Source organism: Ziziphus jujuba, chromosome 12 (assembly GCF_031755915.1).
Source record: "Ziziphus jujuba cultivar Dongzao chromosome 12, ASM3175591v1".
Lineage (NCBI taxonomy): Eukaryota > Viridiplantae > Streptophyta > Magnoliopsida > Rosales > Rhamnaceae > Ziziphus > Ziziphus jujuba.
In genome coordinates, this window is record NC_083390.1 from 22,918,423 (window position 1) to 23,019,853 (window position 101,431).

General features: G+C 32.9%; 13 protein-coding genes across 15 annotated transcripts; 6 read left to right on the forward strand and 7 right to left on the reverse strand.

Annotated features, from left to right (window-relative positions):
• Positions 1 to 990: 990 nt before the first annotated feature.
• On the reverse strand, positions 991 to 2,742 carry LOC107407573 (aspartyl protease family protein 2). Its single transcript, XM_016014868.4, has one exon. It carries the CDS (start codon positions 2,735 to 2,737, stop codon positions 1,235 to 1,237), a length of 1,503 nt encoding a protein of 500 aa, XP_015870354.2. The 5' UTR covers positions 2,738 to 2,742; the 3' UTR covers positions 991 to 1,234.
• Positions 2,743 to 15,181: 12,439 nt separating this feature from the next.
• On the forward strand, positions 15,182 to 17,009 carry LOC107429548 (uncharacterized). Its single transcript, XM_016040260.4, has one exon. It carries the CDS (start codon positions 15,350 to 15,352, stop codon positions 16,883 to 16,885), a length of 1,536 nt encoding a protein of 511 aa, XP_015895746.3. The 5' UTR covers positions 15,182 to 15,349; the 3' UTR covers positions 16,886 to 17,009.
• A 6,075-nt stretch (positions 17,010 to 23,084) lies between these two features.
• On the reverse strand, positions 23,085 to 27,306 carry LOC107429557 (uncharacterized). Its single transcript, XM_016040268.4, has 7 exons — positions 27,143 to 27,306; positions 25,418 to 25,480; positions 25,246 to 25,325; positions 24,562 to 24,670; positions 24,100 to 24,259; positions 23,741 to 23,904; positions 23,085 to 23,618 (listed from the first exon to the last, which is right to left on the reverse strand). The coding sequence occupies exons 1-7, from the start codon at positions 27,143 to 27,145 to the stop codon at positions 23,259 to 23,261; spliced, it is 939 nt and encodes a 312-aa protein (XP_015895754.1). The 5' UTR covers positions 27,146 to 27,306; the 3' UTR covers positions 23,085 to 23,258.
• Positions 27,307 to 37,376: 10,070 nt separating this feature from the next.
• Positions 37,377 to 38,257, forward strand: LOC107429567 (uncharacterized). The gene has a single exon (XM_016040279.4). It carries the CDS (start codon positions 37,651 to 37,653, stop codon positions 38,137 to 38,139), a length of 489 nt encoding a protein of 162 aa, XP_015895765.2. The 5' UTR covers positions 37,377 to 37,650; the 3' UTR covers positions 38,140 to 38,257.
• A 348-nt stretch (positions 38,258 to 38,605) lies between these two features.
• Positions 38,606 to 42,693, forward strand: LOC107429562 (uncharacterized protein At1g26090, chloroplastic). Its single transcript, XM_016040275.4, has 8 exons — positions 38,606 to 38,800; positions 39,021 to 39,588; positions 40,189 to 40,332; positions 40,434 to 40,508; positions 40,638 to 40,831; positions 40,921 to 41,092; positions 41,161 to 41,577; positions 42,110 to 42,693. Exons 2-8 carry the CDS (start codon positions 39,370 to 39,372, stop codon positions 42,239 to 42,241), a joined length of 1,353 nt encoding a protein of 450 aa, XP_015895761.3. The 5' UTR covers positions 38,606 to 38,800; positions 39,021 to 39,369; the 3' UTR covers positions 42,242 to 42,693.
• On the reverse strand, positions 42,665 to 48,266 carry LOC107429575 (protein CHUP1, chloroplastic). Its single transcript, XM_016040285.4, has 9 exons — positions 47,154 to 48,266; positions 46,851 to 46,942; positions 45,935 to 46,687; positions 44,289 to 45,662; positions 44,051 to 44,182; positions 43,605 to 43,786; positions 43,361 to 43,472; positions 43,101 to 43,244; positions 42,665 to 42,884 (listed from the first exon to the last, which is right to left on the reverse strand). The coding sequence occupies exons 1-9, from the start codon at positions 47,230 to 47,232 to the stop codon at positions 42,789 to 42,791; spliced, it is 2,964 nt and encodes a 987-aa protein (XP_015895771.3). The 5' UTR covers positions 47,233 to 48,266; the 3' UTR covers positions 42,665 to 42,788.
• Positions 48,267 to 49,625: 1,359 nt separating this feature from the next.
• On the reverse strand, positions 49,626 to 54,236 carry LOC107429578 (uncharacterized). 2 transcript variants are annotated; one of them, XM_048462702.2, is made up of 11 exons: positions 53,764 to 54,236; positions 53,589 to 53,675; positions 53,231 to 53,377; positions 52,585 to 52,673; positions 52,015 to 52,103; positions 51,813 to 51,937; positions 51,636 to 51,729; positions 51,485 to 51,557; positions 51,249 to 51,363; positions 50,207 to 50,738; positions 49,626 to 50,018 (listed from the first exon to the last, which is right to left on the reverse strand). In XM_048462702.2, the coding sequence occupies exons 1-11, from the start codon at positions 54,038 to 54,040 to the stop codon at positions 49,925 to 49,927; spliced, it is 1,722 nt and encodes a 573-aa protein (XP_048318659.2). In that variant the 5' UTR covers positions 54,041 to 54,236; the 3' UTR covers positions 49,626 to 49,924. The 2 variants fall into 2 exon arrangements, with proteins under 2 accessions (XP_048318659.2, XP_015895773.2); XM_016040287.4 differs by having other exon boundaries at positions 51,813 to 51,916; positions 53,764 to 54,231.
• A 434-nt stretch (positions 54,237 to 54,670) lies between these two features.
• On the reverse strand, positions 54,671 to 56,642 carry LOC107429579 (probable transmembrane ascorbate ferrireductase 4). Its single transcript, XM_016040288.4, has 4 exons — positions 56,342 to 56,642; positions 56,190 to 56,241; positions 55,861 to 56,057; positions 54,671 to 55,016 (listed from the first exon to the last, which is right to left on the reverse strand). The coding sequence occupies exons 1-4, from the start codon at positions 56,489 to 56,491 to the stop codon at positions 54,684 to 54,686; spliced, it is 732 nt and encodes a 243-aa protein (XP_015895774.2). The 5' UTR covers positions 56,492 to 56,642; the 3' UTR covers positions 54,671 to 54,683.
• A 4,264-nt stretch (positions 56,643 to 60,906) lies between these two features.
• On the forward strand, positions 60,907 to 62,955 carry LOC107429550 (clavaminate synthase-like protein At3g21360). Its single transcript, XM_016040261.3, has 3 exons — positions 60,907 to 61,309; positions 62,170 to 62,423; positions 62,494 to 62,955. The coding sequence occupies exons 1-3, from the start codon at positions 60,932 to 60,934 to the stop codon at positions 62,837 to 62,839; spliced, it is 978 nt and encodes a 325-aa protein (XP_015895747.1). The 5' UTR covers positions 60,907 to 60,931; the 3' UTR covers positions 62,840 to 62,955.
• A 3,074-nt stretch (positions 62,956 to 66,029) lies between these two features.
• LOC107429573 (protein decapping 5) lies at positions 66,030 to 70,586 on the reverse strand. Its single transcript, XM_016040283.3, has 8 exons — positions 70,284 to 70,586; positions 69,453 to 69,553; positions 68,854 to 68,928; positions 67,799 to 68,776; positions 67,290 to 67,355; positions 66,811 to 67,008; positions 66,586 to 66,696; positions 66,030 to 66,512 (listed from the first exon to the last, which is right to left on the reverse strand). Exons 1-8 carry the CDS (start codon positions 70,405 to 70,407, stop codon positions 66,366 to 66,368), a joined length of 1,800 nt encoding a protein of 599 aa, XP_015895769.3. The 5' UTR covers positions 70,408 to 70,586; the 3' UTR covers positions 66,030 to 66,365.
• A 269-nt stretch (positions 70,587 to 70,855) lies between these two features.
• Positions 70,856 to 77,137, forward strand: LOC107429572 (nuclear matrix constituent protein 1). 2 transcript variants are annotated; one of them, XM_016040282.4, is made up of 8 exons: positions 70,873 to 71,519; positions 72,173 to 72,382; positions 73,148 to 73,401; positions 73,517 to 73,787; positions 73,874 to 73,957; positions 74,074 to 76,145; positions 76,284 to 76,494; positions 76,599 to 77,137. In XM_016040282.4, exons 1-8 carry the CDS (start codon positions 71,214 to 71,216, stop codon positions 76,797 to 76,799), a joined length of 3,609 nt encoding a protein of 1,202 aa, XP_015895768.3. In that variant the 5' UTR covers positions 70,873 to 71,213; the 3' UTR covers positions 76,800 to 77,137. The 2 variants fall into 2 exon arrangements, with proteins under 2 accessions (XP_024934193.3, XP_015895768.3); XM_025078425.3 differs by lacking the exon at positions 76,599 to 77,137 and having other exon boundaries at positions 70,856 to 71,519; positions 76,289 to 76,450.
• A 1,680-nt stretch (positions 77,138 to 78,817) lies between these two features.
• Positions 78,818 to 81,670, forward strand: LOC107429551 (piriformospora indica-insensitive protein 2). Its single transcript, XM_016040262.4, has 2 exons — positions 78,818 to 79,846; positions 80,411 to 81,670. Exons 1-2 carry the CDS (start codon positions 79,637 to 79,639, stop codon positions 81,632 to 81,634), a joined length of 1,434 nt encoding a protein of 477 aa, XP_015895748.3. The 5' UTR covers positions 78,818 to 79,636; the 3' UTR covers positions 81,635 to 81,670.
• Positions 81,671 to 96,073: 14,403 nt separating this feature from the next.
• On the reverse strand, positions 96,074 to 98,161 carry LOC107429563 (protein MIZU-KUSSEI 1). The gene has a single exon (XM_048462212.2). The coding sequence runs from the start codon at positions 97,279 to 97,281 to the stop codon at positions 96,469 to 96,471; it is 813 nt and encodes a 270-aa protein (XP_048318169.1). The 5' UTR covers positions 97,282 to 98,161; the 3' UTR covers positions 96,074 to 96,468.
• Between the last annotated feature and the right edge of the window lie 3,270 nt (positions 98,162 to 101,431).

A 101,431-nucleotide genomic window follows, 5' to 3' on the forward strand; every position in this document is an offset into this window, starting at 1 on the left:
AGGCTGAAATTCTTCATTATTTTTTAGACTACCATACATATACATTTATAAAAATAAATAAATAAATAAATAAAACTTACACAAATTTTTATAAGTGATTAGAGAATGTGATAATAATTCTACATATGTAATTCACATTAATAAGAATGTTGCCCAAAACATATAAAAGATTCATACATATTCCTGGAATTAATTTAGCAGATTTGGTAACTATGCAGTTAATGATTGGAAACTGTTAATCATGTGAACCAAATAAATGAGCCTGTTATCTTCATGACCACTAAAAGACATCATCAAGAGATAAGTTTCCATTTTTACCCCCAAAAAAAAATAAAAAAAAGGAGATGAGTTTCCATTAATCAACAATATCTTGGATTAAAAAAAAAAAAAAAAAGACCATCTCCATTTTGCATTTATGTTGTAAGGAAGAAAATAATTAAAGCCACAATATAAATAAAAAGATTTTAATAGATTATGTTACACCAAGAATGACATATTGTGGCAAAAATGAAATTTTAAAGGTTTTTTAAATTCAAGTGGGATAGGGATAGAATGTTTTAAAATAAGGTTTTTCCATACGGCCCTTTTAATTTTTTACTTTTTACATATGAACTTTCTAGTTTTTTAAAATTATAGTTTATTCCCTCCCATTCTAATTTTTTTTTTTATTTAACTTTTTGTTGACAAATTTTCCAGAAAAAACAAAACAGACACAATGAATTATGATTGCAACATTCAATTCCACACCCTTTTCATTACTTGACTCATTACTAAAACTTAATGGTCCTCTCTTTGACCCAAAAAATGCCATCTCACTTTACCTACTTTGGTTAATTCTGATTGCAACATTCAATTCCACACCCTGTTCTAAGAAATGAAGGGGGGTTAAAAAACAAAAGGGCAAAAATGTTTTAATTTGCTCAATAAAAAAAAAAAAAAAGGCAAAAATGTTAACAAGCAAGAAATCAATATCACTTTGAACCAATAAGATTAAAAAAACAAATTGGATTAAAACAACTCTCTTTCTTTTTCTATTCTTTTCGTTTGCCGTCTTGAGAAACAACATTCAAATCCAATACCCAAATCCACGTAATATGCCCCAAAAACAAAAAAAAAAAAAAAAAGGAAAAATATAATTTACTCATATTTTAGCAATATTCAATTATTTAAAATCCAAAAAAGAATCAAAATGAGTTCCGACTCGGTGAGTCATGACCTCCGTTTTGATTTTGAGTCACGGCACGGCACATCCACGGCGCGAAAAGCCTAGTCGCAGTTTATCCTTATCGAACACCAACAAGAACCCTTGTTGCATTAGATTCCCGATCACCGAAATACCCTCGCCCGAGTTAACGGGTTGAATCGCCAGGCACTTGACTCCGTCCGCCGTGTCGATGAAGTAGTTTCTTGGAGGCGGAGCAAACACCGAGTTCCCAACGAGTTTGAAACTCAACCTGGGCAGACTGGGCCTCGACACGCCCGACACGTTCAAGCACAGATCGAAACCCGGAGTCAACTCGGCGGCACTCGGTATCTTGACCCGCCGTCTAAACGCCGCCAGGACGACTCGGTAAGCGGGTTCGGGCAAGAAAGTGAGGGTCGTACCCGAATCGATCACGGTGCCGCCGTTACCCGATTCGTCGATGGACCAGACCGTGGGGCTAATCGGTAATTTCGCGCCGCCGACGAAGGCGCTCTTGATCCCAATGTAGTAAAATGTGGGTGAGAAACGGTTGGTCTGCAAAGGTGTGAAGCTCATTCTCGAACCTTTGGAAACGACTTCGTTTTGTTCACCACCGATCATGAGGTAACTCGTCGGAGTCGGAGCTAAGGTATAGTCCATGAGACAGTACGAGAACTTGTTCCCGAATCGCCGGCCCAGTTGGGAAGAGAACGAGATGGGTCCCCGGCCCAGACCCATAACTCCATTCGCACCATTGAAACTCGGACCCGAAACGCTGGGACCCGAGTTCCGAAACCCGCATCCGAAAGCGAGGCTTCTCAGCTTGGCTTCTTTCCCGGAGCTGGTGTTCAACGTCGTCGTTTCTTTGGAGAAGAATCCACTCGTGACGGACCCATCAGCGTAAGGATACTCGTACCGGCACGGACTGTGGAGCCGGGTCCGGTTACACGGGTTGGGTTTCGGATGCGGGACGAGTCGGCAAGACGATTCATAACAATGGTGGGGAGAGAATGTGGAGGAATGGCGAGCCAGGAATGCTGATCTGGGGTCGTGATTGGTACAGTTCTTGCAGGAGGAGCACCTGACCCATACCAGATCACTGCCAGTGTCCGCGACCAGTAAGAGCCTCTGCGGTGGGGTTCCGAGGTGGAGATCGACGAAGTACTGACCGGAGCCGGTGGAGGCGCCGGAGACCACTGGGGATTTGAAGCTCTGGCGGCCACGGAGGACTGAGAGGCGGTAGGTGTCATAATAGAGAAGCTTGGATGGAGAAGCCAAAGGGGTTTTGTGAAGAAGCGGCAACTTCAAATAGGGAACGGTGACGTTTTGGGGGTCACAGACATTGACGAACACAAAGAGGAAAAGAGAAAACAGAGAGACGGAAGAGGAAGCCACCATTGCTATGGAGCTAACCAAAAAAAAAAAAAAAAAAAGAAAAAGAAAAAAGAAAAAAACGTAGTCTAAGTAAATGAAATGGAAAAAGAGTGAGTGTGTGTAAAGACAGTAAAGAGAGAGAAAGCGACGCGTTTTTGTTTTGGATTCGATCAAAGCCATTTCTTACATTTTTTTTATTCGTTTTATAATTTTTACTTTTTTTTTTTTTTTCCTTCCTACTGAAAATAAATTTAACATTCGCAATTTTTACCATCTAAATTTATTTCTATTTCATGAATAATTTATTAGATTTATAAATAAACAAATATTAACTTTTATAATAAAGAATAGGTGGATCGCGGATTACAATTTTTTTTTTTTTTTTCTTTTTGGTATTGTTTTCGTAAAATGTAAGATGCCCGATGCATAGTTTCGCGTGTTGTTGTCTTGTGATTTATGTTGACAAAAAAAAAAAAAAAGAAATGAAACAAATTTTGACGAGTAAAAAAAAAATGAAGAATCCAATTTAGTATCCAATGATGTCCGACGCCATTTTAATGGCCAGTCATGGAGTGCCACCTGGCATGTCCAGCTGGCTTTTGAAGAGTGTGTAGTCTGGGGGGGTATTGCAATCATGGGCCGCGTGATCCACCGTAGCAGATACAACCTGGATATTGGACCGAATTTATTTTGCACCTAAAAATATTGGTCTCCATTCCTAATAAATCTTTTATATTTCCAGATTTACTTTTTTGAAATATATATATATATATATAGATACATGTATTGTTATTTTTAAAGGCTGAAATCAAAGCCTGTCCATAAGTATAAATATTAATCTAATAGATAATTTAGGTAACAGTTATTAAAAAAAATTAAGCAGATTAAAAGAAACAAGTATGGTTTGTGAACATTTTAGGAGAAGAAAGTTTGTACGAAAAATGTATCGCAGCCCATACTAAACAGCTGCCTTGGACGGAAAAAGGGAAGGTTGTGTATAAAGTTTTATATAAGATTGCAAAAAGAATCTTCGAGCCATATCAATTCAATTGGTTATGGGCTTGAGTCCAACAACTTTTTAAAGTTGGCCATACAGAAAATCTTAGAAACGAAAGGTTTCTAAATGCGCTTTATACATAGAAATGTCAACGGGATGGGATGGGGTCAGTTTTTGAAATACCATTTCCATCTCTGTGGAAAATTTGCCATCCCTTCCCTGCGGTTTTCTTCATTTTTTTAGATACGGGGTGGGGACAGGGATTTTGTGGGATGGAGATTGGACGGGACGGTTTTCTCCGTTTTTAATTGATATGTATTATTTCCAAACAAATTAATTATTATGGTCTTGCCTAAATGATTTTGGAAAATTTAAAGAGTCAATCTTGTTTTCCATAATGCAATGAGTCTTAGCAAGACCATGTTTTATTATTAACACAATATCATGATGCTGACCGAAAAAAAAAAAAAAAAAAAACAAGTGCACATACTTTGGCCATATTTTTTTTTTCATTAAATGATGACAAGTGTGTGAGGAAATTAAAATAAACAATTATATATTCTAGGCAGTTTTGCCGCAGTGGCCAAATGCATATATATATATATATAAATAGTTTTGTTATGGAGACAAATATTTCATAGTATTAAAGGGGATTAAACAAGTATACTTCAATGAATGAATCGGATGCAAAATATAAAATTAAAATATTTTGAAATATTTTGTAGAGATATAAATAAATAGAAGAAATGAAATAAAGAAGAAATGCTATGATCCAATCACTAAAGAAGAAATGTTTTAAGATTATTATTTTGGAAAAAGAAGAAGGAAAAATTGGATTAGAATCATTTGTTATAGGGGCAAAATAAAAAATGAAAAATAAAAAGTAAGAAAATTAAATAATTAGAAGAAAGAAAAAATAGAAAATAGAAAGTAATAAAATAGAATTTCAGAAAATCAACAGCTTTCCATCTTGCTAACTCGAGCTGGTCCCCCTTCCTAAATGTCAACCGTCCAGACCCTCAATCCCAATCCGCAAACCCCAAACACCTCCCCACAAACGGAAAAGTAAAAAACAAAATGTCTAATTTAGAGCAATGGCAAAGAAAGCTCTTACAAGAACAGAAAAACAAGAAAGAAAGAGAGATCCAGTAGCACAAGGAGCTCAACTGTGTTGTTGCAGCAGGTGGCACGGGCGGTGAGCAGCAGGTGGCGGTGAAGGCTTAAGCAGCAGCTGCAAGTGGCGACAGTGTGTGTCGGGGCAAGAAGAAAATGAAATGAGGGGTTACAAGGGTAGGGTTGTTTTGTTAGTAAAAAATTGGGAACGATAAAAAAAAATAAAAAAAAAAATTTAAATAAATATATATATATATATAACGGGCTGGGTACGGGCCGGAGTATTTATTCCCCGGGTCCGGTCCGACCTCGAATCTGTTTTTCATCTAAAGCTCCGAGCCCGTCCCATCACTCCAATTTTTCGGAAAAAAAAACCGGCTCATTAAGGATGGTGCACTGCGATTTTCAGAGTATAGGGGGTAAATTGCCATCCCTACTTATACACGCCTCCTTTTTTTTTTTTTTTGGGGTAATTTATGAAACGTCCCTCTCAGTTACTTTTTATTTTGTTTGTTATTGTTGTCACAATCACAATAATATTCTATCATAGAGTAGCTAGCATAACTCAAGTTGGTACATATGAGTGAAACATCGTTGGACCTGCTCAATTGTCTTACCATTTACATGAAACTAAACCTATATTGGTGAAATTAAGTATCAAAGCAATCACTCTGATTATACTTCATATTTCTATTTGTATATATAAATATCTATATATATATATATATAGAGAGAAAGAGAGAGAGAGAAAGAAGTAAATGTCGATAAACTTGAAGTATGAGAAAAGCCAAAGCGTATGGAGGATCGAGGCACCTGAGCGAGAGATCTCAAATGCATGTGAGTCGTGGGAGAAAAGACAATCTCATATCATGTCTATGTCTTTGGTGATGAAACATAAACATTTGCGGACAAACAAAATAAGACAGAAATTTTTAAATGATTTCATTGATCAACTGCGGCAATGCATGCGATTTTTAAGTAAAGCAAACACAAAGTGATTGGTATCTAAATCTACTCTCTCTCTCTCTCTCTCTCTATATATATATATATATATATATTACTTATTACATATACGTATAGATATACATTTTTATTGTTGGGAATGTATATAGTTTTCACTTTATATTAAATATTTATTGATATAGTAAATATTAATTATTTAATTATAAATTATAAATTATATGATATCTTTACTATTAGATTAGATAAATGATATATTGCCATTTTATATGTATAAAAATATAATTCCAACATATCATTACTATTTACCGCTTTATAAATATATATATATATAGTACACATGTACTCAGCTTAATCTGCCAAGATTGACATGAGCTTCCCAAGGATTGAGTTTAAAATGTCTGAATTTTGTGTCAAGACTTGCATAAATGCAGCTATAGCACTAAACTATTTGCACTACTGTGTAAACTTTTTCAGAGCAAATAGGAAAAAGAAAATTTGTGGAACGATCTGACCAGGAATTTATTATCTTTTTTTTCCGTGCAAAATGACATATATACGTCTGAGCAGGCCAGCTGTGCATAAAAATTTGAACATCATTTTTTTCTTAAAATCGTCTCTCTCTCTCATTGTGTTTCAACACAACTGTACAATCCCCTCTCACATTTTTTGTTTCTTTCAAAGTTTTTGAAAGATTTTGACATCGTTTTTTTTCTTCTTATATATATTGCCTAAATTATATAACTTATGTTTTTTTTAGTTGTCAACGTTATTTCTATTTTGGTATCAATTTCCACATGAATTTACATAGATTTCCAAATATATAATTTCGATATTTGGGACTGTGGAAATAGAGGGATTACAACTTAAAAAATTATTTTTATTGTACATTGTTTTCTCCTCTTTGTATATCTTTGTGTAAAAAAAATAATTTATATTTATATATACAACTTTTAAAATTTTCAATGTGGAATGAAAGATCAATATTGCAAGACAATAAGAATTAATACCGGAGGTGATCTATATATAATTTCTAAAAATTTATAGCAATTATAAAAGAAGAAAAATGCAAATAGTATTTATTTGCATTACATGAATCTTGCTAATTGGTTGACTACTCCACAATGGAAGCCTATACATGCACTGATTTTTATTTTTTATTTATTTATTTATTTTTTTTTTCACGACCCACAACTGATTAGGATCACAAATTAAAAGGGCTATAGTGGAATCTGACAAGTAGCATTGATAATTAATTTAGTGGACAAAAAGTACATCTCTTTTTTCCAAAAGTTATTATTCTTTTTTGAAAAAAACATAATTTTGTTTCTCTACATAATTAAGAACCATTTGAAAATGTGTAACATTAAGAAAAAAATAAAATGTATATAATTAAGAAAGTGATTCAGATTCCGTTAAATTCATTCTAAATGGATCCCAAGAAGAACAAATAAATCTGTTTAATATTTGGTATTGTTTCCAGTTTCCACTTTAGAAGAGGGCCTGTAATTGTTAGTGGATAGCTAGATATAGATGTCTGACCATTTTCTTTTTGCTTTTTTGATAATTATTGTCTGACCCTTTTCCTGTGTTTATATTACGAGACAGTACATCAATCTTTTGTTTCTGTTCACTTCCTGTTTTCTATTACTGTTTGTCCCTGTGCTTCTTCTTAGTTTTTGGAAAGAAATTCTGATTCACCTCCAAAACCTATAAGCAAATGTGCTTTCATTTTGTGGTCCACCGTGAAAGAGGGCAGTTGGCATTTATAGTTAAATTGAACCAAGACGAAAGATACGTAAGCTGGCATTAATATCTGAAAAGATGGCTCTCATAGTAAAAATTTGGGTGATTTACCTCGTTGGCTCTCCAAGTATAGTTGCATTTTGACCTTTAAACTTACTTTTTAAATATTTTGATCTTAAACAGTTTTTTGAAATTAGCAATGTCAATGGGTCGGGATTGATTTTTTAAATTCCATTTCCATCCTTGCAGAGAATTCCTTATCTCATCTCTGATTTTCTTCGATTCTTTAAAGATGAGACGGAGATAGGGACTTTGCAGTTGGAGACGGGACAACACTATTCTCGGCACCATCATCTTTTTTTTTTTTTTCCTGGTAATTAGTAGGTCAGGTTAGGAGAATTTCTGCGAAATATCTTCTAATCTTATCCATTTATAATGTAATTTTTGTATTTGTTTTTTGAAAAATTTATATAATTTATTTTTTGTCAATAAAATATCTAAAATATAATAAAATATATCATTAATAAAATACATAATTATAATAAAATACATCTTTAAAAAATACAATGTTATATAGTTCAAAACTTTAAATACATAAACATAAAGTTTATAAAGGTACATACATGATAAAGTTTTATTTATTATTTTTTTAAATCTCTATGAAAAAAAGTTTTGTAAAAGTTGATTGCTATAAAAATAAACAAAAGTATTAAATAATATCAATAATTTTTTTAACAATTTAATATATATACATTTTTTATAATAAGTAAATTTAATTTACCTCCTCATCAATTTCTATGTCACCTATAGTAAAAGAGAAAACTCCAATATATGGTGAAGAAGATGAAGCTAACAAAAATAAAACTAATTAGCTAACAATATATGTAAAAAATATTTAAGACCAAAAACATATAAAATTTTATTTTTCATACCATTAATTTCAGACCATAACTAATCTTGTACACACAAAAATGCTTTCAAAGTTTTACAATAAAGTCTAATTCATTGTGGACTCACAAATTTTCCATTGATATTGAATGCAAATTCAGATGCAACTGTAGATATTGGAGTGGCACAAATATTTCTTATAATATCATGCAAAGTAGAATATTTCATTACACTTACTTTCTACCTTGTCTATATGTCAAAGTTATTGGATCTAAGCAAAACCAACTCCTCCAAGTAATTATTAAGTTCAGATTTAACATGATCAATGTTAGTAGTACTAGAAATAAATAAATTAAATTTTGCCAAATGATCTTTTTTTGCCAGATGGAAGCACATTGAGTTGGGAAGATGAAACATTTGGAACATTTACACTAAAATTGCTCTTTGATTGATACTTTTTTCACCAAATCATAGCAAATTTGATGTACAATAACTATTTTATTCACATTTTCATTCCTACAGATCAAAATAAAATAATATTTTATCACTTTCATTTTATATCGTAGATTTAAAAAAGTTGCAATAACCATTGTTCTATGTATTTCACTCCAATATCTTTCAAATTTAGATAACATATCCAAGGCCATCAATCTAATTTGTTCACAAGAAAATGTTAGCCAATCACAAGTTGACATCCTAATCTCATAAATCTACCTGAAACAAAAAAAAAAAAAAATGATAAGCTGTAAGATACTTTGTTCCTCAAAATATTTCAGTTACTTCATAAAATAATTCTACACTTTCACATGGCTAAATCTCAATCTTGATCACTAGACAAACATTTATATAGGGATTCTACCTATCTTAAACAAGAAAAAATTATCCTATATTTCAAAGCAGCAGCAAGCACTGAATATGTAGAGTTCTACCTGGTTTTACAATTAAGTACCAACTTTTTATCAAAATAAATTTTTAATTAACGAATACATTCTAGAAAATTTTCCTCGCTTTTTTCTGTTAATGTTCCAAAATAAACAATTTCATGATTTTTTTTTTCAATATTTCCACAAATTATTTCCAAACCATCATTCAGAATCAAATCCAATACATGTGCGACACACTGTATACAAAAATTGACCATTCAATGAAAGTGAAGAATTAGGAAGCTTATCTAAGAGAAGATTGACAAAAGTATTATTTGTGCTATAATTATCGAAGGTTAAAGTAGAAAACTTAGCATCTATATTCCAATCCAATATGCAATCTATAAAAACATCATAAAGAACCTCGGAAGTAGGTGGACAAGGCACACATACAAACCTATAAAAATAATAATAAATAGTTGTACTAAACTAAAGACTTGAATATATAAAATAATCTAATAAATATGAAATTTAATATATATACTTATAAAGTACTTTATAATTCGATTTTGAAGTGTCCAATTATCATCAATGAAATGTCACTAAATAGTCATGAAACCTTTATTTTGGTTAGATGTCCACATATCCATAATAATTGCAACTCTACTGCAGTTCTTCTCTAACAACTTCATTGTTTTGGATTTCTCGTAATGAAATAATTTAAAGATGTCATTTTCAATTGTATTACGAGAAACTATTTGAAACGATGGTTGAACCATATTCATAAACGTCCTAAACCCATAATGCTCAACCATTGAAAGAGAATACTCATGAAAATTATCATGTTTTCAAGTTTCTTTCTAAAACTCTCTTGATTTAAAGTATATGTACCAACTTTAACTTTCCCACTAGCTTTTTTTATTAGGACTCAATGTTGATTACTTAATATCCCTTTGTATTTGAAGAGGACACCTTCTAAAATGAGCATGTAAATGTCTTGCTCTATTTCTACTCTCTCCTCATAGTTTCTTACCACATTAATTACATACGGCCTTATACACTTAAAATGATTCCACACAATTGAAAGTAATTTTTTTTTTCTAATTACTTGACTATTATCATCATCACATATCTCTATTAGAGTTTGATTTGTATCTTTTTAACTAGGTATTTTTTTGAGAAGTATTAATTGTAGTCTGACTGTTGCTAAAAGCTATTGATGATGCTTAATCCTTATCATGTGGAGTGCTTTCAATTGAAAGTGGATTAACATTTATGGAACCACTAGCTTCGACCATAATTTACCTAAGAAAAATAATATAATGTAAATTCAATAGCATGTGAACATTTCTCTCAAATTATTACATCTTCCTTCATGCACCTTTCTTTAAAAAAACACTAAAAGAAACAATTCTTAATCAATATAGTTCATACCATTCTTCTTAATAATATATAATTAATATATACATATACATAACTACATCAAAAACAGAAAAATATATAATTCCATCCAGCAAAAATTAATCAGAAATGTCAAAGGTTCCCCACATAACTATAATAAATCAAAATGCCAACAATTGTGTTTGACATAATAATCATACAGACAACTTCTATTTGACTTTCTTACAAAGATTACTAACTTATATAGTATAGTCTATACATTGAACCATAGAGATCTATAACAAATATATATATTTAATCTCTTAAAAAAAATTAGTGACTTTATGATTATCTAGAAAAGGTAGTGAAAATGATTTTTCATTTTATTAGAGGTAGGAGTTTAGCTAGCCACGATCTCTTACATCACCCTAACTAATACTTCATTGGCAATAAATAGTATTTGAGTTTTGAGAAAGATTCTAAATCCATATTTGGGTCCACATAGCTTTACCATCAAATTATTTGAATGGGATTCATATGAGGACAAATTTTCTTTTCTTTTCTGTTTTTTCCTTTTTTAATTTAGCCAAAAAATAAAAAAGTTTATGGTATTTGTTTATATCTGTTTTTAATATATATATATATATATATATATATATTGCTTCAGTTTTTTATATTCATATTGATATGTATCATGGAAGTAAGCTCATCAAAGTAGCAAAATCTAATAAGCAATTGCCACGGACCATATTATTGGAGGCTTGAAGTTTCCAGAGCCGAATTGAATATTAATCTGAAAAAAATTGTCATACATTTTGCATATGAACTTATGGGGAAAAAAATTTATAAAGATGCAGTCATCAAAAGCAATTGTTGGAGGTTTATGACCAAAATGATTTTACCAAATGTATCCTAAAGCTTGAATTGAAGTTTAAATTTTCTATTAACTTTCATTTGAAATTCTGAATATTTTTATTTACACCGATCAATTACTTGGGATAATTTTTCTTTTTATTTTTCTTTACTCAATAATCCATATGCACAACCTCAAAGAAGCTGACTGACCAGTGAAATAATATTGTTATGAAGAAAAATGAAAAAATAAATTAAAACTGGTAACTTTGTAATAGCCATTTATAGAAGACATTAAAAAAAAAAAAAAAACCATGTATATGAAATCTAGATTATCTATATAAATATTAAGTAATGTTATATGGCATTTGTAATGTGTGGTTGAATTATCTTTTAGACTCAAAGGCTGCAATGTTGCAATGAGAGGGGGTGACATTCATCCTTCGGTAAAAGGTTCTAGCTGGCGTGGTTGAGAGTTTCAACGAAGGAGTGAGAGGTTGAGAGAGTTGAGTAAGGGCTGATAGTTGTTTGTGTCTGCCTTGAAAGTGATGGAAGGGGGCGACGTTTGTCCTTCATCGTTCATGGTCCACTCATGGCTCAAAGGCTGCATTGAGAGGGGGTGACGGTCCTAGTTCTGTGAAGATCCTAGTTGGCAAAGGTCCTAGTTAGCGAGGTTGAGTTGAATGAGGTGAGGATGCATTGAGAGAGGGCGATGGTCTTGGTTCGGTGAAGATCTTGGTCGACGAAGGTCTTGGTTAGCGAGATTGAGTCGAGTGAGGTGAAGCCTGACAACCGTTAGGGCTTGGAACTAAACATGCCAATATATGATATCTCATAACATACATTATATTCATTCATTTCATAATAAAGTAAATGAAAAATATAAAATAAATAAATATATATATATATATATCGGGCCAGGTTTGGGATTAGGTTTTTATTTTCCGGCCTAGCCCCAGCCATGATTCAAGACATAAAATTTTGCCCCAAGCTTACCCCACAACCCCGATTTGAGATCTGTAGTGCATTTTTACGTAAATTGAAAAAAAAAAGAAAAAAAAGAAGAAGATTATATTGTAGTTTTTGATATATATAATGCATTTGATGAAACATGTAGAGTCTTGTAAATTTGTTTGACTTTATAATTTCTTTGTTTTCCTGTTGTGGAAAGAGCACTGCATGCTTCAAATGACTAAAAGTTAGAATAAAAATAATTTTAAAGACCAAAATGTACCCAACACTATAGGAATCAAAGTGAAAGTTTAGGGACTAATAAAGTTAAGACATAATGTACCAAAAACTATAGGAATCAAAGTGCAAGTTTATGGACTAATAAAGTTAACAACCTTAAAAATACACATAGTTGACATTAATATATGATTTTGCTATAATACATATGTATACCTACAACAATGTGGATGTGCACGTCAAAGTACGTGCAATTCAAATATATATCTTGTGGTTTAAATATAATGAGATAATATGTCCTGCCGAATATGTGTACTTTGTTGGCATGTATGCAAGTAGCACCGTTTGTATGTGTGTATATAACAAATCTCATGTAACGGGTACGGTAAAATTAGTTGAAAGCAATATAAAATAAATAAATAATTCAAAAAGAAATTTATGCAATATAACACAACGTAAACAAAGAAGTCTTTAATGACAAAAAAAAATTTTAAAAATAAGGAAATCTTTATAATTATTTAATTCCTTTGGTTAGGACATCTCCAATAGTTTTGTAAAAAGCTTTTAACTTATGTAGCATGATTGCTTATTTAATAGACATTAAACTTAAAAATCAATCTCCAATGTGTTTTTTTTTTTTTTTCCAAATTCAATTAATTAATGATGTGTAAGAATATATTTGATTTATGGATTAGATAGTGGAATAGAATATGTATTCTTAAAATTTTGATTCTTCATAATTTGATTCGATTTTTAAAATTGAGTTTATCTATTCATGTGGAATCTCAATTCCTAAAAATAAGGAATTGTTATTTTTTTTTAAAAACTCAGAATTTATATTACCTAAAATAGACCAGAAATACAAAAATACGCTACTTTACATTATTTTATTTTTTATGCTTCCAAAATTTTTTACATTTTTTTTGCACAATTTTTTTTATTATTACTATCAAATTACTATTCTTTCACTATTCCACTATTTTTTATTCATAAAACCACTAATCCTTATTTTTTAAGAATTACTATTCTTTCAGCCAAACTTAATCTAAATTGTTTTTTTCAAAAAAACATGTGTAGATCAATCAATTTTTTTTTTTTCAAAAAAACATGTGTAGATCAATCTTTTGGGAAAAAAAAATTAATGATAATGAATAGTGACGATAATGACATATTACCTATTTTTCTTTTCAAAAAATAAATTATATTCTCGATAAGTATTGTTTTTACTAAGATACAATCTAGTTTTGCTGGATCACACTATCTAATAAACTCCCTAAAAATAGACAGGCCTTTGATGGTGCCTAAGTTTTCTTTGCTACACTAGTTTGATGCTTTCTAAACAACGTTAATAAAGAGGTTTTTTTTCTTAACTAAATATTTATATTTTTGATGTGACAAAACCATTGGAGATTTTCTTAGCTAATTAATTTGATTTGATGTAATAAAAAGGAGAATTTTTTTTTTTTTGGTAAATGGAGGCAAAAGCAATTTACAAATTTAAAAATTAGTTAGCAATTATACAAAATAATTAGTTGGTCGCTATACAAAAATAAGTACACGGATATAAAATATCAAAATATTTATCAAAAATATTATTTAAATAATATATATATATATATATCAATATATTATTTGTTAATATATTCATATCATTTAAATATAAATAAATTAATTAAAAAACAAATTAATTATATATTACTACTTATTTGATAAAAAAAATATAATAGATATTTTGCCAAATGTAGTATTATTGAAATAAATATATAAGAGATAGCAATATATAAAGATGAAAGAGGGTGATGAATTATGAAGATAGTCAGAGAAGTTGAAAGTGACAGTTGGTCACCCAGTCAAAGCAAGCGTAGCCTTCCATGGCGGTAAAAGAGACACTATCTATCTATCTATCTCTATATGTGTATATATATAAATAATAGTACATATACCCTTCTCTCTGTTGCATTCATCATATATTTGTCCTCTCTCTTTTTATTTTTTTTCTTTTTCCTTTTTTCTCTTTCTGATCCCCTATATCTATCTAGGAAACCTAGATGACCAATTTCTGCCTTCAAATTCTCTAATATATAGATGCCTCTTTTTAGCTCTCATAGCTTGATGCTGATATATGATCAGTCTTCTTCTTCCTTCTTCTTCATCTTCTTCTTCTTAGAGAGAGAGGGAGGGGACAAAAAAAAAAAAAAAAAAAAAAAAAAAAGGAAAAAAGGAAAGGTTGCTTTCAGACTTCCATTTCACGTGATGTGTCAACCTCACAACCCATATAGCTAGCTCTTCTTCTTCCCTACTTATAACCCTACTTTCTCTGTGTCTGTCTCTCTCTCCTAATTAGCTTTACTTTTTTCCTCTAAAAGAATTAGTGTGAAAAAATGATGGTGGTCTTCTTTTTCTGCAATAAATAGTAGTATAAGCTAGTAAAGCTATCTATAATTTCCAGGTTTTCCAGATCTAAAACTCAAAAATAAAAAATAATAATAATAATAAATAAATACCCAAAAACCCCAACCTTCTCAGGTGGTGAATTTACATTTAGACATACCTACTATATATATATATATAGATAGATATAGGCAAATTAACACAATAATTATTACTATTATCATCTTGCTTTTTTATTTTTTGGGGGGAGGGTAGGGGTTTTCATTACTGTTTTTGCAATGAATTTCCTCATCTAGCACTAATTTAGAGCCCAGAGTGAAGTTTTTTCTTTATCTTTAAAAAAAAAAAAAAAAAGAAAAAAAAATCTGCCTCAAAAATTGTTATTCTATTTAGAGCTACAAATATAGATCCTCCATGTTTCCTAATAGCAGCAATGTTTACAACCCTTTTCCAAACATCATCAATAGCAACCACCATTCCAATATCACACCTGAAAGTAACTTTTCAATGACTTGTACTAGTGATCATGGAAACGCTATAAACTTCCACACACTAATTGATCATCATCAACATGAATATGATGATTATGATGATGGGTTACTTCTAAGCCATTTGCTGTCTCAACAGCAACTCTTGTTGTCTCCTCAACCCGATCATCAGATTGAAGAAGATCATAGCTTCAACATCTCTAAAGATCAGTTAGAAGCGGATGCGAACACAAAAGGGTTTTCGATGATGATGAAGAAGAAAACTAGTAAGAGCGAAGGCCAAAGCCGTCGAAAGAGAACAGGGAAGAAAGACAGGCACAGCAAGATTTGCACGGCACAAGGTCCGCGAGATCGGAGAATGAGGCTTTCTCTTCAGATTGCTCGGAAGTTCTTCGATCTTCAAGATATGTTAGGGTTTGACAAAGCTAGCAAAACCATCGAGTGGCTGTTTCTCAAGTCGAAATCCGCCATAAAAGAGCTCAAGGAGAATGTTGTTCCACCAACACCGCAAGGAAAGCAAAACTGCCAGAGCTCATCTACCACTTCGGAGATCAGCGAAGTATTGTCGGCGAGGACTATTGAGATTATTGATGCTGCTGATGATAGAGAAGAAAACGGAAAGGAGAAAAAGAAGAGGAAAAAATTATGTTATAAGGTTGGGAAGGAATCTAGGGAAAAAGCAAGAGAAAGAGCCAGAGAAAGAACAAGAGAGAAGATGAAGATCCGATCGGAAAATGGTGGTATTGAAAGATCGAAAGAAATGAATCATCGTCATTATGATAATTCTCTGAAAATGGTGTGTGAAGCTCATCATGACCAAGATCAACCGGTTAATATTGATGAATTAGCAGCAGTAGGTGATGATGATAAGGTGCATGTCATGAATTATCCGAATTGTTGTGTGCAAGGGGATCTTATGAGGGGATCCTCAAGATCAAGATCATCATCATCTGTGATTTGTGATTATTTGCAAGAAATTGGAGTGACAAGTAGTGGTGGGGCAAATTCCGAGGAAGATTTTCTCGGTAATTTTCCTGGAAATTGGGACACTAGTAATGCTAAAACGCAGTCTTTTAGCTGCACAATCACAAACGCCAAACGGTTTACAGCAGCAGCAGCAGCAGCAGGAGGTAACCAACTTTGTTGTCCAATTTACTCGACCAATTTCTCGGATATCCAAGAGGAAAAACCGAGTAATAATTATTCAATTGTTTTCCCAAACCCTTGTTCAATTTTTGTGAATCAATCAGACCATCATATTCAAACCCAAGAACAAAACCCTAATTTTGACAATACCAGTCCAATTTTCTTGACCGGTTTAATTGCTCAAGATCAGCAGCAAAACCACCCAAGTTCAAATTTGTTGACCAACTCTAATATTTTATGGCAGTCTCAAATCCTTGAAAACCAATATTTCTCTTGCAACCCTATAATCTCCAACAAAAATCATATTTCATATTGAAATACTGCAGAAGTTTGGACGGACTAGTCCACGAACAGGACAAAAAAAATTTGTGTGTTTTTGGGAGGATGAGTCTTTTTAATTTCTATATATTTGAATGTTATATAAATCGTCAATGATTTAATTGCCGAGTTTGATATGAAATTGTTGTTGTTTTGTTTGAATTTGAAATTATGAGAATTTGTAGCTCTATTTTTATCAGACATCATATTCCTTTCTTCTTCTTCCTTTTTTTTTTTTTTTTTTTTTTTCTCCCTTTTCTTTCTTTCTTTCTTTCTTTGTTTATTTCTCTTGACAAGAATCAAACATCATGTTCATTTTTTACATATTACTCAATATTATATAATATATATTATCAAATACAAATATTTATCTCTTCTAAAGGATCTTATCTGGCAATTGATTCTCTCTCTCTCTCTCTCTCTCTATATATATATATATATAGATCAATAATAATTATTGAGATTAATCAAGGAAAAATGAGCTTGTAATTTCCATGTGCGTCAACCTAAGAGGAGAGTGTTGTGATGCATTTTTCAACTATAAGGTGGACTGCAAGTAAACATAATTGGAAGGAGAAGAAAAGAAGAATGCAGCCAGAGTTTTTAGTCTTGTTTTGTTTTTGTTTTTGTTTTTCGTTTTTTTTTTATTTTTATTTTTTTGGGTGAAAGTGGATGCAGCAAGAGTTAGACAAACACAGACACACATACAAACTTTTGTTACTTTTAGAAAGATCAATCTGATGGTTGATGAAGTAGAACCGCATATATGTATATATATATATATATATATTTTAACAAGCATGCATTATGTAGAATGATAAGTATTAATTTTCCTTTTCATTAATTTCTTTATGTTCTTTCTAAATAAGTCATGGACGAGGCACTTTTATTTTGGGTAAATTCATTGACAAGGCATTTCTACATACATTTCTATGTGAAAGCGTATTTTGGAGAGTTTGACATCATAGGCCGATAATCAGTGCTTCCATTGCAGCTGGGATAGGACTTCTCACACTATCTATATATGTACCTTTGTCAGTCAAATATCCAGGTGGTAGAGAGCAAACTTATTTACAAAATATTTTAATATAAATACATCCTTTTTTCTTATTATTATTATTATTTTTTATCATCCAACGAGCTTGTGATTTAATATGAAAGGAAAATTTACAAAATTAATATGTATACACTTTATATATATATATATATATATATATATATGTATATATGTATATAAGAACAAGGAATTTTTAATTTCTATTTTGTGGCCAGAAATATTCATATACAAATTTTGCTATCTGTGCCGAAAGAGAGAATTTTATGAGCTAGAACCAAAATTTCTTCTTACCTAACATCAACAGCTGTTTTGTACCTCTGGTTTTAAACTATAAATGCTGAAACAGTTATTTCTAGCTGGAGGCAGAATATTTTTAATGAATCGTTTTGTAACTAGTTAATAAGTGCTGTCATGTACTAAAAAAGAATAAAAAATATTTTTCTATTTTTTTTTTTTAAAAAAAAGTGTTTCACAAATCCTAATTTTATGTTCCTAATTTTATATGCAATTATAGTGTCATTCAACCATTTAACATGAATTCTCTTCTATCTATTGCTAATGCGATTCAAGAAGATATATATATATATATATATAACAAATACATGACAAATATATTTATACATCCTTGTATGCACGTAAATGTCTAAGTATTGGAAAGAAAGAAAATAAATAAATAAATAAAAAAACCTAGAAGAAAATTTCGAGTTTGCCAAACATATCTCTTTCTATATATAGACAAGTGTGCTAGTTCCGTTCATCCATGTTAAAGAGCGCGGGTTCGAGTCTATGGGTGGGGACCTAGGGGGAGAAGAAAAAAAAAAAAAAAAAAACTCTTTCTATATAGATAGGGATCTATCTCTCAACCTAAAGGGATTTGACCGATGATTATATTAAACGGTAGAGAAGTGGGCAAGTGTTTAATTAGTACTAAAAAGGTCTAAACTTTCCATTTGATAGTTATGGCTATGAGACTTTTGGTTAAGACTCATCTTTTATCAAAAAGTATTTTTGTCAAAGCATATTATATATCAGTACATATATATATGTCCGGTCCGGTTACAATAAATTTACTTGGAACAAGAGAATGGGGCGTGTGGTGTAGGAAGCATATTACTAGACCAATGTCACTTAATAAAGCATATTTATAGATCTTATACAATATTTTTGGGTAATTTTATGTACAAGCTACCTTTAGTTAAACTCTTGAAAACATATACTGTAACAAGTTACTATTATGTTAACTGTTCTCAACCGAAAGAAAAAAAAAAATGTAACAGAGAAAAGAAGAGGGAAAAAAAAAAAAAAAAAAGAAGAAAACTTGTCGTTTATTATGTTATTTGGAGCTCAGAATCATCCAACGAAAAGAAAGACAACCTTGCATTAAATATATATATATATATATATGTATGTATATTATCTCATTTATTTTTCTATATAATTTCTCTTGCATCCAAAATTAACAAAAACTTATCTGGTCTGGTTAATTCTTACCTTCTACCTAATATTTTAACATCAATTTTACAAGTTGTCATTTTTTTTTTTTTTAACTATCCTTATCTTTTCCTTTCCTTGGGGAAGTCATACAGGGCATGAAAGTATTCTATCACATTCGACCAAAAAAAAAGAAAAAAAAAAAAATGAAGAAGAAGAAGAAGAAAGAAAGAAAGGGACTTGGATAATGGTACATACATAATATTGGATAAAATAATTTTCTCGTTTTTTCAGTTTTTCGGGTATTTGAATAAAGTCACAAATGGGACTCGGCACATTTATATAGCAGGATATCCTTGTACGTAACTATTACCACAAAAAATAAAATTAAAAAAAAGATAATAATAATAATAATAAAAATATTTCGAATATCTTTGTCAACTTCAAAGGAACCATATATCAAATAATTGCACCAACTAATATATCAAATAATTGAACCAACTACCAAAATTTCAAATCATATGTATCTCTCATCAGTTGCACGCATGTAGAAAAGGGGTTAACTTTGAGAAAGACACACTCATCATTCAATGATGCTATCATGAACTTTCAGAATTATGAAAATGATCTAATTTTAAATATATATATATATATATGTTAATTATATTACCTCATATATATACCGTTAATTAAGCTGACATAAATTGAGAGAAATTAATCCAGCTAAATTAATTCTTTCTCCATCTAAACTAAAGAAAATGAGAATTTCACAGGTTAAACCCAAAACCTAAAAGTATATTCGTAGCAGTTGTACGACAATGAAAAAATTTACAGAAAAAATTGACCCATTTCACAATTCCAGTAGGTTTATATCTTTTCTTTTTTTTCTTTTTTTTTTTCCATAATTCGCACAAGAAATTCCATGACGGGACATATTTTTTAAGAACAAGTCAAAATTATATTATTGCATGCAGCACTACTGTCCTCCAACCAAAAAACTAGAAAACTGCACAAAGTGTTTTCAAAAAGCAGAGCTGCAGAAGCTGAAAGTGAAAGATGTAACAGTAACTGTAGTCTTACCATACTAACGTTATAAAGAGAAAGCGAAACTGGGAATTTACTCAGCAATGTGGGTCCGTACAAATTTAACCTGTATATAAATATAAAAGAATCCACTTTTAAATAACTTTGTATTAATAACATTCACTTCTCTCTCACAACAGTCACAATAATAACCAGAAAAGCACGAGGAAAAAGTACAACAATTAATTAATAAAACAAGGAATTAATTAGTCTATCTCTCAAAAAAGAAAAAGAAAAAAAAGAAAAAAAAAAGGGGAAACAAAGAAAAATTCATGAACAAAATCAAATTATTAATCAGCACTCGTTAAGAAACTCTGAATCACAGAGAGAGAGAGAGAGAGAGAGAGAGAGAGAGAGAGAGAGAACCTGTGCGAAAGTAGGATGAATACGATTAGGTTTAACCGAGATAGAGTGGTGATGGATCATGTGGAATGGCTTGCAGTGATCTATCTAGGCCCTTTTAAACTAGCCACAACCATATCTCCATTGCCCAAGAAGGAATTACATAGAAACCAAAAGTACAAAGAAGCAAATGCCATTCCATATCCTCTCACAATCACACTGAAATAGACTGTTCAGAGACTAGAAAATTAAAAAGAAAACATTTTTACATAATCGTTAATGGCTGACTTGCAACTACTTAATAAAGACAGCAAGAGACAAAGAGAGAGAAAGATCTATCATCAATTCATCATCTAGAAGCCAACTACCAATGAGATGGAATAGCAAATTAAATAAACCCCAAATGATGGCATATAGCACTTGATCATATATATAAACATAAAGATCAGCTTTCTTCGTCACCAATTTCTTCACAAGATGAATTAGTGTGGATTTGCTTTGCTTTATTTTACTGAGTTTTGGTGATCTTTATGGCAGTCTTAGGTAGAGTTTTAGGAGGCCTATATATTATTATTATTATTATTATCACCTACAGGTTGTACCAAAGAAAAATGCTTTTTTTTTGTTTTTTTTTGTTTTTTCGTTTTTTTTGTTTTTTAAAGTTGTTGATGGTTCATAAACTTAACAAGACCCAGTAAGTATCACTCAATAAAAAACAGAATTCTCTTGCAGAAACAGAGTACAGAGATATAGAATAGAAAGGAAGGAGTGGTGGAATCCAGACTACTGAGGTGAAGTAGAATAGATATAGGAAGACGTACAAAATAGCCTTATATATCTATATATTTTGATCTTAGCTTAGGTCTATGGACTCTGATACTCTTTTTGAACCATTTCAGACCGAGATGTGAAGTGGCCGAAACCTATACCTATTCATTCCACTCTTTGTTTTGTGTGTATATGTAGATTTAATCAAATACACGTATGCCCATTTTGTTTTTTCTTAAGTAATTATTCTGACTACTTTTGCTTCTTGTAGTTTTTCCATTTGCTATTGAGCAATGACCTATTATTAGTTTGAATGTTCAGGAGGCTTTGTCGCTTGGGTTTGCAAAATCTTTTAAGTTATAAAAAAATAAATAAACAAATAAAAATAAACTAGCTGTTATAATGGTGTATCCATAGAGAGATAGATGGTTAGATACAGATTCCCCCAGCTATATACCTAATGCATGGTTACTACTATGTACTTTTTCAATGCAACAAGACCAGGATATCCTTATCTACCAACAAGGCATTAACACGTTCCCATTGACTGCCACTGACAGATTTTATTTCAGTTGCTGGAATCTCTTGCACGCATATATGTAGCTATTATAGCCAGTAGGAATTTCTCACTCATGCGAGGAATATAGGCAAACTCTGTTTTCCCGGTTCATAAACCCAACTCATACTCGACGGTCATGTGAATACAATTATATTGTTCTCTATATTCATCATGAAAAAATAAAAAAAATGATATGGTTTTTCTATATTGTTGTTAGTGTGATAAATTGCACTACAAGTACAGATAGAACTTAGTTTCCAGGGATATATATAAATATATATTTTGGTAATATTGATTTCCAGAGATATGTGTGTGTATACCAGCGAGTGGGTTTGTTTATGGTTTATACGTGGTTCGCATAGTTCATGAGCCTGATATATTCCTAATTCTATTCAGCAAAAATATATATATTCCCAACTCTTAACTATACAATGTCCCACATTCCTCGTGTCTAGGTTCCAAGACCTTGAGCGCATATATACCTTACACAGAAATATTATAATAGTTATTTGACTGGACTGAGACTTCTTTCTTTGTCATGAACTTTATAGACAGCACTACTGACACCCATATAAATATTTTATATACATACAAAACACATGACAGCCTTATCTTCTTCCAAGGTAGGTCTAGATAATTAAATTACAAAGAGAGCAATATTTTTTCCCAAACACATACTGGACGACCCTCCCCTGGTGGGAGTCCTTTTGGCGTCGTTTCGCAATGAAATTTATTTTCATCAAAACATAAAAAAAGAGACTGTACGAAACACCAATGATTTTGGACCTTTAACACTAAGGCACTTCCATCTCTAAGCATCTTTAGCGGTTTAAATAATCAAAACTTCATTTTCTACATGAGAAAGGCCGGAGAAATCCCCAAAAAAAAAAAAAAAAAAAAAATCCCCACTCAGAATGCATCCCTATGATTCATTAGTTTCTGCTTATGAAAGCCATGTAAAAACATAATATAATACAAGCGACATATTCAATCTGAAAGTAAATTATTTACAATGATATCTTTCATCTGTTTATCAATTTGATTCAAGAAAAGTTTATTTGAACATTATATTGTTTATACAAGCTACATAGGTAACATTCCTAAAGTTGAAATTTGGAGGGAAGTTAAAACTTAGGAGTGTCTGCCTGTGATAGAAATACCCTTTTGCTTTCTGGAAGGAACAGCGCCTTGTGACCATGCTGATGGCTTGAATCCCCCTACAAGTAAATTGGAAGCTGCTGCGGCACTTATTTTCCTTCTCTTGGATTCCAATTCCAATTGTTTATTAGAAGTGGAAGAACCAGATTGCCTGGGAAATATCGAAGAAGCTTGGATCAAAGCCCGCTTGTTCTTCCTATTTTTCTCAAATTTTGAGGAGAACTTTACATGTGCAGCAGCAGCAGTATCCTCTTTAGCAGCAGGCAGTAGTCTTATGCCAAGGCCCATTTTCTTAGATGCAGACTCTTCTTCAGCAACTCTTTTCTTTTGACCCTGAAAGACAAGTTGGAAATGGATTAGAATTTGTTACTATTTTTTATTCTAAAAACTCATAATAGCCAATTTCTTTACATTAAACATTTATTTAGAGAAAATTTCGATCAGCTACAACATACCCTAAGTTGGGCTCGGAGCGCTTTATTAAGGGAATAGTCATCTGAGTGCCTGGCATCAGAGAATCTCTGTAGGCGCACTAAAACTGGCTCTGCTTCTTTCTTCTTCTTCAAATCCTCTTCTTGGTGTTCAAGACGGTAAAAAGGATCCGCTAGCTTACCTCTTTCTGGAAAACAAAAAACAAATTAAAAACATGTAAACCATTCAACGAGTACTAATTGGTTGTATAACAGAGATATCAAAATAAACATTTTCTTTTTGTCAATTTGGTTTTGGCCAAGATGAAATTGACATCTAAAATGCAAATTCACTCCAAACAATTTCCATGACACAGAAAAAAGTCAACAAAATCAAAACAAACCTTCATCAGCAGGTAGTGCAAAGGTTTCAGCATCCTCAATGTCATACTCCTCAGTCTTTTTTGTCGCACCACTGATAATAACATACTCACAATTCTTTGGATCTGTTTGAATAACAATCTCATGTTTACAGCACGCAGACTTCATAGTAAAGCTCCATATCTAAAGGAAAGAACATATTCACAGTTAGTAACTAATTGGTAAAAGACAACTTGAGATGAAAGACAGTAAACGCACACACATGATCTATGAAACACGAGGTAGCTAAACTAATAAAAATATAAAATATTCTGCACCAGTTTAGATTAAAAGAAAAAATATACTGATAATAATTAGTCCACACCAGTGTATTCTGAAAAGACCAATATGATTAATAGAATCCTAGCCTAAAACAACTCATAGGTTTTGCATTCTTGAATCAACAGTTAGTTATCACAGTATCAGTAGTCTGCTGCACAACATACCTTTGTAGAATAGTAATTTCCCACTTGCTTCTTTTCTGCATTGAATCGAACACCCTTTGCAATCATGGAATTGCATCCACCACACCATATGTTAAAAGGCATCTCAAACCTGAAATGACAAAATTAATAATATTAACAACAAATTAGCAATTCAAGTTTGGTTTCTCTTTGTTTACTTCTAAGATTTTGCAACACAAGGAGACCTTGTACTTCCTCCCAGCATTCATTCTCTTAACAGAATGTAAAAAAATATAAAATATATTTTTAAAAAAAAAAGAAAAAAACCTTTTTGAACAACCATGGAACATCTAATAACCACACTCTTTACAATTTCATCCTTCACAAGCAATAACTAACAGAGGAATTACTGAATAATATAAACCTTTCCAATAACAAGACAGCTTTTTGAGTTACATTTGAAGAGAGAGAAGGGGGGGGAGAGAGAGAGAGAGAGAAGCGAAGAGAGGAAGAGAGGGGGGGGGGGGGGGGGGGGAAGAAAAGAAAAAACCTTTTTGAACAACCATGGGACATTTAATAATCATATTCTTTGACAATTTCATCCTTCACAAGCAATAACCAACAGAGGGATTACTAAATATAATGTAAACATTTCCAGTAACAAGATAGCTTTTTGAGTTACATTTGTACCATCAAATGACAAATGAATAGTGTGTGCTTAGTTACCTTATGATCAAGATACCCTGGTCAAGTTTTCTTGCTCTCTCCCTTAAAGCATGTTGACCATGAAACTTGTTCAAAGAACCCTAAACATAAAAAGCGATGTCAGTATCCAAAACATTGGACAAACATAAACCGCTGTAACAACATTAAAAAGCAGGGTAAGAGGAAAGCATACCTGATTTGGGGTCCATTCTGGGGGATAGTAAAAGTTGTCTGCCCTTGCAGCTGCTAGCGAAGACTGTAAAAATCCAAATAAAGTAATTAGCAAATTGGATGAAATTATTATTACGAAAAAGGGGAAGAAACACCAGAAAAAATAACAGAAAACTGAAGTTCCATATCACACATTAACAATCACGTACATGAACCATTTCCTCCAATATCTTTGCTCATAAAGAACACAGTTTCTAAATTCACTTACTCTTCTACAAGCACTCTGTGACATTACAGAGCTTGTTTATTCAACAGATCATATTGGTCTTATATTTTAGCTCAACAACCACAGAAAGAAGTCATCAAAAGTGAATCAAAATTCCTTAAAATTTTAATTTTCCCTTTCATAAAGTATAGAATCCAATTTCAGTCTTGCCTACATTAATTCAAGCTATAGGGTTGACAGAAACTGGAAAAGTTTTGTTATGCCACCAGGGTGAGAGTCGTTGCTAAAAGATATTCTTTTGCTGTTGTTACTTTTTACTTTTAAACATTTTTATAAAGAATTAATTGATCCCCTTTTTTGGGTTAAGACTTAGAAAAGTAGAGCTTAAAGCTTACGGCTTAAAATTTCTATCCAGGTATATGTTCCCTTGCATTCATTCATAATGCACAGTTTCTTAATTCATTAATTCAAATAGACAGAATTGTATATTTCTCCACAGGGTCACCCCAAATGCATATTCAAGAAACGGAATCACGGTTCAAAAAAATTGGAGAACTGTGAGGTGATATATAAGAAGGAGAGCAAGTAGACTCTAAAGGAGTCTCTGTATCTATTCCGGGGTTGCAAAAGAGCAAGGTAGCTTCAGCAATTAAGAAATCTTCGCTTTCTAACAATAGACCTCCACTACAATGACATCATCCTCTAGTTTATGCATGAATGTTGGCAAATGGAAATCAGTGAATTAGGTGTAATGTCAGAGTTGAGAGAGGACATGTAGGGTCATGTAGTGGGACAAGCCATGTAGTGGGACAAGACAATGAAATTTAGTTTCACTATACAACAGTTAAAAATCACTCAAAAATAGCACATTTGGAAAGAACAAATAGATCTTGCATAACAAAATGCACTCCCTAGGAAATCTTAGAAGTAACGCAATCACAACTCCCTAACTATAGAATGGCCATGAGAGCTTCCAAGTTGCAAATAAGCCAATCCCATTAAGGAACCGTCAAATCTACACAAATTACAACTGTGCTATGAAAAAGAACATCACCGAAACTCTCATCCTGAGAAGGACCGCAATGCCCTAACTGTTATGACGCTGAAATTGCTTCCTATTTCTATAAGATTGATGATATTTAAGATATTCGAACATAGACAGCTCGTGAGAAGCTAAATTCATCAAAAAAAAAAAAGCAGCTGATAAAAATTATTCCTATTTAATCATAAAATATTCAGAAAAAAAAATCCTTAGGCATATCAAATTCAATGAAAATTAACAATTTTCCATAATTAAGAGGGTAGAAAATAGAAATAAAATTATCAAACAGAGAAACCAAACACCATCATCTTCACTAAGAAATCCTATCGATAATCATGCAATTGATTGAAGAAAACCCTAGAAATCATCGCCATAAAACTCAATATGAAAATTTAAAAAAAAAAAAAAAATAGCAATCGAGGAAAAGAAACCTAATCGATGAATTGAAAAAGAAATCGGAAGGATCAGGGTGTGCCTACCATTGTCGGTTGTTATAGGATTACGATGCTCCGATTTCCGAGGGTCGGGGTTATCGTCGCCGGAGAACTGTATCAACAATCCGATCAGTCTGTTCGCCGAGCCAATTCAATCTTTTTTTTTTTTTTTTTTTTTTTTTGGGGAGTCTGTCGCTTTTGTGAAGAAAAACCGAGGAGAAAAAGCCCCTTCTCTTTTCTTGTACGCGCTTTTTCACATTTTATCGTTAATCCTAATAAAGCGGTGCCGTTTCATCTGATGACATATTTTTGCGCCTGATCTACACGAACTAACGATGTAAGCCCAAAACTATTAACCCAACCTGACAGTTTAGTGTAAACAGGGGGTAAAAAAATATAAAAAATAAATCCCCAACACCAGAAAATAAAAAATAAAAAATATTTTTATGAAAAAAAAATTAGAAAAATAAAAACTTACACCAAAAAAAAAAAAAAAAAAGAACAGGAGAAAAAAATTATTTATTACAAGGGTATGATGAGGGCACCCCACCAGCCTAGTTGTAAAATTCCTGTTTTACTATTTTTTTTTTCTTTTTTAATTATTACTATTTTCAGTCAGGTATAATTATAAGGCCCTATTCTATCTTATGACATGCATATACATATAATTACTTTATAATTCCTTATAAACAAAATGTCATTACATGTTTTTTGCCCGTTTAGGAGTTCAAAATTGAACTGGTTTAGCTGCGATTGGACTATAATTAACGTAATATAGTCTCTCTCTTTTTTTTTTTTTTTTACAATTTATTCCCTTCCAATCCAAATTCTAAATAGAAAAAAAAAAAAAAAAACTAATCTATCATAATCGAATCCAAAATTCAAAAGGAAATATATTGTGTTTTTTAATATATTGTAAGACCATGGTTTTTCAGGTGCCATAAAAATAAAATAAAATATTTGCAAGGGAAAAAAACCGTCTTGTCCAAGGAAAAGAAGTGGCATGATAAGGGACATTCGATGGACCCAAAATAATGAACAATTTAAAAAAAAAAAAAAGAAAAAGCCGAAAATCCACAACAAAAACCATTAGGCTTCTCAACGAAGTTACAATTAAAAAACAACCAAGTCAGGTAAGTCTTCAAAAACTAAATGAATAAAAGTAAAAGAAGTAAGTAATATATATTAGCGTGTCAATAAAATGTACTCGGTATGATTATGATAAATAAAGCCCTTATCTTTAAATTGATAATATCTCCAACAATAACAATATTATTAATAAGTACTTAAGTACTACATTAATTATGTTCATCTAAAAAAAAAAGTACTGCATTAATTATAAAGTTAACATCTTCAAAATATCATGGAATTCTTCTTTTAATTTGAATACAATCATAATTAAGCTTAATAATACAAAATAATTAGATGCTAATATTTCCAATGAGCGTTTCAAGTTATTGATGTGAGTTTCTCAATTAAATTGTTTTCATTCTTTCTTATATATATAATTATAGGGTTTACTTTAACATCTGTTTGCCTTCAAACTTACCTCTCTATACTATGGTCCCAAAATTAGAATTGGTCAATTTACTAATTAAACCTTTTATTAAATAATGCATATAAAAGGACAATTATTGGCCTAAATATTGCATTCTAATTTTCTACAAATTTCGCACTGATGCCTCTTGGTGGACATTAAAATTTGTCACTGATATAAATTATTGATAAGTTAAATTAAGAGGTATAAGTTGACCAAAATTTTTTAATTAATTTGACCGAAATGCAAAATTCAAAAAGACCCTGTACATCGAGTAAATTTTTGTTAAGTTACATGTTGGAGCTAGATAGACCCACACTTTGCACTTATTTATTCAATTATTTTTTATTTTTTATTTTTTTGGGGCGATATAGAGGAAATTAATTAAAGAAATGTACTTTAATTTCTCCATAAAGAAAAAGAGAAAGAAAAGTTCATGTTCACTCTTTCCAATACAATTAATTCTTTGTCCCTCATCATTTTCTTAATTTCTTTTTTCCTAAATAGTTTATGGATTGCTTTTGTCCATAGAAATCGTAGATTGCATATAATATATTCTTCTTCTCTCTCTAGTACTTTATTTATAGTTGCAATTCACTCAAAACCAGGTATGGGTGAGCTTCCTTTTACTACTATATTAGAGAGAGAGTAAAAGAGGTTGACATTCTTACATTCTACCTTTGCCTCAAAAAAACGATATTATATAAAAATATTAATCAAACATAAACATGATTCCAGGTTTGACAAATTGGATATTATTACCTTTTATATTGCTTTATTTCCAAGGAACTTTCATTGGGAAAAAGAGTCTTTCTCTTTAATTTCTCTCTCAGCATTAAAAACCTACAGCGTAAAAAGGTACTCCCAAAGTCTCATACTAATTTGAGAGCCAAAGAAAAACAACACCCCCATAATTTTCAACCATTTCTTTTTTAATCATATTTGAATATCTCGATTTTATAATGTAAAAAAAATTAAAATGAGATGTAAATTAACAATTTATTCTGATTGATTTACATATTTTTATTTTGTAAAATTAAGATATTATAATGTGATTACAGCTGCTTTTATATAATTATATATTATATATACCTTTTATATATATATATATATATATACATATTAATCCCATTGTAGATGGTTTTTCAAGCTGGCAAAAACACTCCCAAAAAATTCTTTCATCTACTAAACAACTTCTTCTTTCCTCCATTAATTCACTTCCTCTCCTTTCATATATTTTCCACTGCTCCATGCTTCCCCTTCTTCTTCCTTTTCTCATTGTCCTTCTCTTCCGCCATGGCCTTGAAATTTTCTCATGTACTATTCATCATTCTATGGCTCTCTCTTCTCTTGTTGTTTCGTGAATTCTACAACTTCAAGTACTCCAAGATCATCAACACCACCACCAAACAAAGCAACACCATCACTACCACATCACACTTTTCTTCTCACCACCCTTTGATCAGCAGAAAAGTTCTAGCAAGCAATTTTGACTTCACCCCATTTCTTAATCATCATCACGATCATCATCACCAGCAACAAAAAGAAAAACACCATAATAGGAAAGCTTCACCAGACAAGCAGCAGCAGGAGCCGGCGGCCGCTGATGAAGATCAAAGTGAGATTGATCCACGGTATGGTGTCGAAAAACGACGTGTCCCCACTGGTCCAAATCCTTTGCACCATTGATGGAAGGAAAGAAAAGAAGCAAGGAAAATGGTTAGTGGGGAACTAGATTTCATTATTTTGTATGATGTGTTTTTTTTTTTTTTTTTCCCCCTAGAAAAAAAACCATGACTATTGCTTACTATTGCTGTATGATACTGTGAGCATGTACATGTACTTATTACAAAATGACATTATTATAAAAAGGAGAAAATATATATGTATACACTATATGTTAAGATTAATTTTCTTATTATTAATTTTCACATCATCATGCAATATATATGCTTAGCTGATTTATAAATATTGCAGTAAAAATTAAAATAAAAAAAAATTATTTGAAGGGGTTTTGGAAAAATCTTAAAGTGATCTGGAAGAAACATGAGTAGCTGGGACGGCACGGCAAACATTTGGAGGAGATATTTGAATACACACCATAATGACATAAATTAATTGAGGTTGGTTAGTGCAAAAGCTTTTGCTTTCTTTGAAGATTATTAAAAAGCAGTGTGCACTTCACGTGATGGGTTTGGTGCCACACAAAATTGACATTTTTCTTATTCTTTGGCAATTCGCATACACCGACCTAATTTTTTAAATATATTATGTTCTTCTGCTTATGACAATTAATGTTTTTGTTTCCTATTTTTGGCAAACAAATTCTTTATTTTCAACCCTAGTAACGACTTGACGAAAAGATTATTGTCTATAATTGTTGTATTAATGTTGACATGGTGTAACAAGTTACTGATACTTCCACATGTGAGATTTACTTCATTTTGTAGATTCCATATGCTGTATATTATATTATATATAAGTGGTTTTCATATTTGGAGATCTGATATATTAATTATATGCAATCTTTCAATTTTTGAAAGATTAGTCACTTAAACTATATCTAGATTTTGTTAAAATCTAAATATCTTGATGGAAAAATTTTTGATGATTGATTACTACAAATTGTATTGAAAACTTCTCATGAAATTCAAAAATAATGGAAGAATTCAAATTCTGAACATGAAATCAGAGAATATGATCGTATTGTACGATCGAGTTTCAGAAAGTTCAGCAAAAATTTCATGATGATTACTAAACCTTGTAGTGATGTTATCTAGTGGCTAGAGGAATACAATTTCTCGTTTGGCACTAAATTTTGTCTCTTGAAAGGATAGTCCAAAAAGAAAAGAGAAAGTCGTTATATGTATACTTTATGATCATAAGCTTCTATATTAATCAACAATAATTTTTGTTATTTTTATCATTTTAATTTGAAGCTTTAATTAATTGCTATGTTGAGGGTCTTCATCGGGGAGCCCCCACAAATTGGTATAAAGAGGCAGTAGTCATTTTCCGACGTTGATAGACATTGCCGCTTGCAATAATGAAAGATTATATTAAGTGCTATGAGCTCTCAATTGTACAATTGAGTGTTGCCCAACATTGCCATCCCAATTTTGGTCTTCAATGCGAGTGACAAAGTGAGCTAGCCTCGAAAAATCATGGGAATAAAAAAATTATAAAAAAAAAAAAGAGAGAAAAAAAGGAAGAAAAGAAAGGAAAGACACATGAAGTGTTTTATCTTTGGTTTCAATCCAAATAGTAGTGCATTGATATGCATTTTTTAAAAAGTTGAAGATAGGAACAAACCCAATTTAATGTAAACCCAAATGCCAAAATGTTTAGAGTAAATAATGCTTGAAACTACTTTAGATTTGGTGGGATTGATTTGGATTCTAAAATTAATTCGAGTTGGATGTCATTGGATTGAAAATATATTAAATATCTATAAAAGATTAAATCAGTCCGCATTAATTAATTTTTATTGGGCTTGAACTTTGCCAGCCTCATATATTATTGGTGGCTGGTAGCTTTTTCATGTCTTCTATTTTATTATTATTTATTTTTTTTTTAACTGGCTTTTCCATGTCTTCTGAAGAGGTTTTGTTGTAATTTTTCCCAAGAGAATGTTAAAAGCTTCGAAATCATGTTGTAAATGTTTTTTTTTTTTTTTTTAACTAAAAATATAAAAATAAAAGAGAAACTACTGCAGTGAAATCAAATATTTATTAATTACTTCAAGAAATTAAGAATTATAGATTAAACTTAATTTATTTTCTCCTCTTTCATGGGAATGGGGGCATTTTTTTGTCATTTACAATAGAAATTGCTGCTTGGGCTTTTAAAAAAGTACTGAAATACTCGGAGGCATACTATATTTCTTGGCGTCCAGTGTAATTAAATTATTAGTGCAGAATCAAAGAACTTTAAACAAGGTTTTAAATATATGAAATTTCTATCAAAATTTTTCTAAAATTTTTGTTTTTTTAAAGGGTTAAAAAGAAATTTAAAATAAAATTTGATCATTTTTTATAAATTTTTATTGATATTCGATACTTTTTAATATTTTTATGAAAATTTTCATATTTTGAACATTTGATATTTTCATCAATATCAAAATTTTGAACCTTAACTTAAAATCCAATTTAACCTCTATATGTAGGTAAAATATGAGAGAAAATTGTCATTGGAAAATATATATATTCAAGCTTTATTAGCTTAACTAATTCATCAAAATAAATAGAGTTAGTTTAATTGATAAACCACTTATATAAGCATTTAGAATATTGTGGGTTGAAGATACCAAAATATGACAAAATTATTATAAATGATAAAAACAAAATAATTCAGCAAAAAAAAAAGAAAAGAAAAAAAGAATGAATTAATTAATTTGAATTAATAAGCTGCACGCTAAATCAATTAAATATATAGTAATCTATGTTATTCAATTGGAAACATATCTTGAAAGCAAATGACAATGTCCCAACTTTTTGTTTTTTGATTTTTTTAAATACCAATAAATTATTAATCCTTTTGTATGTAATTAATTAAACAACTTTTTATACATGTCCTTCACTCAGAGATGTCCATTATCAAAGGGGGACAATTTGTTTTCATGATTGTGATTGAGAAAGTTATTTCTAAAGTGTAAAGAAACCTTAACGCATGTTAATACATTCTTTTTGTCACCAGCATTTGCAAAGCCTTGGTCGGCATTTTCTTGGTATCATTGTTTTCATCAGCAACCTCATGAATTTGATGTGCCAACTTAGCTCCCGATCGTTGCATTCATCCTTATTAAATTAATTAATTATATATATATATAGTACTATTAGTTTCATGGATTTTAGCTTTTCACCAACTCTACTCCTTGAGGAAGCCAAAAAGACATATCAGAATCAGATGGAATGTTGTAATTTTCTAGAGGATTTGCCGACATTTTTTTTTTTTTTTTTTTGGAAAATTATGCATTGTTTTCTCTGTTTCTACTCCCTTTCTTTTTCCAACTTGGGTTTAATTTGTCAGCAAAAGTGCTATATCTTTGACAACAGCTATTTGAGAATATATTTTGTACATTATTTCTATATACCTGAGTGGTTTATAATAAAATTTCATGCCTAGCGAAGTTGCTTTTTTGGTGTCAAACTCAGATTAGGTAAGCTGTTCATCACAGAGATATGATAATCATGACTACTTTAATTAAATTAACAACTTTCTGCAAGATGAATTTAATCAATAAGCTTATAATGGTATGTAAATGTTTGAATTATTGATAACCCCACCTACTGAAAAGGTGATTTTTCGTTGATCCAATTGAGAGTCCTAAAGATTTACTTATATATAAAATTTTGCAAAAAAATGCGTTAGTTTGGTACCGGAAAGAGCGCACTATCAATTTTTTATTAATAATAAATTAGATGTCAGTTTCATCTTTTATCCAAATCAATTATCGATAAAAAAATTGATATATATTGTAATAAGGCTATATATATATATATATGTATATATTGAGGCTTGGTTTAGGGTACTCTTAGATTAAAATTTCACATTAAACATACAGTGTGATAAAATGGGCTTAACATCTCAAGTTAACTTGATTAGTGCTTAAAAAAAAATTAAAAAGAATGATAGTCACTAAAAATAAAAATAAATAAATAAGTAAACATTAGTCATGGACCTTTTAACCATGATAAATTGTCATTTTTCAGACATAATAAATAGTTTCTAGTTATAATAATTAGTTTCAGGTACAAATGTAATTTTAGCTAAAAACTTTTAGTCACAAGGTTATTGACCATAACATAGTAATGGTATTTATTTTTCCTAAAAAGATTTGGTCATAAAATGTGGACTTTTAATCATAAGACCTGTTTCCGCTAGCACCCCTAACCCCCTGTTTTTCTTAGTGAGCCCAATGGGCTGTTACATTCTACCTGACTTACCTACTTGGTATCATCGAGTCCATATTAATGGTGTGCGAGTCTGACATATGGTTGGCGTCCAAGGTGAATGTGCCTGGGGGATAGTCAGTTGAAGTGGTTTACAATAAATCATGTTCAATCGGGAACACAACTTACCCAAAGTCTGGCTCTGCATGTTTCATTTAAAAATACACTAAAATGAAGCGACTTTTTTTAACTATCAACCTTGAAATTTTCTAATTTTTTTTGACAAGTTTTCTATTTTCAACATTAGAATTACCCGTTGGATCATCGAACAATGAATAGTGGTAACTCTTATGTTTAACCATTTGAAGAAATCTATATTTTTTGCAAGTGAAACATGAGCAAAGGGGCATTAAAAGGCTGAAAACCCTTAAATAAACAAGAATAGTTTTGTAAAAGCCATGTCAAATAGGATAATAGCGTATAGATCTGGCTACTAGCTTGATGTAAGTAGTAAGTACTACATGCTTATTCGTTTGTTTTAATTATATATAAATAGAATTATTTTGTGGTAAGGATATTTATAGATTTTTTTATATGGATATTCACAAAGATAATAAATTTGTGTAAAAATCATCATCAATATGGTATTAATAAATAAAACAAAGATGATGGTTTTAAAATTATCTGCATTGACTGACCTATAAAATATATATGTATATATATATATATACATATATATTTTGCAACTCAAAAAATAAAAAATTGTATATGCATTTTGATTTTGTGACCATCTTCATCGACAACTACTCTATACATGGCTCTTATTGACTTAATTATTATACCCAATTTAATAAAAAAAATTATTATACCTAATACCTATATATGTATATATATTATCCCCTAATTAATAATAATAATAATTATTATATTTATATATAAACACATATAGATCACACATGCTGGATGATCATCAGTTGAGGAATATACTGGGGTTGTGGAATTATTCAAAGTCTACCCATGAGATGTGAGAAACACCCAAGTTGGAACATTTTCTGAAAATTAGAGTGTCAATTTTTACAACTTCGTCAAGCTAACTGGTTTAATTTAATTATAATATAAAGCTAAAACAAACGAGGTAGAAAAGGTCCTGATCTCAAAAGTCAAGCTGGCTGGCTAGCTAGCTTCATTTTTGGCATGTCGACCTCACATCCTTGGCATTGAGTCAATAAACCCTTTCTTAAACTAAAAAATTGCCATCTCAATGCAACTTCTTTCTCTGCTGCTCTTGACATTGTCCAATCTTGGCGACATCAACACAACTCTCTGGAATTGACACATTAGTTATTGCACAAATATATATATATATATATATATATATTTTTTTTTTTTATTGAGCGTTTAATTTAAAAACCGTGCAACATTGCACCAACATTTTTGTCGTTTTATTTATTGTTAGGATTAAAATCCCCTAGCAACTCATATATATCAGTTCCTTTTAAAAATATATTTTTTAAAAGAATATAAAGTTCTTTATGTTTATGACCAAAAAGCTTTTAAAGTATATGGGCTGACAATTAATGAAGAAACAAAGTTATATATATTATGATAACCACAATTATGAAAATTGTCATATACATGAAGATTTATATTGATGATGATCAAGTAAGTTAAGGTACTCGAATCTAGAAAGGATCCTACCTTGCTAATTTTTTTGTTTAACTTCAATATAATTTTAATTTTAACTGTCAAATCATCTTAAATATTTTAGAAAGTAAACTAAGGATATCTTAATGTTGTTTTGTAGTTCTCATTTTCTATTAACCACAAATTATTACCTATAAAATATATTTATTTTCTGATCTTTCCAAAATGGTAATCTCATAATCACCGTATCAAAGAAAACCAATCTAAATGCAATATATATGAGAAAATCTAAATTCAATTAAATATGAGAAATTTTTTAATACACATTGTGTATAAGATGATTTGTTATACATAATTATTTAAAAAATACCATCTCTAATATTAATTACATATCACAAACAAAAAATTCCAAATTAGCAAATATTTTTACGCCGTTAGTTTGTTTTTCTAGGCTAAAACTTATTCTTTGATAAATTGAAAAACAAAAACACCCTACAACTTCTTCTATATTAGGCAATCCATCATAGATCTTTGTTTTTAACAATTCTTCTCAACCTTGTGTAGTTCTTCTATATATTTGATAATAATATAATTATGCTATCAAGTTTACAGTAGGGATGGAAAAACAAAAGAAACAGGATCGGATTGTATTTTGGACATCCATAAACAGATGATAGCGCAAATTAATAATGGAGATTTTGAATGTTTGACTGCAATTCATAAAAATATATCTTAATATTCAAGTTGGGTTTTTCATTGATGTTTTCATCTTGATTGGAATGAAAAAACTAAAGAGAACTGACAAAAATTGTTAGAGAATACGATCTATAATCATTCCACAACCAAAAAAAAAAAAAAAAAAAAAAAGAAAAAAGAAGAAAAGGAAGAAGAAGGAGAGTGGGCATGAAAAGATTCAAGGTAAGAATTTGCTCAAGATTATAATATGTAATGAACCCACCAAAGAAAAAGTAATTATTATGTTAATTGGAAAATTCAATATTACAAAAAAAAAAATTACAGAAAATTAAAAAAAAAAAAATGAACGGCGTTAAACTGTATTAGTGCCAATTGGACATTTAAAATAATCTGTAATTAATAATACAAGTGAAATTCTTTAATAAGTCATGTGTACCAACTCAATTTCCACACATTGTGTACTGAAAAAATTCTTATTAATTATATGAAGCTGACTTAGCAAAAAGTTGGAAATGACAGATTTGGCTTCAAGACAGTAACAGATCACCAAATCCATATTATTATTTTTTTAGGCCAAAGACAGTTATGGCACTAAGAAAAAGTTAAACAAATCATCCCCCCACCTTCCACCTGCCCACACCCAACTAAGAACAAAACTACCTTCCATACATTATACATATAATATACATATACATATATACATATATATATAGATATATAATCAAACAAAGCCTACATATCCATGTATTTTCTACACAATTTTTTCATAAAACTTGGCACAAAAGATGGTTCGTCTAATCCCAGAACTGCCAGGAGACAAAGTTTCCTCCATGTCATTAGCGATTGGATTATTCGTCTCGGTCTCAGCCCTTGTAGCCCTATGTGCCAAACATGTACGGCGAGCCCCAAAAAACCATGACCATGGCAAAACAACTAGTAATGGTGATCAACAATATTCGATAAATATGGTACCAAAATCACTTCTGGCATCATCTAAACAGCTTGTGAGTAGCCTTAGCAACAAGGCAATTCCATTCATCTACAAGAAGAAAGGTGGTGATGAACAAGCTGATCATGAGGTTGAGGACGGATTTGGAGAAGGTGGTTTGTGGCAAAGGGCAATTTTGATGGGTGACAAGTGCAGGCCACCAGAGTTTTCAGGTGTTATATATTATGATAATTATGGTAATCAGCTTTCCGAGATGCCTCTGAGATCACCCCGGGCTAGTCCCTTACCAGCGTACTCGATTCCGGTGGCTAGAGATGGAAACTAGCTAGCTCTGATTTTTTTTTTTTTTCTCTTTTTTTTGTTCTTGGGGGGGTACAAAATTATATTTATAACTGTAACTTTTTATTCAAACTGCAAATACAAAATCTTGTATATATTTTTCTCGTGGGCAGGCTGATAAATATTTTTAGCAGCTTTGAAATATGGACTTCTTTTTACTTCGCTACTTTGGGCAGTTAATGAAAGGGAATGAAAAATATCGGATTTTGTCCAATTACGTGTCATGATTTTCAAGCCTTGAAGCTTAGCTTAAAAAATTTGTCCAAATGGAATTAAGTGAATTAATTAAACATGTATTATAAAAGTCCATATTGTTTTCAAATTGACAACAAATTTTTGAGCAAGATGGATAGGATGTTATGCAAAGCTACATTTTAATTCATTGTTAGAGTTTTTAATTCTCTTTGCAATATCCTATGTATTCAAGTAGTAGATGGTTCTGTTTTAGGTATGAATTTTTTGAGTTGGCTTAATTTTCTCTTAGTATTCAGCCTTATTTTTATGATCTTTTAAATTTGATTACAAATGAGTCAGATGACAATTACAAACTTAGCAATTTGTGAGGAAACGGATCTGCTAGTAGTCTTACTTTGTGAAGCAAGATTTTTGGCCTTCGAGGGGAAACAACGCATCACAAATTTTCCTAGGTAACCTTTTAATTTGAGCTTAAAATACATTTGATAAAAACATTATTTTTTTATTTATAAAAAAAATAACAAAAAATAAAAAAAATAAAAAAACAACAACAACAACAACAACAACAACAATCTGCCCAACCTATTTTTTTGTTATTTAATCCTTTCAAAATCTAACATACCGATCACAAATTTTATTTTATTTTGTATTTTTTGTATTTTTGTTTATAAGATCACTGTATACGCCCACCGCAATTTGATGATGTATTTAGCAAGACGTGAGGATTAAAGCATCCAGCCACAGGAAGATTAACGATTGTCTCAGCAAAAAAAACCCAGAAGATTAACAAGTGTATTTAGCAATAGCATTACACAACCTAAAGCCCAATGCGGATTTACTCACACTCAAAATATTTGTGAGTGTACTTAGACGTGGAACATTACTATATACACACTGAAAAACAAAAATATAAGGTATTTAATTGTATTTCCTAATATACTTTCCAGTCCATGTTTGTTTCCTTCTTCCTGCTCGTTTTACAGCCAAAATCACCGACCAAAACCAAAAGCAGTGACCCAAAATGGCTTCCTTTCTTACTTCGACGCTGTTCCTGCAAAAACCCATTTCTTATTCTGCTCCTATAAGTATTATGCGCAGAAGTAGAGGAGCTCCAGCTTTAATAATGGCCATGGCAATCTCTGAAGATGATAATGCTTCTTCTCAGAAATCGACCAAGTTGATTACTTTCTTGGGCAAAGGCGGTTCAGGAAAGACCACTTCGGCTGTATTTGCTGCTCAGGTTCTTCTTCTTTTAGTGTGCGTTTTCTTTGCTATTTCGATACTCTATGTTTAATCAGGCTAAGTGGAACAGAACGGTTTAGATTCTATCTGCGAGTTCAGAAACATAGAATGCGTATATTTAATTGTGGGTTTTCATTGAACTTAGTCCTATATCGCGGCCAAGAAATGATTACCCAGAATTGAAATCAATGGTAGCAAATGCAAGCACGACTGGTTATTAAAAAATTGATTGTGAGCAATTTTAATAGACTATTTTCAAGTATATTATCCAAGTATTAGATGTGGATGAAGAATAGCAACCTTTAAGTAGAAGAAAACCAATCAAGCATCTTCATGGAAGGGGACAGATTAAGGATTTAAGATTCTATAACTCCTGTTTTGCTTGTTAGTTTCGAGTTTCCCAAAATTATTGTATGGAATAGGTTGTGCTGGAATCCCCAGACTTTGGCTCCTCTAATTTTAAGCTGATTATATTGTTGATATATAATTTATGTGACCAAATGATTTTGTTGTATGTGCTGGAACTTATTCAAATTTAAGCATTCAATTTAATAAGTCTGTTTCCTCTCACTCTGACTCTTCTTTTACATGTTGTTAGCATTATGCAAGTTCTGGCCTTAGCACATGCTTGGTGATACATACTCAAGACCCTACAGCTGAGTATCTTTTAAACTGTAAGATTGGAAGTTCTCCTATAGTATGCAACAGCAACCTTTCAGCTCTTAGGTTCGAGACTACCAAAGTGTGTGCTTTTCTACTTCTTTTTTTGTTCTTTTGTCTGCTTCATGACTGTTTGATTTAAGCGGCTTGAGCTGAGATAACAGCAATTCTTGATAAGCCCAGATGCTTCTTGAACCTCTCAATCGCCTAAAGAAAGCGGATGCCCGCCTCAACATGACCCAAGGAGCACTCGAAAGGGTGGGTGTGTAATATCTTTCTTGACTGATTGGTCTAGAATCATTGGGAGAGTGAATGCAAAATTCCATTAGTTTTTTCCTTCGATAACTCCGAAATGCTTTCTTTTTTGTGCTCTTTGAAATGTGGCAGATAATAGGAGAAGAGCTTGGAGTGCTTCCTGGGATGGATCCTATTTTCTCCTTATATTCTCTTGAGAGGCTTGTGGGATTTCTAAGGAATGTTGCTCAAAAGAACCACAACGAAGATAAATTTGATGTAATAATATATGACGGTATGAGCTCTGAGGAAATTTTAAGGATGATAAGTTCAGCCAGTAAAGCAAGGTTGGGGAACCTTCCTTCTTACTACTGCCCCCCACACCCCTTTCTCTATCCTATGTTAATATGTATTCTCAATAACAAGATGTGCACAGATTATACTTAAAATATATGCGAAACCTGGCTGAGAAGACTGACCTTGGGAGGTTGGCTGGTCCTTCACTTCTGCGACTTGTAGATGAAGCAATGAATATTAGTGGAAGCCAGTCTGTTCTCAATGGGAAGATAAGTGCAGAGATATGGGATGCTCTGGAAAGATGGTTGGAGGTAAATATTATTGTTTCCTATGACCAGGGTAATGATATATAATTCCAATGAGCTTATATCTGGTGCAGAGGGGGTCATCTGCATTCTCAGGATCGCAAAGATTTGGATGCTTCTTAGTGATGGATCCAGACAATCTGGTCTCTGTAAATTCTGCATTACGCTATTGGGGTTGTGCAATTCAAGCTGGTGCACATGTTTCTGGTGCATTAGGCATTGGTTCTCCACATTTGAATACAGAATCAGTGGAAAGAGCTAAGAAAACCTTTTCTCCATTGCCTTTTGCTTCCATTCCACATATCTCAGTTGGCTCCGCTCTAGACTGGAAAAAAATTTTGCTGAAAGATGTGAATGGTGCACGAGAGCTACTTTCTGTGCCAGGAAGTGGCAGCAGCAGCATAATTTCACCAGTGAAGTTTGATGCAGCCAAGAAATCAGTAACTCTTCTCATGCCTGGCTTTGACAAGTCAGAGATCAAGCTATACCAAGTATGCTTACTTTTTCTCTTTCAAGTACTGATTCATCCTTAAGTGTCTTTTACAGTTTTGGAGTTTTAATATCTATATCATTTGGATGTTCATGAGGGCCATTCTCTTAACTACTCTTTAGCAGCTAAAAAAGGTAGAAATAATTTAATCTTCTAGGTGTTAATTCAGGGTAAAAGAAAGTAGAGAAAGTGTAAATTTTCTTTCTAAAACTTGATCACATAGTTGAAACCCTTCTGCTAAGTATCTTATTTTTATATGTTTAACATAAATGGACCTGAAAATAAATGCTTGAGATACCTGTTGGACTGTAGGCACTATCGAATTTAGCATGAGAAGCTTCAACATGTAGAGTGCAAGTGTGGACTTATTTTTGCTAGTACTTAATTTATGGGGCCTCCTCAAGTCTTGAAATTGTGGATAAATATCTGCTTTTAAATTTTTAATATATTTTATAGGCATTCACATTGTGATTCGGATCTCAAATTTCAAGCGAATAATTGTGACATTGACTATAGCTATATGGAAAATGCAGTATAGGGGTGGATCTGAGTTATTGGTGGAAGCAGGAGATCAAAGACGTGTCATTAAATTGCCTTCTCAAATTCAAGGGAAGGTTGCTGGTGCTAAGTTCATAGAAAGAAGTGTTGTAATCACAATGCGGTAATTTATCAACAATTATAGTTTAGCTGTTTTAGGGCCTTTGGCCCTGATTTCACCCCAAAAAAATGGAGGGGAAAAAAAAAAAAAAAAAAACAAAAACAAAAACAAAAACAAATATAGGATCCTAATTCTTTCAAAAGTTGCTGCAACATAGTTCCATTTTTATTGCAATGTTGCTTCTTTTGCATAAAAGTTTTTGAAATTCTTATATTTAAATTATCACGTTTTCATATAAATACAAACAGTTGAATTGCAATTAGCGTTTATCTTCTTAATGTCAGTTTGCATGTGAAATTTTAAAAAATTGTCAAGGTTAGCTTTGCAACAAAGTTAAATCACTTATCCAAATCGAAATTATATATTGATTTTTTTATTTGGAATGTAATCAATATGTGTTATTTTATTTTATTTTTCTTGTGGCTTAAACTGGGATTAACAGTTCTACAATATTCAATATATATGAGGTTTTCTGCAACATGGATGGATAAGTTAAAATATACAAATATTAGAAGAAAAAGACCAAAAAAGAAAAAGAAAAAAAAGGATCCTCATTATTCGAGTTTATTGTCTCCTCCTATTTGTGAATTTACACGGGCTCTTAGTTCTTCAAATGTCTTCATGCTCTCTGCATCAAATCCACCAGCAAACTGGCCCAAAATAAAAATTAAAAAAAAAAAAAAAAAAAACCATTATTATATCACTTGCTGAAAAACTTAAAGCATAGCAGGATTTGAAAGGTGATATATGGCAAACAAGATTTGCTGCAAACTACTGAAAGCTTTTGGAACTGTTTGATTTTTCACTTCTATACGTGAACCAAAGGCATGTTCAGCATAACTTGCTAAGAAAGATAAAAAGCTTACCTGATGAACACGAAAAGCAAAACGCACTCCTTGAAGCAGTAAAAACTCTCTATTTGGTTCCTTATCAGGTCCACTCAATGCGTCAAGTTCGGATGCTACACGGTTCATATATTTTTTGGCTAATTGAACGGATGAGAGCTTGATCTGCAATAGCAAAGACTTGTTAAAATTCATTTCATCTTTGGTTTTCTGGATAGTTTGATTATGACAAATCTGTCAATTATAACAGAATTTGATTCTTTTCAGTTTCGAAACCATACCTTGCCGACTACTCCTGAATCTGATAACCAATCAACTGGAATTCCAAATTCCCTGTATCGCGAAACAGCCATGTCCCTTGTACGTAGGAGTGCATATACACTTTGCTCAACTCTGGGAAACATGATAAAGACCACATAAGAATATAAATAGGAAGAGAATGCATTGCTTTTTTTCATATCACATCTTGTAAAGCTAACCAACAGCCATACAACCATCCACTACACGCATGAGAAAGAAACTTACTTTTCAAGCAACGAGTACATCTTCTTCAAAGCAGCTTCACAGGGAAGATTGGGATCATCGACAAAAGAGGAGACTCGCTTCTCCAACTTCACCAGGTCTTGATATTCAAAAGCTGCTTCTCTTAATGCATCTGCCTTTCCTTCAGGCCAATCAAAGTGCTTGAGTACTGCCCGTTCATCAACCTTGTCGAAGACAGCGAAACAAATAGATATCAGATAAACCTGTCTATGTAGAAAAATCCTGTGATAGATTTTATGTCCCTAAATCTTAGAGCAAGAAGTAGCTTAGGACTTTCCTAATAAGGAGATAAGTAATATATAAAAGCTGTAACAGTACAGGGAGTTCAGAATTATGGCTTAGATGTGGAAGCATATATTTCATTAATCCTCAATTATTCTACTGTCATGAGTGAAAATTAAAGCTGTTGAAAAATTTTAATGGCATACCAAGAAAGAAAGTTCCTCATCTAGCCAGTTTACAAAGGCCACCAGATCTCCTATGTTGGTGAATGAAGCGGCTCGAACTTCAGTTGCCAATGACATGACGAAATCACCTTGGGTTTCCACATCAGCTTTCACCTGGACACAGCATAAGTACAAGTTTGGTTCAATCTAGGATCAAATATCTAAATTTCGAGGCCCGTACAACAAGATAATAAGAAACAAAGAAAGACATTATACTCACAGCTAAAAGGAATGATGATCTGTTCTCGATTTCCCCAATCATGTTGCTTCTTGCATCAGATGCATTGTTAGATGGTGAAGATATTAAAGATGATGTGTCCTTCTTTGCCTCTCGCTTCATCAATGTTTGATAAAATTCAACCACTTCAGGAGCCCGGTGGACCTTATCACCACTCCCTGCTCCCCTTGGTAGACTTCCTGGTGGAGGAGGCGGACGAGGTGGTCCACCAGGCGGTGGTGGAGGTGGTGGTGGGGCACCTGGTGGAGGAGGTGGTCCTACTCCAGTTGAAGTATTGGAAGCTATACCAACTGTAGCACCTCCTGATGGTTTAGGAGGAGGTCGAGGCACCCTAGTAGGCCTCTTCTCAATCTCAGCAAGTTTCATCTTGCTTATCATTCGAGGATCAGTCGTATTACCATCACTAGATTGATCATTTGTACCAGTAACAACTGCCTTTTCCTTTATATGAGTAAGTTTTGCAGGTAAAACTACAGCTCTCTCTCCAGTCTTGGTTCTAGACTCATAGGTTGAATTCAAATTTAAATTATCACCAAACTTTGCTGCTCTTGCTTTATCAGCTCTCTCCTTAATTTTCTTTTCCCTCTCCAAGGCCAACCTATGTCTATCTCTATAAGCAGGATATTTCTCATCTAAAACACCATCAACTGATTTGGACATCAATTGGAATGATGTTGCAACAGATTTAAGCGAGTCACCAGAAGAAACTTGTGGTCCAGCATTTGAAGCTGTTGGAGTTTCAGGAGAGTCAATAGATTCTTGATCTATCTTCCCAAATGTAGTGATGGCTACACTATCACCCACATTCCTCAGCATCAAGGCTTCCAAGGGACCCCTTGTCCGAAGGCTCATACTTGTCCTACTTGGTGAGCCTCCAGAGATAGATCTGGATGGAGATGAAAGAGCACTTAAGTCATCTTTACTTTTTCCCCATTTCTTTAACTTTTGGATTAAACTAGGTTTCTTACTGAGACTACTCAATCTGCTCATGGAACTATCATTAGAAGCATTTTCAAAATCCTCACTTCCTGGAGAGGATGGATGAGAAAAGTTGCTATCAAGATCTGTATCCCCCTGCCCACGTTCCGATCCTGCATACTCTAACATCAGCTGTTTAGCCTTCCCTTGGGATTTGGGACTCAGACTCTTGTTGAGATCACGGGCCGATATCTTTCCTGGAGGAGCCTGATAGTTGCGAAGCTCATACCTCAAGCATGCATTGACCCAACGAAGATACACTAGTTCTTCAACTTCACTGAACCTGTTCATCTGAAGACCCTCCACTTGCTTTAACAGGTCCTCATTTGCATGCTTTAGATTATTTACTTCCTCTCTTACCTTCGCAACCTTGTCACTCTGCATCAGCATGAAGGAACACATTACAACAATGAAGCTTTAAGAACAAATTTACAAGCATTGATAAAGACAAGTTTCACTCATAATGCTGAGTGAGGTATATAGCCTATGCTCTAATAACAAACTTCTTGCAATTACAAATCAGAAGCTAAATAGATATCTAAAAGAGCTTTAAACTCCTTTCTCCACATTGCCATCCCTGGTTCCCTTTCGATAAGATACATAAATAAACAAATAGAAAATAAGCATGCAAGAGATGTCTAGGATCCAACCTCTGTCATATTAGAAAGTGCTGCTACCCTTGCTTCAGCAGCATCCAGTTTGACAGTCAATTCTCTCTTTTCATGTTGAAGTTCCTTGTTTTTTCTTTTAAGCTCCATAACTGCTACCTCTAACTCCTTCACAGCTTTTAGCTTCTTCTCTATTTCAGAATCTTTCTTCACAGCTTCTTCCTCCTTAGCCTGCAGACTTGAAACTTGCTGTTTGAGGAACAATAACTGGCCTTTTGTCTGGCTTGCTTCATGCTGAATTTGCCTCTGAAGCTCTTTAATCTTGTCCCTTGCCACCTCCAGCTCCTTCTTCACTGACAATCCCCGTGTAACCTGTTCTTGAAGCTTCTTTCTCTCAGCCTGCAAAGAGTTAATGGTGATATTGAGCATGTTAATCTCCACTGTCTTGATCTTGAGCTGTCGGTGTAACTCAACAACATCTGATTCTTGCTCCTTCAATCCATAGTACTCAAGCAGTTCACCTTCAAGCTTTACTTCCCTTTCCTCCAATTCCTTTACCAGTTTTCTTAACCGTTCCAGCTCACTTTCATTGTTTGCCATCTCAGTTTCATATATTTTGTCTCTCTCTTTCTTAGAGATATTATTACCAGGTAGAGGAATTTCAATCTCCCCAGACAAAAGATCTTCAAATTCAGGTAATATATCTTCATCCTGATCATTATCGACTGGACTATCACGAGCTCGGTTAAATATGCTGCTAATTAATTTAACCTCTTCTTCTTCTTCCTCTTCCCACTGCAGTTCACATAACTCCTTGTTAATTTAGAGAAAATAATAAAGAATAGCTTAAATTTCCCCCATTCTGATTAAAATGCATACTAAGCTGCAAATTACATCTTTGAAGGCCGAAAAATATATCGAAAATTGATAGAAGTTCCAATATCTACTTAATACTTACATCCTCCCCTTTTTGATAATCATGAGAACATGTAACCTGCTCTTTGTCATCCTCCTTGCTTTGTTGTTGTTTGAACTTTGCTCGGCCATTTCCTATTTCATCATAAGAATACCATAAGCATTAAGAAAATGAAATTACCTGAAATTGAATTATAGTCTCTGATAAAAAAAAGACGCAGACTTTTCAGTAGACATGAAAATCAGCTGAAAAACTTTAGCATTTCTATCTGCATAATATTGTTTCATCAACGCAAAAGAGGAAGCCATTTACGATAATCTCATAACGAAGGGCAGCCCGACGAACCTGAGCTATTGGCGTTGAGCTGCCTCACTGCAAAGGCTGCAACTGAAGCAGCAACCAGAACGCTTAACCTTACTATCATGAGGATACTCTAAAATGGAAAAGCTGAATTTTTCATCCATCTGTGGAGAAAACCCAATTGCATAAAAACCCGGCAATTATTACTTCCCATCCTAACTGAGAATTCAAACCATTAGAACCCAGAATTTGTAACTTCCTAGAGAACCTGAGAAGCCAATCCTAGTGCCACAACCATACCTAACTATGAACATTCTAGCACCAAGTTAGATAACTTGGGTTTATTTCCATATTCAAATATCCATATCGAGCCACAAACATTTCCACACCATCAGCTTTATAACCTTATCACGTTTAAAAGAAGTTTCCAAGACCAAAACTTTACTTGGATACAGAGTTCCTGATAACCAGAATTCCCACAGAAAAACTCCAATATTAGGAGCTACAGCAGCCACCAAAATCTAGTGGTCAATTTTTCTCCAAAAGGATTGACAAATTTCCCAACTGGATGAGTCTAGAGAGCTTTTGTCACCGCAGTTGTTTTGTTTTGCGAGAATATATACAGTTAAAAACAAAGCCAAGAAAGAAAACTGAAAACGACCACAAGCAACAGTAAATTCAAAAAAAGAAATATATCAGCCAAAGTTTCTTCCTTTCCTGTATATATTTTGGCCATAAGCTGGAAACAGACTTAGGGGTAAGAAAATTGTCTCATCTCTTGAGCCATTCTATAATATATTCATGTAGACTGAACTAAAGCTTGAGTTGATCAGAACTCAAAAAACAAGGAACGACCAATCACTGCCGTCTGATCCAACCCACACGCTCTGTTTGGTTGGTTAGTGTTTGGAACCACACCAAACCAACAAAGATCAAAGCGTTCAGGTTTGGTACAAGTCATGAGGAAGCAATTACAAAGAGTGGGGTCCAAGTCCAATAAGGAACTTTAAGATTAAGGCGGTTGCTTTATTCTGTTTCCCCCAAATTGAATGTGGAGAAAAAGCAAGAAGGTTGGTTTGATAAATAGATCGGTTGTATTACCAAAATAATAATAATTAAAAAGAAAAGAAAATTAGTTGGTTTGATGAGTAAAGTGGGGGCAGCAAAATTTATTTATCAGCTGTTTGCTTGATGGACTGGAGTATGTAGAAAGATGTAGCCAAGCAAAATAAATCGATCTTTTTGGTCATTGACCCACAACCCAAAACCCCATGTTGAAACTTTTTGGCATTTTTCTTGCAAGTTTTGCTTCTTTGTGATTTTGTGTTAAACAAGTTTTCTTTTACTATCTTGGTAACATTTCAGATTATTTAGCTTTTGGGTCTTACAAGAAACATCTATTCTTAATCATTTACTTTTATATATATATATATAAATATTCTAAAATCATCTGTATACAAATCGTATTAAAATTTAATATTTTTTAAAAAAATAAAAATTTACTGTATATATATGACATCAGTTTTTTATACTGTCTCCATATAGATGGTTTTATACATAATAAAAGAGAAAAGATAAAAGAAAATAATTTCCGAGTATTAAAATATGAATGGGGAAGCGAAATGGGCAAATTCTATTGAGAAAGTCAAGCACGACAAAGGAAGACAGATGTAGGGCGGAGGGCAGCATTCTTCAAATATCATCTGTTTGTCTGGCCGAGGAATTTTGCTGGTGTGAACTTGTCGAAATGAATATTATCCCAAAAGAAACAACACGAAAAATAAAATAGGAATGAAAAATTATTAAAGAGAAAAATCGTTTTCTTTTTATCTTAAAATGTGTGGACTCCACTTACCCAGATGTGTTCGAAGTATTATCCGAAAAGCCCAGTGGCTCTGGGGCTCTTGTTGATCCCTGCCACTAAAAACAACGCAGGCAAACAAAAGGCTGCAAATCAAAATACAACAAAATATAGGTTTTTACAACATGATAATATTTTTATTTACATTAACGAAAAATATATAATTTTTTTAAAAAAATAATAATAAAAAAAATGAAAGATAGATTAGAGTTTTTTTTTTTTTTTTTTTTTTTTGGGGGAGAATAAAAGAGAGATTGGAGTTGGGAATGCAATTTGGGATCATGAAAGAGCCAAAACCAGCTGAACAAGACGAGCCAAGCAGGTCGAATGGTTAGGCGGGAATCACATTTTTAAGTTTTGACTGCTCTATCTATTTGATTTTACTGTTTTACCCCTATCGAAATATGATTATTTGTACTAACTTTTTATTCTTGGGACCCGTATAAAGTAATCTAAAGAAAAAAAAAAAAAAAAAGAAGAACTAAATTGCTTTGCATTGGACGTGATTTTCAGAACAAACGATTCAGTGGAGCATTACTTCAGAATCAACGAATATCGTTGAGGGTATTATCAAGTTAAAAAACGAATATTATTAAGGGGTTGATTTAACTTTGCGGACATTTTCAGCATATATTAGCAATAGGGAATGAGAACCATTCTTGTAATCCTTATCCATAGCAACTCTTTATCTTTACGTCAATCAATAATGAGACTTATTAAACAGAAATTCAAATCATTTCCTTCTTGCTCTCTCTATGCACGAATTAAGAAATAAAGATACATGAATGGCTTGATTTGCACCATGCTGCAATGCCTTGTAAAAGTTTTATAATTCATCTTTTTAGAACACAACAAAATAGCAAGGGATTCTTTCTGTAGACCTTGCCCCGGCAAATGATCTCTATGCTTATGAAACAAACTTTGAATAATTTGTACACTGTAAGAACCGCGAAAGTTAAGCATGGTTGTCCCACTTCCACCTTCGACCTACCTCCTCGAGAACCTTGGCTCGAGCTTGGCTTCTTCTTGCATCATCCTCTACCCAAGATCTGCAATCACTAATACCAATAAGCGAACCGCACACACTCATATATAGCGTCTATGACTAGTTTTAGTTCCACCTATATCCAGGTGACACTGTCATAGACCCCCATATATCACCCCAGTTAATTAACTTTCCCAAGTAGATAATTCTAAATCTTGCTTTAAAGCTTATCTAAAATGATGAAAACGCTACCTTAAAATTCGGAGAGCTTCTTTCTCTGCCTCAAGTATAGATTTTGAATCAAGCAGTTCTTCCTGCTTGGACTGTATATCACTGAGCGTATCATGCAACTTGCATTGCTCAGCCACATACATAGCTCTCTCAGATGAAAGTTTTTCTGATATCTCATTGACTTCTTCCTTGAGACTCAGAAGCAACTGCCTCTGACAGTCCATAGCTGCCTTCTTCTTTAATTGCTCTGCAAAATATTTTTCTTGAACAATTTTCTCCTGCTCCAGATCACTAACTGCAGTAGAATAAACCTTCTCCACCTCAACACCTCTGGCTTTCTCTTCATCCAGCTTCTCATCCCAAAACCTCTTTATGTCTCCTCTGTCAAGCAATTGAGTCCTAATATCTTCCATCTCAGCTAGCCTTGCAGAACTTTCAGCTTCTAATCTCAACAATTCAATATAGATTGCTTCAGCCATCCTGCCACTTGACAGTGCAACAGCTGCTTGTGCTTTTGTTGATGGTTTCTTTGGTTGCAACCGCTTGATCTGTCCTGCAAACAGAGGACGCTAGCACAAACTTCAGCTTCTACACACAAAAGGCAGTAAAAATTCTTCATCCATGATGAACTTATAAATCTAGTTAATCTGTGTCCTGATGGTCTAAGATGTACAAAAAAACTAAAAGTTTGAAACCTGGTAACTAGTTGATATACTTTTTGGTTCACTTATTCATTTTCTCTCAACAACCCATAAAATATAAATATCTCTTACTTTTGTAGCTAAATTGACTTTAACTTGCCCAGCTGTAATTTGTATCTTCATATGATGTCAGGTGAAAACATGGAATTAAATTTTTACTTTTACTTATGAATGGTTGATTGTAATGAGAACTCACATATAATCTAAGAAACGGAGAGTTAAACAATAGGTATACATGTGTGTTTTTTGCATGTGGGCATGTTTATGTATGCGCTTGCACTTGCAGAAGAGATTGAAATATATTCTTTATTCAAGGATTATTGGGCAGAACAATAGCAATAAAAGAAGAACAAGAGGAATACCAAAAACTTTTCTGAGTATGCTCCGGTCCCCAGCCAACATGTCTGCGTATAGTTCTGGAGACACATCTTTAGCGATCTCTTTCACATCCATAAAACCTACTTTTGTCGTTGACATCTGGACTGTAAACAAGTCAGATTTTAAAAGCTATGACTGCCTGAAGAAGTGTCAGATGCATGTATAGTCCAGAACGGATACATTACAAAAAAGAACTGATAATATTTGAAATTTTTTGTACCTGTATCATCCCTGGCACAAAATCGTACTCTAACTGGGCTTTCCAGTCTATCAGATCTTGCCGAGAGATGAACCTGCAGAATCATATATGCTAAGTAAGAATAAATGAAGCTAAATAAATTAGGCAGGAAAGAAAAAGCATCAAATTGTACCTATCAGGAAAAAAGCAGACGTCTTCTTGCTCTCTCAAACCATCATAGCTGTACTTTGACAACTTGCTGGGAATGACACCAGCCTCTGCCAGGGCTTAATAAGATACAAAAGCATAGATTAGCTTCTGCCTGCATCAGAAAACATTAAATCAATTGGACTAAAACAGTAATACTTACCTTGAATAGACCCAAAGTCTGGGTCTTCAACACTAATATCATTGAATGCAGCATTTATGGATCCAGAAAGTGAAACTGATGGGGTAATCCGGTGCTTTGGACTCCTAAAAGCAAGATATTTATAGCTAAGTAGACCCTAACAAAGCATTCACAAAATACTAAATGAAATATTTTCCTTGTCATGCCGTGGAAGAATCACTACCTTTCCAGCAACGAGTTCATTCGAACTAGCCATCTTGCATATTCCCTTCTAGTGCACAATTCATCCGCCTTGACATCATCTTCAATGATCTGTATTCCTTAATTACAGTTGAGATATGCTCAGAACTGGACCCAAAGCTTCATTCACATTAGCATACCATTTCATTGCTAAGTCTATTAATAATAAAGTCACAAGTTTAAAATTTTCAACGATGTAAAACAATTTCTCTGGATAAAAAAGACACCTGCCATTTTTTCTACAAGAAAAAAAAAAAAGAAAGAAAGTAGAAAGAAAAAAAGAAGAGATTGAAAATCCTTGGTTAGGAAATTTTTTCAAACCTTACTGTTCGTCCAATCAAATTATCATCCTATTACATGCAATTTATATAAAAGCATCTTATATTTAACTATTATTTATCATTCCACACTTCCTAATTTCAGTTAATAGTAAGAACTACAGGTGGATCAGAATTCTTTCTTCATATTCATTTAGGCATTACAAAAACAGACAGTAGAAAACAAAATATGGAAACCAACCACATCCTTGAAGGAATGCAATAAACACACAAACCTTCAGTTTCTTCAAAACTGAAATAGCTTCCCCTTGAGTAGAATCCACAGCAACTGGAATTATAATAGGTTCAAGCTTTCCCACATGTGCTGGTTGTATCAAATACAAATTAGAAAATGTACACTAGATTTCATTTATGTACATTCTAAAGAAAAATAAATTAACCTAAGGTTTTTTGTATATTTTCATATCTTCCTCCAAAAATTATAATTACACCCCGTTAGATTTAAATTCTCATCCACTAACAACCCCCCACGTTAGAAGACATCTATAATTTCTCCAAATTAGAAAATAACTCTTCTTGTATGTGTAACGAAACAAGCATATATTGTTTTATAGGAAAAAATTTTGACATTAAAACACAAAACCAACATAATTTAGATTCATGTGTGTGCGTGATATCTTTCAATATGAAATAATCTTTAAATAAAATACGGTTTGGTTACACACTAGAAGGGTAAGTTGTCATTTTGAAATTTTTTTTTTTTTTAAAAACCAAAATTGCAGTATGACTAACAAAGAGCTGTAAGTGGGAGATATTTGAGATTGAAATCCAGTGGGATGCAATTATTCTTTATAGAAATACAGACGTTGCCATGAAAAAAGTGTAAAACTCAGGACTTGAGTTATTACAAAATTGACATACCTGAACTAACATCTTCACTAACAGCACTAGGTATAGACTCTGCACTTGTTTCCGCCACATCAGGTGCCGTATAGTCCGCGGTTTTGCTTTCACCGCCATTTACTATCCCATGCAACGGAAGAAGACTAGTAATTTGAAACTTAAAACCTACAAAAACCATAAGATATGCTCAATATAGAATTCAGAAAATGCACATCCATAAACCACATGCCAACCCAAAAACCTCAATTCAATAAAAACCCAATTTTGCAAAAGAAAAAAATAAATAAATAAAAGAATCTGAAAAACACCCAATTGAGATAAAAAAAAAAAAAAAGAAAGAAAATAAAATAAAAAAATCAGTAAAGATATCAGACACCTTTTCTGGACAGTGAGAAGTAAGCAATGGCAGCTAGTAGAACAGCCACTGAAGTCCCAAGACCACTAATCAGGATTATAGGCAACCCTGAACCCAAATAACAAAAGCTTTATTTTCCAGATATTTGCAAAGCTACAATTACAGACAGAATAGAAAATGAGGGAGGAAAAACAACCTCTCTTCCGATGGTGAACAGGAGGAAAGTCGGAAATGGCCCAACCGCCAAAGTCGTCGGTGGCATTATGGTCCGGCGAGAACCAAGAGAGCTGGAGATTCCGCTCAGCGAGTGAAGCGGAGAGACGCAGTCCAGGGCTAGCGAATCTGTGACTATGATGAGCTCTGAGGAATGGGTGGGAGGAGATGAAGATTGATAGAGTACGGCGTCGTAAAATAGTGGGAGTGTAGGTGGTGATGAAGAGTGAGGAAGAAGGAGATGCCGCTGAAGCACGCATTTTCTTCAGGAAATTGGGGGTTAGGGTTTTTGAGTTGGGGGTCAGATCACACACACAGATTCAACAGTGTTCCAGAGAATTGGATTTGATTGAACTTTTTTTTTTTTTTCTCATTCCTTTTTGGGGGACAAGTGGTTTGGCCTTGGTTGGTCGATGTACTTCTACTATTGGAGCTTTTTCTTTTTTCAATTTTTTTTTTCTGTTTAAATTACACAACTATCCTCTTTACTTTAAAATTATTTTAGATATATCTTCATTTTCTAGTTGTTGGCCATTAATAATTTAATTAGCATCCTCTTTAATTGTTTTGTTGCAAAAATAATCCTTTTATTATATAAATAGTAAAGTTTAATGGCCAACGAAAGGTTAAAATTTCTTTCCTTTCATTTTTTTATTTTATTTTATTTTTTTTTTTGGTTAGACTGAAGAGACTAACTTTGTGATATGTTTTGAAATGCAAGTGGTTTTGTCCTCTCATTTTTAGGTAATTTTAATTTGGTCTGGATTTTTGTGCTCTATTTGACAAAGAATGAAAAGTTGGCATTATATTTCAGCTAACATCCATTCAAAAGGTAAATCAAAATGCAGAACCTAAAGATCAGTGAAAAGATATTAGCAAAAACCAGAAAAAAAAAATAAAAAATCATTGAGAGGGCAGTGTTTTAGTATCAGAGTAGACAAGTTTGGTTTTGTAATGGTGGGATTGTTTTTTGGGTGAAACAGCAGCCAAAATGACAATGCCACTGAGAAGAGCAAGCCCCAATCCTAAACCATTAACAATCATGGACTCTGCGCATCGTTTGGCCAAATTCCTATTTGTTTGCAAGAATGTGAGCTTCTCTAATAGTCCAGTTTCTGCAGTTGCCACAGCCAAACCATATGTGTATAGCCCAAGAAATATGTGCCACGGCAACACCCTTATCCTTGCTCTCCTCATTTCACCTCTATGCCAAAAGCTCAGAAAACCCATCATCCACTGCACATCAAAATAAAGCACAAAACCCCTACATTAGCTTCTAACAATTATTTCAACTTGAGCTCTTGTTGGTTTTCCACGAAATCTACCATGACTGATTTGACCATGATTCATGAATCTATGACAAAGCTATCCAATATGGCATTTCTATAATTTTTCAACAATAATTTCAATTTGAGCTTTCTCTGTTTTCCATGAATTAGTATGACTATGAATCTTTCCAGTTGTTATGACTCATTAATACCAGGGAAAATTTCTATTTACAATGCCATTTGGACTTTATATATACACACTCCTCCAATGTCAAATTTTTTAAAAAAGGCCAAAAACATCTTGCTACCAAAAAAAATTCATGGGGGAGGAGTGCGTAAATAGTAAAATTTAGTGTGTAAAAAGAACAGCTCTTTGTTAATAGAGAATGGCTTTGATATTTTCGTTTGGCTTCTAGATGGCCCATGTAATGAATGATGCAAAAACAGGTAGGTACTGATACTACACAGGTGTCTTTACACTCTTTATTTTATTGTTGCTAAGACTATGGTCCACACTTTGCTAAAGTGTATAAGCATCCAAAGTATCTCTTCATTGATCATTTTCTTAATCAGCATATTGGAATTGACAGAATTTTGTCATTAAATGAGTAATGTCTATGGCTAATAAATAATGCAGAAATGTTGCTTCTAGCTCCAAGAAAACAAATTGATGAGGAAGAGGAGGAGGGACCACAATGCCATAATGCAAGTTTCTCGGGAAACAAACACCTTTTGAATTAAAGCAAACAAAAAATTAAGATTAAAAAGCATATGAGCGAGAACTTAGGGAAAAAAAATGAAGAATAGTATACCTGAGCACCAAACAAGAAGATGCAGATCAAACCCATCCAAGAATGCAGACTGTAGAAATTAGCCACAATCCCATCCTGCCCCTGAAACCTTGTCCAAATCCCAAAAATTCCAGAGGCCAAAGCTACTCCTTGAAGACACAAATGCACGGATTTCTTCAAACTCCTTGAACCAGGCAACCATCTATGCACCAGAATTGCTGTGGAAAATAAACAAAACAAAAAACACTCAAAACCCATTGAATAAAACTCCTTAAATTTAAATAATTTATACCTCAAAATATATGTTAAATCTTTCCAATTTCTAACTTCTGGATTCTATTTCCCACTACCTTCTCCACTAATAAGAATGAAACCAATGACCATCAACAAAGGATGAAGAACCTGCCAGAAGAAACAAGACAAACCCACAAATTATACATCTTCAAAAATTTAATTTTTCTAAAAAAAATGCAGAGGAAATCAATAAAAGCACCACACATACTGAGTAGATGAGATCCTCCTGAGAAGCAGAGTGAGAGAGAAAGCTGGACTTGAAAGCTAAAGCCCAGAAGAGGACCAGCATTGCAACCAAAAGCCCTGAGATTCTGGCAAAGAAAAGGAGCGGAAGCAGTGTGGTAGAGACTTTGGCCATGGTGGTGGGGTTTTAAGGGCAGTGTGAAAAACCCTGATCAGCTTCTCTCAGACTACTATTCAGTGGGAATGGTAAAGCTAGCTAGGTAAGCAACCGACAGTCCAGCTTTTAGATCTGAGTGGCAAGACTCAGAATTTATATTGAGTAATAAACAAAATAGTGGCCTTTTAGGATTTCTTTATCTGGAAAGAAAAAGGGTACTTTGTACTTTTACTGATTGATTCCGGTTTTGACACGTTTGGGCATCAGTCTTTCAGCATTAATTACTTTCTAAAACCAGTTTACCAAATAAAAAATCATAATAATTATTATATTAAAAAAAAATTAACCATGAATTAGCTTGCTTTACTGAGAAATGGGTTTTGGGTATTATTTTGTGGGGACTGGTGGATGGAATTTCATGCTGCACTGAGGCTCTGAGAGTGAGGCCAAGTGGTAAATATACTTTATATTATTACAAGTTTCTCATTTTTATTTGTTCTTTTGTTTTATCCATTTCTCTTAATGAAATGCCACGTGACTTATTTGTTGTGTTGCTCAATTAGTACTCAGGGATCACAATTCCCAAGTAATGTTAATATATGCTGTAAGTTATTTCAAAGACACATTTAAATAAAGATCAAGTGGATGCATGCGATTTATGTTCTCAAATTAATGGTTTTTGTTTTGTTTTGTTTTTTTTTTTTTTTTCAAGAGGTATATGTAAGGTTTGAATTAAGTGTGTGAAGAGAAAGATGGTAACTGATTATCTTTTTTTATTTTTATTTTTTGGGATAAAACCCTGAATATCTATGTAGTAAGATATTGCATAATTATTTATGTAATTTATACATTACTCCTTCCAACATTAATGACTTGTATTTACAAAAAAGAAAAAAAAAAAGAAAGAACATTATTGATGTGTCTCTATAAAATATTTTTGGGATATTGATAGGATTTCGAATTTTATCGAGATTAATACATTGTATCCTAAATTTTTTTTTCTGGCATTTTGCATCTCAAAATTTTTTTTTTTACTTGTACCATTGGTTCATTTATTAAAAATGCATAACGGAATGATCAGATGTCTTGCACGTGCTCATCAAACGAGGATAAATCATGTAATTTCACTGTTCTCAATTGAGAAATTAGGGTTCCATTGAGTTTAGGATTGTTTGATATTACTGAGAGTAGTGGTTCGAAAGAATAAGATTAAGAAGGGGGGAAAAAAAAAAACAAAGGGATTTTGGGTTTGAAAGAGCACGGAGGAGTGAAAAAGATAAGAAATGGAAAAGAACAGACATGGATGTGGAAGGATGAAAAAGAAAAAGAAGAAGAAGAAAAAGTGATTTTCGGAATGAAGTTCTCTCTATCTCCTCTTTCTCTCAGTCATCTTTTTTTTTTTTAGTGTACTTTCTCTTTTATTGTAACTCTCTCTGTCTTTTCCTTTTCTTTGTATTTGTCCTTTTTTTTTGTGTATTCTCTCTTTCTCTGTCTCTATATTTATCTCTCTCATTTTTCTCTGTCTCTCTTCTCTTTTTTTTTTTTTTTGGATGTACTTTCTCTTTCTCTGTAAATCTCTTTGTCTGTCTCCTTTCTCTCTGTCTCTCCTCTTTCTTTATCCTCCTTTTTTTTGTGTATTTTCTCTTTCTTTGTATTTCTTTCTGTTTGTCTCCTCTCTATCTAACTGATGTTTTAGGAAATCAAAACTCCATTTTGGCAACGAAGGAGCTTCTTTCTATCGATTTTTTCCAAATAACTTTAAATCTATCTATTTTTTCCATCAAACAACATTTCCTATTATTTTTTCTTTTCTTTTCTTTTCTTTTCCCTTTTTTCCTCTCAATTTTTTTCCTCCACATTTTCTGAGTCCCAAATAGAGCTTAAAAGTTGTATAATTACATGATTTATCCTCTTTTGATGAGCACATGCAAAACACCTGATCATTCCATTATGCATTTTTAACAAAGTACCAACGGTGCAAAAAAAAAAAAATTAGAATGCAATGTATCAACCTTGATAAATTTCGAAATGTTTGGCTGTCAATATCTCTATATTTTTTGAAATATCAATCAAAAAATACAAAATTTAATAAGCTGAAATCTATATAATACTATAGAAAAATATTTATATAACTACCCCTCATAGATATTATAAGTCAAACACACCCCATGCCCTTGTGCTGCCACCACAATATCATCACTGAAAACTAAGACAACAATATTCCTTGAAAACCAAGATAAACTTTGACTTTCAGGCTAATCTGCATCCAATAAGCCAAGAACACATTATCCCTAGCTTCTTTCTTTTCTTTTCTTTTCTTTTCTTTTTTTTTTTCCCCAAATAAAACCTGTTTAAAGAGTTTTTGAAGTGTAGAAAGTAAAAAGCATTAGATAATTTAAATTTTATCTAAGAACTATTCAATAAATGTAGGTTTAATTTATGGTTGAATTGAATTTTTATATTTGGGGAAATTTATTTATTTATTTATTATTGTTATTATTCCAATTTTTGCAATTTTCTTCTCAAAAGGTGAAAGGATTTTCTAAATGGCAGGCAATAAAGTCCAAGACAACACTGAGCACAAGAGCGTAAACAGGGGACTGCCTCACAGCCCAAAGCAGAGTGCTTGACTTCTATGAAAAAGCCTAGTTTTTGTGTAACGTTTCTTTATATCCTCCAAAGTTAAAACTTTATTAATATGTTTTGGTACGATAAAATAAAAAAATAATGACGATTTAAAAAAAAAAAAAAAAAAAAAAAAAAATATATATATATATATATATATATATATATATATATATATATATATATATATATATATATATATATGTTGTAGTTTTTTTATTTCTAACAAAAATGATATGAAGTATATTATATGAGTTTAACAAGTTATTCAAATTGTAATGCTTCAAGTCATAGCGTTACCAGAGTTTTAAAGTAAGTATTTTTTTTATTTTATTTTTTTGGGTTAATACCATTTTACCCCAGACTGTGATACAGTTTTCACATTGCCTTTAAATTATAAATTTTTTTTTTTAAATTGCCCCTCTAATTATTGTTTTGTGTCTCTTTAGTTTAATCGATCATTTTCAATGGATGACTTTGATAAAATTAATTGTATACAACTTATGTATTTATGTGGAAGTAAATTTAATTTCATCTCATATTTTTCCTGTATTATAAATGGCCAATTTGACCAAATTCATTAGAAAAAAATTGCAAAGTTAAACCACAGCTATGCCAAAAACAACAATAGTTTGGGAAGCAATGTGAAAGATGTGTTATAGTTTGGGAGAAAAAGTGATATTAAACCAACATTTTTCTGTCATTTTGGTTTAATTTTTTGATATTAAACCAACATTTTTCTATGTCATTTTGGTTTAATTTTTGGATATTAAACCAACATTTTTCAATGTCATTTTGGTTTAATTTTTTAAAAGACATATAGGACAAGCTGATCATCCGTTGCCATTGTTTTTGGCCAATGCATAACGTAAACAAATAGTGTAAAATCACATTTTTGATAGTGTTAAAACAATGAAGATGGACATGGATATTACCTAGTCAGAAATTAATGGAAAATTTAAGCATAGGTAGTGCTATGTATTTTTCTTCTTGTTGTTTGGTCTTTGTTGTTTAACTAAACATGCCTGGACGGCAAAGACGTAACAAAAAAGCACATAATTTCGAAGCCATCGATATATATATTTTTCTGAATTGGACTCTGCAAATGAAAATATGTATATATAAATATATAAAAATGTTCTTTGACTTACCACGACGACTCTTATATGCGTATCTTAGAAAGAGACAATGCACAATGTGTCAAGCTTGAAATGCTATAAAAATGGTGGCTTAAAAGGGAGGAAAAAACAAAGATAGAAATTAATTTATATTTTGCATTTTACAACCAAGCTGCATTTGTCTAGTAAAAAGGCAAAGCTGGAGATCTTCCATACCTTGGTTTTTCTCACGATTAATATAATTAATTAATCCTCTTCTCAACAATATGATTAATGACAAATCCAAAGTATATCCCAATAGCACATCATGAGCTTTCATTTTTGGACCGATATATTAAATAGGTAAGATTCATTATTAAATAATAACATGAATTTACCACAGATTGTCTTATTGTGACTTTGTGAGGCATATATGAGCTTTGTAAACAACTAATTTGCTTTAAAGCCTGGGCTTTTTCCTATAATATGAATTTTTAACAAAACCAGAGGATCAATTATGAGCTAGCAACCTCACACAAGAAGACATAAAATTCAGATAGAATATAAAAATAAACTTTGATTTAATCCCTTCCTAATCCTATTTAGTAATATCCAAAAACCATACCACCACCACCACCACCATCACTCTATATATGCACACAACCCTTTTGGCTTGAAACAAACATATAATCACTAGCAAAAGAGAAAAGATCAGAGAGAGAGAGAGAGAGAGAGAATGGAAAACTTATGCAAGAACTTGTGCAAGGACTTCAAGGAAGGAAAATGTGAAGGGCAAAAAGTGGTGGATGGAGAAACCATGCCACTGGTTCTGCAACCACCAGAGCCCAACAAGGGTGACTTGGAGTCTCTTCTTTCGGCTCTGAAGAAGAACAAGGACTGGTTTGAGCAGATGATCATCAAGAACAGTGCTGTCCTCCTTCGAGGTTATGACGTGAAGAACGCCGAGGATTTCAATGAAATTGTGGAAACATTTGGGTGGGATGATATTCGTTATGTGGGTCCTGCACCTAGAACTCATATTTACAAGAGAATATGGACTGCTAATGAGGGACCTCTCTCTGAAATGATTTACTACCACCATGAGATGGTCTTGGTAAGTCATTTATATATATATATATATATATATGCGTATTCATGATTTATGCTTCTTCTTAGTGATCAGCAAAAACCCAGCTCAAACTTTTTGTTTCATTTTGAGTTAAGCAAAAACTTGAAGGTCTAATTAGTCATTTCAATGATATATACCATATTGCAGTGTACCTTACTATATCTTGTGTTATAGAAGATGGAATTGACAGAGAAAATGAAAAAGTACTTCAAAGTATATTTGACAACACTTTACAGATGTTATATCCAAAAGCCAAAAACAGCTTTGGCAGCAGTTTTCCTTCTGCTTGCCTAAAGCCACAATTTCCCTTTGTGGAGCAGTTGAAAAGAAAAAAAAAAATTAAAGGAAATCAAAATGAATTTCAAATTGTTATTACTCTTGATGCATTCTCATGTAGAGCAAGTACTGGACAAAGATTTTTAGAATTCTTGGCAATGCAGAGACGTCCAAGTTTTTCATTCTTTTTTCTGCAATCCATTTTAGTCAGGAAACATGACATCAACCTTTTTTTTTCTTTTTTTTGACCCGGTTGGCCGGCAAATTAGTGAATAATATAATTCTGTTCCATAAGCAATGATGCAATGCCAATGGCGGTGAAGCATACTAACTATATATGTATGATTATATGCTAACTTCACCATTCTTTCATTCATTCATCAATAAGATTTACGAGAATTAATTCAAAATTAATGAACAGACTTGTCACCTAATGTCTAATATTCTTCAATGCTCAACATATCTAACTTGAATATATGAAGGCTTTGACCTATTGTTTTGCTTACATATGCTATATATAATAGGATTCAATAATATACCATATTGTTTAATATCTTCTAACCGAGCAGATTAAGGAATGTCCCAAAAAAGTAATCCTATTCTGTGAGACACCACCACCAGAAGGAGGACAAACACCATTTGTTCCAAGTTTCCGGGTAACGGAGAGAATGCTAGAGGAGTTTCCCGAGTATGTGGAGGAAATGGATGCAAAGGGTTTAAAATACTCATTCACAGCTTATAGCAAGGATAATACTTCTTCTATGAGGGGTAGAGGTTGGGAAGATGCTTTGGGGACATCAGACCCTGCACTAGCTGAGATAAGGTATGCACTAATACTATATATGTTAGGTAAAATATTTGGAAGTTGACATGGTGTGGGAAATTTGTTGCAGGGCCAAGGCTCTTGGCATGGACTTGGAGTGGCTTCCAAATGGTGGGGTGAAGACCATATTGGGGCCAAGAACTTTAACGAAAGTGTTTGAAGGAAGAAAAGGAAGGAGGATGTGGTTCAATACGGTAGTAGGCATGCATGGGAAGGAGCTTAGCTCTGCCACAATGGCAGATGGAACAGAGATTCCAGAAGAGGTAGTGAAGAGATGCGAACAGATCATCGAAGAAGAAAGCATACAGTTCAATTGGGAGAAAGGTGATGTCGTTTTCCTTGATAACATGGCTTTGCTCCATGGAAGAAGGCCTTCTCTTCCTCCTAGAAGGGTCTTGGTTGCTACATGCAAGTAGAAGATATAAACCTTTCTTTTATTTCTGTGTACAATTTCTTTTAAGCGCAAGACAATAATGTTAGTCTAGAAGCTTTAACTTCCTTGAGCTTCAACTATCACATTAAGTTTTAATTATTCGAGTTTATGTAAGATTTTATGGAAAATCTTAAATGCCTTCATCTTGTAATGTCATTGAGCTGAGCTACAGCAGGAGAGAAATAAAATGAAATAAAATAAAATAAATAAGCCAAATACACTTTGGTACTTTCTATTTTCAGAGTTTTCTTTTAGGGACTATAAATTTTCTTTTTCACATTGATATATGATAAACAATTTTCTTTGTATTTTGAGGAATTTTAATGGCAAAATTTTTGTTGCCGTGGCCTGAATTTTAGATTCGGTAGGAGAGCTGCAATTATTTGGATCATTAACCGCCAGAGCTTTGAAGAAGAAAAAATCAAAATCAGTATCCTCAATACAAAACAACATCTTAATAAAGGAAATTAATAGCTTATCATATGAAAAATGTTTAAAAGTCCAAAAGTTTATTCATTAAGTGCACTTCTGGGTCAACAGCACCATCCAAGCACTGGAAGGACAAACAAACAAACAAACGAAAAGAACGTATTAACAAAGAAAGTAGAGTATAGAAATTATTAACATAGTCTTTTGGTAAGTAGAAATAATATTTAAGTTTTAATAGCCATTTGATAAGTAGAAATAAAATTTAAATTGTAATGCAGAAACAATTTTCTTACACATCTCTACAAGCCATGTACAAGCACACCATAAATCCTGCTATCTTGATGGCAACAAAATACTACATGTATTTTAATAGAAATGTACTTAGAAGGAATTCACGTCAAATGATGAAAAATGCAACGTAGTTCAATATGATTTAGAAAGAAAATGTAGAAAGACCAAAAGTGTGGCAAGGAGCGAAAACCTATTCTAAGACTAAAAGGTTTTTTTGGTAAGTAGAATTAATATTTAAATTATAATGCAAAAACAATTTTCTTTTCTGTATTGATAATATTTCAAACCAGTTTCTCAATATATATAGGAACATCTTTACAAGCCATACACAATACAAGTACCCCATAAATCCCTTACCAAATATTTCATGTATTTTAATACAAATGTATTAAGACAGAATTAAATGTCAAATGATGAAAAATGTAATAGGCCTATCTTTTGCGCCCCCCCCCCCCCCCCCCTCTTTTTTTTTTTTTTTTTTTTAAGCCCTTAATGAAAACTTATTTAAAAATAAAGGATATTAAAGTGCATTTTGACAAAAAAAGATAATAAAAACTATAAGACGTTGCCCATGAAAAGAATGTTCATTAAATGAACTATATAGTTTATATCATCATTGGTGCCAACTCTGCTTATAATTTTAAAATATGCCCCTGCCAATCGACCATTTATTTTGTTTATTAATAATCTTCCAACACTATCTTTGATGTCAGAAAAGTAATGTCTAGAAGCACAGTGCATGTTCCTTAGTCAATAAAGTAATGTAAATATGCAAAACAAAATAAAGGTGAAGATTGTTTGGATTCTGATGTGGTATTGGTCAAAAAAATTCCAACATTTAAGTTAATAAAAGTATTTTGGAGAGCAATGTGATACTAGGGTTTTTCCAATACCTTGAATTTAGACCTTAATGAAATATATATATATATATATATAGTAATTTTATCACAAATTAAGATGTGTTTTGTTTCTCATAAAAAATTGATGAATTTATTAATAATCTTCCAACACCATCTTTATCATCAGAAAAGTTATGTCTAGCGTAGAAGCACATTTTCGCTCTATAATGTTCCGCCTATTCTTTAGTCAATAAGGTAATGTAAATATGCAAAACAAAATAAAAGTGAAGATTGTATGGATACTAATGTGATAGTGGTAAAAAACGCTCCAATATTTAAAGTCAATAAAGTGTTTTGGATAGCAAATGTGATACTAGGGTTTTTCCAATACCTTAAACTCAGATCTTAATAAAATATATATATATATATATATATATATATAGTAATTTTATCCCAAATTAAGGTGTGCTTTGTCTCTTATAAAAAAATGATGAATTGAACAACCACTAGAAATAGGTAATCTTCACTGATCTGCAATTATTATTTTTTATTAATTTTATTTATATATTTATTTTTGTCACTAGTCTTTGAAATAACTTACACAACACTTAAGAGTAATGAGGACCTCTACTTCCAAATGATGGCGTTTGGGTCATGAATATATGGCGATTATGCGCAGCAACAACACGCGTCCAGTAAAAGATATGCATTAAAACCACACACACATTAATTTATTTATTTATTTTTGTCTCTAGGGTTTTGGAAAAAAATATACAGGACCTGGAATGCTGAGGGCTTTCAGAATCGCCAACAACTTGGATCACATGTGCACCCATAACATTCGTGGCATTTATGGTGTTTGGATCGCTTAGCTTTCCAAGGAAACCTCGTGCATATATATATATATATATATATATATAAAGAGAGAGAGAGAGAGAGAGAGAATTTTTTTATGATGGATCATAGAAAGATTCTATATATATATATATAGATAAATAATTCTTTTTTCTTTTTCCTCCGGAACAATTAATGTAATCCAAAAGCTTATGCACTCGTAGTCTCCTCTGCTGTCCTATGTTCTCTCCGGCGGTCCTAATGCGTACTTCTGCCTCTGTAGGATCTCTTACTCTTAACATTTCTCTAAACAGTGCTCATATAACTGTACGTTGCAATCAATTAAGAAGAGATCAGAGATCAGGTTGCATTGATTTCTTTTATCAATACTGCAGGTGGCATTAGTAGTATAACAGTTTCAGTTTCAATATAGAACAAATTAACCCCAGTGTGCGAGTGACCCATCATATACATGCAAAACGAAGTCGACCTCAAATCACTATGGGTAAAATGCAGACTGATTTGCCTAGTTTACCAAATCATTTTGGATATGAGGATCTAGAGCTCAGCCAAGGATAGCAACCTGTAATGGGTATAATCCTTTGTTACACAATGTCACTTTGGACCATCTTTGCTCCGATTGTTGTGAATCGGAAAACCAGTGTGAGAGAAATGATAGAAACTTAAAAATAAGACCTTCAAAAAAGAATGTTCATGAAGTGAACTAAATATTTTAAATTCTATCACCATTGATGCCAAATCAAAACACTTTTCCTCATCTGAATGTACTGCCTAGGACAATTCTTCAATTTTATTTAAAAAAAAAAAAAAAAAAATCAGTCTGGCTCAAACAACAAAATGATAACCGCTGTACCCTAAAATTTTATGTTTCTACTTAAAAAAAAAAAAAAAAAAAGACTTGTTTTACATGGAAAAAAATGTAGAGAAAAATTAACTACAAAAAGTACAATACAACAAATATGAAAAATTTTATTTTAGCCCCTTCTTTTTGTGGTGCCCAAGGCACCATTAGCTTTGATCACTGAATAATCGTTACTGGAGGGCCGTTGAGCTTAAGGTACATTCACCGGCCACTTCACAAAATGCAGTTTACAACTATTGTGGGTGATTGTATGTAGCACGCCCACGTCCCCTCCCATTGTAGCCATATCCCCTTCCATAGTAACCACCACGAAAACGGCCACCACGTGCAGGGCCACGGCCGCCTCGACCACCCCTATGCCTTGCAAAATCACCAAAAGTCTGCACCACAAACAGGTAGTATTATAGAACAAATATCTAAATTCATGAAGCACAAACCAGAACTCTATTTTACCTCTGTGTCTATCTTCATTTGCTCAGAGTATCTAGTTCTTCCACTCTGTGATTGATTATCAAGTGCATTGCAAGAAAGGGAGTCGAAGAAGTCATCCTTGTTATAGACAGGCTGTGGACACAAACATAGAATTCAAGAAATTGAGAAGAGAAATGCACTAAAAAGCTTCTTTATCAAAAGAACCGAATTTATCTTCATGGGGATATGCAAAATCTCAAGTCTCACCACAGATATCTCAAATTTTGATGATTCGGCATCATCTTCAGCATCATCTTCATCACTTACTTTGCCATCCCCCTCTCTATCCTTTGGATGAGATTTACTACTCTTGCCAAGATGACCCCAAACTTCATCCTTCATGAACTTCTCATTCATTGCCGTGAAATCAAAATCTTCAGTGAATTTTATTACTGGTTGTGAACTCTGCATAACAAATGAATATTTGACCCCCAATCAATCATCACAATCATGACTCAATTGGTGTACATTGAAATTATATAGGGAATTCCTAATTCAAAAATAGTTATCAAAACAAATTTCATCTCTTCTTCCACATAAAACTTCATATTAAGTAATAATTTAAGATTCAGATATCGCTTTACCATTTTACACTAAAACCAAATGAAAATATAGCACTCTTAAGGTGATTTAATGAGATTTACAGCAAGGACTCATATCAGCTAAACGATGCAATAATACATTACCCCAGTTCCTCGTCCTCTTCCCCGCCCCCTATAACTATAACGATTTTGGAAAGGAGCTCCAGTTGGCTGAGGAAAGAGAAAATTATCTGTCAGGATATATAAGATAGGAAGCAACACAATAAAGAACCAAAATAAAGCAATAATAGATTACAAGAAACGGTAAAAATAGCACATAAATATAACAATTGCAATAGACCAAGATGAAAGAAGTTTGCATGACCAAGAGAGAAAAAAGATACAAGGAATATGAACATAAAATCTTAACCTTTTACAGTGGCTTAGCAATCTACCTCAAACACAACATGAAATTTTACATAACCGTATTGATAGCGCCAGGGATCATAACAAATTCAGCCAAAAATAATCCCAGAAAAATCAGATAAAAAAGGACAGGTTGGAACACATACAATCAACATCATGAAAAATATGGACAAGAAACACACCCTAAAAGTAATTATATGTAATCAAATTAAGGAAATGATGAACAGAAAACAACGCAAAAAAAATACCCTTTGACCAGCTCTTGCAGGTTGGGGTAATGGCAAAATTGGAGGCTGAGGTTCTGAAACTGCCACCGGCACTGGCACATCTATCGCAGATGATGATACTTGAACCACCTCGACATCCTTATGAGCTGCTTGTAAAGATTGAGATGAAGAAACTGCAGGAGCTCCAGACTGTAACAACTGACCAGGAGTTACCAGAGAAGGTGCTGGTGTATCTATGCGGACAGAGTTACTTGACCCAACAATAGAGGGAGTAGATTGAGACACAGCTTGGTATGGCAAAGTTGAACCAGAAGTTGCACCAGATTTGTTAGTGTTTGGTGGTAAAGCAGTATTCATATCTAGACTTGAAGTAGTCAATGGAGACAGTGATGGTAAACTAGCATTAAGGGTGGAAGCAGAAAGGGTTGGATTTTGAGCCTTGTTAGATGCTGAGCTTGGTATTGTTTCAGAAGCTAATGTAGTTGAAAGCACTGGAGGCAGAGTTGATGGCAGAGTCGATGGCAAAGTCAACGGCAAAGTTGATGGTGATACAGAAGTAGAGATTAAATTAGGCGAACTAGAACTAGCAGCAGAAAGCAAAGTTGATGGAACCTCAGGCAATTGTGATGCTCCAGTGGATAAAGAGGCAGCATTAAAATTAGGATACTGCATTGGCTGTTGCAGGGAAGAAGGCATTGCTAGGCCAGGTGGGGGTTGAAGCAAAGATTGCTGGTGTAAATGAGGAAGCCCATTAGAGGGGCCATAATATCCTGGCCAATACATTGGTGGCATAGCAAGCCCACCTCCATTTGCACTTGGAGGAGGAGGTGACGCTCCCCATGACCCTAAATTTCCTCCAGGTTGATATAAGGGTGGCATCCCACCTTGAAAATTAGACCCAGGGAGCCCCATCTGTGCAGCGTGGGAACCAACATCGGATGAAGGCCCACTAACAGCAGCTGGCAAGCTTGATGAGGAAACTGGGCGAGTATAGTGGGACTGCAAAAAGATTTGAAAAATTTCAGAACAAGGTCAACTTCATTGATGCATAACTCCAGTCAATATACTTTTCTTGCCTGAATAATAGCAGGATCATTGTTTATTGGTGGGGGCGCAGGCTGTGCAGGTGGAGACGATTTAACTTGTAAATCCTGCAAAAGGATGCACAACAAACATTGAAGGGTTGAGCATAAAAAGTACAGACAAAAATAAAAATCCAAGTCACCAATGTTGTGTGATTTGACATAATAACTAGCCTCATGGACATTCAGAATTGAAGCATGATTACCAAGCAACATAAAATCCCATCTTAAATCATGCCTAGCTATACTCTCAGAGTTAACCATTTTAAGAGTTACTAAATCGGATAACTAAATCTTAGGTTGAGTTTTGACGAAGTGCAGTTAACATAAAAAAGCAGAAATAAATGCTGATCTTTAGAACTAGCTACCTACTTCGTAGTATTGTTAAATCATCAAATACACACCACAAGCGACTCATGTTATAAAGAAATATGGATTATTTTCTTTTTTTTTTATTTTTGGTTAAAGCAAAGCAGATACATTACACTTGACATTAATTAGACATTTAGACATCAATAATAAAACATGAATGAGACCTTCCAGGTGAGTCCAATCCTTTGGACTCACTTCCTTGGTATTTCCATACACAATACCTTTATGTCAGCTCCACGGAACAGTATATACTCATAAACTTTGTCACTTGGAGAAATTTGTGGTCCATCCTTTTTCCTTCCTTCTGTTCCAAAAGATCGTACTGCCAAATAAGAAGACAAAAATTAGCCAAGAAAAAGTTCATCTTTCTCATATTTTGACAAGCATATGATAACTGAGATTCATTATGCTTTATGAACACCCAGTATGGCCATCAGAAATTATGAGAACTTATTTCCATATGCTACTTAATTTATTTGAAACATGCACATTCACTCCTATAGTTCGTTCCATTATGACAGTAAATGCAATTATATAAGCTCCAAGGACCAAGGATGAACCAAATTTCACGTGTATGATGAAAAACAAGCAAAAATTCAACCAGGTATATCAAGTCAATACAAGCATTGGCAATCAAGAAGCATATGCTTATGGGAATCAAGAACTCTATTCTCCTAATTAAACCTCAAACATTTGAAGTTCCATGTAAACTACTAAATTTCATCAAACACATCAAGAAAAAAGCACTACCCAAAAAGGAAAAAAAAAAAAGTCTACGAGCTCAAGCATATAACCTTTACTGCCCCAATTTCGTTCATACCAAATTCAAATCAGAATTCAACATTTCCAACATAACGATACAACCCCAAATTGTTTAACGTAGCTACAAAAACCCCAATACTACAAATAAACTAAGAATGAAAAACCAAGAAACTTAGAAAACAAAATCAACCCAAAACCCTAAAAGAAAAAAAAAAGAAAAAAAAAGCAGAAAATACAAAAAAGAAAGCAAATTGACAAAATCAAGAAAAAGGGTAAAACAGATAAAATACCGTTTCTAAGTCCAATACTAGACTCCTCAGTATTGATGTTGTAAAGAACGCCTTCATATCTAATCTCACTCTTCGAAGTCAAGCTTATCAAGCTCCCTATATATGAATCTGCGGCGGAGCCCATTCAGAGAAAGATTAGGTTTTTTTTTTCTTTTTCTTTTTTTTGTGTTTCTTTTGCTGGCAATTTCAATTTAGGTTTTCCAATTTCTTGAAGAAAAAAAAAGGAAAACAAAAAAAGGAATAAGATCCCTAATATCTTTGGCTGCTAAGAAAAATCTCTCCGAATTGAGTTGAAGAAGAAGAAAATAAGGGGATTTTGAGTCCAAAAAGGGTAAACGATGAACTACTGGAGACAAACACCCAATGGCATAACGACACGTTGAGACGGTGATTGCGACATCACGGAATTGCCCTTTCGATGGAGGAGTCTGACGTGGCGTTACACCAGGGAATTCTCATGTGGGGTAACTTTTATTTATTTATTTATTTTTTTGGTTGTTATGCAATGTCAGACATACCCTTCCTCCAAAATTTTTCTAAACGCACAGAAGCGGAGGTTTGTTGCGCAATGACGGAAATACCCTTATCCCTCACCGCACGATAAAGATGAACCCGGATGGGTCTGTCTGCGAAGCGGTACCCGAACCACTGAACCCGAAAACAGAGATCAACGCGAAGTCGACCGAGGCTTTCTCGGGTTTCTCTGTCTCTTCTTTGCGTTTATAAAATGGGTCTCTTCGCAGCCTGAAAAGAATTCGATTCTGCGAGACTGAAACTACTTAACTGTTTCAATTAGGGTTTTTTTTTTTTTTTTCTTTTTTTCTTTTCGAAATTTACTCTTTTTAAATTTTTTTTAATCTGTTTTTTGGTTATTTGTGTGAACATTTGGGGAATTGTTGGGGGGGTTTATCGTGTTAGGGCTTTCTCGGAATGTTTACGCCACAGAGGAAGGCGTTGTCGCCGCTGTTGCAGACGCCGAGAAACGGCGTCGTTGCAACCGCTTCGAACTCTAGAACCGCATTGAAGGGTAAAGCAGTGGTCTTTATTGATGGTCCTCCGCCACCATTGGATTCTCTGAGCCAGAGAGAAGCCAGAACGACGACGTCGTTGGAATTGGACAGTGCGGATATGAACGACTGGAGGAGGTTTAAGGAGGCCGGGTTGTTGGACCGGGCTGAGATGGAGAGGAAAGACCTCGAAGCTCTTGCTGAGAAAGCATCCAAACTTCAAAATGAGGTAAGAGTTTGAACCCCTTTTTGGATTTATTTTTTTTATAATCGTTTATGGGTTTTTGAATACTGACGGTTCTTGCATTTGGGTTATGTTGTTTGCAAAGCATATTGAAAGAAATATGTGGTTGAATTATATCGTTGATGCTGCATTTTTTTCTAGGATTAAATTTAGTTCATGTTTGAAATATTATTTTGATTCAAACTCTTTATTGTTTTGTATCGTTTTGCTGTAATTTAAGATGGGTTATTATGATTTGGTTTCTGAATTCTTTAAAGAGAAAAACTTTATGCTGAAATTTGGTGGTGTTGGTATCCCATATTCTACATTTTTTAGAACTTAAATAATTAAACTCAGTTTATAACGTTGAATAGTTAAATGAAAGTAACGTCTGATTTGAGGGGGTAAACCAATATTCAGGTTTAGCGATGGTTATTTAAACCTACATATTAAGTTGCTTTTCTGTGGAATTATAATATTATGTCAAGGTCATAACGTGTGAAAATTTGTATTTTATTTTATTAATATTTGTCTTTTTTCTTTTTGTTTTGTTTTTTTTTTTTAATTCATCTTCTTCTCCTATTGAATATGTTATACTGAAATTTTGGTTTATTTCTTAAACCTTTTGTTTTTACTATCTGAAAGTGTCCATTTTGCAGCTTCTTGATTACCAATATAACATGGGGCTTCTTTTAATTGAGAAGAAAGAGTGGGCTTCAAAATTTCAAGAACTGAGAGATGCTTTAGCAGAAACTGAGGAGATTTTTAAACGTGAAAAATCAGCAAATTTAATTGCATTATCTGAAGTGGAGAAGCGAGAGGAGAATTTGAGAAGAGCATTGGGCGCAGAGAAGCAGTGTGTAGCTGAGGTATTTCATCTTAGAACTTTTCCTTTCTTATATTACGTCAATGGTGTGTTTCCAAAGTTCCCTTGATATTCTTCAAGTTCAAATATTTCTTGTTATATCCTACTGTTGGCCTTTTTTTTCTTTTTGTTGTTTTTTTTGGTTTTGTTTTGGGGAGGGGGGGGGGGGGGGGGGGGTGTTGTTGTGTGTTTCTGGGTTTTAAAACTAGCCCACGACTGGCTATTGTGGTTCTTTCATAATGATGATACATGGATAATCATGCTGTTCTTTAGAAGCTTCGTGTCTCCATCAAAGATGATACCTATATTCCTTGCCAATAATAAAGTTGATACCTATATTCCAGTGATGTGCTGGTTTCTACGTTATTTTCTTATTTCTACCTTTTTCTATATACTGTGTTCTTATTTTTTGTTAACATAGAAGGTGTTGCTGGGATAGCTAGCAAAGCTTTTGCATTCTACTTTTTTGTTGGATTTTGAGTGAAAGAAGTGATGGGTAAGGCTCCCAACAACACTCCAAGCATACCAGCACCTTTCTTGCAACAAAATTGTGATTATTTGGGCAACTGGAAGGGGTGATTTATCTTGCTGTTATAATCCAGTTTCTATAACATTGTTATACAATTATCTGTACTCCTATCAAACCCTATGAGATGTGTGTGTCAGTATGGGCTCTATGATTGGATGGTTTACATTGTTTGGTAATTAATGTTACACATCTACTTGCGTTGGAAAGATGTGACTTAGTTCGTGTATTTCCTTGCTGCAGCTTGAAAAAGCTCTGCGTGAAATGCAAGTGGAGCGTGCCCAAATCAATCTTACATCCAAGTCAAAGTTAGCCGAAGCAGATGCATTGATTCTTGGAAATGAAGGAAAATCTTCAGAGATCAATGCGAAGCTTCATGCTGCTGAAGCTAAGCTTGCCGAGGCGAACAGGAAGAGCTTAGAGTTGGAGATAAGATTGGGAGAGGTGGAGGCTCGTGAAAGTGTGCTGCAAAAGGAGCACCTCTCCCTAAATACAGAGTATGCTCTATGCTATCTTGAATCTCCAATCAATAATAATGTCTTTACATGATTACGATATTTTGGAGTATCTGATGTTTAAAAGCAAGCACTGTTTGGTTCCTATTGCTCTCAGGCGGGAAGCACATAAGGAAATATTTTATAAACAAAGAAAAGACTTGCAAGAGTGGGAGAAGAAACTACAGGAACGGGAAGAAAGACTGTCAAAGGATCGGAAGATTATCCATGAGAGAGAGGAGAAGGCAGATGAAAATGAGAGGATTCTTAAGCAGAAAGAGAGGGATCTAGAAGAGTCATGGAAGAAGATTGATTTGTCCAAGTCAAATTTGAAAGAGAAGGAAGATGAGATAAATAAACGACTTGCAGACTTAGAATCAAAAGAGAAGGTGGGTTTATTTTCCTCTTGAGGTTTTTCTAGGCATGCGTAAGTTCATTTCATGCATAAATATTCTTTTTCTTTGTTTGGTTGTAGGAAGCTGATTTGATGAGAAATTCTGCAGAGGTGAGACAGAAGGAATTACATATATTGGAAGAAAAGCTAAGTTCACGAGAAAAAGTGAGTGGCACCTATTTCTGCTACTAATCATGGTCATATTGTAATGCAATTGGATGGATACCAGTCATATGATTGATATAGTGTTCTCACACTTTGAATATTTGGGTTCTGGACAGGTTGAGATTGACCAGCTGCTTGATGAGCACAGGGCTCTTCACGACACAAAAATGCAGGAGTATGAGTTGGATATGGAAGAGAAGAACAAAGCACTTGAAAAGGAACTTAGTACCAAGAAAGATGCAGTAAACAAGAAGGAAGCTGAAATCAACCACAGGGAAGAAAAGTTGGGAAAGAGAGAACAAGCACTACAGGAGAAATCTGAGAGACTGAAGGATAAAAAAAAAGAATTTGATGAAAAGTTGAAAGCTGCAAAGGAGAGAGAAAAGGTCATCAAAGTTGAAGAGAAAAAGTTGGAGGTGGAAAAGCAACTAGTGATCGCTGATAGAGAGAACTTGCAGAATCTCATGGATGAAGTTGAGAGGATAAAGGCTGAAAACGTTCAGCTGGAGCTGCAAATTTCTGAAGAGATGGAGAAACAGAGAATAACTGATAAAGAGAGGTCAGAACACGGCCATTTGCAGCTAGAATTGCAACAAGAAATAGAAAATTATAGACTTAAAAATGAATCAGCTTTTAAGGAAGCTGAAGATTTGAAACAGGACAAGGAGAAGTTTGAGAAAGAGTGGGAAGAGTTGGATATTAAAAGATCTGAAATTAACAGAGAGCACGAAGAAATTGTTAAAGAAAAGGAAAATTTTGAAAAACTACGACTCTTGGAGGAAGACAGATTGAAAGAAGAGAAACGTGCTGTAGATGATTATATAAAGAGGGAGACGGAAAATCTCAAACTGGAGAAAGATTTATTTGCAGCTAAAATGAATGATGAGAAATTAGCTTTATCCGAAAAAGCCCAATTTGAGCATGGTCAAATGGTTCGAGATTTTGACTTGCAGAGAAGGGATCTTGAGACTGATATGGAGAATAGGAAGGAAGAGATGGAGAAGATCCTGCATGAGAGGCAGAGAGCATTTGAGGATGAGAGAGAGAAAGAAATTAATAATATTAATTACTTGAAGGAGGTTGTTCAGAAGGAAAGAGAAGAACTAAGATCTGCAAGGAATAAAATTATGAAGGAAAGAGAAGAATTTGCATTGAACAAGGAGCAATTGAGACTAAACCAACTTGAAATTGAGAAGGATATTCAGGAGCTTGGTGTTCTTAGCAAGAAGATCAAGAATCAGCGTGAGGGGCTTGTGAAGGAAAGAGCCAACTTCCTTGCTTTTGTTGAGAAGCTTAAGTGTTGCAAGGAGTGTGGAGAAATGGCAGGAGAATTTGTACTTTCTGATTTTCATGTACCTGAAGTGGATGATCGGAAGGATGTTCCTCTGCTAAGTCTGCATGATGACCTTGTGGAGAAGTCTCCTGGTGATTTAGTTGTTTCAGAGTCAGGAGGGCGCATGTCTTGGCTACGTAAATGCACATCAAAGATTTTAAAACTTTCTCCGGTTAATAAGCTTGAGCATGTTATTGCTCCAGAACCTGTTGAGTTGTCACTACAGTCAGATATGCAGGTTGATGTTGAACGAAAAGCAGCAGGGCTTAAAGGGGTTGGAATAGATGGAGCAAGAGGGCATCTGGTGCCTGAAGATGAACCGCAGACATCTTTTGAGATTGCTAATGGCCCCTTTAGTGTTCAGCAGCTTCATTCTAATAACATCAGCAGAGAGGTAGATGATGGGTATTCTCCATCAGTCGATGATCATAGCTTCATGGACAGTAAGGTGCAAGACATTCCAGAAGATTCTGTGCAATCAGAGCTGAAGAGTGGTCGCCGCAAACCTAGTAGGAGACAAAAGTCTGGATTGCACAGGACACACTCGGTGAAGACAGTGGTTGAAGATGCAAAAGCTTTTCTGGGGGATACCCCAGAGGGACATGCAATATCGCTTCTTAATGATAGGAATAATGTGAACAAGGAAAGTCGGGGTGATTCCAGTCGTGCTGAGAAAGGTTATAATAAAACTGCAAGGAAACGACAGCGTCAAGAGACATCAAAGATTACAGAAAGTGAAAGTGAAGGATGTTCTGCTAGTGCATCAGTGGGTGGGCGCAGGAAGAGGCAGCACAAAGTTGCTTCAGCTTTGCAAACACCTGGAGAGGAGCGATACAACTTTAGACCACGGAGGAAGTAAGTTCCTTGGTGTTTCTTTATTGTGTGCATACCTGTGACAATGAAGGTCTTTGACATGATTTCTCTTGTTGACACTTACTGTTCAAACTGGGAAATCTCATGGTGGTTCTAAAATTTTGTTCATATGTTTATCAGTATAGGTACGGACAGAGCACATGATGCAGCTGATCTGAAAAAGATGAGGAAGCGAAAAGCTAGAGCAGTTGGTGTAGTAGATAGAGGAGCAAATCCTGAAACTATCTCTGTATCGTCATTGGATGTAGCTAGCAAGAGCAGCCAAAAAACAAACCTTGTTGAGGTCGTTACAGCAAAAACTGTGGAATTATCAGAGGATAGAGTTGTCAGGGTATAAAAAATCTTTCCCACCTTTTGATTTGCTGTTTCCTTTGACAATATTTAGCTGACTTCATTGCAAACATTTAAAACATTTTGTTTCTTTTGTTAATGCAGTTTAGAACACCGGCGGACAATGAAGACAACGCAGATGAGAATAAAGAGATGTATGGGGAAATACATGCTACGCTAGAATCTAATGGTGAAGATTGGGCTGGAAGCATAATACATGAGAGCAATGATGATGATGATGATGAGGTGGAGCATCCTGGTCAAGCCTCAATAGGGAAGAAGATCTGGACTTTTTTTACAACTTGATGACAAATAATTCTCTCATATTTTCAACATTTCAAACGTTTTGTAACTGGGATAGGCTTTACCTTCAACCGGTGGGATTTCTCAACGTTTCGTTTCCCCCTATGTCCTGTAATATTGTGGGCGTATTCTTCAGGGGAATGAATGGGTGGCATGTTTCTTTGTTCAGAACTTTGTACTTGATGTTAATGGTCCTCTAGCTCCCCCAAATTGATTTTAGGCTAGTGGCAAGTGGATGGTTCTATTTGATGTAGATTTTGGCCAACCTTTTCTTCTTTGTTTTTTTTTTTTGTTTTTTTCTTTTTCTTTTAATCCAAAGGAGTACTAGTCTTTGTTTGTTATTTTCTTTTTTTCCGTGACAGAATGGTCTATAAGCTTATGTTCTCGTTTCATTATTTAAAAAAAATCTTATGTAGATCGCTTACCCAAAACCATTTTCATTCAAAATTGACAATTTATTTGAAGCCATTCGAAGATTCCTTTTTTAATGGATCTTATCAGTCCTAAAGGAACTGGATTTTTTTTTTTTTTTTGGTTTTGTGTTCTGGGTAAATATTTTTTCAAAATAATAAGCTGCAGATCGAACTGGTCGCTTGACTCAAAATTCAGTGTTACATTTGCTAATTGATTGATGGCTGACAGATATACATATTTGAAGTTGGGTGGTGGGATTCGAATTCGGGTCAATGTTCGATGAAACTTTGTGGCTTTTACAACTAATTATTCTCACAAGTACAATGTGTAGCTATGTTAACGTGGTATATATTTCATAATATAAATCGGTACTCTAGAATAACCATCATAGACCATTCCTTTTCCCCCTTGCATTTAACGAGAGGTTATTACTCAAAGATACTTATAGGTCTGAAGCTTTACTCTAAGTAAATACCCCAGTCCATTAAGTTACTACCAATATGATTTACACTGGGGATTTTTTCTAAATGATTAATAATAATAATAATAATAATAATAATAAAACATGATTTAGTTTGGGGCATCAACAGAATATCCTGGCTGTGAAAGCTGTAATTACAACAAGTAAGTAGCTGTGGCTACATTTTTTTTCCTACCTAATAAAGATATTAATTAGGTATTGATGATGTAACACACTGTAAATACATTTTCTATTCTTACCCCACGCAAAGCAGCATCACTAACAACAGGTTATAAACTCCATCCCTTAGGTGTTTCTGGTGCTATAGTTATCAATGCAGACCATTACAGTAAATTGATAATGGAACCAAAAAAAAAACAAAATGAGTTATTAGTAGGATGAGACTAAGAGAAAGCCAGGCTCTGGTTCACTCCCTTGAGAATTGAGAGTGCCTAGAATGATCTTTTCTCTCAATGTGGAAAAAGCTTGGCATAGAAAATGACTTGTCAGCCCTATTCTTTGCTAGGCCTGCCATGAAAATTTAGGTTGTGAGCTATGCCCTTCTTTGCCTTCATTCCTCCACCACCTACTCAAAATTAAACACTGTTGTCCTTCAAAAGTTCCAAAATTTCATAATTTTTATTCACTGCAACTTTTTTCATCTTCTGGCTTTACCGCATGCTGACTGCATTTGGTAGGTGTAACATATAACATTTACATTCATTTCCCAAACACATTGCCAAGAAAAAAATAAATAAATATTGTTGAAAAAGCAATGATTCCCACCTAGGCCCAACTCTAAAGCCCATTTGCAGCCATCTTTTTATTAAATTTTAATGTCCTTTTTGTCAGTTTCCTCCATGCTTCAGACTGTTAAAAAAAAAAAAAAAAAAAAATCCAGTGCCCAAAAAAACACAGAAGAAGAAGGAAACAAATAAAACCCAGACTTGTCTTGGTCTTGCATGCATTTCCATGCACCTTTTATTTGCATGGCCAATATGGTCCCCTACCCTCCCAAACCATCTTTGCAAAAAACCCTAAACCCTAACTAATCCTATATTCTTAACCTTCAACCATAAACCCTCCAACTACCAAAAACTTTAACCATCTTTAGGATAGCCATTTATTGGCATATTAATTAATGATTAAGAAATAAATTAAAAATTGTACAAGAAAAAAAAAAAAATTTCCTAATATTTGATAAGACAATGACAAAGCTACAAATCTAGTTACAGAACCATATAAAAGAGTAAACCTTTCCTTTCGCTTTCACTCTCAAAGCCCCTTCAGTTACTACTATTCTGATCTTATTGTTGTCATTACTATTATTACTTGTTTTTTTTGGCTTCGAGAACTGTGCTTTAGATCTTTGTGGTGTTCTGTTTCTTCTTTGCCATATACTTCCTTAGCTTTTCCATAAAACACAGAGAAAAAAAAAAGCTCAAAGTCTCTTACTTTTTGGCTTCTGTGTTTTTGTCTTCCATTTTTCCCTTTTCTATTTTCATTCAAAAAGTTTTGGATCTTTCTTCTCAAATTCCATTTTTTTTAAGTCTGTAGAAGAATATGCGATTTTCTATTTTCAAGCAAAACCCCATGTTGGTACTTCTCAGGAAAAAAAAAAACTGAATCTATGTTGGTCCATTTGTGTTGTCATTTTTGTTGCTTTTATGGTGTCTCTTCCTTATCTTGATTTCAATCCAAAAAAAAATAAAACTACATGGCTTTGAAGCTTCTCTTTTCTGTTTCTTTGTTTTCTTTGATGGAAAATGAATTTTTTTTTTAAAAAAAATTATATGCCCTTCTAATTACATGTTGACTAAAAAGTGTTAAACTTGAAGTCCACTCTAGCTCCCCTGTTTATATTCTTTCTTTTTCTTTTCTTTTTTTTTTTTTCTTTTCTTTTTTTCTTCCTCCCGCCCCCCTCCCCCTTTTACGACTTTGTTGTAAGTTTTATTTATAACACCAAATGAAGTTTTTGACTTCTATCAATCTTTTAGTCTTTGTTATTTTCATCATCTTCTTGTTTGGTTGGTGCTATGGGGAAGAAGATATTGATGTAGCTCCAATGGAGAAAACAGAGAAGGAAGCTCTTTACTCTGCTATACAAGGCTTTGTGGGTAATGGTTGGAATGGCTCAGATCTCTATCCAGATCCTTGTGGGTGGACTCCCATACAGGTACTATTTTATGCCAACTAGTTTGTCTTTGGTTTCCTAAAATTTATTCTTTTATTTATTTATTTATTTATTTTCAATGTTCTTAATTGTACTTGGGACAAGGCCTGGAACATTTTGTGTGTCTATATTTCTTTCATTTATTTATTTTTTTTTTAAATTGAAAATAAAATGTGACATCTTATAAACCCATCAGGCATGAAAGGAATTTGAAGTTTTCTCTTCTAGCCAATCATCACATCAAGGAGTGGCACATTTTCAAAAAGTATTTTTCTTTGTTATTTGAATAAGGATTTGCATGTAGCCCACAGCCGAAATGGTAACTAAAATCTGAACAAAATTCTTCAAGAAAGCCAAAAGTGGAAAGCAGATCAATTATATTTTGGTTTTCAACATGTTTCCTTATTTTTGATACTTCTTTCTCACAATCCATGAGAATTCTATAATTTTTCGAAGAAAACTTTTATATATTCCTTACTTTAGAATAAAGAAGATTATTGCTCATCTTTGACTAAAATGTTGAAGTTTTAAGATATATATACATTTATGTCTTTGATTCTTCTACAGGGTGTTTGCTGTGATCTATTTGATGGACTTTGGTATGTGACTGGTTTGAATATTGGACCAATTCATGAAAACTCTCTTGGTTGCACCAGAAAAACGGAATTTAGACCACAACTATTTGAGCTCAAGCACCTCAAAACCTTATCTTTCTTCAATTGCTTCATTTCTCCCCATAAACACCCAGTTTCTATTCCCACTGTGAATTGGGAGAACTTTGCTGGAAGCTTAGAATCATTGGAGTTTCGATCGAACCCGGGTCTAATTGGACAAATTCCTGCTATTTTTGGTAGCCTTGTAAAGCTTCAATCATTAGTATTTCTTGAGAATGGATTAACAGGTCGATTACCATCAGAAATTGGCAACTTAGTTAACTTGAAACGTCTTGTTCTATCAGGAAACAAGTTTACCGGTCGAATTCCCAACACTTTTGGTGCATTGAATCAGCTTTTGATTTTTGATTTGAGTAGGAACTCACTATCTGGGCCATTACCTTTGACTCTTGGAAGCTTGACTTCACTTTTGAAGCTTGATTTGAGCAACAACTTATTGGAAGGTAAGCTACTTAGTGAAATAGGTAGTTTAGAAAATTTGACTCTTTTGGACCTCAGAAACAACAACTTTTCTGGTGGATTGCCTCAGTCATTTGAACAGTTGCATTCATTAGAAGAAATGGCGTTATACAATAACCCAATTGGTGGAGACCTTATGGGCCTAGATTGGCAAAAGCTACAGAAATTAGCAATCTTGGATCTCTCAAACACTGGTTTGGCAGGAGAGATTCCAGAGTCTATGACAGAGTTAAACGGACTGAGGTTTTTGGGTCTTAGCAATAACAAGATCTCTAGCAATCTGCCACCAAAGCTTGCCAATCTGCCATGCCTTAGTGCTATGTACCTAAATGGAAATAACCTGACAGGGGAGCTTAAATTCTCTGCATGGTTTTATGGGAAAATGGGAAGGCGTTTTGGGGTTTGGAATAACCCAAATCTGTGCTATCCTATTGGGTTGATGCCAGCAAGCAAAGCTCCATTTGGTGTGAAACCATGCCAGCCAGAGCTCAAATTGCTACAACAAAACTCAGAAACCCAGTTGGGTGATTCCAATCTCAATCAGATATCCAAGTTCGTTGCCTCTTTGGGATCCTCCATCAATAGCATTGATGGGTTTTGGTGGGTTTATCCATTGGAGCTATTAATGATGTTTAAATTATTATATTTGTTCCTATAGCTTCCTTTTTTCGTTTCCTTTTTTTTTTTTTTTTTTTTTTTTTTTTTGGCTTGTATAAAATGTCTAATTGTTAGAATATAACCTTTTAAGATATCATTGTAATTTGATCTTTCTTTTATGACTCATTTAGTCCCAAGAAAGTCTTAAATCTAATTTCTGATTGCTGATGAAATGTTAAAAAGTTAAAAAACTGGCATTGGCTTTTTGACATCATGACCTGAAGTAGACTTAAAAAGAAGTGACTTTTGGTGGGCTAAAATCTGACAATCTGTTTAATGCCATTTTATTTGAAACTTCCTCCAATCTGACAAGGATATTAATTAAGCCACTGTAGATCAGAACAACAAAATTTGTTTATTTCTTAAAGAGATTTGAAAGAAAACAGTTTTCAATGAGATCTTAGCCTAACAGCCCTAGAAGTTACAATGGTGCAGCATTTTTCTCTCTCTCTCTTAATTGCTAGAAAAACACAACACTATTACCAGCAAAGATTCTTTTTGGTTTTTGGTTAACAAAGCTATCCAACCGTTTTTCCCTAAAAGAATTTATGGTCTTGCTTGCTAACCCCGAACCAAAATTAAAAAATGGTAAACGAAAGTACAGAATCAACTTGAATGCAAGGAACTTTTGTAAGTGGGAGATCAATAAGCTGAACTTGGTTCTGGCTTTTGGATACTAAATTAATTAGGCTTTTTAAAAAGAAGAAAACGAAAATAGAAATTAATATGGTGTTATCTCACTTTAATGCATTGAAAGCGAGGTTAGGAAAGAATAGGCTTCTAGGCCTGCAATGGGCTTTGTAGAGCTTTGTACTTTGTTGCTATATAGGAGTAGACTTTGTAAAATTGTAAAGTTTGGTGGTTTTAAATATAGTGATGATGAGGTTGGGTCCATGTCAGTAGACAAATCTTAAAGCTGTGTCAGCTCTGGAGACTGGGTTTTCTTTCATGGTTCTCTGATTGATTTTGGTTTCTTCAATATTGGTCATAGAGATGTAGGTAGTAATAGCAGAGCTGCTCTGGCTTTCTGAGAAACAGAAATATATATATATATATATATATATATATGTATATTAATGATTGAATGTTTTTTTTTTTTTTTTCTTGTGACGATATTTATCGGTTTTGCTTTTGGCTTTTTTTGAAGGAATTGAATGTTGTTCCTCGCATTTTCCATGTAAATTTGACAAACTTTTATTAAAAAAACTGTGTCAGTTTTCTATGGGGATCTCACGGTTCCACTTTAATTGCTTTCGACGCATTAAATTAAAGTGCTTTTACAGTGTATTTATGATTTCCTTGTGGTTTCAAAAACACTTTTTCTTTTTCTTTCTTTCTTATTTCCACTATTTTTGAATGGCTTGAAAATGAAAACCCAACTTATTGAGACTTTACAAGTTATAAAAACTTAAAAACTGGGTTAAAATAGCTTTCAAATTAAAAAGGGAAATGCAACTGGTTAGTATTTTTTTGGTTTTTAGTTTTCTGCTTTCTATATGTATGTATAATATATATATATATATATATGTTTTCCTTATGTCTTATTAAATAATTATTTAAAAGCCATGTTTTTCAAGAAGTTTTTGTGTTGCCTTTAAATCCCAGATAGCTGGAATTGTTTAGAAACTAGCATTAAAGGACCTCATAATCATAATCATAATCATAACGCTGTTTCCTTATGGAGCTATGGCTCATTTTCATGAGAACAATGCCCTGAAATGATATTAAATATGTGTACAATAAGGCATGTATAAAATATATCCCAGGGTAAAAATATCAGTATCTTATTGACCTTGCTCTTCACCAAATTTGTGGAATTCTCAGCAAAAAAGAATGGAAAAAACCCAAAAAAATAAATAAATAAAATAACCAAATTAGTTGGAAACATCAAAAAAACATTTCGAAAAAATGAGCTTCCTTAGATGCCACTATTTTTTATTGGATATAAAACATTATATATTCTCTCCTTCTAGTTTTGATGCTAGGTTAATATTAATTTGATTATTAAATTCATTTATAGATCAACGCCAACCCAAATGTACTCTTTGTACATGGATTTTGTTAAAATCTAAGTGTGTCAAAATTGTATGAAAAAATTTTGTGACTTACTCTAATATTTAATTATATTTTAACCTCCCATAAGCCAAAAAGTCAAAAACGCATTAATAACCAATAGACAATAGTATGTTTGTAAGCCTGAAAAGGAACAATAGAATTCCAGGGTGTTAATATATTTAGATGGAAACTGTGATTAGGTCAGCTTTTACCCAATTGAAAGAAACAAAAACAGATCACTAAGATGATTTAGTAAGAAACTATAAGAAGTCGAAGTCATTAGAATGTTAACTTGGACTTTTAACACACCTAAGATGGCTTAGTCTACACCCAAGCTGGTTTACGGTATTTTGACTTAATACATATATATAAATAAACAAATATTTATGTGTTATATACACCATATAGGTGCAAAATTTAATTGTTTTAGTCTTTTTTTATATAATATATATACGCTATGGTTGCTGGTTGAACATGATCACATTCGTTTTGAAATGTGGGCCCATTTAAGGGGCCCAATAGCCCATGACTAACCCCTTGCATTAAAGAGCATGCCGGTTGTTTCCACAAAACCTCGTAAAGAACTGTATACACACCATCTGTTTCTTCCTTTCTCTTTTTTTTTTTTTTTTTTTTGGGAATATAAAATGTTAAATTAAAAACACGAAACACATAATAAATTGTAAATTTTTACAAATGGATACAATGAGTTTTTTTTTTTTCTTTTTTTTTTTTTTTTTTTTTTTAATTTTAGGAAATGATGTAATGAGTTGGACACCAGATGGATTCACGGCATAATAAATCAAACACCATACGTGTCAATGACAGACCAAATAAAGTATGAGCAGATGTAACATTTGGCGTATAAGTCAATCACTGATGAAGATAAGGATTTTTTTTATTTGTTTAATAAATAGGTCATTATTTTGTTAATTTGTTTCTTTAAATTTAAAATAGCAGTTTGTCAAGGTTTGATATTATTTTATTAAGTTGTAGACTTTTTAGTTGCTGGTTTTGTTTTTTGGTTTTTTTTTATATTTAATTTAAGGCTTTTATAGGCAAAAGTTGACTAATATTTTTTTCACTCGGTATCCTAGTTGTGTATAATTTTTAATTTCCATCTAAAATTGATCTGGCAGTCCAAGCATGAGACTAATCTAATGGCAATTACATAGCAAAAGATTATTGGGTTGAAAAAAGTTGTCATCTTCGAAACATTGTCTTATTTGAGGTCTTAAAAGAGGTTACTTCCACGGATGTTCATGGCAGAGAGATTCATCAGTTTTTTAGGATAACCATGTATGATTGGAATTCAAACTCTTAAAAAGCAAAAAATAATTTAAACAAAAAAAAAAAAAAATTGTCACATTCTAAAACAAAGCTTAAAAGGGATATCAGAGTTCTAGTGCATATGCATGTAGGATTCCAAACAATCCCGTGCAAAAATATATCTTTTTCATGTCTAAACAGTGAAGCAACTTTGATTTTGACATGAATCTGCTCAACTTGACCTCATTAAATTCCACCTGGTTTAGCATTTACCTATCTACACATATATAATATTCATAAATTATATCATAAAAAAATACTTTTCCTTTTATTGAAAAATAATCTGAATTTAAATTCTTCTATCTCATATCAAAAAATAAATTACATATCAGATTTTATATTAAGTGCCATAATAGATGCTTATCAACATTAGTAGAATGTGAAATGTTTTATGGAAGCTCATATATAAAACCAAGTAGATAAGTTCTATGTATATATATGGTATACAAAATCTACAATTCTATCGAACCAAAAGGAAAACTAAAAAAGAAGAAAAAGTTGATAACTCCTTTTTCCCAGTTTGGAGGCTAGAGGTTGTTTATTTTGACTGAACTATAGATTAGATGGTTTAGGAAGTTATTGAATTTTAGTCCACTTGGAAGCTCATCCTAAAGTTGAAAAAATTGCAGCAAAAAGCTATTATGCCCCACATCAATAACTACAAAGAATGGAAAAGAAAAAACCATGGATTTAATTCTAATAAATTACTTACTCAATAGAAATCAATGCTTTTAAAGTAATTATTATAATTATCCGCATGATAAAAGAAACATTGAATGTAGAAAGGGTGAACATATAATAGGCATCTGGTTTTGTTTTTTACAATCATAGAGTCTATTGGTTGATTAGTTTAGCTAGCCCAAATTATATAATGTTTCAAATTGTATGAATGATTAACGACTGATTAAATTTTGTGTTAGACCTTCAAGATTAATGTCAATCTTTTAATAATATATACTAATCCATAGTAGCCATAATTAGAATTAAAAACAAAATTTGAACTTACACTCCTCTCCTTAAAAGAGCAAACATTGGTCTTCCATTATTGCCTACAACAGCAAAATCCCCCCCCCCCCCAACACACACACACACACACAATGGAGTAGCCTAATACAATTAGCTGCTGTTGTTGTTCTTTATTTTTTTATTTTTTTTTATTTTTGTGAATACCTCCAACTAGAAGTCAGAAAAACAGATCTGCCATCTTATTCTCAGAGAAAAGACCCTTACTGAGGTGTCCATGCATAGTGATATTGTTTAACAATTACCAAACTTTTTTCAAAACACAAATAGCTACAAGCAAACGATGTTGGAAAAAGGGAAACCCTGTAGCTCTAATTTCTGTTGAGTTTTATTTACTCCTATATATTCTCATTCAAAAGCAACCCAATTTATCACTCGTTATATTTTTCTAAAAAATTAAATGTTATTTGTTTTCAGCAATATAAAACCACATAAACAGTCGCATCATCGTGAGCAATGACAAATCTACCAAAAAATACCAAAATTGATTAGATCTGCTTATCTAACAAGCTATAGTTTATTTATCTGAAAACAATGCTTCAAACATTAACGCAGAAAAAAAGAATTCAAGTTAAACATACCAAGTATAAATAAAAATTAGGAATATGATTGATTCATAAAACTGTGCCCAAATGCAAAATCTACAAGCACGATCCCTGTTAGACAGATATTCTGAAAGAGAAAAGCAAACTGTTGAAATGGATGGTTCATTGCTTCACTTCACTTGCTCAGCAATCTGTCAAAATGAACAATCTCACAAAATTGTTAATTTCTACAATTTTCAGTCTCTTTGAGCAACAAAATCGTGGCACATTGAGTGACATCATGTCACATAAAGAACTTATCATATGTTCCACACTCAACTATTTGCATTATTGGTCCCCAAAAATCCTCTGCTTCTTTTTCATCCACTACATTTCGTTAGCTAATTAAAATATTGTACTTTGTAAAACTCCTATTCCCAAAATTCATTTATATAATTCATGCACGTATAAAAATTATCATCAAGTAGCGGCATAATTTCCGGTTTTTAGCTAGAATTTTGGACAACCTCTTACAGTTTTGGATTTGTGGTCTCATTCAGTAGTTGTAATTTCTAAACATTGTCAAAGTTTGTCTAGTCTTTACCGCCATTTGGAATATTTGGGAGAAGCTTTTAATTCTAATAATATTCGTATGGTAGATATATTTGATGCATATCATCGAGTTGATATCTTGACATTGGAAAAAATAATTCAATCTTAAATTGCATACCAACCCATTTTGGCAAATGCCAACATGATCTACACGCAACCTTCACTTCACACACTCACACACCCATTACTATTATGATTACGACCTCATTTTAGCTCTCTCTGATCTCTTCTTCAATATATACACACACCTCCTCTATAATTTATACCAAAACCCCATCACCCCCAATGCCATAATGTCATTAATTTGGACCATTTCATAATTCCCAAAGACAAATTTACTTCATATGTATTTGGAACCTGGAATGAATTTTGAAAAGACTGGTTATAATGTTAGACAGCTAGCTTGTAAGGCATACATATAATATAGAAGGACTTAATTTGATTTTGAAATGTATAATATATATATATATATATATAATGTGTGGCTGAAATCATCACTCCCTAAATACATATTCAAAGAAGGTATATCCAAACTACATTTAGATAGAAAAGATTTTTAAAAATAATATAATTTTTTTAAGATAATATTTACTTAATGTCTGCAAAACATTGAAAATACATTTTTAAATTTTAAATTGGACTAAATTTAAGTCAAATTTATCTTTTTTAATTTTAGAATATATTGTAATTTCTATCCAAAAACCTCTAGACTGTTTTTCTCTGGTGAAGAAGTGTGCATAACCTTTAATTGTTGATTTTCCACATTAAAGAATACTACTGAGATTTATACACCATATATAGTAAAATAAATAAGTCTATAAAGTTTCAAGTTGCATATTAATTAACAAAGTTAAGTGGACCCCATGAAGCCTTTTTTCTTAGCATATCTTTACACGCAAAAGATCCCCTAAATTATATATAATTTTCATAACTCTTACAGAAAAAATAAAAAGAGTCACATAATTTCACCATATACATGTATTGATAACTATTTTTCATTTAACTTTTTTTTTTTTTTTATAAATTCAAATAATACATAAGCCTAAAGCGTAGCGTCAATATTATTCTATCATAGCTTCAGTTTTACACATACAAATGTCTTTCATTTTCAAACAAAAGGAGCTAAACACAAAGACACTTCTGCATCTAAAAGATGCGTCCCTTATGCAGAAAAACGTACAAGTAGCAGGATAGAAATTGTAAAGTGATAAAAATCTAGGGGGCAAAATTGAGTTTGAACACAATTCTAAGGTATAAAAATAATATCCAAATCCCGTGATTTTTTTATTAATTTATAGTTATTTAGCAAACTTGCCGTCTATGAAGTCCAATTTTTTCAGCGTGAGAGACAAGAATACTTCCTGTCCGGGAAAATAATATTATTGGAAGATTATCAAGGTTTTTTTATTTATATTTTCCACCTTTCAAAAAAAAAAAAAAAAAAAACTATAATTCTTGGACTTGGTTGGTAGAAATTAAACATTTTAGGGTTTTAGCTCAGAGGCCATTAAAGCAAGTGAACAAACACCTTCTCAATCAAAGAAAAGTGACAGGTCCTATGCGTGGATAGTGTTTTCCACGCCCTCTTACACATGTGTTAAGAAAATCATCGTTCTAGTTTTTTTTTTTTTCAAAAGAATTAATATTTTCCCGGAAACTATTTCCAATTTGACTTAAAAAAGAAAAACAATGTTAAAAGAAATTAAAAACAAGTTTCAATATTCCCAAGTCTATAGACGGCACCAAATATATACTTTTGTATATTCATATTATTAACATATTTTTCAACCGTTGACATTCAAGAATGCACTAGTCGTTAGCGTGTGCCATTCGATTCTTTTTCCTTCTTTTTGTTGTTATTAATTATTATTATTTTTTTCGCTCTTTCTTCTTCCCTTTCCTTCTCATCCTACAATGCCATTTGCCAAACTTTTTCCTGTTGCCCCATGCAAATATATATACTAAACACCCTCTCCTTTGCAGTAAAAAAGATAAAATTTCATATTCAAATTCATCAATATTCATCAACATCACCCCCATAAACCCCTGAAAAGGCCATAAACCATAAACTCATAGTTTTTTCTTATTTTTTTCTTTTTTGCCTTCCAATGGCTTATTTCCCTTCTAAATCCATAAACCCTTTATGGAAAACTACAATTTCTATCATCGTTCTCATTGTTCTTCTATTTGGTTCTTGCACTGCAACTAGGCCAGGGAAGCAGATGATGATGATGGAGGTGAGTAGAAAAGAATGGACAAAAATGGAGAACAGAGAGCTTCAGCCTGGAAAGTATAGCATGGGTTTTCAATACAAAGGACAGATTTTCAGTTTCTTTCCCAAAGGAACCCCTGTTCCTCCTTCGGGTCCTTCAAAAAGGCACAATTCTACACCTCAGAATTGAGGAATTTAAGGCTGTTTGGTGTTTGATCTTCTTCTTTTTTCCTTTTCTTTTTTTTGTTTAATAGGATTGTATTGGTTAGGGGGGTGGGGTTGCAGAGTTCTACTGAATCTGATATGAAGATTAATCAGATCAGATCATATGAAGATGTATTATTTTTTTTGGTTTTTTGGGTTTTGTTTTTTGTTTTTTGTTTTTTTTTTTTTTTGTTTTTGTTTTTTTTTTTCTTTTTTGGGATTCTGGGTTTATACTGTATAGAAAACAGAAACCTTTTTTATTTGTTGACATGTTATATTCAATTGGAATGGAAAAATGGAAGAGAATTTTTAGTAGTTTTTGCATTTACTATAAAGTTTTGTGATTATAAATTTCAGCCCTTTTTGAGTAGGATCTGATTGCGTATTTGCATTATTTTCATTCTTATGAGAAACAAGTTTTTGGAGATCTTTAGCAGATGGGTATGGATCAAATTGAACTTAATTCTATCCTTTTGATCATCATCTTTCCCAATTCCTTCTCTCTCTCCAATTTTGACTTTAGGAAAAGGCCAGCATTTGGAATTTTTTTTCTTTTAATTTTCTCTATTTATTTTTCTTCCATGCTCTGGCTGCTTTGGGTCGGTTGTAGAATGCAGACTAGAGTTGGCTCGCTTGGCCCACTTAGTTTCTGAGTCTTCCCTTCTCTTCAATGAGGAACTTTCGGTTTAATTTTTGGTTTCTTCAAATGGAGATTTTCTTTTCTGTTTCATTTTTTCTATAATATAGTTGCAGGCTTTAAAAGCCTTAATTAAAGAGAAAGAGACTAGTTTTATCATCAATATAAAGATCATGATCTTTGAATATGATTTTTGATAAACTCTAAACTCTTTTTTTTTTTTTTTTTCCCGTTTTAATTTAATGCATTGGGTTCTAAAAGAGAGTCCAAGATTCATAGTCTCTCTAAATTACATGATATATGTTTAAAAAAGTAACAGAATTTAGCAATAAGACAGATTTGGAGAATATTTTAGAGATTGCCATGAAATCCATGCCTCGAAAAAGTGTGCAAATTTCTCTCAGTTTTTTCAAACTATCCCATTCAAGATTTTTGTCCTCTACTTACATCTTTGGAATCTCTTAGCAATTTTTAATTCCTTATCAAGGCATATTTGTCACCCTGACCTTGATCACATTGCATTAAACAAAATTTATATTTGCAGGCCATCTTTCATAAGAAAAAGAAAATGTAGATAAAGTAATAAATTAATTCTTGTACGGAATGCCAACTTTGCAGAATTGAAGACAAATTCAATGGCAAAAAGTAGATAAATACATATAAATATGAGTGCCTCAATTTATACCAGTTTAGGTTCAGACCTATGGGTTTAGATTTGCAAGCAAAGTTCTTAATGTTGAACCTAAAATGGATATAACGGTTATAACCCAACCTTTTTAAAAAGCTGAATCCTCCCATTATATGTGCAGAACATTCAAGAATAATCAGACCAAAAGACAATTTATAGTGACACCATAAAATAATTGGGGCATACAAGTTACATTTGGTAGGTAAATTTAGAGAATATTGTGTTAGCCAGAAAACAATGTTGGAAGTGCTTTAAACATTAGGGGTTTGCCTTTTTATGTGTTGTCTGAGAAATGGTAATCTAAATGGATTCACAAGAGGGCAATTTTTACTAGCCACTTGTCAATGCCTACACAAATTTGGATATTAGGAAGCTTTTGCTCACACCATGGAGTGAGATATTTTGTATAGGTTTTTAACTGCTACTACAGTGTATACATATAATTGTTTTTCTCCAAACTATCTCCCAATCTATTTGCCACAGTGTTTTAATTAATAATTTAAGACTAGAAACTATCTGAAGATAATATCCTATATAATTACAATGTCATCATGTGTTTTATTAGATCATTTATTAAAAAAAATATTTACATAATCAATCATTTTCTAATCAGAAATTCCTTAGCTTTAATAAATAAAGATTGTCTATGCAAAAAATGATAAGAATTGCAAATTTTATCTAATGAAATTTTATATTTTAATTTAAATATTAATTATTTCAGTATCTAATGATTAAACTTTTATAAATCATGGATTCTCTTATAAAAAGATTATTTTATATGATATATATATATATATACAACTATCAGAACATCCTTACATAAAAATAAAAAATAAATAAAGACACTAGAGTCTAAATGACCCTATGATTGGAACCCAAATCATATTTGCCAAAAAAAAAAAAAAAATGATTGGAACCCAAATCATGATTTTAGAAAATGTTATCTTGGCTGTCATTTTGAGAGACATTTTTGCTTAAATGTCGTATGGAGATCCAACGAGAATAATAAGAAAAACAAAACAAACAGAACATACCCTTAGCTGTTACCAGACTCTGCAAAATGACGACCATAAAATGGTAGACAGTTAACATTTATTAAATTTCAGATCATAGTCCTAGTCCTAGTCCTAGGCCCTAGCTTTTTTTTTTATAGCTTGGAGTCTTAGGCCCTAGCTATGATGCTATATGGTTATCAACATCATTTTTTTATGTATAACTTAAGTGTCATGTAATGTATTATTTCTAATTCCCATAGTCATTTCCAATCTTATTTTAATATATAAAAGGAAAAGAGAGAGAGAGAGAGAGAGAGAGAGAGAGAGAGAGAGAGAGAGAGAGAGAGAGAGAGACTATTAAATGATAAAACCATCACCCACCAAAAGAAAAAGAAAAAATAATCAATTAATCAAAACAAAAAAAAAAAAGAAAAGAAAGAAAAGATAAAAGCTTAGAAAAGGTCATAAACACACCAAGAATAATGTATCGAAGTTCTAATTTGGTAGTGGTGACAATAACATGATGCAGTCCTTACAATGAGTTCAGAAATGTGTGCATTTTCAATAGTTTTATTTTGGCAAAACTCAAATTTCAATAAATTCAAATCTAGAAAAAGAATTCTAAAACCTTCCTAATTCTTTGGTTTTATCATTCCACATCTTAAAGGCGACTAAGTAATACCATATTATTTAGATGTGGAAAATCCAGTAAGTCTGCTTGGGATTCGATTACAAATCTCCACCTCTCATGGGGTTATGTTGTACGGTATGGTGCTATATTATAATAATCCCACAAGGTTAGAGTTGACATTATGCCCTCTATTATTGGACATTTTTTGTGATCTTAATCATGGAATTTAGAAAAACCAACATCAAACTTATACTTTTGAAATATTCCATTTCTATACTGGAAAAAAAAAAAAATGGTTGTTTACCTTGTGGTCTTCCATATGACGAACGCATGTGCAACATCCACACATTAGGGTGGTCCTGTAATTTGCTAAGTTCATTGCTTAATTACATTGAACAAATTAAATTAATGTCGACAATCCATGCGTGAATTTTGCTTCCAAATTAAACTTTTCTTCTTATTAATTACCACTAATGTGCAAAAAGGCTAAGTTCATCCCAAAAAAGTAGCTTCAAGAAATTTCATACGAGGTTCATTTTTAAGCATCTAAAGGGTCTTTATATTTTAGGAATGCCATTTTCCAGTATATAGAATAATAATGAATAAGTGAAATTTTTAGCATATAAAGCAAGTAATTTACTTTGCCCTATGTGGGTACTTTGACTATGGGGAACATTAGACTTTTCATGATCAATATTATTATAAAGCACCGCCTTGGTGAGCTTAATCAAATGTGAATTTTTTCCAACTTTCAAGATAGGCAAAAAGAAGTAGAAAAAAGGCTGGAATTTACAAGATTTCACATCCTTAATGTGAATTGCACAAAAACCTATGTTTAAAAAAATGGAGCAAAGCCCCTTTTGTCTCTTTTATTTATTTATTATTATTTTTAATAATTAGGCCCCTTTTGTCTTTGAAAGCAAAGGAAAGCGCCTCATGAATTGTAATTCTTTCTTCAAAAAATTAATGAACATAATGATTATTTTATTGGTCCTCCAAAAGCCAAGAAGGAAAACCCAAATGTAGAAAGACACTAGACATGGTATCAGATTGTCGTTTTTTGACAAAGTATTTGCATTTTCGATTTTTTTTCTTTCCTTTTTGCAACTCAATTATTGGTTCATAGTTTGCAAATTTTCCTGAAAACCAAATGGTAAAGTAATTGGTCGATTCTATTAGATAGTTTGAAAGTTCAAAGCATGGAAAGAGAAGAACTCCTTTGAATAAAAGCAGGGCTAGTCCATGTTTGTTTTGGTTTCAACTTTCCATAAAGGGTTGGATGCTCCTTTATTTGGGTTTGGTTTCATGATACTCATGGGCCCCATTTCATTCAAATTTATTGAAGGCCGAAGCTTAATAGACCTTGTTCTTGAAATTTGAAATACACCAACATGCCCCTGAGCTCCTTCCATGGCCTAAAAACACGCAAACAAATATGTGGTATAAATATGTATAACCCTGATTAAATCAGGATATTCTAACTTTATGAACTGAAATATTTGTACTCACTACTAACTTGATACCGAGTTGAGACACATTGTAGGTTATGGACTCTGGACTACCCGCTTCAGTAGATCATGGGCCAAATCTATTGGTATTCTATGTGCTGCATAGTTCTGAATCCATTGACTAGGATACAGCAACTGGGGCAATAGGGCTGAACAGGTACTTCTGTTCTGGACCTTTTTGGTAATTTTATTTTCTTGTAGATTTTATCAAGGTGTGTGTATAGAGTTTTCCTTGCCATGCTACATTAAAAAAAAAAAAAAAAAAAAAAAAAGAGGACCCAATCATTTTTAGGCCCAATAACTAGAGACATGTTGGGAAGTGTGACCCAAACCAGCATTTGTTACTTGGGCCTTATCATGGATGGGCTTGGTACTTAAGTTTGCATAATATCATGTGCTGCCCACGTGAGCAGTTATCCCATATTTCTCAATTGCCAAAACTAGGGAGGGAACAAAGGTGAGCTTTTTCACAACACAAATCCACCCAAAAAGAGATTAAGTCGCAACTTCCAACCACTCTAAATTCTTACATTTTTTAAGTATTAAAAAAATGTTAACTATTTAAATTTCTTGAAAACCAACAAAACTTGCAAAAAAGTGTTTGTATAGCTAGAAAGCTAAAAACGAAAAGAAATTGTTATTAAAAAGTTAGCTTTTTGCCTTTCTACACTTTTACATCAATTTTTTCTGCTTGTTTGATAGACTTTTAGAAAGGCATAACTGGATAAAGGAAGAGAGTTCTCCTTATTTATTTTATTATTATTATTTTTTTTGGTTGGTCTTGAAATTTTGGTACAATTTTTTAACTTTTGGGTAACTATTAATTAGCACCCCATCATTATTTTTTTATTTTATTTTATGGAATTAGCACACATTTAAAAAATAAAATCCATGAAAGTTTGATTAATGAATTCCTCTTCCAACATTTTCTAACTCCAAAATTTTGATCTCCAATTTAATTGGGTCTATATTATGTTGGAGGTGACAATCTCTGTAACTTTTGAAGTAGACTTGGCCTTTTATTAAGAATGAAAACCAAAAAAGGGGCAGAATCTTTTGAAAATTATAATAATAAGACTTGATGGAAACAAACCCTGAGCATGAGGGAATCCCAATGGTTTTGTTTTGCCCCAGCTGTAACCTACAATCTCTGAACATAACCTCTTGTTTTCTTCTTCTCAAGGGAACACAGATTATTTTTACTAATTTTTGTGGACCCAGAATTTTCACTATTTTTGTACTCCATTTTCAACCAACCAACCAATGGAGATTAATTAATAAAAAAATGTTTTTGAAATTAATTTGATCATCAGCTAATCAATTCATTATACTAAATTCTTTGGATAAAGTTTGTGTCTTTAGCAAGTAATAAATTCTAATGGATTTTTATTACCCCAAAAAAAAAAAAAAAAAAAAAAAGAGATTCTAATGGATTTTAAATGAGATTTTTGGGATTTAAGCTATTAGAAACGGCGGAAAGGCTAAGAAGTAGGCTTTCAATCCAATGATATTACACTATATTTTATTTCTTTCCCTAAATTTGAGGCCATATAGCCCAATTCTACACACTGCATATATGCCAACTACAATAAGAACCACTTTCACACATACCTAACCATTTTCTCGCAACTCACAATAATTTATGGCAATTTACCCAAAAAATAATAATAATTTATGGCAGATCTAATTAGCTCACCCAAGTTTTTCAATGCTTTTTGCTAGCTTACCAAACACCATAAGATATTGAACATTATACAATAAGGCCACTAAGATTTTTAATCATCTTTACTTCATATCTTTCATGCTCTCCGACTAAAGAGATTAATGAGAGAAAAATTTTCTCCCTAAACTAACTAAATATTTCAGTAAGAGTACCAAATGCGGTATTCATATAATTGGCAACTTCAGAAGCCTAATTAAACACATGGAAAAGATCTTCCATATCAAGCAGACAGCACTTAGACCCAATAGCTTTAAAATATCAAAGTAATATGTTTAACATTGCCCTTGATAACTGCAACATTTTATAGGCAAACGTTTTACAACAAAAATTAATAGAGTCAGCTAAAAATTTCATGATGGAAGCTCAAGTTTTATATAATGAGAAAGACATGCTATACATACACATAAAGTACCTCATCACCAACCTATGATAAGTTCATGCCATTTATAAAGCCATAGCAACCCCCATAACCTAAAGTTTTTAAACCAAGACATAAAAGAGGCCATAAAGGGTTATAAAACCTAGCTAGCTCCATTATCACCAAAATGTGAGAAAAAAGAGTAGCAGTAGCCAGAAACATAGAGAAATTGAAAATTTTGGATTTGGGCTAACCACTTTAGCTTAAGCTTAAAAAAAAAAAAAAAAAAAAAAGAAAAGAAAAAGAAAATACTGTTTTTAATGGAGTACACTAAAACTATACTCTAAGCAAGTAAATACTGAGTTCTGGTCCTCCTGAACCATCTGGGTTCATCATATAAAATGCCTCTGAATCCTTGGACCCCACAACTCGTTCAAACCTGGCTCTCATATACATTAGCTCACCATCGGACCCACCTCCATTCCCATCACACCCACCGTGACCACCTGGTAAAACACCAGCACCCATTGAAATCGGTTCCACAGCTTTCAAAACTTTCAATTCCTCAGTACCACATTCCCTTTTCATTCCAAACCCACATTTTTTACCATTGCAATAGGTCCTCCAAAGTGGTTCCTGGAGCAATTTCAGAGCTTTCTTCTCTGTTTTCTTCTCGCATTCCAATGCTATCCTGACCAACCCAGATGCCATTTCTCGAACCAGAACACTCGTTGGTGTTGCCAATTCGATAAGAAAAGCAGGATTCAACTTGGGATCTTCTTGAAATGCAAGATGAACATGTCCACGTCTGTATCCAAATAGTGTTCCCACAACTTTTGTACCGAGGTTCGAATGGAAGTGTGATGATCGTGTAGTTTTGCGAAACACTGTGAGAGCCAGAGCCGATTTCAGCTTTGAAACCGACCCTTTTGAAAGCTTCTTCTTTGCTGCTGCAACTGATGGTGGTGGTAGTGGTGCAGAGATTATCGCAGTATGATCCTCACAGAAGTGTGAAGATGAATTGGTGAAGTTCAAAATTTCTTCTTCATCATCTTCTTCATCCTCTACAAGCTTCTTCTTCCAGTGGAAATATCTCCTAGAGAAAGAGAAAGAAGAGTCATGTGGAGTCTTAGCCATGATTGTCTTCATCTGTGTAAAAGAAAAAAATAAACTTGGGGCAAAAGGGAGAGAGAGCTAGCCAAAGTCCAAGAAGGTTGGGTATGGCTATGACTTAGAAAGAAAGATAAACAAAACAAGAGATTTGGGTTTTCAGTTTTTATTCTTACTTAGTAGTATTAGTAGTAGTGGCTGTGTTGGAGATGGTGGGTGATTTATTCTTGGTTTTTCTAAAACTTTTTTTTTTTTTTTTTTTTATTTTTAAGAATTTGTGTAGGAGTGATAGTGGACTGGCATTAGAGAATCCTGACAAAAAGAAGGTAAACAGCCCCACCTAACTGTAACAGGAACAAAGAAAAATAAAAAATGACAAAGCTAAACAGAGACAAACAATAACAGAGAAACAAAGAGAAAAAAAGAAAAACAAATATATCTATATATGAAAATGGAGATCTTGGGAAAAGAGGTTAATATGGAGATAGGATATGGGTTTGGAAGCAGAGGAGGAGACAATGGGGGTTTGTGTTATATCTCAATCAGTGTGTGGGGGCTGGAGCAGAAAGCAAAGGCAGTGGCTGTCCCTCCCACCTTTAGTCTCTATGTGTGTGGGTTTAGAAACAGAGAAAAACAGAGAGAGAAAAATAGATAGAGAGAGAGAGAGACTTGACTTGTGACCAATCTGACCAACATTGGAAACAGTTTAAGGGCAGGTAAATCCACACCCAGCCCTACCCACCATCTCTCCACAGACCATATTTCTTTTCCATAGTCCTTTTAATCGTTTTTCTTGATCTTTTAACACTCTCACCAATGTAAGAATGCCACGTGTACCTGTCAGCCACCTTCGGCCACCATTGTGTCCTGTATCCAAAATTATAAACTTTTTTATTTGGTTTTGGTTTTGTTTTCGGGTTTGAGACCGCGAGAGAGAGAGAGAGAGAGAGAGAGAGAGAGAGAGAGAATGATTAGCTTGATCTTTTTTGCAATCCAGCTTATGTTCCTTAAAAGCAAATTTATGGTTCAATAATGCAGAAGGTTCAGGGCTCTGAGTCTGGTCGCTTTTTTAGTTTTAAAGTGCTTGCAAGGTTAGAGGATTGACTAGGAAATAACCATTTTCATGTACTAATAATTCCACTTTTTCAGAAACAGAAACTTTCATAAACCAGTCACCATCTATCAATGCATCAATTTCAAGTATTGTGGCCATACCCATTTGAATTCAGACTTCTACCCTTTTTCTTTTTTCAGGATTTTGTTTTATGGCATATTGAAAAATTCAAAAAGTTACATACAAATATTCAAAGATGAAGAATAAGAAAGAAGACAAAATATAAAGTCATATACTCATTATTAAACAAATAAACTTGTTCTTGCATAATGTGCAAGATTGGGTTCGTTTCTCATCTTTTCATAAATATGTATCTAGGTAAGATGAATTTATAATGTAGTCGATCCCCATGTAAAAAAAAAAAAAAAAAACAAAAAACAAAAAGGCAATAGGAGATTTTTTGGTATATTCATTGGAATGCATATGGTCCACATGTGCTGCCAAGTTGTGTTCGTTGTTTTGGGTCGAAACAAAGTTGAATTTTCAGGTTGGTACACACACAATAAGTCTGTCGCCCCATCAACATATGGAATTAGATAGAACAACCAAAAATTGTTACCACTTTTCTAATTCTCTTGGACCAACTAAACACATCACAGGTCAGCTAACCATGACCCATAACCAACTACTTGAAAATGAGATTAGTAACAGATTTGGATGTAACCATTTATATATTGTTATTACGAACGATTTATTTATTTTCTTTAACATAAAGGGTGTAATTTTATATATATATATATATATATATACCCACATATATTTGGGTGTCCTAAGAGTAGTCTTGGAGTAAAAAGGAAATAATATTCAACATATGATCATGATGACAATAGTGTAAAAGAATCCTAGAAAACTTAAAACTATAAGAGGAAGAGCACCACATAAACATGTCCACTATTTAGTTATCTCGGTACAACTTGGAGGTTACTCCATTGGCTTCGGCCTAACCTAGGTTTGAGCCTCAACATCTTTTAGTGCCCAATAAAAAAAGAAAAATTATGAAATTTCTTGCTTTTCTAGCTTACCAACTAGGCTACTAAGCTAGTATTCCTTACCAACCAAAATAATTTTAACCTACCCTGTCAACTTGTCGTGAATGATTTACCCAAGACATTAGAAACTCAACCCACAATAACTACAGAGTTTAGGTGATTAGGAGATTGTGATGTAATGTAATAGATAAGGAAGACTTCTTCTTCTTCTTTTTTATTTTTTATTTTATTTTATTTTATTTTTTTTTTGGGATTAAATAGATAAGGAAGATAATAATTTGAAAGATATACATGGAAACAAACTAAATATATGCGCATCTCCATTAAAACAGCTATTTTCTCATTGCCCTCATCAACGATAAGGTGGATATTAATTCTTGAGATAATTTTAGCAACAATTATAATATTATGGCTCCTACAAGATTGAGCTTGCAATGAAATCAGGATGAGTATTACTGAAATTATATATATAAATTTGATATTCTAAAAACTTTATATCTTCCAACCTATAAAAGGATTCGAGACAAAATGCATAGCAAATATCTAAGATTATCATATTCCTAATTAGGATTATATATACATATATATAAACAATCACGACATGCTTCATATTTGAATGGAATATATTACTGACCACATCTCCTCAAACAATATCCCAAATTTTTGGGATGCTTGGTGCTGAAACATTACTGATTGGACGCCTATAAAGATCAGTTTCTAGCTCCAAAGAAGAATTAGTATGGAAAACTACTGCAGGGGAACAAGGAGCTGGACAGGGATTGGACCTATTGCAGGAGCTGTTGTCTCAGTTAGGTGTCTTAGTGGGCCCACTTGATCTAATTACTTTGACCCTTCTAAAGTGTTATGTGATCAACTTGATCAATCATATTTTTAATCATCCATATTATCAAAGTCATATCAATTTTTTTAGCAGTTTAGGCTGTCCACGATATGGGGCTACCCTCAATTAATATTATTGTTTTTTTTTTTCTGAATTTTATTTGACAACAATATGCTACAATATCCCCAATTAATTAGGCCGGACATCTTTGTCTGATCAATGTGAGCAATGTGGATGAATGGAAATGAAATGGAAACAGGATGAAATTTGGATTTGACAGCTGACAATTATTAAACTTCAATTAATGAGTAGGTCCGACAATGAATCACAAAAAAATATGTATAAAGATTTTTTTTTTAATTTTTTTTTTTGCTTGAATAAAAAAAATGTTTCATGTACCGACATAGGGCATGAGACATTTAAAACAATAATGGATCAAGACTCGAACTTTAATTTTGAAATTTACAAATATAATTAAAAGCTGAGATGTTTTTTTTGCTAAATTATCACCATCAATGGTATAATTTTTATGATTTAGATGTTCACAAGTTGCATATATCATTAAATATATTGTATGGAAGATAAGTTGCATATATTATTAAATATATTGTATGGAAAATAATGTTATGCAATATGCTGAAAAAATGGCTTGATGTTCATCAAGATCGATATGAAGAAAGCCTATGATAGGCTGGAATGGATGTTTATCACAAAAGTGTTGAAGTTTTGGGATTTTCGAAGAATGATTTTCAGTTCCATAAATTCGATTGAATTCAATTTAATCATCAATGGTAGTAGAATGAATTCTATTATTCCTAATAGAGGGATTCGGCAAGGTGACCCGTTGTCACCTTTCATCTTCATCCTTTGTTCGCAAATTTTTTCGAGACTCGTGGAAAGAAATAATGATATTCAAGGAATCAAGATCTGCAAAAGAGCTCCAGCTATCTCTCATCTTCTTTATTCTGATGATACTTTGGTTGCCTATCATGCCAACTCGCAAAATGCCAAGGCAATTCAAGAAGTGCTGAATGTTTACAGCCATTGGTCAGGTCAGCTCCCTAATTTTGACAAATCCAAAATTCTTTTCTCTAAGAATACCCTTGGAATGTCCAAGATGGCGATAAAAGAGTTGCTTGAATTCAAAGAGCTTAAATCAGGTTTTATTTACCTAGGTAGCTCTCTTGTTTTTGGAAAAAATAGACGGAAGGAATTCAAATTTTTGAAGGACAGATTGCAAAACAT

Excerpts from the sequence above, each read along its gene's own strand:
- LOC107407573 (XM_016014868.4), bottom strand. The coding sequence starts at position 2,737 with ATGGCTTTGATCGAATCCAAAACAAAAACGCGTCGCTTTCTCTCTCTT.
- LOC107429548 (XM_016040260.4), top strand. The coding sequence starts at position 15,350 with ATGTTTCCTAATAGCAGCAATGTTTACAACCCTTTTCCAAACATCATC.
- LOC107429557 (XM_016040268.4), bottom strand. Across the intron at positions 24,260-24,561 it reads GAAATTACTATTCTACAAAG|ATATGGAGCTTTACTATGAA; the intron begins GTATGTTGTGCA and ends TCTTTCCTTTAG. Across the intron at positions 23,619-23,740 it reads CGCTCCGAGCCCAACTTAGG|GGTCAAAAGAAAAGAGTTGC; the intron begins GTATGTTGTAGC and ends CTTGTCTTTCAG.
- LOC107429567 (XM_016040279.4), top strand. The coding sequence starts at position 37,651 with ATGGTTCGTCTAATCCCAGAACTGCCAGGAGACAAAGTTTCCTCCATG.
- LOC107429562 (XM_016040275.4), top strand. The coding sequence starts at position 39,370 with ATGGCTTCCTTTCTTACTTCGACGCTGTTCCTGCAAAAACCCATTTCT. Across the intron at positions 40,509-40,637 it reads CCCAAGGAGCACTCGAAAGG|ATAATAGGAGAAGAGCTTGG; the intron begins GTGGGTGTGTAA and ends GAAATGTGGCAG. Across the intron at positions 41,093-41,160 it reads CTCTGGAAAGATGGTTGGAG|AGGGGGTCATCTGCATTCTC; the intron begins GTAAATATTATT and ends TATCTGGTGCAG.
- LOC107429575 (XM_016040285.4), bottom strand. The coding sequence starts at position 47,232 with ATGATAGTAAGGTTAAGCGTTCTGGTTGCTGCTTCAGTTGCAGCCTTT. Across the intron at positions 44,183-44,288 it reads GATCATCATTCCTTTTAGCT|GTGAAAGCTGATGTGGAAAC; the intron begins GTGAGTATAATG and ends TGCTGTGTCCAG. Across the intron at positions 43,473-43,604 it reads ATGTACTCGTTGCTTGAAAA|AGTTGAGCAAAGTGTATATG; the intron begins GTAAGTTTCTTT and ends CATGTTTCCCAG.
- LOC107429578 (XM_048462702.2), bottom strand. The coding sequence starts at position 54,040 with ATGCGTGCTTCAGCGGCATCTCCTTCTTCCTCACTCTTCATCACCACC. Across the intron at positions 53,378-53,588 it reads CTTCTCACTGTCCAGAAAAG|GTTTTAAGTTTCAAATTACT; the intron begins GTGTCTGATATC and ends TGGTTTTTGTAG. Across the intron at positions 52,104-52,584 it reads CAGTTTTGAAGAAACTGAAG|ATCATTGAAGATGATGTCAA; the intron begins GTTTGTGTGTTT and ends TAAGGAATACAG.
- LOC107429579 (XM_016040288.4), bottom strand. The coding sequence starts at position 56,491 with ATGGCCAAAGTCTCTACCACACTGCTTCCGCTCCTTTTCTTTGCCAGA. Across the intron at positions 56,242-56,341 it reads AGGAGGATCTCATCTACTCA|GTTCTTCATCCTTTGTTGAT; the intron begins GTATGTGTGGTG and ends TTCTTCTGGCAG. Across the intron at positions 55,017-55,860 it reads TCTTCTTGTTTGGTGCTCAG|TGGATGATGGGTTTTCTGAG; the intron begins GTATACTATTCT and ends TTTGATGTGCAG.
- LOC107429550 (XM_016040261.3), top strand. The coding sequence starts at position 60,932 with ATGGAAAACTTATGCAAGAACTTGTGCAAGGACTTCAAGGAAGGAAAA. Across the intron at positions 61,310-62,169 it reads ACCACCATGAGATGGTCTTG|ATTAAGGAATGTCCCAAAAA; the intron begins GTAAGTCATTTA and ends CTAACCGAGCAG. Across the intron at positions 62,424-62,493 it reads CCTGCACTAGCTGAGATAAG|GGCCAAGGCTCTTGGCATGG; the intron begins GTATGCACTAAT and ends AATTTGTTGCAG.
- LOC107429573 (XM_016040283.3), bottom strand. The coding sequence starts at position 70,407 with ATGGGCTCCGCCGCAGATTCATATATAGGGAGCTTGATAAGCTTGACT. Across the intron at positions 68,929-69,452 it reads TCCGTGGAGCTGACATAAAG|GATTTACAAGTTAAATCGTC; the intron begins GTATTGTGTATG and ends ATCCTTTTGCAG. Across the intron at positions 67,009-67,289 it reads GAAGAGGACGAGGAACTGGG|AGTTCACAACCAGTAATAAA; the intron begins GTAATGTATTAT and ends TTTGTTATGCAG.
- LOC107429572 (XM_016040282.4), top strand. The coding sequence starts at position 71,214 with ATGTTTACGCCACAGAGGAAGGCGTTGTCGCCGCTGTTGCAGACGCCG. Across the intron at positions 73,402-73,516 it reads CACCTCTCCCTAAATACAGA|GCGGGAAGCACATAAGGAAA; the intron begins GTATGCTCTATG and ends TATTGCTCTCAG. Across the intron at positions 73,958-74,073 it reads AGCTAAGTTCACGAGAAAAA|GTTGAGATTGACCAGCTGCT; the intron begins GTGAGTGGCACC and ends GGTTCTGGACAG.
- LOC107429551 (XM_016040262.4), top strand. The coding sequence starts at position 79,637 with ATGAAGTTTTTGACTTCTATCAATCTTTTAGTCTTTGTTATTTTCATC. Across the intron at positions 79,847-80,410 it reads GTGGGTGGACTCCCATACAG|GGTGTTTGCTGTGATCTATT; the intron begins GTACTATTTTAT and ends ATTCTTCTACAG.
- LOC107429563 (XM_048462212.2), bottom strand. The coding sequence starts at position 97,281 with ATGAAGACAATCATGGCTAAGACTCCACATGACTCTTCTTTCTCTTTC.